Here is a 116,040-nt window from a genome sequence, read left to right on the forward strand (position 1 = left end):
TCTGTTCTACTGTAATCTCCCAAGCCCAATGTTCTGCACACAGTAAGCACTCAGTGAATACTATTGATTGTGGATGACAGCGAATGAACAAGAATGAACAAGAATAATAAGGTAGAGTGGTTCCCTGGGCCCAGGATTTCTTAATATCTTTTTCTTTTCTTTTATGTGAGAAAGATAGGCTATCTCCGATAGCGTTCAGATCTACAGTTCCCTTGGACCTGGTATTTTATATGTTTGGGTCACTTCTGACAATTTGGCGGAGGATCTTTTAAGCAGCTATGATCTGCTGACACCTAGTGCTGGTATTCTGGTTTAGCACCGATCGTAGTTTGGGATTAAATTTTGGCTACATCAACCAAAGGCCTAGTATACAGCCAACCTTGAATTCAACTGCTTATTTCTCTTTCTTGTGATCTACCCAAATGCTTAGTTCCTATTCCTGAGTTATGCCCAAATGATAGATCCCTTCCATAATACTCTCAGACTCATATGTACGAGCTCATGGAAACTAAAAAAAAATTTCAGTAGCTTTTACAATTTCTGTTTTGACTGGTAAATTCACCCAGGAAAGGTAGTTATTACAACATCTTCAGTGCACTGACACAATGGCATTTTCTGCCCTAATGACTGTATCATCATCACTGTTGTTACAATTATCAAGTGTTCACTTTGTGTATTACACTAGGACAAGTGATGGCTAGGTTGCAAGGAAGATTGTCACATTCTCACTGTCAAGGAGCTTACCATCCAGAAAATTTTGCAGAAAAATTCAGATTCACAATTTACTAGTCCTTAGCAATAAAGAACCAAACAAAAAAGAAATTTTAAAATGAGGAACATTGTAGCAAGTCTCATGCTCATGAAAAAATTGAAGTAATGTAGAATGTTGAAACAGGAAGTTACTCTAAAGGCTCATAAAAAAATCTCACTGTGTGCTATTAAAGGGTGAAGTCCCTGGAGAACAAATCTATCAGTGGTATTGATAGAGCACCTACCTGGTTCCGAGCACTGTACTAAGTATTTGCAATCATTTGTGCATAAATAATTGTACAAGTTTCGAAATAGCATTTGATTATAATTCACATTTCTCCCATCCTGTTTTTACCAAATCCATCTCTCCTCCTCAGCAATTTAATCTCGTCAGCTGTGCAAATACTGGCTGTTTGGTAGGGAGTTTCCATGCTTTTATTTGTGTTTATCCTATTTCTATGTACAGATAAACTGTAGGGAGTGAAGAAGTTTCAGTGTGAGGGAAGACAGAAGATTGGTCTGGAAATCTGGAAAGATGAAGGCTGAGAAGGGGCATGACTGAAGTCAGCAGAATCATGAAGGGTGTAAATAGGCAAGAACTAAATCTCACGGTCCCAAAGAGTCCCACCTATTGATGTTGAAGGTGGTAGGTGTGAAACAAACTACAGCATATTGAAGACATTACCACAGGAAGTTGTTCAGTCTGCAAATATCAGTGGGTTCAAGAGAGGTTTGGATACATTCATGAATGAGAGAGTGGTCCATAATGGATAGCTAAAGTGAAGGTTAGGGATGTAGAGAGAAAAGTTAGACTGTCCTTGACTAACTAATAACAACTAAGGTAGGTATCTGTTAAGCCCTTCTTTGTGCCACACACTGTACTAAGCACTAGGGTAGATACACAGTAATAATAATAATTATAATAGTAATAATTATCATTATTATTATGGGACTTGCTAAGAGTTTACTATGGTGCCAAGTACTGGGGTAGACAGTCAGTTTGGACATAGACCCTAACCCACATGGGGCTCAAAGTCTAAGTAGAAAGGAATAGGATTGAATTCCCATTTTACAGATGCAGAGACTGAGGCACAGAGAAGTTAAACGTCCTGCCCAGGGCCACACTGCAGATGTGTGGCAGAGCTGGGATTAGAACCCAGGTCCTCTGACTCCCAAGATGAGGAGGGAAACCAATACACAGTTCCCCCAAAAGTCCCAATGCCCCTGTTGTAGACAGAAGACCAGACTGAATGAGCCAAGGAGTCTGACCTAGTCAAGACATTCCTTACATTCTTAACTAGGATACAACTCCTGACTACTGACTGGAAACTCTGTCAAAGATTATAATGAGTAGCCTTTCTTCCCTTTGATTGAAGCATGATTAATAAGAATAGCTTGGGTCTGATGCATAGATTTATTTTAAGAATTATGTACAAAACTATACATCATATATTATGAATTATTTATTTATATTACTGTTTCCTCCTCTAGGCTGCAAGCTTGATGTGGGCCGGGAACGTATCTACCAACTCTGTTGTACTGTACTCTCCCAAGCACTTAGTACAGTGCTCTGCACACAGTAAGTGCTCAATTAATACCATTTTTAAAATTTTATGGTATTTGTTTTAAGTGCATGGGGTTCACAGTCTAAGTAGGAGGGAGAATAGGAGAACTGAGGTGTAGAGAAGTTAGGCGATTTGCCCAAGGTCACACAGCAAGCTGGGATTAGAACCCAGGTCCTCTGACTTCCAAGCCCATGATGAATTATTAGCATTTGCTTAGTCATATGGAGTTGCCCTTTGGTTTACAGATGCCGCTGCTGACAGTGACACTGTGTCCCTTGGTGTGTGTCACACTGAGAATCTCAAGCACATTTTCTCACTGTGCCTATGAAAATGCAGTTCTTTTATCTGGTCTCTTTCCATTTGAGTGAGAATTGCTAACACCAATAGTTAGGAGGGAAAAGTGCCAGCAGGACATGTTCTTTACTTGTTTTTGCAATAGTGGTGGTGATTTGCACTGAGCCATCCACTTTCTCCATATCCATATTAGAGAAGCAGCGTGGCTTAGTGGAAAGAGCACGGGTTTGGGAGTCAAAGGGTGTGGGTTCTAATCCCGGCTCCACCACTTGTCAGCTGTGTGACTTTGACCAAGTCACTTAACTTTTCTGGGCCTCAGTTACCTCATCTGTAAAATGGGGATTAAGACTGTGAGCCCCACGTGGGACAACCTGATGACAAACTGATGACCTTGTATCTCCCCCACTGCTTAGAATGGTGCTTGGCACATAGTAAGTGCTTAACAAATACCAACATCATTATTATTATTATTATTCTTTTGCCCGGTTCCCCTACCTCCAGCAACACTCACTGTGAAACAGTTAGTAAAGGGAGCGGATGTGGTCGGTAGTTACAAACCTGACTAGAGAAGCAGAGTAGCTCAGTGGAAAGAGCCCGGGCTTGGGAGTCAGAGGTCATGGTTTCTAATCCCAGCTCTGCCACTTGTCAGCTGTATGACTGTGGGCAAGTCACTTCACTTTTCTGTGCCTCAGTGACCCCTTCCGTAAAATGAGGATTAAGACTGTGAGCCTCACGTGGGTCAACCTGATTACCCTTTATCTACCCCAGCTCTTAGAACAGTGCTCTGCACATAGTAAGTGCTTAATGAATACCAACATTATTATTATTATTATTATTATTATCTCAGAGACCTCAACAGCGGCATACCTTCATCCATTTTGCCAGCCATCTTTGAGATGATACTTAGGTTTGGTAAAGGTTGGCACAGTCATTTTATTCTTTATGCAAAGGCAAGAAACAATATATATATATATGTAGTTAATGAATTACATATACAAGCAACAACCTTGACCACATTTAAAATAATTTCTTTTATTGCTGTTGATACAGTACTTAAACTCAACTCAGAGCACTATATCTAGATGCAACCCTTGAACAATAATGTATCTTTCTTATCCAGGCAGGGAATTCACTCAGAGCCAGCAGAACTGCCATCCTAGGGACAGGCTGATAAGGGATCCAAAATGAATTCAGACATTCCCTCCCAAGTAAGCCAACCCCCCGGGGTTTTCAACTCCAGCTGCCTAGCGGGCCCAAAGAAGTCTGATTCTGGGGTGTCAATGAAGGTGATCAGAATGTTCACTGGAACAAGGTGAATCCCCAAAAGGGGTCGCAGATAGGACCAGGTAAGGTGGTCAGCATCCTTCCTCAACTGTTCCTCAGTGTTGGCAGGGAACATAGCTCACCAACTCGGTTATATTGTACTCTCCCAAGTGTCTCCAAGTTCGTCTCTAGACTGTAAGCTCGTTGTAGGCAGGAAATGTGTCCATTTCATTGTACTCTCCCAAGAGCTTAGTTCAGTGCTTTGCACACAGTCAGCACTCAGTAAATACGACTGAACGAATGAAGCGCAATACACACAATAAGCACGCAATAAATACAATTGATTAATTGATTTTGAACAAATTGTGCTTGGGGGAGGGGAGGAGTGGAGGAGGGAAGGGAGAAAGTAGGCACTTGGTTGAATATCGCCATGGATATGAAGGTGCCTAGTTCTCTCTCTGCTCTTGTCGGTAGTATAGATCTGGATTTCATAAAAAAATGTGACCTAGGGTCTGATCATCATCTCTAAGAGTGGAGACCCAGAACTGCAGCTCTGCTAGCCTTCACTTGCAGCATGGCTTTAGACAAAGTTAATCAACTTCTTAGGTTCTGCAGCTGGAAAATATATAACATTACTGCAGGTGTCATCTGTCACAACCACCTGGAATGAATTTCCTAATGTCATTTTCAAATAAATACTAAAAATCCAGGATTGTTACGATAATGTTGAAGAACGATATCGACAAAAGACAAGAAGTGCAGGGCCGTTTTAGGGATCAGAGCTCAGCGTAAGTAGGGTAGCGTGGCTCAGTGGAAAGAGCCCGGGCTTGGGAGTCAGAGGTTATGGGTTCGAACTCGGATCCGCTACTTGTCAGCTGGGTGACTGTGGGCAAGTCACTTAACTTCTCTGTGCCTCAGTTACCTCATCTGTAAAATGGGGATTAAGACTATGAGCCTCACGTGGGACAACCTGATTACCCTGTATCTCCCCCAGCGCTTAGAACACTGCTCTGCACATAGTAGGCGCTTAATAAATACCAACATTATTATTAATCTCTCTGTTTTCGTGACTGCCCCTTTGTGAAAGAGATAACTTACATTAAGAGAGGACATAGAATGGGGGAAAGAGATCAATTTCAGTGGGCAAGAAATGACAGCCAACAGATGCTTCTGCTACGAATCCATTATTTTCTCTTTCGGCCGAACCACGGCCCACCCTTGTAACTGAGCCGACACGGAGTTTCGTGGAGAGGAGCCTTTTCGCTGTCCTACATACTGCTCAGATCACAAGCCACATGTGACTTCCACCACAGCCTCTAATAGGTCCGACAGTTTCTTTGGCAGCTTGGGGAAACTCACATGACACCCCCTAGCCCGGGGCTTGATGTTGACATTCTGGGCCAAATCATGGAAACACGTTGGAGGAGTTCTCTGAGGCCGCAGAAGGCGGCCAGAACATTCCCCAAAATAATCAGATTTAGAAGCCAAAAAAGGCGAGAGGGGGTTGGAGAGACACACCACATGCCCGACAGATATGTCTGGTCACTAATGACTCTGCTATCAACAGAGAAACTGATAGCAGAGAAGCAGCGTGGAGAAGCAGCGTGGCTCAATGGAAAGAGCACGGGCTTGGGAGTCGGAGGTTATGGGTTCAAATCCCTTCTCTGTCACTTCTCAGCTGTGTGACTTTGGGCAAGTCACTTCACTTCTCTGTGCCTCAGTTACCTCATCTGTAAAATGGGAATGAAGACTGTGAACCCTATGTGGGACAACCTGATGATTCTGTATCTCCCCCAGCGCTTAGAACAGTGCTCTGCACCTAGTAAGCGCTTAAGTACCTATCTGTTGCCGAATTGTACATTCCAAGCGCTTAGTACAGTGCTCTGCATATAGTAAGCGCTCAATAAATACTAATGAATGAACAAATACCAACATTATTATTATTATTATCAGGCTGAAGGTGTTGGGGAGGGAAGTGAAAGGTCCCAGCAGTGTATTTGAGTTAATTAGCACAGGTCCTTGGAATTAGGGAGATGACCCTCGACCCTTCCTCTAAAAGACAGACCCAGCGACACCCCCAAGCGTGTTTGTGTCCCTGACACGGACTGTAGGGAGAAGTGGCGTGGCTCAGTGGAAAGAGCCCGGGCCGGGGAGTCAGAGGTCATGGGTTCTAATCCGCCACTTGTCAGCTGTGTGACTTCGAGCCCGTCACCTCACTTCTCCGCGCCTCGGTTCCCTCATGTGGAAAATGGGGATGAAGACTGTGAGCCCCTCGAGGGATAACCTGATCACCTTGTATACCCCCCAGCGCGTAGAACAGTGCTTTGCACAAAGTAAGCGCTTAGCAAATACCAACATTATTATTATGGGGATGAAGACTGTGAGCCCCACAGGGGACAACCTGATCCCCCCAGCGCTTAGAACGGTGCTTTGCACATAGTAAGCGCTTAGCAAATTCCATGATGATGATTATTATTATGGGGATGAAGACTGTGAGGCCCCACAGGGGACAACCTGACCCGCCAGCGCTTAGAATGGTGCTTTGCACATAGTAAGCCGTTAGAAAATTCCATCATGATTATTATTATTGTGGGGATGAAGACTGTGAGTCCCACAGGGGACAACCTGATCCCCCCAGCGCTTAGAACGGTGCTTTGCACATAGTAAGCGCTTAGCAAATTCCATGATGATGATTATTATTATGGGGATGAAGACTGTGAGGCCCCACAGGGGACAACCTGATCCCCCCCAGCGTTTAGAATGGTGCTTTGCACATAGTAAGCGCTTAGCAAATTCCATCATGATTATTATTATTAGGGAGGAGGCGGGGAAAGACACTTGACCCACGTCCTCCAGAATTTCCCACCGCCTGGCCCTTTAAATGGGCCTTCCCTTTTTTTTTCTCCCTGCCTGTCCCCTCCCCGGCCCTTCCCCGCCGCGATGCATTCTAGGAAATGCTGCCTCGGACTCCTTGGAGCCCGTGAGAGAGTAGGAGGCGGGGGACTACAACTCCCGGCAGCCACCGCGGCGGCGCCGCGCTCCCTCACGGTACTTGTAGTCCCGCCGCCCCCGCCCCCCGGCTAAACCGCCGCCTTGTCCGACTCTCATTCCCAGGGGGCATAGCGGCCCCCCCCGCGCTTGCGCGGTCTCCCCGAGAGAGGGTGTGTGTGTGTGAGTGTGTGTGTGTGTGTGTGTGTCGGTGTGTGGCCGGGTCTATGTTTGGGGCGGGGTGGGGGCCGTTAGGTTCGGGGGCAACGGCCGCGGCCGGGCCGAAGGCGGCGGAGAGGCGGCCTCGGGAGCTTCCGCCTTCCCGTCCGGTCGGATGCGAGGCGGGGAGAGGAAGAGGACGGGGCCGTAGGCCGAGCCGGGGCCTTGGGTGGGGGCTATGAGCCCGTGAGGACTGTCCGAGGAGAGCGCAGAGCGGGGAGCTATGTCCCAGCCGCCTCCACCTCCACCTCCTCCTCCTCCTCCTCCTCCTCCTCCTCCTCCTCCTCCTCCGTCGTCCTCGTCGGGGGCATCGCAGAGGCCGCCGCCCGCCGCGGCCTCGCCTCCGCCCGCCGGGGCCCCCGCGAAGCGGCGGGACCGGCGCATCCTGTCCGGGACCTGCCCGGACCCCCAGTGCCAGGCGCGCCTGTTCTTCCCGGCGTCGGGCTCGGCCAGCATCGAGTGCACCGAGTGCGGCCAGCGGCACGAGCAGCGGCAGCTGATGGGGGTGGAGGAGGTGACCGACCCGGACGTGGTCCTCCACAACCTGCTGCGGAACGCGCTGCTCGGCGTGACGGGCGCCCCCAAGAAGAGCACGGAGCTGGTGAAGGTGCTGGGCCTGTCCAACTACCACTGCAAGCTGCTGTCGCCCATCCTGGCCCGCTACGGCATGGACAAGGCCACGGGCCGGGCCAAGCTGCTCCGGGACATGAACCAGGGCGAGCTGTTCGACTGCTCGCTGCTGGGCGACCGGGCCTTCCTCATCGAGCCCGAGCACGTCGACACGGTGGGCTACGGCAAGGACCGCTCCGGCAGCCTCCTCTACCTCCACGACACGCTGGAGGACATCAAGCGGGCCAACCGGAGCCAGGAGTGCCTCATCCCCGTGCACGTGGACGGAGACGGCCACTGCCTGGTGCACGCCGTGTCCCGGGCCCTGGTGGGCCGGGAGCTCTTCTGGCACGCCCTGCGGGAGAACCTCAAGCGCCACTTCCAGCAGCACCTGGCCCGCTACCAGGCCCTCTTCCACGACTTCATCGACGCCGCCGAGTGGGAGGACATCATCAACGAGTGCGACCCCCTCTTCGTGCCCCCCGAGGGCGTGCCGCTGGGCCTGAGGAACATCCACATCTTCGGCCTGGCCAACGTCCTCCACCGCCCCATCATCTTGCTGGACTCCCTCAGCGGCATGAGGAGCTCCGGCGACTACTCGGCCACCTTCCTGCCGGGCCTCGTCCCCGCCGAGAAGTGCACCGGCCGAGACGGCCACCTGAACAAGCCCATCTGCATCGCCTGGAGCAGCTCCGGCCGCAACCACTACATTCCCCTGGTGGGCATCAGGGGGGCCGCCCTGCCCAAGCTGCCCTTGAAGCTGCTGCCCAAGGCGTGGGGGGTGCCCCAGGACCTCATCAGAAAGTACATCAAGCTGGAGGAGGACGGCGGCTGCGTGATCGGAGGCGACCGGAGCCTGCAGGACAAGTACCTGCTGAGGCTCGTGGCCGCGATGGAGGAAGTCTTCATGGACAAGCACGGCATCCACCCCAGCCTGGTGGCCGACGTCCACCAGTATTTCTACCGGCGGACGGGGGTGATCGGGATCCAACCGGAAGAAGTCACCGCCGCTGCCAAGAAGGCCGTGATGGAGAACCGCCTCCACAAGTGCTTGATCTGCGGGGCCCTCTCGGAGCTGCACGTGCCCCCCGAGTGGTTGATCCCGGGGGGGAAGTTGTACAACCTGGCAAAGGGCACCCACGGCCAGCTGAGGCCTGACAAGAACTACAGCTTCCCCTTGAACAGTCTGGTGTGCTCCTACGACCCCGGGAAGGACGCCCTGGTGCCGGACTACGGCCTCAGCAACCTCACGGCCTGTAACTGGTGCCACGGCACGTCCGTGCGCAGGGTCAGGGGCGACGGCTCCGTGGTCTACCTGGACGGGGACCGGACCAACAGCAGGTCCACCGGTGGCAAATGTGGTTGTGGCTTCAAACACTACTGGGAAGGGAAAGAGTACGACAACCTGCCGGAAGCCTTTCCCATCACCCTGGAGTGGAACGGGAGAGTGGTGAGAGAAACCGTGTACTGGTTCCAGTACGAAAGCGAGGCATCCCTGAACAGCAACGTTTACGACGTGGCCATGAGGCTGGTGACCAAGCATTTCCCCGGCGAATTCGGGAGCGAGATCCTCGTCCAGAAAGTCGTACATACGATACTGCACCAGACCGCCAAAAAGAATCCCGACGACTACACGCCCGTAAACATCGACGGCGCTCACGCCCACAGAGCCGACGATGTCCCCGGGCAAGACCCGGAGTCGCAGCTGCCCACCAAGATCATTCTCACCGGCCAGAAGACAAAGACGCTGCACAAGGAGGAGTTGAACATGAGCAGAACCGAAAGAATCATTCAGCAGAACATTACAGAACAGGCTTCTCTGGTGCAGAAGCGCAAGACGGAGAAGGTGAGACAAGAGCAGAGAGGGCAGGCCGGGACCGTTTCCCCCAGCATCCTTCGTGAAGGGCCGTCTTCCGCCCCCGCCACGCCCACAAAGGCCCCGTATTCGCCGACTTCCGTTAAGGAGAAGAAGATCCGGATAACGACGGACGACGGGCGGCAGTCGATGCTCACCCTCAAGTCTTCGACCACCTACTTTGAACTTCAGGAAAGTATAGCCAGGGAATTTAATATTCCTCCCTATTTGCAATGCATCCGCCATGGCTTTCCTCCGAAAGAACTAATGCCCCCCAAAGGAGGAATGGAGAACGAACCTGTGCCCTTGCAGCACGGTGACAAAATAACCATCGAGATCCTCAAAGGTAAAGAAGAAGGGAGTCAGCCGGCCACGGCGCACTCGGCCCACGCGGGGAAACATGAAGATGTGGCTGTAACCAGTAAAATCTCTTCCAAGGAACTCCAAGAACAAACTGACAAAGAAATGTACTCTCTGTGTCTTCTAGCAACATTAATGGGTAAGGCCGCTTTAACTCACGAGTCATTTAGACCCCCTTTTTTTCGGTGGCGGGGTGAATTGCCAGGCGTTTGAAACGATCGCCAAAATATCAGGAGAAAATGGTTCCTTCCGTTTTCAGACACCTCGTGGAAATATGCTAATCTGCATCCACTGTATATTAAAGGTTATAAATAGATGTGGCCCGGTGACGCAAACTAGGGGAATGTAAAAAAAGGAGCGACTAGACAGTCATCAGATCCTTTTTGATATTTATAACGATATACAGCGTGTAATGTATTTCTGTAATGCCATTCTCCTTTAGTTCCTCATGTGGTCTCCAGTTACTTAAATCCCTTGTGCTTTCTATCTCCACTTAGTCAGCACCCCTGGCAGTTGAGTAGAAGGTATACCCGCTTCCCCTCGTTTCCCAGTATTTGTTTACATTTTGCTTTTCTTGCCTCCTGTCAGGTGACTCAGGGTTTCCTGTCTGTGTTTTCTCCCACCTTCTGCTTTCCTTCATTAGCATGTCAGCGAAAGTGAGTCGAGGTAACTGTATTGGATTGATGGGACACTGTTAGTGAAGCACCCCAGAAACTGGTTAGGTGAGGAGAAGTTAGATATGCTTGTGTGCCCGGAGGAGGATTTGAAGTATTTTCCTCCCAAGACTATGACTTGAAACCATTGTTCCTCAATGAAAAAAAAAGCTGCCACTCGAAAACTTGTAGTGATCACTTTGAATTTTAGACAATCTAAGTGTTACATAGGCTTGTTCTTTTAGATCATTTCGTACCCTCCAGGGTTTGACCTGTATTAAGTGCCTTAACCAATAAAGCAGTGTGAGGTCATGAAGAAGATTGAAGCAGAAGTAATATTGGTAGTTCTGGTCCTTTAAGAAATCTGAAATTTCAGTAAAAGAAAAATACTTAGGGAAGTTGTTTGATTTTTCTTTGTCTTAGTGACAGAAACTGTAGGTGAAGCAGCTCTTTACCTCCTGAAATCCAGATTGTGATCTTTTTGGTAGACAAATTTTGGGCCCCAGTCGTTTGTATATTGAGGGGTGGGGGAAGGAGGGACCTATTCAAATTCAGGCCTTTGGTCTGTTTTATTCTTTTACTTTCACAATGGGGCCGTTTCCTAAAGAGCTTTAAGAAAGTAAATCTTGGGGGGATTCGTAGGCCACTTTCAGTATCGCTCCAGAAATAAAGTAATGATTTTTTTTTTTAAATGGGCCTGATATTTCCTAACTTGAGTGAGCAAAACTTAGCACCCTGTATGATATAATTATCATCAACAACTACCTATTAAACATCTAACATTTGCAGAACACTTTTATGGGGCGGCAGTGGGAAATCACAGTGAAAATTAGAGACACGGTTCCCGTCTCCCAGGAGATCACAGTCCTAAAGAAAGAAGAGGAAGATGGAAGAAATCTGTTTCTCCCTGCCACCCTGATTAGAGAAAAAGACAGCAGTTAACCGTATAACCCACCACTGGTCAAAGATTCAAGAGGCCCTTTCAGCCTGGACTGGAGCTCACAGTTTAAAACCCTTGGGCCTAAACAGGCTTTTGTTTTTATTTAGTGTAATGTGTATCTGCTCTTGCATCTTATGCTGTTTAATTGTTTCATTGCTCCCATAGATGTCTGTCTCCAGGCTTCTCCCCCACTTATGTGGTTAAGATTGTAAGACCCTTGAGTGACAGGGTCTGTGTGTAGTTCCCACCTGAACACTCTTCCCCAGTTTTTAGTGCGGTGCTCTGCACACAGTACTAATACTACTATAGTATTCTAAGCAGGCAGAACTGAGGGGATAAATCCAAAACGGACCTGCATTGGTTGGCAGATGAAGAAAGGGAGGCCTTGGCTGGCCATCGGGGCTCCCTGGGCCCTAGAAGTTCTGCTGTTGGAAGGGTAAGAGATGGCGGTTCAAAATGTAGGCCTACCCTCTCCCCTTCACACTTGTAGGCCTACCCTCTCCCCTTCACACCACTACCCCCCCCCCCCCCCAAAATTCAGACTTGATTTAAAAGAAAGAGTTGCTTCACCTGTTACTCATGACACTCGGTCCTGGGGGAGGAGTCTCAGGATTTCTAGGAGCTTAGGGCGTCAGAGAGTTTCAGGTTTTCTGCACCATGTTGCAGGAGTGGGACTTTAGCTCCCACGGTCAAGGGCAAGAACGGTGTCTCATACTCTTCTGAGCATCCAGTATGGGGATCTGCCTGTGATAGATGCTCAGTAAATACCTTTCACTGAAAGATGGGAAGCCCAGTGGCAAGTCCTTTGTAAGGAACTCGGGTGAAGGGTGGGCAAGGGGGGCTCCTTGAGCTTATGGCTCTGGTTCTACCCATACTGCAGTTGGCAAAGCTTAGGCTTCTGCTGAGCTGGGCAGGAGGAGAGGCTTGGCAGTCAGGCCTTCGGAGGCTTCCAGACCTCCTGCTGGGGCAGAGTTCAGCAGGCTACATTTCTGTTAATCTGTAATGCCTAGTGGTGGAGCATGTTTTTCTCCTCTTGTTCGTCCAGTGATTCCAGATTATTCCTTGTTGTTTTAGCTTCTCATTTGCCCAGAGGTTTGAGGCTGTGTCTCTAATATTTATGTACATTCCTTGCATAGAGATGTACCTTCTGTCGTGAATATTATCTCGTTTGGCAAGTGCCGTCTCTAGTATTCTGCCCTGCCCTGGGCAGCCGAGTGACCTGTGCCCATCGCCGTAAGGTCATTACCAGTTTCTAAAATTATTTTCCGGGACCTCAGATTGGCTCTTAAGCTTAGGATTTTATGTGCGGGGACACTACCTATTGGTTCGATTTATACAGGGTCTCGTAATAAAGATTTTTAGTAGCTAGTCCAACTGCAACCAAACTCAAGCGAACTTCATATAAACAACTCTGCTAAAATAAAGTACCTAATTAGATCATTTTCCTTGGGTAGGAGAGCTAAAAGTATCAAATTGTCACCCTCATAATGAATTTGAGTACATTTATTTATCTGGCCAATGAACACTTTTTCCTTTAAAGTTAATTTTCCATGCAGTATCACAATCAGCACTCACAGAATTGTAGTGCTGCTTTCTAGTTTATGGTAAAAATGCTGTGCTGTGTTCTTGACAACCCCTTCACTTGCTACTAGGAATAATGGAAGACTGCATAGGAGAGAACAGGCTCCACGGGAGATTTAATTTATCCTGTCCTGCCTGGATTACTGCATCAGCCTCTCTGCTGACCTCCCTTCCTGCTATCTCTCCCTACTCCAGTCCATATTTCACCCTGCTGCCTGGGTCATTTTTTCTGCAAAACCATTCAGTCCAGGTTATCCCCACTCCTCAAGAAAACCTCCAGTCGTTGCCTATCCATCTCCACATCAAACAGAAACTCCTTACTTTAGGCTTTGAAGTACTCAATCACCTTGCCCCTCACTAACCCAGCCTTGCACATATTGTTCCTCTAATGTCCACACACTCACTTTACCTTGATCTCACCCCTGGCCTGCCCCTGGCCTGGAACTCTCTTCCTCTTCATATCCAATGGACATTCACTCTTCCCCACCCGCCCACCTTCAAAGCCTAGACTCTAAGCTTGTTGTGGGCAGGGAATGTGTCTACCAACTCTTATTATAGTGTACTCTCCCAAGTGCTTAGTATAGTGCTCTGCACAAGTAAGCGCTCAGTAAATACAATCGATTCAAAGCACATCTTTTCCAAGAGGCCTTTCCCGGCTAAATCCTCATCTCTTCTTCCACTCCCTTCTGCGTTGCCCTTGCATCAGGATTTGCACCCATTATTCACCCCTCCCTCAGCCCGCATAGCACGTGTACACATTCGTAATTTAATTTATGGATATTATTGCCTGTCTCCCCTTCTAGACTCTGTTTGTTGCGGCCAGGGAATGTTTCTGCTATCTCTGTTATAATTTGCTCTTTCCAAGTGCTTAGTACAGGGGTCTGCATGCAGTAAGCACTCAATAAATTCATTAATTCATATTTATTGAGCGTTTACTGTGTGCAGAGCACTGTACTGAGCACTTGGGAGAGCACAATACAACAATAAATAGACCCATTCCATGCCCACAACTAGCTTACAGTCTAGAGGCAGGGAGACATTAATATAACTAAATGATAGGTATGTACATAAGTGCTGTGGGGTTAGGAGGGGGAAAGAACAAAGGGAGCATGTCAGGGTGATGCAGAAGGGAGTGGGGGAAGAGGAAAGGAGGGGAGGCTCAGTCAGGGAAGGCCTCTTGGAGAAGATATGCCTTCAATAAGGCTTTGAAGAAGGAGAGGGTAATTTTCTGTTGGATTTGAGGAGGTTGGGTGTTCCAGGATTGATTGATTGATTGATTGAACTCTGACTTTTCAAAAGCCCTCAGGGGTTAAGAAGCTGGAGCTGCTATTTTCTCCTCAAACTTTTAACCCAGCTCTTCTCACATAAACTCCCCTCTGGGAGAGCCCAGCATCTGCAGTCATTATGGCTTCCATGAGTTATCTGCTCCTTCCCTCCACCCCCCTTCCCTCCCTTTCCTTCCACTTCCAGCCTTGGGCATCCTGTGCTACTTTGAATTCAACAGGAGGTCAAAGGCACAAACTGGCAGCTGAAGTTAGGAAGGAATAGCATTTGAAGAGTAGTTTAAGTCCATTCACTTAGACCTGTTACCTCTTTCTCCAGTGTCTGCTAAGGAGAACACAGATTGTGAGGGTCCAAAGCTAAATTGCAGTGCAGGCAGCCCTTTGGGCTTTTGACCCAATTGGTTCCTGCAGTCAGTTTGATTCAGTTGAACTGCATTAATTTGAAACTTAAGTTGGAACCCACTTCCTCCCAGGAACAATGTTTTAACTGGGCAAGGGGATCCTGGGCTAAGGTTAGAGATTGTATTTGTACCCGGGTTGACCCAGAACGGTATACTCAAAGTCACTGTAGATGAATAATGTAGCTTCATTCATATAGTAATGTAGCTATATTAATGTACTTATATTGTCAGGTTCCACCCAGAGCTAGCCAGTGTTTACCGAAGAAAAATGGATGTGGCAAACAGGATGGCCTAGTGGATAGAGGATGGGCCTGGGAGGCATAAGGGCCTGAGTTCTAATCCTGGCTCTGCCACCTGTCTGCCGTGTGACTTTGAGCAAGTCACCGTGTCTCAGTTACCTCATCTGTAAAATGGGGATTAAGACAGCTCCATATGGGGACAGGGACTACGTCCAACCTGATTAGCTTGTATCTGCCCCAGCTCTTAGAACAGTGCTTGACACATAGTAAGCACTTAACAAATACTATTATTGTGATTATTATTATCATCAATAATAATAGTAACCCTCCCTAGTAATGTTGCCAGGCGATAAGGTAACCCCTGGGTGCCCTCCCTGGTAATGTTGCCAGGCGATAAGGTAACCCCTGGGTGCCCTGGGCCTTTTACTCTATTCTCCTGCTGTCCTCTTTAAACTTTCTCCCCCTTCCCTGCTCCTACCCCCCCGCAACATGGCTTTGTAAATTACCTTATTTCCCAGAACCTCTTGGGCAAACCCAGAGCTAAAAGCATCTAACGTAGTAAAGTCAGAAGAGATATGTGGCAAACTTGAAATAGGATATAAATATAGAAATTTATATCAGTAAGCTCTCAATAAATACGATTGAATGAAATGTAATAATCAGTGGTATTTGAGTGCCAGCTTTGTGCAGAACACTGCATTAAGCATCTGGGAGACAGTTCAGTAGATTAAGAAATTTCTTAATTAAGAACCTAAGGATGACTGCTTTAGGTCTGGAAATGGATGTGTTTGGCTAGTACCAAGGGTTTAATGGATATGCTGATTCCTCTTGTATGATGCCCACTTGTGATCTTTCCAACCTTTTAATCATCAGGTTCCTATTATAACTCTTATCCATTTATATATTCAAAAATAGCACTAAAGTGCTTTCTAAGTGAAACAAGTACCACTTCATACCTGCAGCAGTCTTCCTTACTTTTAACTTATAAATTGCTACTAAGAATAATAACAGTATTAAGCACTTGCTAGATTACAGGCCCTGGAGTAGAAACAAGGTAATCAGATTGGATATAAATAACACTATTTCTGAACTTAAAATGAATTGCTGAATGTATAGTCTGATAATAGTTAAAGTTACTGAATTTTGGTGTAAAGTGTAAATGTTTTGAATATGAAGTAAGTTTAGACATACTGGATCTTCAGGGTGTGAAAAAAATGAAGATGACAGTTGGGCCTAGGAAATAGTAGGTGTGGAAAATCCCCTTTCCTTATTGTTTGCTTGTTTGAGTTGGATGATAAGCACTTATCTCTGTGCCTAAGTAATGCTAATTCATGATCCAAACCAGGGCAGATGCCTTCTAAGCAGATGAAATGAAAAGGACACTAGAAGATCCTGTGATGGAGGGTCTTTTTTTTTTCTTTTTGATGTGAGGTATCCCAGTTTTGAATGGCTGATGGTGAGGGTTAAAATACTGGCTCCTGATGAAAATTACAGATTGGTTGTCATTGCCCTTCGAAAACTTGGATTTCAATGAGGCAAGATTTCATGTGAAAGACTATTTGTGAAGAGATGTCCTTGTCTCTAACTCTTCATGGCTGCAAACCCTCTAAGATTTACAGTGACCTAAAAGTGACTCCTCTTCTGTAAGTTGAATGGGTTTAAAACTATTCTTTTGGTAAACTTTTCCTAGCCTTTGTCTCTCTACCCTTTCCTGTAGCCCTCATCTCCCTCATCCATGCAGATCCTTCTTGAGTTTCCTTTTGGGTTTTTTAGTACATTGTTAGTATTGCATTCAGAATACCATAGGAAATATCGCTGGACCGGTGTGCTCCCTGCTTTGCATGGTGCCACAGTGTCTAGCATAATGTTCTGTGTTAAACAGAGGGGCTCAGTGATCCCTTTGGATGATGGTGCTTTTGCTTATGATATTTCATGACTTACTCTGTAATGCTCTTTAGAACTTAATCCTTAAACAATGAAAAGCTCTTCTAAAACCGTTCTTTTGATTCTGTATTTAATCATTTGCAAACATGACTTCCAGATGGTAGTGGTATATTTTATTGGTTTCTAATATCTACTTTGTTTTTGTCTTACAGGAGAAGATGTGTGGTCTTATGCAAAGGGACTTCCTCACTTGTTCCAACAGGGTGGGGTGTTCTACAATATAATGAAGAAAACCATGGGTACAGTTTGTTTCTAACTTTATTCTTGGATAATATCTTCTCAATCATTATAAGATTAAGGAAGTTGGCATTTGGTTTTATGCACCCTCAAAAATGCCAAATTCTGGACTTTAGGTATGTTCAGTACCTTAAACTTTTGCTATTATAGCGAGTTTTTTCACTTAATGTATCTGGTGACCAAATATTTTTCTTAGCTGCCTCTTCACAAAATCCTTTTTGTTGTTTTTGTTCTTCCCAGCTCCTCTTAGAATTTTTAAGATGGTATTTATTAAGCTCTTATGGCGTACTAGACATTGTACTTAGCACTGGGGTAGATCAAATCAATCAATCATATTTATTAAGCACTTAATGTGAACAGAGCATTGCAGTAAGCACTTAGGAGAGTTCAGTCTAACAGAGTTGATAGACACATTCCTTGCCCACAGGATAACCAGGATGGACACAGTCCCTGTCCCACACGAGGCTCACAGTCTAAGTAGGAGGGAAAAGAAGTGAGGAAACTGAGGCACAGAGAAGCTAAGTCACTTGCCCAAGGTCACACAGCAGATAAGTACTGGGAGTAGAACCCAGTTCCTCTGATTCCTAGGCCCAAGCTCTTTTTCCACAAGATCATGTTGCTTCTAACTTTATTGTTTCAGAAAGAGTCCAATTCAAACCTAATTGATTGTGTACACTGAAGTTAGTCTTTCAGTGGCAAGGCCTCAGTAAATCTGAAATCTTGGTTGCTCAGCGAGTTTGGAAAGCTTCAAAATTATAAAGCTAAAATGTCCTCAGAGATAGCCAAAGCCTGAAAGTATGAGACTTGTTTGTTGCTTTAAAATAATAAGCTAGATCATCATTTCTCAAATGTTTTTTGTTATACCTCCCTGAGCATCTTGACTTAATAAGCTTTTCTTCGCCTCAAACCTTAGAGCCTGGGTCTCTTGAACCTCACAGTGACCTCAGGCCACTGCTTTGTTCCTGCCTTCTCGCCTCAAAATTTAAACAACTCCCATAACCTGTCTTCCACTCAGTCTTAGATTGTGTAGCCCATCTCTCTTTTCTACTGACAAAATTGTCACCTGAGCTAAAGCAAACTCTAGGTTTCTGTGGGCTTCATATAGTGGAAATGCTCATATAACTGTAGACTTGAGTTGGAGCTTTCGTGACAGATTGCTACAGTTCATGAGAATTCTAGAAATGTGAATTATGGGAATCATGAGAAGTCAGCACTCATGGTGGACTAGACAGAAGGAGAAGTTAAGGTGGGTGCTCTGCCACCTGTACAAATCCTGGAAAGCCAAGGTTCCCACCCTAACTTCTGTTACCGCTAACATATATGACTTAATGGTGCCAGTTTCCCGGTGCCAGTTTGTCACTGGGGCAAATTATGGATTCAGAGAGCTTAATTGGTTATTTTGAAGGAGGCGGAGGAATAGCTTCTAGTGAGTAACTTTTTATAGAGAAAGGAGACAAAGGAATTATTCAAATTCATGCATTCAGTGTGATTACCTTTCAGTGAGTACTCACACTTTAAAAAATTTTACAAAATCATGATATACACCTAAATAATACTAATAGTAATTGTGATGTTTAAATGCTTACTCTGTGCCGAGCACTGTACTAAGCGCTGGGTAGATTCAACAGAATCAGGTCCATTGCAGTCTCATGTTCCACAGGGGACTGACAGTCTAAGCGGGGACTTACATCCCTTATAATGCAACGGCTACATTGCTTCATTGCTCATGTAAAGGAGAATTTACAGTGTAGCACTTGCCTGTTCAGATGTTCCATGAGGAAGCATGAGTGGTTTCTTCCAAAAACACAGTATGCTGAGCCCAAGTAGCTTTGTGAAGCTGGAAGAATGTTTTCTATTTACCAAACAGCGTACTAGCCCTAATGCTTAGTGAAAACATGCCTTAAACTAGGACTGGGTGAATCTAACATGGTCTAGTGGAAAGAGTACAGTGTTGGGAGTCAGGAGACCTGGGTTCTAAGCTTGGATTTGTTCCTGCCCTGTTTTGTATCTTTGGGCAAGTCACTTAGCCTTTCTGTGCTTCCTCATCTATAAATTGGGGATAATAATACCTTCCTCTCCCTCCTTCACAGGCATATTGAGAAGATAAAATGAGATGTGTTGTGAAAGCACTTTGGAAAAAGTAAAAGCTCTGTACAAAAAACACCGTGGTATTATCTAGGTTTCATATGTTAGATCCTTTGCATGATTTGACTTCTTGTAGCACTAGGGGTGTCTTATTTTGTACTGAGTTTTGGAAAAAGTATCAGAAGTCTACGAGCTGTGTCAGGTGGTGGTGGTGGTTGGTAGCAAAGCTTCAAAATTATAAAGCTAAAATGTCCCCAGAGATAGCCAAAGCCTGAAAGTGAATGCCCAGTGGGAGAGGAGACTGAGAGACCCGATCAAAGACCAGCCAAGACAAGCAGCTGGCCCCATTGAGCCTCTCCCTGGCCAGATTCCTCCCTGAGGTTTTCCTGGGTCTGCTCTTTCTTGAGCCCTTTTGCTGCTCCTTGGGGTGGGAATAGCAAAACTGATGGTGACCAGTCAGAAGCTTCTGATGTTTGCACAGGAGTTTCTGATAAAAACAACCATGCTCTTGCTAGGTAGATTAATTGAGGATTATATACCTCTGTTCTCCCATATCTGGGCATATTTCATCGTTAACAACTGGCATGTTGTGAATGGTTGAAGGCACTCTGATATGCTAAGTGGTTAACCTAATTTGCAAAGTCTTACCCAGATCTGAAAGTTACCTAGAATAATCCACATATTCAGTTTGAGAAGGGAAAAGTCATATAATAACAAAACTGCTTTTGGGGAAAAAATACTGCAAAATTCAGGTTCTGAAATAATTCATACTGGTCTTCCCCTTATCTTTTTAGTTCAAATATATGAGAGGTTTTTCAGTGAGTGGAACTGTGAATTCTTCTAGGAACAGTTTTTGTTGGAATCCAAAGAAATGATTGTATTAGACTGGTACCTCTTCTGACTAACCTTATTTCTCCAGTCGTTCAATCAGTGGAATTAATTGAGCGCTTGCTCTATGCAAAGCACTGTACTGAGCATTTTGAAAAGTACAGTACAACAGAGTTGGTAGACATGTTCCCTGCCCACAAGAAGCTTACAGTCTAAAGGGGGAGAGAGACATTAAATTAAAGATACGTACATAAATGCTGTGGGGCTCCACTTTGATACTTATCCCACCTGCAGCCCCATAGAACATACATTACAGGTCCTTATTCTCTGCTGCTTCTCCTTCTGTAATTTGTCTCCACCCCTCCCTGCCACTAGGTTGAAAGCTCCTTGAAGGCAGGGATCATTTCTACTGACTCTATTGTACTGTACTTTCTCAAGCACTTAGTACATTGGGAGAGAAAGCATTCAGTCAATACCATTGATTGAGAGTTAAAGATATTCAACATCGGTACTCTTAGAAAAGCTGTTGGCCTTCTCTAGTATATGCGTCTGAGGGCCTGACTCAAGTTTCCGTTCCAGTTCTGATCGCTTAGTTGTGTTGACGAGTTGATCTGATTACTGGTTACCTATTAGTTGACGTGAATAGTTCAGCTTAAAAAGGAAATCATTTGCGTAGGAACAGTCAATTTCTCTATAACTCATGCTTTTATTACATGTTTTGGATAGAACACCACTGGGAATGTTCTTTCCATAGCGCATATCTGTCTGAATACAATGCAGTGGGGTGTTGGAAGAAACTGTTCTCTGCATGTGCATAACATCCATCATGGCGTGAGTATTATAGCGTAAGCTGTCTGAAACATGAGGTTCTTCACGAACACAAACCCCTGCATTATAAGAGAACTGACTGTACCACAGTATCGTGGAATTGAAAAACGAGGCCATTTTGGACAAATTCCATCACCTTATTGTAAAACTGTTATGAGAATGTAACTTGGGCATAGAAGCACTCATTCTCTTAATATTTAATGACCAAGTTCATTGATCTTGGCTGTGCAAGACAAGCTAAGCTGATTGGAGGTGGGAAAGATGACAGGTTTACTGAAGTGCTGGCGATTAGATTTCTTTACTAGGTACATCTTCTCCAGACCCTGCATTTGAGTTAAAAAGGTAATCGAGTTGCAAGGTCCCAAATGTGCTAGCTGATGGGGAAACCAAAAGCTGAGTGGAGATCGGGGTAGGGGGAGAGGGAAAAAGGGAGTTCCCAGATATTGGAAGGGCATCAAACCAGATTCCTCAAATTGAGACTCCAACCAGTTCTGAGTGCTCTGAAAGGAGCACCTGGTAGCACCCAAAATACAAGTATTCCTAAAGAATCTCTTGGAGATTGTTTTCTCATGGTGCCTTTAAAAGTGCCAAGCCTTGGATTAAATATGGCATAGCTTTGATGCTTAAAAAATGGCCCCTTTTAAAATTTGCCTTTCTAAAGATACAAATGACCCGACAGGTTTTAAACTCTTCCTGTTAGCAGAGTTGTTGGTTTCCTCTTGAGACCCGTTTATCCCCAACTGCCACTGGTATCTAAGTCAGCTGGGTCATCCTTCCAATCTCGAGTTCACCACCCTGCATAGCAAAATAATTATAACAGTTTGTCTGTGAAGTACTTGGAGAAAAGGTGACTATAAAATTTTCAAAAGAAACCATCACCCCTTCTCCCTTGGTGTGGCTCTTTAGAATTTTCCGAAGGGGATGAGAAGGGGTGCTTCTGAGCCCCCAAAATATAACCCAGTGAATAGTCGCAGAACACATTCTCACACCTCCTGATTTGGGCTTGGAGTATGTGCTCTCATGTGCTTTCCTGGCTGTCATCCACTGGCTAGGCCATTTCTTCAAAACCCATGACCTTTGGGCTAAATTCTGCAGCCAGATGTGCGCAACTGAAATGAACTTCTACGAACAAGTGCCCCCTTATAAAAGAGATTATCAATGTAATTAAGATATGCTGCTTCAGAAATAATTGAATTTTTTGTAAATGTTTTACAAAGTTTGAAAGGACTTTCAAACGTGTGGGTTTTTGTTTTTTCTCCTTTCTTTCCCTTCCTAGGTATGACTGATGGCAAGCATTGTACTTTTCCACATCTGCCGGGTAAAACCTTTGTCTACAATGCCACAGAAGACAGACTGGAATTGTGTGTGGATACCGCAGGGCACTTCCCCATCGGTCCTGATGTTGAAGATTTAGTTAAAGAGGCCTTAAGTCAGGTTCGAGCAGAGGCTACTTCAAGAAGTAGGGAAGCAAGTCCTTCACATGGTCTCTTGAAATTAGGTAGTGGTGGAGTAGTAAAAAAGAAATCTGAACAATTGCATAACATAACTGCATTTCAAGGGAAAGGGCATTCTCTAGGAACTGCATCTAGTAGCCCCCATCTTGATCAGAGAGTAAGAGAAACTCCAGTTGCAAGAAAACATAGCACAGGGACAGACTTTGGTACAAGTTCCATAAAAACCGAGCCTTCTGTATTCACGGATGCTCCTGGTAACAGTGAGCTTATCCGAATAGCTCCTGGAGTAGTAACGATGAGAGACAGCAGGCAGCTTGACCCTAACTTGATAGAGGCTCAGAGAAAAAAATTGCAGGAAATGGTTTCTTCTATTCAGGCTTCAATGGATAGGCACTTGCGGGATCAGAACACAGAGCAGCCGGCATTAACTGACTTTTCTCAAAGGAAGGTTGAAGTGAGTTCTTCTGCAAAACCTGGGAGCCTTCTGTCCGGCTTGACCGAATCCTTTTCCGTAACCGACGGCACTGAACATCCGAATCCTGAAGCGACTGGTGGTAATGTGGCAGGTGTGATGGGAACAGCATTTCCCATTCGGCCTAAATCACAAAGGGAAAATTCTGTGGAGGAGCCTGAAGAGATGGATAGTCAAGATGCTGAGATGACTACTACAACTGAGCCAATGGATCACTCTTGATTTGGTTGAAAATCATTAAGAGCAGAAAAACTTAATTGTGAATATGTAACGTTTGTTGGCTGGGCCACCTACACGATTAGTCACTTAAGAGCATCTTGTACGTAATGTTTCAAAGATTTATCTTATTCAGTGCATGATAGCAAGTGTGTGATTGGCAATAGCTTTTATTATACTGCTGCCCAGGCTGGCTCTGAATTACATGGAAATTAGTTGTTAGGTGCACTGAGAAATGAACATCTGCTGTAGATATGGATGACTGAAGGTTTTTTGGGTTTTTGTTTTTGTAATTTTCATTCCATGAAAGTCTTAATGCTTCAAAGACATGCTTAAGATTACTGAAAAGGCTAAACTGGGCAAAAATCTACATTTAACAAAGTTAACATGGCCTCAGACATAAGCTTTGTTCACACAAATTTCATATAGTGTACAAAAATCTTTACAATGAGAACAAATGAGGACCGAGGGTGCTAAAATTCATACTACAGTATAGTCAACACTTTCTACAGTGTTGACATTCCCTTAGAATTGAATACATTCAAAGAGCTACATTTGCTTCATGGAGAAAATGGAAAGAGGGAGTAGATATAGCAACCTCTTCTATTTTGTCAGTTTGTGCAAGGTTAGAGAAAAGACTACTTTGGAACGATAAAATGGGTGGGATGCAGTTGTATTGCTGTCTAAGCCAAAACATCCATTTATGTACTACATTCATGTTAGCATGTTACTACTGTCTCCTGAATCTCGAGCTGGTCAGGTGCCATATTTTTTTTTTAATCTCACAGAAAGCCTGGTGAATGTCATGATAGAAGTACAAGGGATAATGGTAGCTAAAGTTATGTGAGGTCCAGTTTTTAGAAATGTTGACTCTGAGGACCTGAGAGAATTTATCTTTACAAATTAGTTGCATTGTTCAAAAAATCTTCATCGGTGATATTTCAGCTTGTATAGTATAAGTGTCTTTGAGACCCCTTTGGAAACTCCAAGTGGTTCCTAACTTTTATTGCCCAGAGGATTGTTATATGTTGACTTTACTTGAATTTGTGATGCAAATTTGACTGCATCATTCCCTGTCTTGGCATTCACTTAGTGTACTCATTAGCTATTTAAGTACCAGCTTCCCTGAGAAACAGCTGTCATGCTTATTCCACAAAGAATGTTATCTTGATGTTTGTATTGCACTACTTTCCCTCTCACTTTGCAGCTTGTACATCACAAGGTGCATTTTAGTCTACTTTTTTCCTCTGCTCATTGAAGTAAAGCTGAATTGGAATGTATTTTAATAGTCTTGAATTTAGAGCACTTAGAGCTTGGCTGAGTTCTGTGTTCCCATAGCAAAAGTCCACAACATTTTCATTCTGAAACATGTACATTTGGAAAATATCAAACATTCAAAAATCTCTATCTGCTATGTCACAATAATTTTGGATACTACTTTGAACCTGATTTCCCAATGAGGGAGGTTTTCTTTATGTGGAAATAAATTCAACTGAAGCCACTTAGCTGCTGCTGCATTTTGGTTGAGAAGACTAAGGAATCTAGACATTTTCAAAACTAAAATTGGGTAAGATTTTGTTGGATTAATTTTATGACTTGAAAAACTTGACTGTGTCACTTACTTTTGACTTCTACGTTTTACTTTTTTTTTTCTCTAGGTCAAAGTTCTTTTGGGAAGTTTATTTACTTGAATGTGTCAGTTTTACATTAGGAGAGGGAAATAAATACAAGTAACATTTTGTATTTAGTTAATAAGTTACAGGTGGTGTGGTGGTAAATACAACTTAAAACCTAGTAAAGTATCTGAACTCCAGGAAATTGTTTAATAAGCTAGTGCACTGATTTCAGGTAAATCATAGAATCACCTTTAACATGTAAAAATTCTCTAATTTGTCTTATGATCGATAGATGACTTGCGAGTCTTATTTGGTTTAAAGAAAACAGGGCAGAGACAAAACCAATCTTATTTTATTAACTATATCTAATCTTTTAGCATGCAACAGGATGCACATTTAGTCTGCAGTAATTTTCAGAAACACATTTCCAATCCTTTTTGCTACAGAATTGCTACTCAGAAGCCAGATTCGAAAGTCAAGTGGAAATATGAGTTCTCTTATTTGAAAGAAAATACGTATGCTTAGAGAAGACTTGATTTAGAAAAGTGACCGACCACATTGCTAGAGATTATTTTAAATGGGGTCAAGAATGTGGAGGGGAGAGGCAGATTTGGTGAGGGATGAACCCTATCACGTATTTTCAAGAAAGCTCAGAGCAGTTTCTGTAGACTTTATTTATCTTACAGTTTTGATGAATGACTGTCCTTCCTCTTCTAAATGTACCAGGCTGCTGTAGAGTTGAATGTCGTTTAAGGCCAGCCATTAGTCATACTGTGGGAATCACTGTAAATCTTCCCTCACTGGACATTTTGCTAGTTACCTAGGGGAAAAAACAAAGGAAACAATATTTGAATTTAAACTCTCTAAGTTCAGAATTATAATTTCACTTTTCAATTAAGCTCTATTAGCAGTCCCCAGTCGCATTAAAAATTTGAAGGAAACCCCAGAATTCTTTTTCAGTAATCTTCCTTGTGGATAAACTCATCGTGTGTTAAGTTAGATCCAGATCAAGGTATTTTGTGAGGCTATATGTAACTAGATGGAGTCTCTTGTCAGCAACGACAGGCAGGCTTCAGACCTGAGACTTCAACAGTAGAATAACAAACAGTATCGCAATACTAGCTACAATTAAACACACGCAAACAATGCAGAGTAGTATGGTCATATTTCATTTGAACCATGATGGGAAGTAGCATAATCAAAAATAAACTTGGCTGGGTTTTTTTTGACATTCCTTGGGAAAGTGCTACAGATACAGTGGAAACAATTTTACCAACTGCTCTTCTTAGGCATGAAAATAACTTGCTTTATGTTTTTTTAAAATAATTTTCTTTGACTATGTCAACTGTTTGCTGTTGAGTTGTGAATCTGAAATGTGGCTAGGGTTCCCAGCTTTTCTGGGCAACTGTACGGTCTTATCTGAAGATCTCTGTAGTACCAGCCAGTGCTACCTGGGAGTTAGTAGGAGCTGAGCTCAATTTATAATTTTAAAATATCCTCAACTGTACATTGGCAGTAGTTCTGTACTGTGACCTAGAGCTCAGGGAATTCCTTAATTCAAGTCTCATGTGCCAGTATTGATATATTTTCCACAACTTAAAAATCACTGACACCATACTTTGCAAACTACTCAATTCAAGGTTTTTAACAGTATTATTTTACATGGTTTGCTTCTAGTACCAGCTGCTAATTTCAGTTGATTTGGAAATAACTCCACACCTATAACCTGAATTCTGAAATTGAGAAAAACTGAACTTGTATAAGACAACCTCTCTGAAAAAAGCAAGTTTTACACTTGAATTTGACAGTGAGGTGACGGAAATGATTTTTTAAGCAATCACAAGATGTGTGCTAAAATACTCAGTTTTCTTTTCAAAGTCACTTAAGAATATGAAATGTGACTCCCCCTCCCCCCATTCGATACCATTGAACAGAACTATAACCGATTTTGAACATTTCAGGAGTAATGTTTACTTGAGTTCACTTTTCATTGAACACTTTTACCATGGGTTAATTTCTATCCCTCAAACACATGGATTTTAAATGGGCTTGTCTGTTCATAATAGATACATTAAGAATGAAACAAGGTTGATAGATATACCTGGCTTGAAGGGGATGATTATATCAGTTTTGCAAAATTATACCACTCTAAAGCCGGTCACTTCCAATACCATTCAGAAGTTATTTTGAGGACCAAAGCTGAGTGTAATTTGAAAACAAATCACATTATTCAAATGTATGCTTAGCAAAGAAATAAGAGTAGCTACGTCAGCCATGTAAAATTTGCAGGGTATCCAGTCAGTTCTGTTATTCTTGACAATACTCTGACATGCTAAGTGTTTCATATTTTAAGATATTCGAATCGTGGGAATTTAAGCTTTGTTCTACAACAGCAGGAATTGTACAAAATGTGAATGACTGACTAAAAAATGCCATTATTTGTATAGTTGACATTATACTTTTTAAAAATTATGGACTCCACATGATTTTGTAAAATAATATACCATGATGATTTGCCTCCTGTAAAAGAAACAGAAAACTGAGTTGTTTTTGCTTGTGAATATCAATTACTTAGGTTTTTAAATTTTAAGATATTGCCTACAATCTTTAGAATGCAGAATTCCCTCTCTGAGCCTTTATGCCTGAGGTAGAGCAATAAAAGATTTAAAAAGTTATTAGTACTTCAGATTTATTTGACTTTCTAATGAGGATTATTGCCAAGAATTGAAGAGTGCACTTTTTGGAGGGAAATGCTATTTAAAATGTGTATAAATAAGCAGTACTAGTGTATATATTTAGAAAGCAAAACTTTTTAAACAGCAAGTGCTTTAAATGTTAGGTAAAAATCAATTAGCATAGAAGTTATACCATCGCTACAGGACTGGTTGTTATCCAGAACATTTTGATTTGTTTTATTTGTGATTGCTGTATTAATTACATTTGGGTTTTTTTAATCTGTAATGTAACAATAGTGTATTATAAACAGTATATAGTGTACTATATTACACTTCAATGTACAGTATTTGAAGTTTTTTGATTGCTCTATTAAAATTATAAGTTAAATATGCTTCTTTGTTTCCTAGCTTCCGCCAATTATTTTACATCCCACAGATTTTATTACTCAACCTTCATGTCTTAGGTTCCTTAGAAAACTATATTTATGCACTAGCCTTTGAATGATGTGAAATCTCAGAGTTTGTTTTAAATCTTAGTGGGCTAATAATATGAGACACTTCCCAGCAGTGCATATTTTGCTATTGGTTGGACAAATTTGAGAAACAAGGGAAAAAATATTTGATAACCTGACCCATGGCGCATTTAGTATTTATTGGTCTCCAAATACCATTCTCAGTGGATACTTTGTTAAAACGAGTGAGTATATTCTCCAATGAGAAGCCTGGTTTTTGCCTTACTTTGTAAAATATGGATGAAAAGGGAGAAGGGAAAGAAAGGAGACCACAGAAGGAAAATGTTTATGCTGTATAAAGGTAAACTTTGAGTTTTTCTAGCTAAATCAGTTGATTGGGTAAGATATTTTGACTTTTTAAATTTATAAAATATAAATTCAGTGAAATATAATTTGGGCAAGTGGAGACTTCAGAAATCTTGTAGATCTGTTTGCATTCTGAGAAGCAGTGTGGTCTAATGGAAAAAGCACAGGCCTGGGAGTCAGAGGATCTGGGGTCTAATCACAGGTCTGCCCCTTGCCTGCTCTGTGACCTTGGCTAAGTCAACTTAACTTTGCCTCAGTTTCCTCATCTGTAAAATGGGGATTCAATGCCTGTCTTCCCTTCTGGTTGGTAGACTCTGAGCCCCAAGTGTCCGACTTAACTTATATCTACTCCAGCACTTAGAACAGTGCTTGACATATAATAAGCACTTAAATACCATAATAATAATGATGATAGAGTAGTAATCATTTTAATGTAACAGGAAACTAGATATGAAACTGATTTTTAATAAGTTTAAAGTCATTTGTGGAATATATTTTGGAGTAAAGCTGATCTTTTACTTAATAACTGTTACACAATAATCTTACAACAGGAATTCTGACCCACTGACTAGGCCTATTAAACCGTAATTGGGTGCACACTATTGATTTTGAGAACTAGTACAGCTCAGAAGTTAATGATTGCTTCCAGTTCAATGACAGTAGAAAGAATAAAATTATAAGGGTCCAATTAAGTTACTTGCAGAACTAGAATACTGAGGGGATATAATTCTAATGGGATGCATAAAGTCAAGGATTGGGTATATTTTCTGAGATTAAAGTGTGTGTGTGTGTATTTTAAAGCTTTGAAGGATACTAAAAACTAATCTGTGGGCATCTCCTAACCTACATTCATGAGACTCTAAATTTGTGGGGATAAAATACAATTTGAATATCTAAATATACTGGGGGGGGGAAGGGGGGGTTAAACTCACTTAAATTGACTAGCCTCTATTTGAGAATTCGGGGATGCTACAAGGTAACATTTTTCTCTCTTTCAGTAACCATAATTATGAAAGAACTCTTGGAAAGTTTGTTTCCTTATTTTATTAGCTCTTAGGTGTACCACAACTTCGCAGTAAAAAAACTGCAATTTGAGGTTCATAGTAAATTATATGGTGTTTCCCACTGAGGTATACTTTTCATGCAATTCCAAGTTTATTCCTGTATAACCTGATTGATTTAATCAGAATATGTTAAAATATAAACTGCTCCACATTGAAAAGGTCTTTACTGAGCTCTGTTAGGCTTCCATTAGGTTCAAATGAGTAAGTATTGTTGGCATAATTACTATGGGTGAAATATCATTAAGCTGAAATAAGAGTATCTGTGATAATGCAAAGGCAAAAATTCTGAAAAAAAACTGTCAAAAACTCATCCATCCTTACGTTGATAAATGACCAAAAAGGCATATGATCAAATTTTTTTTAGTTGATTAAATTTACATTAAATGCAGACAGCTTTCCAGTGGAAATACAATACAAACTGTTTTTCTTAACTGTTTGAGAGAAAATGAATTTTTTTTTTAAAGATGAGAATAGATCTCGCACAGGGGGTAGGGATTTTATTTTTCCAAGGCTTTAATGTCATTTTTCACATTCTGTCCTCACAACATCCCCGTGAGGGAGAGGCAAGTATGATTATCCCTATTCTGGAGATGAGGAAAATGCAGTATTCCACCCACAGATGCTGTAGGGTATGCAGCTGAAAAACTTCAGAGCTGAATTGCTAGAACTTCCCTGTCTTAACAAGTGGGTCCGGACTGCCCTCCCATCAGATATGACCTGCCATTCCTCCTCCTCTTCCTCCTCCTCAACCCCTCACCCAAAATCCAGATTCTCAGTAGGTCCGATTCTCCGATTTCTTTCCTAGCGAAAGCAGTTGCTCCCCGAGGCTCATCATCATCCATGGTATTTACTGAGCACTTACTAAATGCAGAACACTGTACTTGAGAAGAGTACAATACAACAGCTGCCCTGTTCCCTGCCCACTGTGAGCTTACCGTCTAGTGGTGGGGTGCGGGGTGTCTGTGGTCTTTAGAGAAGCTTCATCTAAAGAAGAGTTCCTCATGGGGATATTGTGTTTGTTTATTGCTTTTGCTGAACTCTTCCAGGTACTTAGCGTGTGGGGCACTCAGTAAATACCAAAATTACTACTTTCATTCAAGCCCTAAGGAATTGACTAGCCCAAGCCCTCTGACTAGCTCTCACTGGCCACGCTGCTCCTAAAAGGAGGAGGGATGGGGGGGGAGATCAAGAGAGATCGAGGGAGATCAAGGGAGATCAAGAAGCAGCGTGGCTCAGGGGAAAGAGCACGGGCTTGGGAGTCAGAGTTCATGGGTTCGACTCCCGGCTCTGCCACTTGTCATCTGTGTGACTCTGGGCAAGTCACTTAACTTCTCTATGCCTCAGTTCCCTCATCTGTCAAATGGGGATTAAGACTGTGAGCCTCACGTGGGACAACCTGATTACCCTGTGTCTATCCCAGCGCTTAGAACAGTGCTCTGCACATAGTAAGCGCTTAATACCAACATTATTATTATTATTATTATTAAGACAACTCACCCAATACAGGACCATTGGGCAGGGGAAAAGGATGTGGTTTGAAGAGCAGAATTTATTTTGCTTATACGGACATTACGGTTCCCCTCCCACCTAATCTTCTCCATCCCAGTACCCTGGAGCTTCTAGTTCCCAACCCTTTCCCCCTACCCGTCATCGCCCTATTCACAGCAACTGTCCAGAGTCCTGTTTGCAAGAAGGGGCTGGGCCCAGGACCTCGACTAGCTCTAGCCTAGAAATGGCTCTGCTGCCCAGCATGGAGAAATTGGCCCACCACCTATGAGGCCCAAGAATGTGTACCTATAATACTAATAATTTTATCTTTTGAATTTGGAGCTGTGCAAATGATAATTATTTTTTATGATGGTTTATCATCACTTCTATCATGAGTAGAATGGAAGATGCAGCTCTCGTGCAGTATGAGGTGTTGCAAAGGTCATTGAAATTGACTGATACTACTTGCCAAATGTACCTTTAAAAGGTTATTAATGCACAGGTCGTATTTTCTCATAAATGAAGGTGAAATAAAAAAAGCCTGTGTTCTCAAGATGTCTTAATAAAGAAAACTGTCATTTTGGGTGACTTAGCTGGAATCGGATGCAAGTCCCTCCTGATTTTCACTGCATCTGTGGTCTGATTTGCAAAGATGGCATGCAAATTTTGTGGGGAAAAAAAAAGTCTCTAAGGCAAAAATTCAGTTTGACATTGGGTTAGACCCTGAAATAGTATTTAATTCTTATTCGTGGTCCAATGCTTTATCCAATAGAGCATACTGCCTTGAAAATTAAAGGTGCCATTCTTTATTTTTTTGACATTTTTTAAAACTATATTTCCCCCTTTATACTCCCCTCACTCATACTGTTCCTCAGTTTGAAACTTCCAACTCCAGCTCCTTCCAAATTCTCCAGACCACAGCCCTCTCCAATGTCACAGTCCTCCTAAAACTTAACTTCTAACAGGGCTTTCCTGATTAATTCCCAACACCTCGACTTTTATAAGCTCTAGCACTTACGTATTTATGCCCACACTCCCTCTCCCTTCGGTATCACTCCTGCACTTGGATTTCACCTCAGCCCCACAGCCCTTAGTGTACCGATCTGTAACTGAATGTCTGTCTCCCCCTTTAGAATGTAAGCTCCTTATGGGCAGAGATAACCTGCTTAATTAACCTCATGGTTAAGCGATCAGAACGGTATTTTTTGGAGTGCCGGCTGTGCGCTTGGCACTTGGCAGGGCACAATTTAGTTAGTAGACATGCCACCTGCTCATACAGTGCTTCCACAACTTTTCCAAGCTCCTGTTACAATGCATTGCCCTCAGTGGACACTCATATATTGTTACTATTCCTAGTGGATGTCTCACTGGCACCTCAAATTCAACCTGTCTAAAATCGGATTTTTCCTCTTCCTAAACACACACCTCCTAATTTTCCCATCCTTGTTAACAACAACTAATCCTCCCTGTTCGAGAAGGCTGTAACCTAGGGTGTCAAGTGTGATTCCTCAGCGCCTTTCAGCTTTCACAAAGTACTGCTAAATCCTGCTGATTCTTCAAAATCTTTTCTGGAGATCTGTCCCTTCCTCCTGACTCAAACAGGTACCGCGCTGATTCAAGCTTGTTTTCTTTTCCCCCTGCTTTTAGGTTGTCTCTATGTGGCTTCACTAGCTTCAACACTCTCCGTCAGCTATCACCATTTTATACATCAATGCTTTATTTGCTTCTGGGCAGTTCACTGTCTTCCCTCCGCCCAGACTCTTGTAATTACCGTGCTCTAAATTCTTGCTTCTGACCTCTCTTTTCATACTTTTTCCCCTGCCCAGAACTCACTCCCGCTTTCAAATGTATCTGGCCACAGTTCTTACCATCTTCTCCAAGTCTTCTCTGGATTCATTATCATCACTACAAATCGTGGCAATCCAACAGTTCTCCTTGGTAATAATCCTTAGTGCTTAAATATTATACCTAACCTCAGCTCTTAAGTTTATCTGTGTGTACTTCCACTCCATTATCCTGCTCTAGTTGTGTTACTCTCTGCTCTATCTTTGAGCTTCTGGTTCCCCTTATTTGTAGATCTGCCAGACTCTATACTGCTTCTCTCCCAAGCACCTTGTTCGGTCAGTGATATTTATTGAGGGCTTAGTGTGTATACTGTATTAAGTGTTTGGGTGGGATCTAATCCCGTCTCTGCTTCTTGTCTGCTGTGTGGCCTTGGGGAAGCCACTTCGCTTCTCTGTGCCTCAGTGACCTCATCTGTAAAATGGGGATTACGACTGTGAGCCCCATGTGGGACAACCTGATCACCTTGTATCTACCCCAGTGCTTGGCACATAGTAAGTGCTTAACAAATACCATCATTATTATTCTCTGTACCTCCATTACCTCATCTGTCAAATGGGGATGAAGACTGTGCGTCCCACGTAGGAGAGGGCCTATATCCAACCCGATTTGCTTGTGTCTACCCCAGGGCTCGGTACAGTACCTGGTGCATAGTAAGCGTTAAACAAATACCATGATTATTCTTATTCTCTGTGCCTCAGTTGCCTCATCTGAAAATGGGGGATGAAGACTGAGCACAGTGTGCTCAGGAACTGTGTCCAACCCGATTTGCCTGTGTCCACCCCAGCGCTTAGTTCAGTGCCTGGCACATAGTTACCTCATCAGTAAAAGGGGGATGAAGACCGAGCACAGTCTGCTCAGGAACTGTGTCCACCCGATTTGCTTGTATTCATTCATTCATAAAATAGTATTTATTGGGCGCTTACTATTGCAGAGCAGTGTACTAAGCACTTGGAGTGTACAATTCGGCAACAGATAGAGACAATCCCTGCCTAATAACGGGCTCACAGTTGTATCTACCCCAGTGCTGAGTACAGTGCCTTTACTATTAACAAGTACCTTTATTATTATTATTATACAATAGAATTGGTAGCCCCGATCCCTGCCCACAAGGATCTTAGGGACAGTACCTTGCCCTCCGCGGTTGCTAATAATATTAGGCAGGATGCTGAGGTGCAAGCGACTAACAGAGGAATCGATTCAGCTCTTTGGGTTCTTGGTCCCAAAAGGTGGCGACCGACTGCCTGCCCTCGGCGGGACCCACTGCCTGCCAGCCCGGCTCCATCGCCATCAGCCAGCCTGCCCTCCGGACCTGGCATCCTGGCAGGATTGATTAGCTAACTCCCTCCCCACCTACAGTCTTAATCAGTCTTAATCCCCATTTTACAGATGAGGCCACTGAGGCACAGAGAAGTGAAGCAGAGATAAGAGAAGCAGCGTGGCTTAGTAGAAGGAGCACGGGCTCGGGAGCCAGAGGACGTGGGTTTAAATCCCAACTCCGCCACTTGACTGCTGGGTGCCCTTGGGCATGTCACTTAACATCTCTGTGCCTCGGCTACCTCATCTGGAAAAACTCATTCAATTGTATTTATTGAGCGTTTACTGTGTGCAGAACACTGTACTAAGCGCTTAGAATGTACAATTCGGCAACAGATATTGACAATCCCTGCCCCAAAACCGGCTCACAATCTAAAAGGGGGAGACAGACAACAAAACCAGACAAGTAGGCATTATAAAATGTAAGCCCCAGGTGGGCCAATCCGATTACCCTGCATCTATCCCAGCGCTTAGAACAGTCTTCGACACATAGTAAGTGCTTAACAAATGCCATAATTATTATGTGGCTTCCCCAAGCCACACAGCAGACTAGTGGCGGAGCTGGGATGAGAACCCTCCCAAGCACTTAATACACGCACTAAGCACTCAATAAATAGCACTAGCTGAAGAAGGTGCTTGGGAGAGCAGTATAGAGTCTGAGAGCTCACCTCCTCCAGGAGGCCTTCCCAGACTGAGCTCCCCTTTCCCTCTGCTCCCCTTCCCCCCTTCTCAGTACTGTGCTCATTTGTATATATTAATTATAATAATAATAATAATAATGTATTGTTAAGCACTTACTATGTGCAAAGCACTGTTCTAAGAGCTGGGGGGGGGGTACAAGGTGATTAGGTCGTCCCACGTGGGGCTCACAGTCTTCACCCCCATTTTCCAGATGAGTTAACTGAGGCCCAGTGAAGTGACTTGCCCCAAGTCACACAGCTGACGAGTGGCGGGGCTGGGATTCAAACCCATGACCTCTGACTCCTCAGCCCGGGCTTTTTCCACTGAGCCACACCGCTACCGTTTTTATTTTGTTAATGGGGTGTACATCCCCTTGATTCTAGCAGCGTGGCTCGGTGGAAAAAGTCCGGGCTTGGGAGTCAAAGAGCATGGGTTCGAATTCTGCCTCTGCCCCTTATCAGCTGTGTGACTGTGGGCAAGTCACTTCACTTCTCTGGGCCTCGGTGACCTTATCTGTAAAATGGGGATGAAGACTGTGAGCCCCAAGTGGGACAATCTGGTGACCCTCTATTTCCCCCAGTGCTTAGAACAGTGCTCTGCACATAGTAAGCGCTTAACAAATACCAACATTATTATTATTATTTATCTTGATGATGTTCGTCTTGTTCTGTTTTGCTCTGCCGTCTGCCTCCCCCGTTTGGACCGTGAGCCCGTCACTGGGCAGGGATGGTCTCAAAAAAAAAAAAGTTGGTATTTAAGCGCTTATTATATGCAAAGCACTGTTCTAAGCGCTGGGGGAGATACAGGGTAACCAGGTTGTCCCACGTGAGGCTCCCAGTTAATCCCCATTTTCCAGATGAGGGAACTGAGGCACAGAGAAGTGAAGTGACTTGCTCACAGTCACACAGCTGACAAGGGGCAGAGCCGGGATAATAATAATAATAATAATGTCGGTATTTGTTAAGAGCTTACTATGTGCAGAGCACTGTGCTAAGCGCTGGGGGAGATACAGGGTCATCAGGTTGTCCCACGTGAGGCTCCCAGTTAATCCCCATTTTCCAGATGAGGTCACTGAGGCCCAGAGAAGTGAAGTGACTGGCCCACAGTCACCCAGCAGACAAAGGGCAGAGCCGGGATAATAATAACAATAATGTTGGTATTTGTTAAGCACTTACTATGTGCGGAGCACTGTTCTAAGCGCTGGAGTAGATAGAGGGCCATCAGGTTGTCCACGTGAGGCTCCCAGTGAATCCCCATTTTCCAGATGGGGTCACTGAGGCCCAGAGAAGAGAAGTGACTGGCCCACAGCCACCCAGCTGACCAGGGGCCGATCCGGGATTCGAACCCACGACCGCTGACTCCCCAGCCCGGGCTCTTCCCAGGCTGCTTCTCTCACTGTGGCCGAATGCCAAGCGCTTAGTCCAGGGCTCTGCACAGAGCGGGCGCGATGGGATGAAAACGAATGAATCTCCGGGGTGTGTGGGGCGGGGGGGGGGAGGCCTTTTCCTCCCAAACTCACCGTCAGCGGGGAAGCCGGGTGGGGGGGGGGAAGGCCGGGGCCCCGTCCCCCTCCCCTTCGGGCCGCCTGAGGAGATGAAGGGGGCGCGGCCCGGGCGGGGCAATGGCGGCGGCGACGGCGGCGGGAAGCCGCCTCGCGCCCCCTCCCTGCCCGCGCGCCCCCCGTCGCCTCGCGCGCCCCTCCCTGCCCGCGCGCCCCCCTCCGGCGCGCGCCCCGCCCCCCCCGGGCCTCGCGCCCCGCCCCCCTCGGCGGCGCGCTCCTCCTCCTCCCCCCCCCCCCGCCCCTCGCGGGCGGCCCGGCAGCCAATGCGATCGGGCCGCGTGCGCAGATTCAAACGGCGGCTGGGGCCGGAGGCTGGGGCGCGAGATTCGGCCGGGCCGATCCTACCCGCCCCGGCTTCCCCCCCCCCCCCCCCCCAGGACCTGCCGTCCGCCCGTCCGTCCGCGGGACATGGTCCTGCCCCCCTCGCCGGCCGCCGCCGGGGGCTAGCTGAGGAAACCGGGGCCGGACCCCTGACACTCCGTCCACTCCCTCCCGGGGACCTGCCGCGGCAAAGCCCCGGAAGCGTCGCAGAGCGCAGGGCGGGGGGCGCCGGGCGGGAAGGAGGGCTGCTTTGCGGGCCGCCCCCTCCCCGCCCCGCCCCGTCCCGCGCCTATGCGGTGGCTGAAGGATGGCGAAGAGGTCGCGCAGGTGGGTGACAGCCCTCCCGCCCCGCTCGGGATCCCCTCCTCCCCGTCCCGGTCCCGCTTTCGTCCCTTTCCCCCGGGCCGGGCCGGGCCGGGCCGGGCACGGCTGTCCCTGGGGAGCGCACCGCGGGGGGGAGGGGGGGGAGGGGGCGCGTGGATCCCCCTCCTGCCGCGGGGAGTTGGACTTTCCAAACCGTCCGGACCGGACCCCTCCCTCCCCTCCCTGTCCTCTCCTCCCTCCGCCGTCCGCGCTCGCGGAGGGTCAAGTCTCAGCCCTGCTGCTGCTGTCAGGGAGAGAGAGGAAATCCCCCCCCCTTCTCCTCCCCAGCCTCCCCCCAGGTCATCCCCCCCAGAGAGGGGACCCCCATCCTTCCCCCCCCCAGGTCACCCCCAGAGAGGTGACCCCCTTCCCCCCGTCCTCACCCCAGGTCAACCCCTAGAAAGGTGACCCCCTTCCCCCCATCCCCTCCCAGGTCACCCCCCAGAGGGGACCCCTTCCTTCTCCCCAGGTCACCCCAGAGAGGGACCCCTTGTCCCCCAGCCTCCCCCCCAGATCAGTCCCCCAGAGAGGGGGTCAGTCCCCCAGAGAACCCCTTCCTCCCCCCAGGTCACTCCCCAGAGAGGGGACCCCCTTCCTCCCCATCCTCCCCCAGATCACCCCCCAGAGAGGGGACTCCCTTCCGCTCCCCAGGTCACTCCCCAGAGAGAGGACCCCTTCTCCCCCATCCTCCCCTCCCCAGGTCACCCCAGAAAGGAGGCCTCCCTTCTCCCCTATTTCCCCCCCCAGGTCACTCCCCCAGAGAGAGGACCCCCTTCCCCCCCATCCTCACCCCAGATCACCCCCCCAGAAAGAGGACCCCCCCATCCTCACCCCCAGGTCACCCACCAGAGAGGACCCGCTAGGGGAACCCCTTCCCCGATCCTCCCCTCCAGGTCACCCCCCAGAGACGGGATCACCCCCCCCCCCCCCCCGGCCCCGGCCGGGAAACAGGGGAGGACAAGGAGAAGCAATGGGGGAGAGAGGGGTCTGGGGTCCCCACGTCCTTCCCCGAGGCGGTGGGCTCTCTGGGTCACGCCGGGCCGGCCGCACTCTCACTGTGGCCCTACGGAGCTGCCACATCAGCACCTGTTGGACTGTTTCTTTGCTCAAGGAGAAAATACTCAGCCCATCGACCCCCCCCCCAGGAACCCCCCCACATCCCATTTTTCCAGCAAACGTAGGAGGGGGGGACCCCTTTTTAGGGACGCGCCCGCCTTTCGGGAAGCCCGGCAAACCCTCAGGGCTGTCACTCATTCATTCAGTCGTATTTACTGAGTGCTTACTGTGTGCAGAGCGCTGGACTAAGCGCTTGGGAAGTACAGCTCGGCGACAGATAGAGACCATCCCTACCCAACGACGGGCTGTCAGTCTAGAAGGGGGGGAAACAGACAACAAGACAAGACAGATAGGTAGGTATCAATAGCATCAAAATAGATCAATAGAACCATAGATAAATGGACATCATTAATAAAATAGAGCGATAAATACGTACAGATATATGTACACGTGCTGTGGGGGTAGGGAGGGGGGTAGAGCAGAGGGAGGGAGTCGGGGTGATGGGGAGGGAGAGCAGAAGAAAAATGGGGGCTCAGTCTGGGAAGGCCGCTCGGGGGTCGCCCAATTGGTGGGAGAAAGATGGAAGGCGATTTCTGAAAGCGGTCCAACATCTTTCTTGTTTTTGCACGTTAAGAACTCGGTGACCTCGTCACTTGGTGAAGCCAGAGTTTTGGTAGCTGCAACTCAAAGTATAAAATTGCAATGGGTGACCTGGCAAACCCTCAGGATCTTCAGGGGGAGAAAGACTAAGTCTTGAGAAAGACAATTTCTCAAAGCGGTCGAACGTTTTTTTCTTTTTTTGCCTATTAATAACTCGGGGACATCGTTTCATGGTGAAACGAGAGTTTTGGTAGCTCCAGTTCTAAGTATAAAATTGCAATGGCTAGTAAAGTTAGCATTTGGCTGTCTAGACGTGTTTGACATTTGCACAGAGAAGACAGAGTGCCAAGCGAAGAGGCGACATTGTTTTTCCCTTCCACGAGGCTATTGGCGTTGATGCATCCGAGGACGAGGGATTATTAGCCGTGAGTTGTCTGAAGACAAAAATGTATTGCTCCCCACAGTATTTTCAGTGCCAGCTGCCTCTCCAAACTGACTTATTGGAAGACTGACCGAAAAAAAAGTCAAGGGGTCTTTCACTTTTACTCTTGCTACTTAGCTGCACACGAGTTAAAGAACACCAGACAAGTGGGCAAACATTTTAGAATGAACCCTTCGTTACTTAGATACTTCAAGTACGCATAAGTAAACCTTTGAGATGTAAGTACAGTACTATGCATTTGTAATAGTTCGATAAAGCAGTACTTTTAAGTTGATTATGATCAAATACATGGACGGTCACACGATTTGCTTTTAAAAGGTTGAAAGGAAGCAGGAAATAATTTCTTGAGTAGCTTAATGTCTGCATTTTGTTCTTCAGAGACGATCCCACAGCTTCACACTTGTCTAGGAAGGCTCTTCCATTAGGCATGCTTAGTGGTGAAAATGAAACTGATCGGCAGTTTCCACCTTTCAAGCCTATTTGTGTCCACAAAACTGTAAAGTGAAGGGTTTTGGTTTTTTTGCCTTGAAGCTTTGTTTGGACCTCCAGTTACAAGTTACAGTGTTACTCAATAGCATTTACAATATACCTCTTTAATGTGGGTTACCAATGCTCAACTTTAGGCCTTACCCTTTAGTACATACATAGATAGAATGCGAAAGTGTGATCTAAGTTATTTGAGCTTATGAGTCTTATCCCAATACTTTAAATTCATTACTTTAGTCCCAGTTCCTAGGCTTTTGCTAATGACAAGTTTTGGTGTTTTTTGTTTTTTTTTTTACTATCAGTAGCTCTTCTGACTCCTGTCTTTGACCATGATGGTAAACTATGATTTAAATGTTTTGCAGATATCAGAAAATTAACCAAAATCACCAGTCTTAAGTTCTCATTTATAATCAAAAATGAGTTCACCTATATTCTACAGTTGCAGATATGAAAAGGAAAGAGAAGAAGATAGGGTAATCAAGCCTGTGGATTTATCTTATTTTTCTACTTGGTTCTCATGCAGATTGCAGTGTTAGCTCTGGAATCTATTATACACCGGTTTCACGGTAGATTTGAACTTTTTGTCACGAAAGATATTCACATAGGGATTTTTGATTAAGGCTATTAAGATCAAAATATAAGCACAAAATAAGTGGGACAAGAGGCCGTAAAGCTTGGATAAATACAATTAATTAGGAGATACAATTTCTCACAGTCTACAACTATGAGAATATTGTTGGAGAAGGTGGTATATAATACTGCCCTCTAGGATACTCCTAGGGTGTTCTCTGTCCTTATAGCCTCTGTTCTGAGGCTACGCATGTCAGTTTTCTACCATAAATGCTTTTACTGTGATCTTAAACTTTACATGCATACGAGGCTGTAAAGGCGCTATTCTAGTGTGAAGCACTTTAAAGGGGAAGTGTATATAGTTTGTATAGGAAATGTTAGGTTGTTACTAATAAGTTTCATTGTGTTGACTTGTATGTCATTCAAATTGTTTAACTATTTTCTCTCCATTTCTCCAGCTATAACATGGAATAGTTTTCTTAGCCATTATATGTGTGAATAGTTTTATGTATATGCTAGCAAAACTATTTTATATAAACATATATATACACAAACATGTAGTGGGTTTCGGAGATCTAGAAGTGCTACTTATGCTGTCTATCTCTCTCTATATATACATATCTTAGAGTAAAAATATATTTACTGTCTGGCAAGTTTGCATTTTACTGATTAGCAATTTTGCATAGAACCATAAGCATGAATCCTGTAAAAACAAGTAGTTCTAGGTGACTTAATCCAGACAAATTAAGTAAAGACTCGCTGCTATACCAAGCGTGGGTGCTCACACCATGGGGGCAATGGGCCTTGCAGCTTTGTAAGTTGGACTCCCAGCCTGGCTCATCTCAAGTCTCTGACAAGACCTGGGAGTTTTCAGTCAAGCAGAAAACCCCCAAATAGCAGCTTTCTGGTCTCTGAGCTCTTTGAAACCTCTCCCCTCCCAGTCCACATCCTACTTAAAAACTGAAAGGGTTTGTTATATTATTTTGGGTTTGCAGCTAGGTAACAAGCAGTGCGGGGAATGTTAGAGTGCACTCTTCCAAGTGCTTAGTACGGCGCTCTGCACGCAATAAGCCCTCAAATATGATTGAGTGAATGAACTTTTAATAGAGTAACTTAAGCTCCCATCAAGTTCCCTTAGGTATGTTCCCAAGTGATATCCACACTCCCCTTCTTTCTCTAAAGAAAGCAGAACTCCTCTGCGTTGGAAGGAGTTGATTGAATGACATTAGCTTTTGAAGAAAACACCTTTAGGATGGGGCTTTTTTTGTGATTTCAAAGATCATTAGAGTCGTCTTTCCCCGACAAGAGGTTTTAAAATTGAGAAAGATCCTCACACCGGTAAGGGCTCATTTAGAGATGGTTCGCTGGAGCTTCAGTCAGGAGCATCAGTTATCTAAACTATTTAAAACTGCTCTGGAACTCGTGTAGGCAAATCTCTTACCTTCTTTAGTGATGCTGCACTATCTTGCTCCGGGAATAATTCTTCATGCCTGCAGTGCTCATCAATGACCACTGGATGGCCTGTTTTCTCTTTGTCGGGTGAACTCGGTCACCTTTCCCTCCTCAAAGCCAAGCCTGAAATTACAAAATTGTGGCAATTTTTTTTTAAAAAAAGTTATGTTTTAACCTCGAGACACACTGTGCCAGGTACACAGCTTCAAAAATCCTTGGGCAACGAGTGCCCTAATTTATCTTTTACTCCAAAGGAAAATGAGCCTCCGAAGAGTCACTGGAACTCTACAGCTCCTTATCTGAGAGCACCGTTTTGAAAGGGGATTGGTAACTAGTTGAAGATCATATCTAAACTCCTCTTTGGCACTCAAAATATCACTGATAAGAATGCAAACAGGGCACCCAATACTTGGCCTGCAGAGACTTGAGTCTTAAGGACTTGCAACCTAGGCGTATATCCAAAGTTTAAAAAAAAATGTAGACGAATAATCATATCAACTATTTTACCAGGCATTTTGCTTGCTCTCACAATAATCCAACCATTTTCATCTTCTCATCTAAGGGATATGTGTGTGCGTATATGTGGCTCACAGAAGGTATGTCAATTCATCCATTATCCTCTTTTATTTTGACACAAATTTTTGCAGCTAATTCCCCAGACTGTTTTCCCTAAGTACCACAAACCCTAATTCTAGTTCTTCTACATGCTCTGTCACTGGAAAAGTGATATCAACTTTCTGGGCTTTTTTTTTCCCCTTCCCTTTTGTTTCTTTTCAGATATCTGCTTGTTCAGGACCAGTTACAATTTATTGCATGGACAGGACATTCACTTTCTTTGTTTTGCTCCTATCACTGCTTGAAAGAAGTTAAGTGGTAGAAGTCTATATACCATGTTTGTAAATCACTGAGGAGGGACAGGAAAAGAGACCATTAGGGTTACAAATCCCTGACAGTTGACCTTAAATACTTTCTGTTAATGGTGCCTAATGGAAAGAACACAGGGCTGATCATTACAGGGTGGATTCTAGTCCTGGCCTCCCCACTTGCCTGCTGGGTGATCTTGGGCCGGTCACTTAATGTCTCTGTGCCTCAGTTTCCATATCTTTAAAATGGGGATATGATACTTGATCTTCCTCCCTCTTACACTAGGAGTCCCATGTGGGGCAGGGACCGGGTCTGATGTGACTATCCTGGACCTACCCCAGTGCTTGATCAGTGGTAAGTGCTTAGAAAGTGGCATCATAATTAAGTGGATCTTATTGACTACTTGAGTTCACCTGTTCTTACTCCTTTAAGGGAAGGTAGACATTCTCCCCACTGTCCAAAATTGTGTGGACCGTTCCCCGCTGCCCCAGATCATGGAATGAGTCAGTTTAAGCCCTGACTTTTAGATCAGGGAGTCTTCCTCATATGAGCAGACGGCAGATGGTGGACTCTTTTGGGTACTTTCTTCTTCCCTTCTCTTAAAATATCGAACCGAAGGCACTTTAATAATGGTAGTATTTGTTAAGTGCTTACTGTGTGCAAAACACTGTTCTAAGCGCTGGGGGCGATACAAGGCGACCAGGTTGTCCCACGTGGGGCTCACAGTTTTTAATCCCCATTTTACAGATGAGGTAACTGAGGCACAGAGAAGTGAAGTGACTTATCCAAAGTCACACAGCTGGCAAGTGGCGGAGCCGGGATTCAAACCCATGACCTCTGACTCCCAAGCCCGGGCTCTTTCCACTGAGCCACGCTGCTTGTTTAGACAGCTTTTTTAAACAAATGGCTAAAGATGACCACTCATGTACATCATAGACTTTATTTTTTTTTGCTTTGTCTTTTGTAGAATAAGACCCAGGAAAATATGCTTGTAGGAGGGGGTTACTTTTGTAGCTGGACTTTCCTAGTTCCAAAAACTTCAAGGGGGACTTTAATGTTGAGCAAATGGACCAGTCAAAAGTTATAAATCAAGCAAGAAAATTTAAATTAAACTGCTCTCCCTATCTTCAAGGCCTTCTAAAACCGCATCTCTTCCAGGAGCCCTTCCTTGATTAATCTGTCATCTTCCCAACCTGTTTCCCTCCCTACTGCTATTTCAACACTGCCATATGCAGCATGCACTGAAACATTTGGGTGTTTACCCTCCATATCAACCCCCAGGGCAGTGCTTATGTACATCTCTTTTTATTCTGTTGCTTAATTGTGAGCTCTTTGAGGGGAGGGCTCATCTTTACTAACTTTCTTGTATCCCTCCGAAGCACTTTGTACAATGACCTCCGCAGAATAAGCACTCAGTAACCGCTGTTGATTGATTGGTTGATCTGCCTCTTGGAGCTGGAAAGGGACACAGAGGTGGGGCTGAGATGTTGATGCCGCCTATGGCTGGCAGAAAGAGGATAGTTGTGCCATCATCATTTGTCTCATCCTTGCAGGGATGAGGTTTCTCTGTCTCACAGCCCTGTTGGGGCACGTTGCCAAACCCTCCTTGTCCCCAGAGGCTCGGGCACCCTGTGAGGTTCTCTGGACTAAGGTAGGGTTGGAGCTGGGTGTCAATCTGAAGGTTCTGGGTGTGCAGTGCCAATCAGCTTCTCAGTTGGCACCTGCACCTGCGGAAGCAACAGCAGTGCAGGAACCGCTGCTGCTCTCCCAAGCGCTTAGTTCAGTGTTCTGCACTCAGTAAATGCTCAATAAATACCATTTTTCAATTGATTGCTTGATGGGAGGGAGCAGTAAGGGTCAAGCTGTGAAGCTGGTTGGAATTGAAGCCCCTCAGGCCAGGGCTGGAGCTCTGGGGCTCCAACCCTGGCCTTGTTCTTGGGGTGGGGGGGGTGTTTCCCAACCTCAGCTGTCTGGGCGGGCAGGGCAGATGGTTGGCCTGTCCTCACAGGGGCTGCGGGATGAGCAGATGGATGACTCACTAAACCAGAGCCTGATGGGAGACCAGAATGTAATTCCTCTCCCCTCTGCCCCTCCTAACACTCTCCTTTTCTTCCCTTCTCACCCCAACCTCCAGCAAGCTCCCCTCTCTTTCACCCCACCCCTCTATGTTCTACTCCATGTTCATTCCTCTCCTCCATGAAAAACATTGTCACTTTTTTAAACATTGATTTAAGTATACTGCATTTTTACACATAGGTTTGGGTTGTAGACTCATTTTGAAAACGTGTCATATTTCAGAATATAAACCATGCAGGGGCTGTGGAAATGACCATGCTTGGATAAGGCTATTTATGTGCACATGGGGCTTTAGATAATTTCCTAGATTAGAGATTAATGTTCTTATTTGGGGTTGCTTATATTGAATTCTAAATTTCCTACTTAGAACTTGGGGAAGATTGCTTCCAGAGATCTAGTCTAAAAATATTTCCTTCCCAAGTTTTGTTTAAACGCTATCATCCTTTGTTTTTTCACTCAATAGTGAGGATGAAGATGACGACCTTCAGTATGCTGATCATGATTACGAAGTACCACAGCAAAAAGGATTGAAGAAGCTCTGGAACAGAGTGAAGTGGACAAGAGATGAGGTAATATTTGCTTCGAATGATAATAATGTTGCTATTTGTTAAGCGCTTACTATGTGCCGAGCACTGTTCTAAGCACTGGGGGAGATACAGGGTAATCAGGTTGTCCCACGTGAGGCTCACAGTTAATCCCCATTTTACAGATGAGGGAACTGAGGCACAGAGAAGTGAAGTGACTTGCCCACAGTCACACAGCTGACAAGTGGCAGAGCTGGGAGTCGAACTCATGAGCTCTGATTCTGAAGCCCAGGCTCTTTTCCACTAAGCCACACTGCTTCCCCAATGATGAACATCCACAGTGCAGAAAAGCTGAACATCACATTTGTATGGCTTACTGAAAAGCCTTGATATGATATAGCTACCTAGAACCACTGGTTGGTGGTTTTATACGTTCTGCCTCCACCAGAGGGGGTATCAATCAATCAATTGTATTTTTTATATGGTATTTAAGTGACTGCCACTTAAATACTCTCGTATTTAAGTGCTTACTAGAGTCAAACACTATTCTAAGCCCTGGGGTAGACATAAGTTTTTAAGGTTGGGCACAGTCCCTGTCCCACAGAGAGCTCAGTCTTAACCCCCATTTTACAGATGAGGTAACTGAGGCACAGAGAAGTTAAGTGTCTTGCCCAAGGTCACACAGCAGACAAGTGGTGGAGCCAGAACTAGAACCTAGGTCCTCTTGACTCGCAGGCCTGAGTTCTTTCCATTAGTTCACGCTGCTTCTCGTCCTTGCAAGGATGACGTCCCTCTGCCTCATAGTCCTAAGGGGCCAGTTTGCCAATATTTAAGTATTGAGTGTTTAATGTGTACAGGGAGCTTGGGAAAGTACAAGACAAAAGAGTTGGTAGACACATTCTCCGCCCACAAGGAGCTTCAGTTTAGGGAGGCACTAAGAGCATTTGACCAAAAGTGGAATAGGGTCATGTTGCTTTGCGGGGAACCTAGGCTTTCTAAAAATGGGTCCCTCATTTGGGTGTGGTTGAAGTGGAGAAGGGTTAACGCTGTGACCTGGATACTTTCCAATTCACCACGCTTTCTTTCCAGGATGACAAGTTAAAAAAACTGGTGGAGCAACATGGGACGGATGATTGGACGCTAATTGCTAGTCACCTTCAAGTAAGTGAAGCAATCTACAATGAATATACTTTTACATATGGAAAGTTAGACATCCTTGTTCAGACAGTACAGTTCTAGATTCAGGCTAATTTGGACCAAGTGTTTGGGAAGAGGATAAGGAAGTAAGAAATAATTAATGGGGAGTGTTCATTGACTGAGGTAAAGAGGAGTAGGAGAAAGAAATGAAAATGGACAGTCGGATATTTGCAATCTTTTGTCTCCTGGATACGTTTTAAGTAGTGCATGGCTGAGCCAAGGTTTCACCGTTTCAGTAGCCACGGAGTGGCCACACTCTATTAGCAACAGGTCTTAGAACAATTGCCGTTTACCCTCAAAGATGTTAGAACCCCAAAACCCCAGTTGTCTCTCATTGAATTTGCATTGACTGGTACTAAAATCATCAGCAGTGTCATCTTTGAGTAGTTTTATAAAGTTAGTTTGGGGGAGAGTAGACTTTGGTCTTAAGGGACTTAAACAAAAAGGTCAGTAAACTGGCTTCTCAGTATAGAGGTTTCTGGCCTGGGGCCACACACCCTGTGGCTACCCAAAACATACTAAGGTCAAAAAAGATAAATGAGTCATAGTGAGGTTTAGGAAACTACAGTGTATAAGCCATATTAGTATTTAGTATTTGTAATCATGAGGGCCTAATCCCGATAAGCATTTTTTTAATTAAACTATAAAAAAAAAGCAGTGTTCTCATAATAGGTTGTTAAATAGGAACTATCCTAGGCTGGACCTGCTGAACTCCCACTGGCCTATGGCACTACTCAATTTTGCAAGGCCTCCATGTGGTACATGTTGTCATCAAGTCAAGTCAGTTTACAGAGTCATTAGATAGCTGCAGAGGAGGGGGAGAGAGAGATGGAGAGAAAGATTGAGAGAGAGATTGAGGGAGAGAGAGAGAGATTCCCCAGAATCTCCAGCGTCTCCACACCTCCCTTAAACATTACACCATGACCCAGGTTGGGGGTGAGGAGGCTATTCTGAGCCTTGTGGACATCCAGGCTTCCTTAGCAGCAGGGTTCACCCTACAATAGCATTCTCCTCTGCCTCCAGGCAGGCCGAGAGTGTGGCTGACCATGAAGTTCTGAGTAGGGCATACAGTGTCGCATTAGCTACGGAGTTGAAGGACAGGGCAGCCACCCACCCACTTGCTGGTCCTACAGGTGGAGGTAGAGAAATGGCAAACCAGGTATAGGCCCCTTTTAGGACCAGTTATTGAGCTGGGGGGATCTTCCCAGGGAATGGTTCTAAAATTCAAACTTGGGGAGATGGGGGCAAAGGGTTATTGGTTTTCTTCCTTATCTCACTTTTGCTTGCTTTGGTTCCTTTGAGATCAGAGAATTTGGAGATGCGCCATGGGAAACCTGCAGCTTTGGAGGAATTACCATGGGGCCCCAAAGTGGCACCTGCTGTGTGCCCCCATCCTGGGGTTGGGAAGGGAACTTCCTCAGAGATGCCTCCCTCTTGTCTTTCCACTGCCCTAAAGTGTCAGCTTCCCCTGTGCCTTACCTTCTCTTCACCCTGCCCCCTTCCTCTGCCCCCCATTCTCTCAACCAAGTGAGGGCCACTTGTCTGCCAGTCACATACTGGGACTGTCCCTGGCAAAAGACCAGAGCTGCAGGAAAGGGAAGAGTTTCGAAAAAGGACGGGGGGTGATTTGCAGAAGGGAAAGAAAGCCTATTCATAAACCCGCGCATGAGGGCAGCTTTTGGCATTTGTGTGTGGGGAGGGCGTGGGTTGTTGGGACGATGGCAGCAGTTTGTGTAGCTGGGGGGCTACGCTGGGGGTGTTTGGACCTTTTGTTATCCTGGGCCTGTGAGCTTCAGCCCTGTTAGTTCCTGGGTTAATATAGCCTTGGGCCAGAGGTGGGGGTTTTTGCAATTCCAGACTTTGTGGGAGTTGAAGGTGTCAAGGAGGTTATATAACTTTGAGTGTGATAAGGTATCATTTAAATCCTAATAAACTCAAGCTGGCACGTGAATGTTTTAATTGCCTCTTCCCATGGGAGTGATGAAGTGAGCAATTTGGTTCTGGCCTGGCTTCAGATCAGATACTTGAAATGGATCAAAACTAGCTACTAAGTCGTTCTAAAGGAATTTATCATTTGATAGGCCTTTTAGGATTTACGGGATATTTTTTAAAGGGCTTTTTGGTTTTCAAAAATGTCTGTGAAATGAGACCAAGGTAATGATCGGGGAAGTTTGTCAACTCATGCTTTGTTTCTTTTTTACCACAATTGCAGAGCAGAAAGTTTTGGGGTGTAAAAATATCATTGCGGAGGTGCTTCAAACCAAAAATCGGCCCCACTATCATGGTATCAGTAGTGGGAAGAGAAATTTGTGTCCAAACCGCTGAATCGTATTTTAAACTTTTCAGAACCGCTCTGATTTTCAGTGTCAGCATCGATGGCAAAAAGTCTTAAAACCCAGAATTAATAAAAGGTCCCTGGACTAAAGAGGAAGACCAGAAGGGTAATTGATTATGTTCCTTGCTTTTATTGTGTTGAACAAAAATATGCTGTAGCTCCCAGATTTCCTACCATTTCCAGTCTTGCAATGTACAATGTAAATTTAAAATAACATGGCATTAGATTTTGCTCTAGGGACAAGGTATAAAGATTAGCTAGTGAAGCAACCATATTTCATCCTCTAACCAAACAAAATGTAAGACCACTTCGAAGTGGAAATCTGAGTTGAATGGAATTATCAAACTCAATATAGCTTACTAAAACAGACTACATAGCTACAGCCTTTTATGTCTTAGGGAAGGAAGATAGTCCCGTAACTAAAACAACCATGAGTCCTACATGTGGTTTCACTAATAGGAAGCTCAATTCCAGTAAATAAATTCCAGTAGTTCAAATACATACATTTTTTGATAACTTACTGAAATGGATGGTCTTGAACTTAGCCAGGAAGGCAGACAGGTAATTCTTAAGAAAATAATCTTAAGTTGTCACCTGCCTTGGGAATAACGTGTTCTGCCTTGGGGATCACAATCTATTCCTCTTCCGGACCTAATTCAGTTCAGTCCTGAGTCAACCTTAGGAGTGTCCCTTCGGCTGATGATTGATTTGGTAATTTAAACAGTTTTTCAAGTGATTTTCCTAGGCAGAAGCTCTGAAAATTTCTTTTAATAAAATAATCATTAATAATAAGTATGGTACTTGTTAAAGGCTTATTATGTGCCATCCACTGTACTGGAGGACTGGGGTAGGTACAAGGTTTCAGGTTTGACATAGTTCCTGTCCCACACAGGGCTCACAGCCTTAGTAGGAGGAAATGGGATTTAATCCCCATTTTATAGATGAGGAAATCGAGGCACTGAGAAGTGAAGTGACTTGCCCAAGATCACATAGCAGACAAGTGGCAGAGCCGAGATCGGAACCCATGTCCTTCTGACTCCCAGGCTCGGTGCTTATTCACTAGACCACACTGCTCATGTTCTTTTTCTCTCTCAAAAATGTTGAAGACTTATTTTTCAATCGATCAGGTTATCGAATTAGTTCAGAAATATGGCCCAAACGCTGGTCTTAATTGCAAAACATTTAAAAGGAAGAATCGGCAAGCAGTGCAGAGAAAGATGGCATAATCACCTGAATCCTGAGGTAAAGAAGTCTTCATGGACAGAAGAGGAGGACAGGATAATATATGAAGCTCATAAACGGCTGGGAAATCGTTGGGCCGAAATTGCCAAACTACTTCCTGGAAGGTGCTTAAAAATGAATTAACTTCTAAGTACAGCTAAAATGTGATCTTCATTTGAGCAATACTTGTACTGCAGTCTTTACACTGTAAACAGATACATGGAAAGCTGAGAAAAATAAAATTGTCAATCTCTTCAAAATCAGCTCAAAGATTGTATTTGATCTCTAATGGGAAAATTAACTCTGAAAACTAGGAACTCTTATGCTGCAAATTACCATAAATTCTAAACCAAGATTTATCATCATCAGCTTGAGTGAATAATTCTACGATGACTTCAGTAACCACTATGCTGATGAAGATACTTGCTTCTAACTCACAAAACTCTCCATGCTCCTTTTTCTGAGCCAACTGGCAGTAGATCAGTCTTGATCAGGTAGATGTCATTTGAGTGGTGCATGGCCGAAATCGTCTGTTAATGTTAGAAAGGAAAAAGATAAACTTTCAGGATTTCCTGATCTAAAATTCTAAAAGTTGTAGATTTTAAAAAAGGTTCAGTTGTCTGGGGTGTTGATTTTTAGTCCCTTTTTTGATGGCTGCTCTCCTTTATAGGAGGATTATTTCACCTTGCACCAGCTCAGACTTTCCAGGTTGTATCAATGCTAACCATAGGCAAATGGAATTGAAGGCATTGTAACTAACCATGATTGGCTGAAGGGATATTTCATTTTGAACTTCTATTTTCATCTACTAGTATTTTGAATTTATTGGACTTTGAGCCAACTGTTATATATTTTTGTTTCCACTTTGGAATTAAATTTTTTGTTTGGAAAAAATAGGCTGATTTAAATTTGGAGGACAATTCGTATCACTTATGCTATTAAATGATTTTGAAGTTTTTCAAAACTGTTTCCTTTTTCCTAACATGCACTGTGACTTCTTAGGACCGACAATTCCATCAAAAATCATTGGAATTCCACTATGCGAAGAAAAGTGGAACAGGAGGGCTATTTACAAGATGGAATCAAAACAGAGCGAACGTCTTCCAAGCTTCAAAACAAACCTTGTGCGACACTGGACCATTTGCAAACCCAGAATCAGTTTTACATACCTGTTCAGGCACATATTTTTTAATATCCTTTAAAAAATGCTTTTATTGCTGTGTGGGGAAAGATTTGGTTTCTTAACATTAGCGGCACAACATTAAAAAAGATTTTAAAAATCTGTTTTTATTTTAACTAAAATTTTATAATTTGGTCATCACTCTCAAGTAGATACTTGACATACAGTACTGTATTTTTTACAGACAATTATATTTAAAATTGAATACATTAAATTGTGCCCTCTTTATATTCTATTTTGAAGATAATCTTAAGAAACTAAATGTGGGCAGTGAAGGAATGTAAAGGTGTTTAATTTGGGGTTGTAAAGGGTCTCATTATTTTATCCTTGTGTCATTACTGTGTTTGCCATTCACTTCTATAGTATCTTAAAGGAATTCTTTGCCAGGCTGAACATCCTACCCATAGCGTAAATAGAGTATTGGAGGTGGGAGAAAGTTTTCCAGGGCCTCAGCTGCAACCTTACTAAGTGGTTTCATTTTGTACTTCTGTAGGAAAGAATCTTAGAATTTTTAATATTTCCAATCACCCGTCACTCTCCTGCCCACTCCTTTTTTTTGCACATTAGGCCTTAGCTGATCCTGGGTAGTTGCTGGATTATACAGGGGAAAAAACCTCCATTTATTCCTTTTCACCTACAGGTAATATTTTATAGAAGTGGAATTCAGAAAAGTCTGGGGCAGAAATGCTGTCTAATGAAAACACAAGATAATCATCCCAAAATCTGTTAAAAGTATATATGATAGGGAAATCCAATAGCAGAAATCCAATATTGTGTAGAAAAGTTTGGGCTGATTGCTTATGTACTTTGAAATTTGAAATAAGCACTTTCCCTCGGCTTTAATGTTCATTCTGGAGAGAGTATATTCATAACGTGTTGAGAGGATTTACTGTGATTGCTTTCAGATCCCAGGCTATCAGTATGTGTCACCAGAAGTCAACTGTGTAGAACATGTTCAGGCTTCTGCTTTTATTCAGGTAATTTTTCATTAAGAACCTGATTGGGTTCTAGTATTCTTAACTATTGCATATCCCCTCTAGTCTGTAAGCTCAGTGTGGACAGGAAATGTGTGTGTGTTGATGTGTTGTACTCTCCCAAATGCTTTGTACAGTGCTCTTCACACAATATAAGCACTCAATAAATATGATCGATTTTTGATCGGTAAATCACGATTTTTGCAACTGTGCATCTGTTGTTTGTCACTTACTGATTTTGAGTTCTCAAACAGCAATACCTTTTACCAAAAGATTTTACCTTGCGTAAACTCTGTGCGGATGTCGAAAATTGAACACGGCACTCAAAGTATATAAAAAATAGGTGAAATTCATGATTTAGCAAGCTTGCTATACTCTTTTCCAATTCATTTATCTATGTACACATCCTTGTACTTTGTTGCTTCCCCAGCTCTAATTTTTATTTTAATGACTGTCAAAGCTCTTTGTGGGCTGAGATCGTGCCTACCTTCCATAGTGTACGCTTCCAAGTGCTGAGTACTATGCTCTGCCCATATCAAGTACTCAGTAAATACCATTGACTGATGGATATAATATATCTTTCTGATGATCGATCTGAAAGATTTTAGTTTTAACTTATTGATAAGCAGCATGGGCTAATGGATAGAGCCCAGGCCTAGGAGTCAAAAGGACTTGGGTTTTAATCCTAGCTCTGCCACTTATCTGCTGTGTGACCCTGGGCAAGTCACTTAACTTATCTGGGCCTCAGTTACCTCATCTGGAAAATGGGGATTAAGACTGTGAACCCCAAGTAGGACATGGACTGTATCCAACCTGATTAGCTTGTATCTATCCCAGCACTTAGGACACTGCTTGGCATGTAGTAAGTGCTTAACACATACCATAAAAAAATTAAGTCCTGAATATTTTGGATCTGTTAGGACTATGCTTCAGAGTCGTATTAGGCTTTATGCTGTCCCGGTGCAAGCTTGCAACAATTGTAACTACTTGCGATGTCTTTTTATTTTGTTCATTTTCTGCTTTCCTTGTCTTTTAAAATATATATATTTCAGCAGCCAATTGTTGATGATGATCCTGATAAAGAAAAGAAAATAAAGGAACTTGAGTTGCTTCTTATGTCAGCTGAGAATGAAGTCAGAAGAAAGCGAATTTCCTCAGTAAGGAACAACTTTGGATTTTCTGGGTGCTATTTCAATCCCTTAGCTGTTTTTTAAGTTTCTACTTAAAAAATGTATTGTTCAGGAATAAAGGAAGCCTCCAAGGAATGTTCGTTGGATATATCTGTGGGAAGGATTATCTGATGGGGAAACAAATTGACATATTTACTTCATGATTTTATGTCACCTTGAAATAAGTAAATCCTAAGCATTAAAGGAAAGTATCAAACTACCATTTAAAAAAAAAAAACTATTAAGAAAATAAGGTAGTTTTAGTTTACCATGTGTAAAAAAAATAGTGTTTTCAAATGTTGTTTATACTGTAATGGGATTCAAAGTGTGTTTTGTCCTGGCTAGATGTCCTTCTTGAAGGCCATGTGGGTTGAATTTATCTAAATCAGAAATTTTACGTAATATTCATATTTCTTTTGTATCTCTAGCAGACCGGGAATTTATCTAGTTGGTCTGGCAGTTTTCTTATGGATGAAAGCATGTCTAATACTCTAAACAGCCTTGAAGAGCAAACGAGCGAGTTTTACGGTATAGAGGAGAACCAGAATGTGTCTGCTCAGCAAAATTCACCCACTAAGTACCTGGCTGTGGAAGCAAATGCAGTGCTATCATCTCTACAGACCATTCCAGAATTTGCAGAGACTCTAGAGCTCATTGAATCTGTAAGTTGGAAAATACATGACTGAGGTGGCTTTGGATAGTTTCTCTTTGTGCATGCAATCTGTGAGTTCCTCTATTTCTGGGTTGTAAGAACATATAATTCTGGATTAGCCTTGAATCCCTGATAGTCATGAAGGAACAATATACCATTAGGCATTTAGTCATTTCACTTCCATATCTTCTATCTATTTGTTCTCCTAATATGATAATATATAGCTTGTTGTACAAACGCTTAAAAATGTATTCCATTAATTGTCACCCGGTTGAGTATCCACTGGGTAGAGCATTATCCTGGAGTGCAAGGCTTGGTCAGAGACCTCAAGAAGCTTACATTATAAATGCACAAATCTGTAAGGCATAAAGCACAAGTGTGGCTGGAACACAAAAGATCCATAAGAGTGTAAACAAATACTGGATTTAGTGAGACATGGAGGACAGTTACTTGAAATTTTATGCATTTCAAGGGGAAAAAAAATAGAACATGTTTCTCTGGAATGTAAATGTTGTTTGAAGTCTTAAAACAATATGTAATGTAATAGTATATATGTGATATTCTCTTCCTTTTCTCTGTAATTAATTTTATCTGACTCCCCACAAGATTGTAAACTCTCTGCAGGCAGGGATCATATCCAAGTCAGTTGTACTTTCCCAAGTATTTGGTACAGTAGGTTAATCATGCTAGATTAATGTAAGTAAAGGATATTGATGATGATAATACTAATAATAATAATGGCATTTGGCACACTTAGTGTGTGCCAGGCAGTATTCTAAGTGCTGGGATGGATACAAGCAAATCAGGTTGCAAGTCCCTGTCCTACATGGGGCTCACGTTCTTAATCTCCATTTTATAGATGAGATAACTGAGGCACAGAGAAGAGAGTGACTTGCCCAAGGTCACACGGCAGACAAGTGACAGAGCCAGGGTTAGAACATGTGTCCTGACTCCCAGGCCCATGCTCTATCCACTATGCCATGCTGCTTGAAAATGCAATAATCAGTGAGACTTAAGTCACTGACTAGCCAGTGGAGCAAGATCTCTACTCTGATGATTTTCCTTTAAGATAAGATTGAATGCAAACTACTCTGTCTTTTCTAGGACCCTGTAGCATGGAGTGATGTTGCCAGTTTTGACCTATCTGATGCTGCTGCTGCTTCCCCTGCCAAGCCAACCCCAGTTAAACTAATGCGAATTCAGCACAGTGAAGGGTCCATGGAATGTCAGTTTAATGTCAGTCTTGTGCTGGAGGGGAAGAAATCCAGTTGTAACAGTGAGAGTGAAGAGATTCCTTCAACATCACCAAATGAGGTCAAATTTAGCACTCCACCTACCATCCTAAGAAAGAAGAGAAGAATTCGAGTTGGTCATTCGCCAGTCAGTGATCACAATGACGGTTCCCTGAATGATGCTATCGGTATCACATTAAAACATACACCAGTGAAAACACTACCTTTTTCTCCTTCACAGGTAATAACTGTGTTTTACATTTATTTTTCCAGAAGAATTAAGTTGCATTGGGTATAAAAATCTCTATAGCAACAGTGAGTCCCTTTAACTTAGAATATGTGATCCAAGAAAACAAATAAAAGATGTTATAGCAAAAATGAGATTCATCAATGATAATAGTGATAATGATTCTATTAAGTGCTTACTATATGCCACGTACTGTGCTGACATTGAGATAGAAGTTAATCAGGTTAGGCACAGACCCTGTCTCACGTGGGGCTCACACTCTTAATCCCCATTTTACAGATGAGGTAACTGAGGCCCAGAGAAGTGAAGTGACTTGTCCAGGGTCACACAGTGGACATTTGGTAGACCTGGGATTAGAACCCATGTCCTTCTTACTCCCAGGCCTGGGCTCTGAGTTTCTCTTTCTTTTCCTTAGTGGCCTACCTTCTTGTTAATGGTCGTTGGAAAGACCAAAATAGATGCAGCAGATGGAAGAAAGGAAATTTCAGGACCTGGATAATTTGTAATCTAAACATTAAAAAAAAAGTTGGGTTGTTTTTTTAAGGGAAAATTTTGGTATACCAAGCATGTACATTGAAAGTTATTACTATTCTCATAGAGCTAAATCAGGTTAAATGACACACTTTCAAAAGGTGATCAGTATCAAGATTGCCAAATGATATTTCTCTGATTCTACTATTTTAAGTAAACAGGAAGAGTTTCTCTATTCAACAGCAGCATGACTTAGTGGCTTAAGAGCACGAGCCGGGAAGTCAGAGCGCCCTGGGTTCTAATATTGACTCTGCTACTTGTCTGCTGTGTGATCTTGGGCAAGTCACTTCACTTCTCCGTTCCTCAGTTACCTCATCTGCAAAATGGGGATTAAAACTGTCAGTCCCACGGGAACATGGACTGTGTCCAATCTGATTAGCTTGTATCTACTAAATACAGTTGAATGAATACTCCAGTGCTTAGTACAGTGCCTGGTTACATGGTAAGCACTTAACAAATATTTTTTAAAAAAGCATATTTTTTTTCCAGAAGCTTTCATTAGCAAGTGTATGATAATTCTATAGCAAAAAAAAAGAAGGAAATCATCAATGGAAACTTTTATGTAGTGAACATTACATAAATTATCCAGTGTGTGAGGTTTTCTTGTTTTGTTTTTTTTAAATGTGTTTAGTTTTTCAATACATGCTCTGGAAATGAACAACTTAATCTTGATAATCCTGCATTTACATCAACTCCAATTTGTGGCCAGAAAGTCCTTATTACAACTCCTCTTCACAAGGAAGCCACCCCCAAAGATCAGAAGGAGAATGCAGGGTAAGAAAATTTGAGCTTATACCCATTTGCATTTAGGAGTGTCCAATAAATAAATCAGTTCAGTATGCATATAAGCCATTTGCCTTAAACTCCAGGTTTCCTCTAATACAATCGGTTCTGCCATAACCTATGTTTTCTCTATGTGTTTTGGATGTGTTTCTCTGTTAAGACATTAGGGAACATTCTTCTAATAACACATATTTATTGAGATAGAATGCAAGCTGGCTTTAGAAGAAACAGTTGTGTCCCTGCACCTGTACTACATTATCATTTCTTAACATGAAGTTCAAGAATGCATCTCCTTCATTCTAAATAGATGACTGCTTTTTTAAACTGCAATTTAAATAGTGTGTTCAGACAAAGATCTTTGTCTTTCAGTGCTTTATATATAAAGATATTGGAGTTTAATTAAAACTTTGTAGATTACTAGTGTTCTTTAAACAAGGTTTGTTTGGGCTAAGGTGGATTTTAGATATAAACCCAAGAAATACCCACAGAAGAACTAAATATAAAATGTGGATGTGGGCCTAACAGTTTCAACTGAGCTATTTAACATTTTTGGGGATCCTATTTATGAAGCAAAATATTGATTACTGTACCAATACCTCTCTGGTCAGTTTTAGAACACCTACTATAAGGAGATCTATCCTCGGAACTACACCAAGAACTCCAACTCCTTTTAAGAATGCTCTCGCTGCTCAGGAGAAAAAATATGGGCCTCTTAAAATTGTGGTTTGTATACATTTTGCCTGTTTTCCCCATTTACCATCATCCTCATCACCCAGTGGGTCCTGAGTACATCATCAGTGGTATTTATTGAGAATTTACTTTGTGCAGAGGAATGTACTAAATACTTAGGAGAATACAATACCGTTGGTAGACACTATCCCTATTCTCAAGGAGCTTAAAGTCTAGCAGAGAGGACAGGCATTAACATAAATTACAGATAAGGGAAGCAACAAAGTAAAAAGATATATACTTCAGTGTATCTTCTAGACTGTAAGCTCATTGTGGGCAGGGAATGTATCTACCAACTCTGTTGCATTGTACTCTCCCAAGCACTTAGTACAAATACCATGATGATGATGCTGATGTAGGTTAGGGGTGGCTTGAGGATCAAGATGCTTAAAGGAAACGGACCCAAGTACATAGGCGACACAGCGGGAGGGAGAATATAGTAAATGGATGAGGGCTTAGTAAGGGGAGGCTTCCTGGAAGAGACAGGATTTTAGCAGGGCTTTAAAGGTGGGGAGAGTGGTGGTCCGTTGGATATGTAGGGGGAAGTGAGTTCGAGGCAGGAGGGAGGATGTGAGCAAGGGGCCAACGGCAGTTGAAATGAGAGTGAGCAACAGTCAGTAGGTTGGTATTAGACAACTGAAATGTGTGGGCTGCATTGTAGTGGGAGAGGAGTGAGGATTTGTTGAGCAGTTATTGAAGCCTGTCGGGCAGAGAACGTTTGACTAGTTTGCTTAATGGCAGAAAAGTCTCACTTTTACTTCTGTATTTCACCCAGAAGTTAATGGTGAAGACTAAACATGGACAACATCTTTGTGAAATTAGAAGTGTAGCTTTGAATTTTGTAGGGCTGCTACTGCCCCAAATTTTGGGCCAAAGGCAGGGTATAAACCCTTTTTCACTCTTGGAGAAAGGTGAGCACGTGTGTCTTTGCAGATTTTCTACTACAATAAACTCCAGTTACAGCCTACATAATTAAAACGTAATTTTGGTTATAGTGTGGGACTATCATGTCCCATGGAAAGGAATGAAGGTTTTCCATTTTTTATCCCTGTTTTAAATCAGTCAACTGATTTTAACCAAATTTTGGCTGATTGGTATTTTAATCAAAATTTACTCTATTTCATTTATCTGCCCATAGGTCTCGCTCTCTTGGTCTGGCTAGTAGGAGCAGTATTCATTGAGTCCCCATTTAATGCAGTTTATTAATAATAATAATAAGGTTGGTATTTGTTAAGCGCTTTCTATGAGCAGAGCACTGTTCTAAGCGCTGGGGTAGATACAGGCTAATCAGATTGTCCCTCGTGAGACTCACAGTCTTAATCCCCATTTTACAGATGAGGTAACTGAGGCACAGAGAAGTTAAGTGACTTACCCACAGTCACACAGCTGACAAGTGACAGAACAGGGATTCGAACCCATGACCTCTGACTCCCAAGCCTGTGCTCTTTCCACCGAGCCACACTGCTTCTCTACTGTATGAGTGCTTGAGAAATATAGAATAAACAAGGGACATGTTCCATTTAGGAACATATAATGTGAATGGGTATAACTAACACTCAGCCTCAGCTGGACTTGCAAGGATCTTCTCTTGTTTGAAAGAATAATATGTTAAAAGTCAACTATCCAAAGTACTTGGGTCTGTGGCTGTTGTACATAATCCGGTTTGGATAACTGATGGAGATCTATCTGCATTACAAATATAGTGTCCTCCTGGATAATGGAAACTCCTTGTGGGTAGGGCTTGTGCCTACCAACTCTAGTGTATTGTACTCTCTCAGCTCTTAGTATTGTGTGGTAGGTACACAGTAATCGCTTAATAAATACCACTGATTGGTTGATTTTTTTTTCCCACCTTCTAAATGCAGTGTCCAATTGTATTTGCTTTTTCTAAATTACATCCACACACAAACACACACACACCCCACACACACCACACACACACACACACGCATATATCCAGGCTACCTCTGCTCATTTAAAAAAGACTATTACCTTAATGAATTTTTAAAAAGCTAGAAAAAAATAAAATTGGACATATATGTATGTAAAAGAGAGAGAGAGCATAAATGCTTCTATCCAAAACATTCAGAACCCTACTTCAGACCATTGCATAATTTAGATTACTGACAGGGCAGGGGATGCTTGGGTCCCATTTCCAACCCTCTGGATTCAGTCGCCACTAGAGTGTAAGCTCCTTTAAAACAGAGATGGTGTTGTCAGCTGCTATCATACTCTCATGGATTAATATAGTGTTCTGCACACAGTAGATGTTCAATAAATCCTATTGACTGGAAACCGAGCAATGTTTCCCCTTGCTCCCCAGCACCACCAGACTATAACCCACCCCTCGTTCCAGGTTGCAGGGGGTTAATAATAATAATAATAATAATAATAATGATGGTATTTGTTGAGTGCTTACTATGTGTCGAGCCTGTTCTAAGCACTGGGGTAGGTAAAATGGGGATTAAAACTCTGAGCCCCCTGATTAAAACCTGATTACCTTGTATCTAATATGATGAGGTAACTGAGGCACAGAGAAGTTAAGCGGCTTGCCCAAGGTCACACAGTAGACAAGTGGCAGAGCTGGGATTAGAACCCATGTCTTCTGACTCCCAAGCCCATGCTCTATTGATATTTTAAAATGAGACTTCTTTGGAGCGGGGGAGGGAAGGGGGCACTCTGCCTTTTGCATCTGGATTTGACTCAGTTAATGATTTTTGTTCCAACTTGTGTTTGAAAAAAATCTAAGCAGCCAAACCCACTGGTGTCTACCTTCTCTGGAGTGTATGATTCTACAAAGGGATAAATGTAGCTTCCTATCTGAAGAAAAGTAAGAGCTGAAAATAATTCATAACTTTAAAAATCTATTTTAAAATTAATAGTCCCAACCACTTGCATTCTTGGAAGAAGACATCAGAGAAGTTTTGAAAGAAGAAACTGGAAGAGACATATTCTTCAAAACGGAAGATGAACCTGTCTATAAAAGCTGCAAACAGGAGGTAACTTTCCCAATTATTCTTTTGGCGTAATAATGGGAAAACAATGGCCAGACTTGTTATTTATTTTATGATATTTGTCAAACACTTACTATGCGCCAGGCACTGTACTCACTACTGGGGTAGATATAAGATAGGTGGGACAAAGTCCATGTCCCACATGGGGCTCACAGTCTTAATCCCCATTTTATTGATGAGGTAACTGAGGCACAGAGAAGTTAAGTCATTTGCCCAAGGTTACACAGTAGACAAGCAGTAAAGACAGGATTAGAACCCAAGTCTTCTGACTCCCAGATCCATGCTGTTTCCACTAGGCTATGCTGCTTCCCTATCTCTAAAATGCCTTTTATGTTGAATTGTTTTTATCACAGCAGGTTTCTTCCGGGAAGAAAGTGAGAAAGTCATTGGTTTTAGACCCCTGGGAAAAAGAAGAACAGCGAACTCCACTTTTAACTGAAGATATTTCAGACTTGCAGGTTTGTGCAGCAGGCTTTTCCTCAAAATTATTGAAGCCAGCAAGGGTTCTGGCATGGTGTATTATTGATGACTTGTTCTGTCATATGAACTTTTCAGAATAGTAGGTTCTGGTTTCTCGATCCTTTGGTGTCCAAAATTAAAAGTTCATTATTGGCCATATAAAGAATAAGTTGCCTTTTAGTAATCAAGCATATTTATTGAGTGCTTACTCTGTGCAGAGCACTATACTAAGTGTTTGGGAGAGTACAATATAATAATAACAATATAACAGAGTTGGTAGAGCTGTTCCCTGCCCATAACAAGCTTACAATCTGGAGGAGGACGATGAATCTCAATTGGACTAAAACGAAGTTAGAAAATCTTCTCTGTGCTTTTCTCTTATAAATAGAATGCTATCTGGACATGAAGTCTTGGTCAGTGTATTATTTGGTACAAGTAAATAACTGTATTATATTATTTGGTATGAGTATATAATTTTATTTTATAGTAATTGTAGCTTATATTACAAATATATTTTCATGATAGGTCCTAGAGGGCTTAAATGGGCAGAATAGCCTACTAAAGGGTTCTTTTTTTGTACAGCTTATTTTGTTTTCTCAGAAACCTCTATAATGTTACTTTTTTTTTTCCTTATGCATCAGTAATAACAGTAAAAGCAAAGTTTTCTTGAAAATAAAGTCCTTAGAGGGGGTAATTTCTCATAAAAGTTTGGTTTTGTTTTGAATCACCTTTAGGCACTTCATTTTCTTGTCTTTCTTTTTTTCCCTTTCAGTCAGAAAATATCTTTACTACATCTTTATTAATGATACCCTTATTGGAGATACATGACAACAGGTGCAATGTCACACCAGAAAAACAAGATACAAATTTAACCAACAAAACCTACACATTTGCTAAAAAGAAGCCAAATCCTAGCACTTCAAAAGGTTTCAAATTGGAAAAGTCTATTCAGGTATGAATTTCTAAAATTATTTTGGGATCATTCTTATTTTGTTATCTAGCGATTCATATCCAGTAAAACTTGCCTTATGGTCTTCAATTGATTATAATTTTACTTAAAAATACTGGTGAAGAGTTTGACTTTCAAGTTAGCTCTAACTCTCCATTTCTAAGGTATAATTTGACATTCAGGAAGTTATCTATTATTTGGAGCAGCTAAAAGAAATTTATTGATTTAACTTTTCTTGGAATGTGCAAATGCCTAATTTGAAATAATACATTTGGTTCACGTCATTGAAACTTGACAGTAGCTTCCATTCCAAAAAAAAGCCGGCAGTTACTGTCATTTGAAAAGCCAGTCACAAAGTACAACCAAGTTGACTTTTTGCAGTGTTGTGGGAAAGAGATTTTGTACCACTGATCTCTTCAGTCATACCCACCATTAACTTTGACATGAGAAATGGCTGTTTTTGTGTATATTTATATCTTTATGAATTAAGTTCATTATCAAGCAATAGCATTAATTGAACACCTACTGAGAGAAGAGCACATACTCAACACTTGGGAGAATAAGATAAAGTTAGTGGACATGATTTTTGCCTTCTAAAGGAGCAGGGAAGGCAGACGATCATTTATGGATAGAAGGAAGTGCCTAGTTAGCATAATACATACATCAATATTTACAAAAGTGCAGTGGAGAGTTGTGAGTACAGGAGTGCTGAGGCGATGCAGAAATGCCGAGATGAGGGGTGAGGGAAAAAAAATGGTCGAGCGCTTCCTAGACGGGATTAGATTTCAGAAAGGCTTTGAGGATGGGGATTGCTATGGTATGGCCAATGAGAAAGGGATTGCAGTGCCAAGGCGGGAGAATGGGTATGAACCAGGATTTAGAGGTGGGAGAGTCAAGAGTGAAGCACAGTGAGAAAATGAGTCTGGGAGGAACCATGTTTCTCCAGATGTTCCATTAAAGGACAAAGATTTTTTTAATGCACTTTAGCCAACCCATCTTTTATATCACGTGAATTGATAAACTGTAGTTAAGAATGAAGTACACGATCACTTCAATTGTAAATTGGACCCATACATAAAAAACAAAGAAACTTAGCGTGCACTTCACAGTTACTGCAGCCTTGCCATCCTGCTGACATGATGCACTCTATACACTAGTGGGAACACAACTGGCAGGCAAGAAAGTGTGTCACTGAATCTGTCCCAAACCCCTACACTATAATCAATTCCTATGTGTAGATTCTCAGTCCCGAGACTTCAGGACCAAAGCTAGTCTATCATTTATAATGGGAGACAGTCTCTATCATCACCATCTTCACAGATATCATAGTAAATATATAGGGTTATGAGAACTGGGGGAGCTCTTGGGGACTTCATGAAAATTGATCTGGGGAGAAGTTTGGAATCTCAGGATGTAATCTAGATTTAATATACATAGCACTATATCTTCGAGTACCATGATAAAAGGTAGTATTGTAAAGATTTGGCTGACTTTTAAAGAGTTTCTTTTTATAACCAAAGGAATAATATAGCTTTTGGGTAGGCATGAATATTTTAATAGCCAACTTTTCTTATTATTCTAATATATATAGATGTGTGTGTGAATGTGTGAGAGACCGACCTTAAATCTACCTTGAAATATGTTTACTTTGTAGTCAAATTGTGAGTGGGAAGCAGTAGTTTACGGGAAGACGGAAGATCAGCGAATCATGACCGAACAAGCAAGAAGATATCTAAGCACATATACACCCACCAACAGCACTTCAAGAGCTCTCATCTTGTAACGATCATTACAGAGGATGAAACAAACTCATTCCCTCACTCTGTATTCAAATTTAGTGAAATCTGTCTATTGTTTTTTTAAACTTTTTAGACCAACTTAAGAAGCATTTTTAAGTCTTTTTAATTAACTATAGGCAGGCAAGAGGTTAGGCCATTTTAGTAAGGGATAGCATGAAGGTTCTTGCCGGGCGATTTTTAGAGATGTGTTTTTTAAAAGGTAGTTTTTAAAGAATAAGGTGGGGGAAAAGAATGCATGTGTGAATATTAACAGCCAATTTTTAACACACATTTATACATAAAATAGTTGGCTACTCTGCAATTTTATTTGTACAGATCACAAGTACTTAATTGTTTCTGAAAACATAGTCTATGTATGAAGTGCATACATAGTTTTAATGAAATTTGCTTTTACCTAAGTGCTTATCTGCTTATGTAGCAATTTCTTCTACCACATACCCGGAAACACAGTTGAAAGGCGCTTAAAGGATAGAACATTGCACTACTAGTTTTTGATATGCTTCTAAAAACATTAAAATTAGCTACAGTGTTAAATATATTTATTTGTGAATGGTACTAGACATCAGAAGGTAGTCAGGGTTGAATAAAGGATGGTGTTTTTTTTCATTTTTAGTGAAGAGTCAGTATTTTCTTCATAAATCTCAGTGTGAAGCTGAGAGCTCTGTTGAATGTATTGTACAGTATGTAGGAACAGGGAAACTGTAAATTGGAAAGGAGCCTGTTTTTGTAATTTATTTTCAAGCTTAAATGTAGATATTTATATGTATACAGGGTGTCTAGAAGCCAATGTTGTTTCCTGTTATGACAGCTAAGGACAGTTTTTACTTTAAAGTATGGAACGGCCATAAGTTCTATGGGCTGCAAAAAATAAAAATCTATACCGTATGTCACATCTACCTAAATATTGCACTATACCCTTTAAATCATGTTGGTTATAAAGTAGTTTTTAATCCTTTTCTAAATTATATTCTTTTTCCTTTTAGATTATATTTGGGAGTCATGTAAATTAACTTGATAATTTGTATATGTGCTTTAAATTTTGACGGTTTATTTTTATGTTTAACATGGCACCTTGGTCTCTAAAACAGTCTTAACTGCACTTGGAAGTTCTATTATTTACTTAATATTTCAAAAGTAGAGAAAACATTCTCTTATTTATGAAAACTTTAGTCCTTTTCTAAACTTTTTGTGTTTCTCTACAGGTTACAACAGTTGCTTCAGTTACCTATTTTAGGTATTTGCACTTATTTCTTTTTGAAGGAATGTCTTGGTTTGCTTTTGTTGTAGAGATTTCATGTAGTCCATTTCTTGCATAATATGTTGTGCTGTCAACTTAAAACACTGACAGGTAAATAGAATTGTACACTGTAATTCTAGATATTTATAATTCCGACACTCTCTCCCTCTCCACTCCCGAAGTATGCTGCTACAAAAGAATAGCAGAATCGGCTTGCTGCTAAGAGAGAAGGAAGGAGTCACCATATGCACTGTGTGTTCAGATACAAATCAAATGATGGCAGTTTCTCAAGTTAACTTAATGGGATCAACTATTACCTGGCAAATTCTTGCTAAACATACCAGGAATACAAGAGTTTGTTTCCAAACCAAAGTGATTTTTAAATACTGAAATATGAAAAATATGAAATCATTTTTTTAGAGCTCAAGGTTGTCCCATCTATTTTTAGATTAAGTCGAATTTTAAATATTGAATGTTGGAATATTTTGCTACTGGACAGAAGAGCAGAATGACTTAACTGCTTAAATCTGAATTCTATTTTGATATTTTGCCTATGGAAAAAAGTGCAAAAATGATCTAGTTCCAAGATCAGTGCCTCATTGATATCAAAAGGGGCAATTAGTTTTAGCTTCCTTAGCAAAGTTTCTCGTGTCTTTTTAATTGTTACCTAATTGACTTCTCCAAAGCATTTCAACTTAGGGGAAAAATGCATTTAGAAAGTCAATAAAGTATCATTTCACATAAATTGAACAAATAGATGGCAGGGTTTTTTAATAAAATCTGGAGCTAGCTAGCACATAGTCTGAAATCATCAAGGTCTAATTATCTGTGATCTATTTAAAAATGTAAATTTTTTTTTTCCTTGAGCATTAAGTTTCCAATACTGGCTAATTTGTTCCAAATGTATCAGCTTTAAAGACTACTAAATATGGCAAATATTTGGTTGGTATTGGTTCAGCCCTTCAGTTAACTGCTTTGTTGCTTTTGCAATAAAGTTTTAATCTTTAACATGTCAGACATCTTAAATCACCTTTTTAGTGTCCTAAATATGTGTGCATTTGAATTTCTTTCAGGATGTTTTTAGACTAGACATACATGTAGCAGCCAAACTTGCATGGAAACTGACTTACCATGTAAAATACTCCATTTTGAGATTTTGACATTATTGTACAACAAATTACTTTGACTAAGGTTTTGTTGTACTGGGAAAACTTGTCCATTGTAAGAGAATCTTGCATACAAAGATATTGACATCCAAAATAAAGCATCTGTGTACAAGCTAATGTGAAATCCTTTTTATTTTGTATGAGAAACAAGTGGTTTGTGTCTTAAGGAATTGGTCAGATCAAAAGACATTAAAAAACAACATTCCCCAGAGCTCAAGTACAGGTGGAACATTGCTAAGAAGGCTAAGGGAGGTTTAGGAGTTTTTGTCACTACTTATTTCTTTTAAAAGATCTTCAATCATTTGGATTGGATGATTTAGCCAATCATCTGCCAAAAGGCTCGGAGTTGAATTGAATGACCTCTTGGGGTCCCTTCTGACTCGAGTGTCTTTGGTGTTTGTTCTATGCGACTTTTGTCTTACAACCTAGGAATCTGTCAGTTTGTTTGGACCTTTAGTGCAGTCAACAATAGAGGACTAGTATTTTTTTGGTTGTGAGAGCTCCCATGCACTAAAACATCCTCACTTACAGGTTGGCTCATGGACCAGTGTTGATCAAATGAATGTGACTTCATTCAGTCGTATTTATTGAACACTTAGTGTGTGCAAAGCACTCAACTAAGTACTTCTTTGGACTACTGTGAGTTCATATTGGGTTGATGTCTACAGCTGGTCTCTCCACAGTTTTCATTTTGTCAAGGGAACAAGACATAAGCCTTTCAATAGTTTTGTCAAGTCTTGTGCGATAATATGTAAGAGGAGAGCCACAGAAATATTCCCTCCTCTTCCTTGTTCTCCTTTCGTCCCATCTTTGTGTTTTAAGGCGACTACAGATGGGATCCAAGAGATCCAGCTACAGTACATATAGGCAGGGATGGGACATTTTAGGAAGAGACCCTTCTAAAAATCCCAATTATCATAGAATTTTAGCACTGCTGAAACTCCCATGTATCCATCCAGTCACATCATGAGAAAAGACTGGGTAGCTGAGGATTACTCTAGATGAAAAATAGGCTCATTTAGCTTTCACCATCCAGTTCACTTGTTGAACTCAGAGCAGAACTATATGCGTAATGATTTGGGTCATGCTCTCCTGTAACACATAATTGGTTTCCCTACATTAAACAGGCCAACTTTAGCAAACACAGGAACAATCTATCCTGAAGCAGGCTTCCTCTCAAAGCTACTTCCCTGGGTAAAACAACGTAACCGCTTGTGAGTCACAGTTGAAGTTTGCCCTGAATTAACTTTCATTTGGGTAGTGAGTTAACTGCAAACAACTTTCCTTTTAACAAATTTTAGAGGCTTCTTTTAGTCATCAACAAGGAAGTTTAATTTTTGGCACAATGAACTATATTCCTGAATTTTATAAAACTGAACTATTACTGCATCCTCTTTATTAAATAGAACTTACTTTGCGTTAGTGTTCTCATAAACTTGCTAAACTGCAAGCGAGAGTCAAAATTTTACTATGGCCATGATTCAGAACAGGTAGCCTTTGATTAAAGCTGTCCTTTAAATATATGTTTCCCTTTAAAAATAACAAGTGTTGATAAAATGGGATATTGTCTTACTATCACACTGCTAAGTGGACAGTTTCCCTTATTTACAAGGGAGAAGTAATTCAACCAGAAGCAGTAATGATGGATTAACATCACAAATTTAGACCAATTAGACTGTAAGCCCATCAATGGGCAGGGACTGTATCTGTTGCCGATTTGTACATTCCAAGTGCTTAGTACAGTGATCTGTACATAGTAAGTGCTCAATAAATACTATTGAATGAATGAAATTTGGTACTGAAAGTAGTTGAGGATAATATCACTCAGACATTGACTCCAAAAAAAGTTCATTCATGAGAAGAGGCAAAAGATGATATTGCTGTGGTATTTATACTGGAATTTTATTCTTCAATTTGAAAGGGCTATTTACTTTTCAGTTAAAAAAATACAGAATAGAATAATTTTCCCTAAATTATTCAGAGAGAAAACTTTTTTGCACTAAAGCAAACACATTTGTATAGGTGTTTTTATCAAATATCAAATACCAAACTTTAGTTTACAGTCTGACCAACAGGAAAGAAAAAAAAAGTTGGGGAAAGGAGTTCATGTGAAAACCAGTATACAAGAGTGAGTGAACCTGAGTGGGAAAAATTAGAGAAAGATGTGGAAAGAATACAGGTGGCTGCCCACAGGGACAAGATTCAAGAATGTGCGGGACCTGTGGAGGAAGACAAATGACTCTACAAATTACCAGTAATAGGGAAGTCAAATAACAGAATCCCATCCTATAAATCCCTGTCCAGGCTTAAGGAGCAGGGCAGAACAAATACTTTCTTAACTTTTTTTATAGTATTTGTTAAATGCTTACTAAGTGCCAGGCACTGTACTAAGCACCGGGATAGACAAGCTAATTAGGTTGGTCACAGTCCATGTCCCATTTCCAGCTCACAGTATTAATCTCCATCGAAACTGCTACCACATTAATCCAGGAATTTATAATAATAATAATTGCGATATTTGTCAAGCGCTTACTATGGGTTGGACAAAGTCCCTGTCCCACATGAGGCTTATAGTCTCAATCTCCATTTTATAGATGAGGTAACTGAGGCACAGAGAAGTAAAGTCACTTGCCCAAAGTCACACACAGATGTCAAGTCATGGAACTGGGATTAGAATCCATGACCTCCTGACTCCCAGGTCCGTACTCTATCCACTATACTAGGCTGCTTTTATCCTATCCCGCATTGATTATTGCATCAGTCTCCTTGGTTACTTCCCTGCCTCCTGTCTCTTCCCCATTCCAGTCCATACTTCATTCTGCTGCCCAGATCATTTTTCTATAAAAACATTCAGTCCACATTTCCTCCCTCCTCAAGAACCTCCAGTGGTTACTCATCCATCTCCGCATAAAATGGAAACTCTTTACCAAAGGCTTTAAAGCAGTCAATCACCATGCCCCTTTCTACCTTACCTCCCTGATTTCCTACTATAACCCAGTCCACACACTTCACTCTTTAATGCTGACCTCTTGCCCACATCTTGCCTCTGGTCTGGACTCCCTTCCTCTTCATATCTAACCAGATGATCATTCTCTCCTCTTTCAAAGTCTTCTTAAAAGCGCATCTCCTCCAAGAGGCCTTCCCTGACTAAGCCTTCATCTCCTCTTCTCCCACTTCCTTCTGCATTGGCCTTGCACATGGATTTGCATCCTTTATTCATCCCTCCCTCGGCCCCACAGCACTTATGTACATCTCTGTAATTATTTATATTAATGTCTGTATCCCCCTTCAGGCTTTCAGCTTGTTGGGGGGTGGGGGGGAATGTGTCTACCAAATGTTATGTTGTACTCTCCCAAACAGTTCAGTGCTGTGCACAAAGTGACCAGTAAAAATGATTAATCCCCATTTTACAGATGTGATAACAGATGCACAGAAAAATTAAGTGACTTGCCAAAGGTCACATAGCAGACAAACTGCAGTCAGAATTAGAACCCAGGTCCCTAACAGGCCCATGCTCTATCGCCTCAGTCATGTTGCTTCTCTATTCTTTGAAGCCATTTGTTCTGGAGATTTACTCTTTCCCTTAAAATGAAATAGGTTGGTTGTCTCCACGAAGAACACAATTTAATTTCATAATACAAAAAAGGGAGGAATCCTATTAAGGACCTCATTGCAATCCTCACTAAATTACTACAGGATATGTGATGGGTGAAATATTAGCCAACCACCTCTACAACCAGCCAATCAACTGTATTTACTGAGTGCTTACTGTGTGCAGAGCACCATACTAAGCACTTGGGAGAGTACAATATATGAGAATTGGTAGACATATTCCCTGCCCACAAGGAGTAATTAAAAGTAGGGTTCTACTTGGGTTCTAATTCTGATTTTCTTATTTTTATAACCTATTTTCTCTTCAAACTAACAAATTTACCCTCTTTTCTGACTCCCAAACTCTTACCCAAATATAGATAGGCTCAGACACAATATGTGAGAACACAGGACCAAAGAGCACCTGGTGCCAATTTGGGCAGTCCTTTTCCTTCCTCTGCTGCATAATAATAATAATAATAATGGTATTTGTTAAGCACTTACTTTGTGCCACACACTGTACTAAGTGCTGTGCTGGATACAAGCAAATCGGGTTGGTCACAGTCCATGTCCCATGTGGGACTCACAATCTTAATCCCCATTTTACAGATGAGTTAATCGAGGCCCAGAGAAGTGAAGTGACTTGCCTAAGGTCACAGAGCAGAGAAGAGGTGGAGCTGGAATTAGAACCCATGATCTTCACACTCCCAGAACTGTGCTCTATCCACTACACCATGTTGCATCCCCTCATTTACTCCCCAGAGCTAAATCAAGTCATGGTTCAGGTTTAACACATTTACTGAGAAGCTGATGAGTTCCATGTCATTCCAACTTGGCTGACTGACTGACTGACTGGAAAAAAAAAACAAAAACCTAGTACAATATGTTTTTGGCTTCTATTTTCACAATTTACTCTTTGGCAGCCATCATTTTTATATACTATCTAAAACTCTGCTATGATGTGGTAATGTGCCAGTCGACAGCTTCCTGAAACTAACCCAGAGCTGATGCATTTCAGTAGTGGACAGAGCAGCTCTTGGAAGTTGTTTGTAGACAAAACTTCAGCATGAAAGGCAACTCTAGAACCCCAAGATGCTATGACAGACTCATGGTGGCTTTTTAATAGCATGGGGAAAATACTTTCTACGTGGCACTAAACCGAGTTTCCCTATTGTTCCTTATCAAAAAACAGTCCTGTGGGGTGGGTGAATCTTCCTAATGAATAATAACCACATGGAAGGTCAGACTTATGCACTGTGCTCATTCACTGGAGCATGAAACGAACACATTTACGGGCTTTTGTTCAATGGGGTTGCTAGTTTGGGGGCAGATCCATTGAGCCTGCTCTACCAGGAACAGCAAAATTAACAGCCCTTCTGCTCACAGGCCACAGACCGTTTAAACTCCATCCTCTAGTAGTATAATTCCTGATGAACCAAGTACTGAGGTTTTTCCATTTGCTTCCTCCAGAGTCCAAACAGTCAAAGAGGAAGGGTTTTTTAAGAATTCTCGTTTTCAGGGAATATTTACAAAGCAATCCCCAACTGCTCTATTTTTAGGGCCTAAATAAAAGTATAAAGGATGCTGACAAATGCTATACTAATAAAAAACAAAGACTGGAGACTGAAGTATGAAGCCACTGTTGGTTAGATTTAAAAGAAGGTCTTTGGAAGAACCTGTACTTGACCAGGGTCATGACAGCTGGGGTTGCTGAGTCAAATTTTTTTTTTTTAGTTGTTGTTGTTGGTATTTGTGAAGCACTTATTATGTGCCAGGCACTAAACTAAGCACTGGGGTAGTTACAGGCTAATCAGGTGGGACATAGTTCATGGCCCACATGGGATTTACAGTAATAATCTCCATTGAAACTGCTACCATGTTAATTCAAGAATTTATAATAATAATAATTGTGGTATTTGTCAAGTGCTTACTATGTGCCAAGCACTGTACTAAGTGCTGGGGTAGATACAAGCAAATCGGGTTGGACAAGTCCATGTCCCACATGAGGCTTACAATCTCAACCTCCATTTTACAGATGAGGTAACTGAGGCACAGATAAGTTAAATGACTTGCCCAGGGACACATATCAGACAAGTCCTTCTGACTCCCAGACCCATGCTCTATCTACTAGGCCATGCTGCTTCATGTTGCATAAGGAATTTGACTTTTTGAACATTTATTATGTGATCCTGCAACAAATCTGTAGTGGGACTCTACTGACCGCAATGTCATCATTTTATAGTGGGATTGTCTCAAGTAAGTTTTTAAACTCTTCTTCTGCACCAGAGACAAGAATGCCTGAAGTCTCTGAACCGTGTTCCTAGAATGCTTTAGAGATACTTTTAAGAACTTATTTTTCCAATTTATTCGTTATATATGCGATTCCTAGAGTGGTAGAACAAAAAATACCTCATGACTTCCTGAATGCTTTAGCTCCCAATCCATCCGACAATCAGTAGAATTTATTGAGCACCTGCTGTGTGCACAGCACTGTTGTAAGTGCTTGGAATCAATCAATCAGTGGTATTTACTGAGCACTTACTGTGTGCAGAGCACTGTACCAACTCCTTGGGACAGAGATGGTAGACACATTTGCTGTCCACAAGGAGTTTACAGTCTAGAGGAAAGATTGGAAGAATCCAATAGCACACAGTAAGCACTCAATAAACATGATTAATAATAATTACTAATGCTAGTGCTATTAGATATAATTCTGACCTTAGAGAGTTCACCATCTACTGGGGGAGACAGCTCCCCAAATCACTTTTGCATGGGAAGCAATGGGTCCCCTGATAAATAGCGACTTGGTTGAAAATTCAGGAGAACAAAGTCAATTTCTCCAACTGCCACTGACTTGAAAAAAGCTCCTTCGTGTATAAATTCTGTACCTAACAGGCTGGATGGAATAGCTAGAATTAGAATACAAGATTCCCCAATTCCTGTGCTTTTTAGTCCACTGGAGTACGTGACCACTTGTCCATTGAATAGTTTTTACTGACAGAATTGATCGAATTTTATGAATTCTGATGTTCTAACTGGCCTTGCTTTAATCCAATAATTTCAGTTTGTGACAGGAGGCTGGAGGAGGAACTGAAAATATGTGCCCTTCTGATTCCATTGTCCAAGTTGTAGGATAATTTGATTTTCCAGATGCTCTAATTTATGGAAAGTGGACTCATTGCATTAGGGCCAGTGGATTGCCTGAAAGAATACAGTCACCAAACCAGATTTTTCAGAGATGATGTAATTCCCATGGCAGCGTGGTCTGGTTAGATGATGGCAAGGGTTTCAGAAGGGCCTGGAAGTTAGAGGGCCTGGTCTAATCCAGACTCTGCCACTTGTCTGCTGTGTGATGTTGGGCAAGTTAACTGCTCTATACCTCAAGTTTCATGATCTGGGAAATGGGAATTAAATCCTACTCTCTCCAATGTAGACTATGAGCACCATATGGGACAGGGACTGTATCTGGCCTGATTATCTTGCATCTACACCAGCACTTAGTATTGGGCTTGGCAAATAGTAAGCACTTAAATACCATAATTATTTCCATAATTATTAATAGGAATGCTACACTTATTGGTCCTTTTACTATCCTCCTTTTGAAGCAACAAAATGATGTTGGTATTAAAAATGGAGCCATGGGGGCCAACGTTTCATTTTGAGCGTAGGGGTTGAATGGGGGTAGAGCTTCTTTGGAGTGAGACTCAAGGAAGGAAGCAGGACAGACAGTCTTGGAAGAGGTAAAAGCCCTCTCTGTTTACTCACCACCCTATAAGATGCAATTTTGCCTTTACTTTTATGTAACATGCATTAATATCTTCTGAATTTTCATTGCTAAAGTTGTTGAGAAGCCCTTTAATGATCTGCCTGGGTTATGTGCAAATAATTTATATTAATGTCTGTCTCCGCCTCTAGACTGCAAGCTCATTGTGGGCAGGGAATGTGTCTGTTTATTGTGATAGGGTACTCTTCCAAGTACACAATAAGTGCTCAATAAATGCAATTAAATGAATGCATTACACTCCTAGAGGGACAGGGACCATTCTTGCTTAACTAGCTTTGATGGGTGCCCAACTCACTACCACACACTGACTGGCTTAGGGCAGTGAGGATGCCCTCTTGCCAGAGAACTTGTTGCCTATCCGTTTGCACACTCTTTAGAGAAGAAGCCAGGGTAGAGGAAACATTTGTGGGGAGGATGTGATGCCAGATAAACCCAATGCTGTGAAGACATGTTTGGCACATATTACAGCCCAGGTGGAGGGTGGAAATTCAAGTTAAAGGATTAAAAGGATAAGAATGTGACAGCTTTCAGCTAAATTAAGTTGGGGGCCTTGCTGGGCTGATGATGTCTCCATAGGCTCCGTGGCCAAAAAAGAAATTGATCAGCAATTTTTAATCCAGATTTTTAGCCGGCATGGTGAGACCTAACTATGGCTTGGGATAAGGGAAAGTAATTGGCCAAACAAAGACCATAGGCATTTCCAACAGCTGCCTGTTTGAACTATAATCCAGAGGCAATAGTTGTAAATGACAAGTCATAATGAACCCTGAAAAATAAAAACCATGGAGTAGGAGCCTCTCATCGGTGGCATTCAGAAGCAGGAAGACAGTGGCGATGAACTAGCTTTCTGTATTTCACTCAAAGGCTAAACAGCAGGTATCACTTTATACTTCAGTAGAGGTGGAGCTCAGGGGTGATTTTATTTTTCTGATGGTGTGATTTGCTCTGATTGGAGAGAACCCTTGAGCAGGTTAAAGGTTTGCTCTCAGCCTATGCGAGGTTGTAAAGTTGGCCCTGTCTGGGGACGGGCACTGGCCACCCTGCTGATTCAGGATCTCTCCAGCCCCTTCCTAGCGCCACCTTGCTCAAGTGCCTGAAGTCAGCCACAAGGGGCCAAGCCCACCTGGATGTAGACTAGTGCGCCCTGGCCCCACAATCTTTGTTCTTCCAATTTCTCAAATCGGAGCTGGTCCAAGATATGGGTGAACTGGATGACAGTCTGGGGTTCCACTGCCATAAGAGCACTTGGCTTACAGAGTTCAAATGAATATAAAATCACATGCGTTCATGTTTCTATTGAAATTAGTTGAGAATGTTGCATCAGACAGGATATGTGTTATAAATCTGCAAATTGGCACATGCAGTAAATAAATGGTTATTACCTATGTATGATATACTTGCATATGTTGACTAGTTGGGCTATTTTAAACAATCTGCTTGGGGTGCCAAAATACCTCGGGCCAGCTCTAGAAGAAATAGCCCTCTGCGGAGCCATCCATAGGGAGGGAGGGTGGGCAGGATGCTTTGCCAGCAGCAAGCCAGGCTGTATGTGTGTCCTCCTGCTCAGAGATTCAGTCAGGCTTTGTGTATGCCAGACACCAGATGGGAAGCAATTATGGATGTGACAACGAGGTCAATTGGCAGACACTCTCAGACCTGCTGCTGCGTAATTTTTGGCGGGAAGAAGTCTTAAAAATTATTTTAAAAAAGGAGAGAAATTAACTCTTTCTCTGTGACAGGGTCTTTAGAGAAACGTCCCTTTGATATTGTGGGTGCACCGGTTGAGGGGCTGTTCTGGCATACTCATTCTTCCTCTTCTGAAAACCCTTTTATTCTCAGTCACTGACTGAGCCATGCCAGCGACTAAGGGGGAGTTTCCATATGGCCCTGGGACAGAAAAGGCTCGATAAATGTTTGCACGCCTTTGAGTTCCAACTGGTCTGGGGCAGAGCTATTATTATTGTTTTAACCCTGAGTGCTCTGTGCATCAGGATGAACCTAGCTCGACACAGTCTCTGCCCTTAAAGGAACTTACAAGCTACATTAGGCACAGACACATATACACACTCTCTCAGAAAAGGGAAGTGTGGGTGGGGCGAGGTGTCAGGAGAGAGAGGAAGCGGAAAACATCAGTGTCGAAGCAGAGAAAAGGGGAATTTTTTGATCCAGCTTCTGGGCTGCCTCATTTGGGCTCCTGGAGAACGGTCCTGGATGGACACAGTCGGGGAGAAGTGCTTAGGGGGAAAGGGACTTGTGGGGTGCTTTTTGCAGTGAAATAGTTTTTATATCGCCCTGATGGCTGTTGCTTTGAAGTTGTGGGGAAATCTTGGTCCTGGGCTGTGGGGCACCCTCCCCACGTGACCACCCAGAGACAGGAAGCCTGTCCAGAGAGATCTCACCTAACCTCAGAGCTGGAAGCTCTGACAAAATCTGGGGAGACCTTCCCACTGCCTACCAAGGGATGGGAAGACTAGGTCCTTTTCTTAAAAAGGAAAAAAACCCTTAAGAAAACAAAAAACAAAACAAAATCCCCCAAAATTTGAGTTGTGTGGGGTATTTTGCCGTTTCTGTGCACTGCTGCCAAACAGACGGTGGAAACCCAGCGAACCACAGAGGATAGGTGCTGCATCTCTCCAGACAGCGGGGTGGTTTCACTCCAGCTCAGCGGGTGGTGATGCTGCGGCAGAAGCTCTGAGAAAAATGGGTAACTCTGAGCCCTTACCATACCCCAAATTACTTTTATTGGCTGCCCCTTTGCCCTCAGAATGGGGATGCTTGGACTGTCATTTTGACTCACATTAAGGTCCTGAATTACTCTTTCTTCAAGACCTCAAGCCACTTCTAGCAGAAGGGCAATGGGGAAAGTCTCACCTTCTGCCCAAGGCCCATCTTCCTGGCCCCAGTTGGAAGTGCTGAACTCATGATTATATCCTCCTTTTGCTGCTCCTCTGTTTCTCAGTAGACCCTGGCGGGCAGGGGGCGGGGGGCTCTCCTCATCATCATCATCATCCAAGGTGTTTATGAATACCCATGAGTAAAGAGCACTGTAATAAGTCCTTGGGAGAGTATACCAAATGCAAAACGCAACCCCCTTGCCTTGTTGGCTTCTGGGGCCTTGCTCTTGCTTTTACCCTATCATGGCACTCCCTCTCCTCCCAAATCCAGCAGTTCTCAGCCCTCCCTCATGGGCCTTCTAAAACCCCACTTCCAAAAAGCCTTGCCCATTTAATTTCTAACATCCTGGGTCATATCACGAGAAGCAGCGTGGCTCGGTGGAAAGAGCACGGGCTGTGGAGTCAGGGCTCATGAGTTCGAATCCCAGCTCTGCCACTTGTTGGCTGTGTGACTGTGGGCAAGTCACTTAACTTCTCTGTGCCTCAGTTCCCTCATCTGTAAAATGGGGATTAAGACTGTGAGCCCCATGTGGGACAACCTGATTCCCCTATGTCTACCCCAGCGCTTAGAACAGTGCTCGGCACATAGTAAGCGCTTAATAAATACCAACATTATTATTATTATTATTATATCACAACCATCTCTACTATTCATGTGTCCATACCATTCTTCATATACCCAACTGTTCAATCATTTATCAATAAATTGATCAGTGGTATTCAGTGGAGAGCACAGTACTAAGCACTTGGGAGAATACAATACAACACACCTGGTATATATATTCCCTGTCCACAGAGGACTTACAGTCTAGAGGGAGAATTCAGATTTCTCTATTTGTAAAGATTTTTATGACTGTTTCCTCTATTAAAGAGTAAACTCCTTGTGGTCAGGGAATGTGATTTCTGTTGCAGGTGCTCAATACACTGTTTTGCATTCTATGAGTGCTCATTCATTCATTCAATCATATTTATTGAGCACTTACTGTATGCAGAGCACTGTACTAAGCGCTTGGGAGGAGAAGCAGCAAGGTGAAGTGGATAGAGCACAGGCCTGGGAGTCTGAAGATCATGGGTTCTAATCCTAACTCTGCCACTTGTCTGCTGTGTGACCTTGGGCAAGTCACTTCTCTGTGCCTCAGTTAGATGGAAAATGTAAGGTGGGGATTGAGACAGTGAGCTCCACTTGGGACAGGGACTGTGTATCCAAACTGATTTCCTTGTATTCATCATAGGGCTTAGTATGGTGCCTGACATAGTAAGTGCTTAACAAATACTATTATTATTATTATTATTATTATTAATTCATTTATTCACTGGTATTTATGGAGCACCTTCTATGTGCAAAATAGTAAACTTAGGTGCAGGGAAAGAAAACAAAAAAAAAATAAATAAACCTCAGCCCCTGGCCCTCGGGGAACTCACAATCTAAAGGGGGCGGGTGGAAAAGATAGGCATATTTATTTAAAAATCATCCCTATCTCCTACTGGCTGCTGTCACACAGATTGTGTGGGTTTGCTTATAATCAGAGTTGGAAGGACAGTAGAGCTGGAAAGATTTTTCAAAGACGAGTCAATGCTGATGAGATCAGTGGTACTGGCCTCCTTGGGTGTGGAGGACATGTGTATTTGTGTGTGTGTGAGAGAGAGAGAGGGTGAGAGAGAAAGAATGAGAGAATCTCACAAGCCAGCCAAATCTTTTTCTTAATGAACTGTTTCCCCGTAAGTATGGTTTGGAAATGGGGATGTATCTGCCAGGCCACCAGAAGTAATTTCCCAGCTGCCAGAACAGGGTCTGTTTCCAAAAGGGACCAGTCACATCTGAAAGGCCTCACTGCCAACTTCCAGCCTTGGCCAAAGGACAGGTCCTAAGGGCCGGAGGGCAGTTGGGATCAAACAGCTGCCAAGCAAACAGTCAATATTTACCGTCTCCAAGAGCCTGCAAGGAGGTGGCAACTGGGAAAGCACATTCTTCTGTCTGGTTCCAGCTGGATTCAGGGCCCCAGAGCTGTGGCAGGGAGGTTCTGGGAGTGGCGTCTCTCAGTGGAGATTCCAAGCCAAGATCTCAAGAAGCTGAATGAATATGAAATCCCTCTGTGAAGGCAGCATGGTCTAGTGGAAAGAGCATCAAGCAGTCAAAAAATGGTATTCAGCGAGTGCTTACTATATGCAGAGCATTGGACAAAGCATTTGGCATGGGACTAGGAGTCAGGAAATCTGGGTTCTGGTCCCAGTATTGCCACTGGGTTCAAAGTCTAAGGGGGAGGGAGAACAGATTATTTTACGCCCAATTTTACAGATCAATCAGTTGCATTTATTGAGTGTTTACTGTGTGCAGTGCACTGTTCTAAGCACTTGGGAGAGTACATTTTAACAAAGTTGATGATAATAATAATAATTATGGTATTTGTTAAGTGTTTACTATGTGCCAAGCACTGTTCTAAGCACTGGGGTAGGTACAAGGTAATCAGGTTGTCCTACGTGGGGCTCACAGTCTTAATCCACATTTTACAGATGAGGCTACTGAGGCACAGAGAAGTTAAGTGGCTTCGTCAAGGTCACACAGCAGACAAGTGGTGAGGCCGGGATTAGAACCCAAGGCCTCAGACCCCCAAGCCCGTGCTCTTTCCATTAAACCACGGTAGACACGTTCTCTGCTCACAGCAAGCTTACAGTCTACAGGAGAAAACTGAGGCTCAGAGGAGTTAAATGATTGCCCAAGGTCACACAGCAGAAAGTGGTAAGGCCAGCATTAGAATCCAAGTCTTCTGACTCCCAGACTCATTCTCTTTCCACTAGGCTGGAAACATTCCACTAGAATGTTAGAATGTTGAGAAGCAGCATGGTATAGTAGATGAAGCACGGACCTGGGAGTCCAAAGGTCATGAGATCTAATCCCAACTCTGCCACTTGTTGCTGTGTGACCGTGGGCAAGTCACTATACTTCTCTGTGCCTCAGTTACCTGTAAAAAGGAGATTGAGACTGTAAGTGCCACATGGGATAGGGAGTGTGTCCAACCCGAGTTGCTTGAATTCATCCCAGCGCTTAGTACAGTGTCTGGCACATAGTAAGCACTTAACAAACACCATAATTATTATTATTAACAAAGTTGATGGGTCCAGAACAGGTGCCTTGACCTATGGCAATATAGATGCTATTGTTCGGTTCCTTAGGCTATATGCTCCTTGTAAGCAGGGAAAATATCTACCAACTCTGTTATAGCATACTCTCTCAAGTGCTTAGTACAGTGGTCTGCACACAGTAAATGCACAATAAGTATGATTGATTGATTGAATTAGTTGCGGCCTTTACTTTTCACTGGGTCAATGAACCCCACCACTCTTTGTTATTTATTAGGCAGCGTCTAACTGGCTTATAATTCTTTCTTTGGAAAGGGACAACAGGATGCCTGGAAGAACTGTGTATCAGTTACTTCCTAGATATCCAACCTCTTGGATAGGAATGCACTTTCTCACATCTCCCCTAATAGTATTTATTGAGTGCCCACTGTGTGCAGACCATTGTAATCACTGCTTGGGAGAATACAGTTGAAACAGGAGATGTGATCATCCCAGTCCTTAAGGGTCTTACAATCTAACAGGAATTTTCTAATTTCTCCTCCAATTAATCAATTGAAGGCTTCCTGTCCAGGAGTCTAGCTAAACTCCCCTCAAGTCTTCTAATAGTTCTAATTTCCCCTTTTGTCACTGATTCTGGACTTCTTGGAATTTATTCACATCTGTCTTGAACCTACTGATATTTTCACCAGCCAATGTCTTCACAAATTTCATATGTTATTTCCTGTTGGGTGAAATTTTTTTTTCCTTCTGTTTGTTTTAAATTTACCACCTTCAAGTTTCAGTGGTGGCCCTTTAGTCTTGGTATTGTGGGATTTGGCAAACATCCAAGAGGTGAGTTTGCTATACACCTTCACGATTTTGGAAATTTCAATCTTGTTCCCAACTCGGATTTTAGCCTTTCCAGTCAGAAGATCAGATAATTATCAATGAAAGAATAACCTTGTAGAAACCCACCTCCTTGAGATACTCAGAAAGAAGATGTTCCACACATTCGGCCTTGTAAAATAGAAACATTTACTAACCCAAACAATGGCACTGCTGCCTGTGGGGGAGACAACTGCCCGTGGCCAGTGAGGGGACACCCGATCAGAACTGTTGGGGCTTGGGCAGGCTCAGGGGCCACCTTAATCATACCAAAAGTGCCCTGGACAGGAGGAAGGGATAAATGGCAGTAAAACTCTGAAACCTCATTTCTGGAATTAATGACTCAGATGTTGCCCTGTTGAGGATCCAGGTCCTCCACACCTCCCCTTTATGTTTTTGCTGTTCTACTTGGGGCTATGCTCAAAGCCCTTGCTCTGCCACCTTCTTTCTCCATCCAAACTGCTACCACATTAATCCAAGCATTTATCCTATCCCAGGCATACTTGATGACTGTAGCAGCCTCCTGTCTCTCCCCATTCCAGTCCATACTTCCCTGTGCTCCCTAGGTCATTTTTTTCTACAAAAACGTTCAGTCCATGTTTCCCCATTCCTCAGGAACCTCTGGTGGTTTCTCATCCACTTTCACAACAAACAGAAATGCCTTACCATCGGCTTTAAAGCACTCAATCACCTTGCCCCCTCCTACCTCACCTAGCTGCTCTCCTACCACAAATCCAGTCCGCACAATTTGCTCCCCTAATGTCAACCTACTCACTCTACCTCAATCTCATCTATCTTGCTACTGACTGCTCACCCACATCGTGACTCAGGCCTGGAACGCCCCTCCTCTTCCTATCCGACAATTACTCTCCCCACCTTCAAAGACTTCTTGAAGGCACATCTACTCCAAAAGCCTTCCCTAAGCCTTCGTTTCCTCTTCTGCCACTCCGTTCTGTGTCTCCCTGACTTGCTCTCTTTGCTCCCTTTATTCACTACCCCCACACAGCCCCACAGAACTTATGTAACTACCCTTAATTTATTTATTTATATTTATGTCTGTCTCCCTCTCTAGACTGTAAGCTCACTGTGGGCAGAGATCATGCCTACCAACTCCGTTATATTGTTACATTGTACTCTCCCAAGCTCTTAGTACACTGCTCTGCACACAGTAAGTGCTAAATAAATATGACTGATTGATTCTACATGATCCAGGGGATATGGGGAAGGAAAGTGGGAGTGCCAGAATTACAAAGAGAATCTAAAACTTTTATTTTAGCCAAAAGCCCAGTGCCTACCCTCCTAGACTGTGAGCCCCACAAGGGCCAGGGACTGGGTCATATTTGCTTTTTATTGTACAATGCTCTTCCCCAGTGCTCAGAACAGTATTTTCCATAAATGCAATTATTCAATACAATTATAGCAATAAATACATAAATACAATGATAGCAAACAAACAATAACCAACCACTGTTGCCTGCTGTGTGACCTTGGACAAATCACTTAACTTCTCTATGCCTCAGTTTCTTTATCTGTAAACTGGGGATTCGGTGCTTATTTTCCCTCCTTACTTAGACTTGAGCCCCATGTGGGACAGGGCCTGTGTCCAACCTGATTAACTTGTATCTACCTCAATCGTAGGACAGAGCTTGACACATAGTAAGTGCTTAACAAATATAATAATAGAGAAGCAATGTGATCTAGTGTATTCAGCATGGGTCTGGGAGTCTGAAGGACCTGGCTTCTAATCCCCACTCCCTCACATTTCTGCTGTGTGACCTTGGACAAGTCACTTTTCTGTGCCTCAGTTTCAGTAATTACTGTGCTTTGATAATTTATTCATTTATTTATTCATATTAATTTCTACCTCCCCCCTCAGAACTGTAAACTCACTGTGAGCAGGGAATGTGTCTGTTTATTGTTATACTATATTCTCCAAAGTGTTTAGTACAGTGCTTTGTACATAGTAAGCGCTTAATAAAAATGATTGAATGAATGGAGTCACTCAACTTCTCGGTGCCTCAGTTACCTCATCTGAAAAATGGGGATGAAGAACTGTGAGCCCTATGTGGGACACTGACTGTGCCCAACATACTTTATTTGTGTCTACTCCAATGCTTAGTACAATGCCTGGCACATAGTAAGCATGTAACAAATACCATTAAAAATAATGATATTCACCCTTTTCCTTTAGAGACAATCATTTTCTGAAACAAACAGTGTGGCCTTGTGGAAAGAGCACGAATCTGGGAGCCAGGAGGGCTAGGTTCTAGTCCCAGCTCTCCCAGGCCTGCCATGGGACCTTGGGCAAATCACTGAACTGCTCTGTGCCTCAACCAGAAAACTAGGGGTAAGAAAACTGCTCTCCCTTATTCTTCGATTGTGAATCATGTGTGGGACAGGAATTGTGCCTACAGAAATACCTAATATGTGCCACTATCGTTACTCGTATTCTTCCATGATTCCAAATAAGAAACACCTCAGGGTGCCCCATCAGTTTCCCATTCACATAATTTTTTGCAACATTTTAAAAGACTCCTTCCTTTGAATATAGAGTTAAAGGGGCGGATAGGACACCCTTCTAAGTGGGTCAGCTACCACCGAGGGATGTTTTTCACCTTCTCTCCAGACCTCATCTGAGCCCAGATGTGTCGTGTCGGTACGGGATGCGTAATGCCATACCTGCATTTTGGTTCTGGCATCACCGCAGCCCCCACAGATGGGCAAATTCCATATAAATGTAGATGTAGATGTACTGTGCCTTCTTTAGTGGGCGATCAACCAGGCAATCAGCACTGAACAGATTGTGGGTGAGTAAAGTAACTGGTCTGATCCGATGACTCTTCAGCCCATGAGCAACCAGTATCTGTTTCCCTCAAATGCTGCTTTGGTTTCCACCTACACCATTGTTTGAGTGAGGGGGTTGCAGGTGTATATGTGTGACGGGAAGCCGGACTGCGGCTGGGGGAGGAGCAGGGAAGGAGATGAAGCTTCTTCGGGAGGCAACCTCTGCCAGCAAAGCACTAGAATTTGCTGCTGAAGAAAAACCTTTTCCTTTGAGGTTGCCCACACTCTCCTCTCAATTTCATTGACCTCGCAGCTGCCAGACTTTGCTCTTGTCTTAACAGTCACGGGATACTTTAAACTTACTGCTGGTGGGGTGGTGAATTATATTACAATTCCTAGCAACTAATGTTGCTCTGACAGTCTTCCTGCTTCATGAAGCTGTGAAAAGGTAAGCAAAATGTGCTCTTAGGTAGCAGAAGGGCTGCTAGCTGCAATAGAGAGGGAAGAGCCTGGCTGGACTCAGCAGGGGGAAGCAATGCCACAGCCTGTTTTATTTTTACCCTGGTTTGATCTAGGTTGTGGTGGCAGTGACAAATTAGAAGTGGCTAGAAATTAGCGGCCTGGGCTTTCAGATCAAAGTGCTATAATAATAGTGATAGTGTTTAAAGCGTGTACTGTATATGAATCACTGTATTAAGTGCTGAGGTAGACACAAGTTAATTACCTTGGACACCGTGCCCGTCCCACATGGGGCTCAAGCCAATCAATCTATGGTATTTATTGAGCATTAACAGTGGGCAGAGCACTGTACTAAGTGCTGGGAGTCTGAGGAGGGAGAGCAGGTGTTGAACCCCCATTTTACAGATGGAGAAACAGAAGCATAGAGAAGCTAAGTGACTTACCCAAGGTCACACAGCAAGTAAGTGGCAGAGATGGGATCAGAATCCAGGCCTTTTGACTTCCAGGTTTGTGGCCTTTCCACTATGCCATACTGCTCAAGGGAAGGGAAGGGAGTGGGGGAAGGGGGAGACAGGAGGAGGGAAGTGAGTTTCTTGTCCTTTGATGTCCCAGGGGAAGCAGCATGGCCTAGTGGCAAGACCATGGGTTTGGGAGTCAGAAGTCGTGGGTTCTAATCCCGGCTCTGCCACTTGTCTGCTGGCTGGGTAACCTTGGGTAAGTCACTTCACTGAGTCCCAGTTCCTTCATCTGTAAAATAGGGATTAAAAGGGTGAGCCCCATGTGGGACAGGGACTGTGTCCAACCTGATTACCTTGTACCTACCTCAGCGCTCAGAACAGTACTTGGCACATAGTAAGTGCTTAACAAATACCGTAATTATTCTTACGTTCTCCACCTAAAATAGGGAGCTGGGGAGCCATCTGAATTCATCTCAAGCCTAGCCCTAGTCAAGTTTGGTTCTCTCCACCTCATTCTACTAAGCAGAAGGAGGAGCAGGATATATATCTATATTCTATTTATCTTGTGATATTGATGCCAGACATTTTGTTTTGTTGTCTGTCTCCCCCGTTTAGACTGTGAGCCCATTGTTGGGCAGGGATTGTCTCTATCTGTTGCCGAACTGTACATTCCAAGAGTTTAGTACAATGCTCTGCACATAGTACCTGCTCAATAAATATGACTGAATGAATGAATGAGGAGGGAGTGTTGGTGGATCCTGTATTTTAACAAGCAGCCTCTTCTGTGCCCCCACCTGTAAACCCCTTAGGGTAACTCTCTTGAACTCTGGTTATTAATAGCTGGGGCAGGTGGGGGCTCTTTCCACCGGGAAAAGAGTCCTTTTGACTGAATCTTGCTGCCAAGCGGGGAGGGCTCCCACAGGCCTTCAGTTTGCTGGAGAGAGAGAGGAGCGAGAAGGCCTGTTTCGATGTAGAGCTGCCCCAGCCCTGAGACCCCACCCCATCTCAGTTTCCCCAGTGAAATAATAATAATTACGGTATTTCATTCATTCAATTGTATTTATTGAGTGCTTACTGTGTGCAGGGCACTGTACTAAGCGCTTGGAATGTACAATTTGACAACAGATAGAGACAATCCCTGACCAACAATGGGTTCACAGTATTTGTTAAGCATTTAACTATGTGCCAAGCACTGTAAATACACACAGATTAGGTTGGACACAGTACCTGTCCCACGTGGGGCTCACTGTCTCAATCCCCATTTTGCAGCGTGGCTTCGTGGAAAGAGCATGGGTTTGGGAGTCAGAGATCATGGGTTCTAATCCTGGCTCTGCCACTTCTCTGCTGTGTAACCTTGGGTAAGTCACTTAACTTCTTGGGCTCAGTTACCTCATCGGTAAAAGGGAATTCATTCATTCATTCATTAGTATTTATTGAATGTTTACTATGTGCAGACACTGTATAAGCGCTTGGAGTGCACAATTTGACAACAGATAGTAACCATCCCTGCCATCCCTGCCCACAATGGGCTCATGGTCTAAAGGGGGAGATAGCAAAGCAAAACAGAATGAAACAAAACAAGCAGTCTAGCGCAGACATTATCAAGACAAATAGAATTCATTCAATAGTATTTATTGAGTGCTTACTGTGTGCAGGGCGCTGGACTAAGCGCTTGGGAGGTACATTTCGGGAACAGAGACAATCCCTGCCTAATAAAGGGCCCACAGTCTAAATGGGGGAGACAGCAAAACAAAACAAGTAGTCGGGCATAAATATTATCAAGATAAATAGAATCATAGATATATTCATTCAGTCATTCACTAGTATTTATTGAGCGCTTACTATGTGCAGGGCACTGTACTAAGCGCTTAGGATGTACAATTTGGCAACAGATAGAGACAATCCCTGCCCAATAATGGGCTCACAATCTAAACGGGGGAGACAGACAGCAAAACAAAACAGAACAAAACTAGTAGTCTGGAGTCAGTATCATCAAGATGAATAGAATCATAGATATATTCATTCATTCAATAGTATTTATTGAGTGCTTACTAGGTGCAAACTCGTCTAAGTGCTGGAGTAGATATAAGCTAATCAGCTTGGAAACAGTCCGTGCCCCATGTGGGGCTCACATTCTTAATCCCCATTTACAGATGAGGAAATGAGGTACAGAGAAGTGAAGTGACTTGCTCAAGGTCACACAGCAGACAAGTGGTGGAGCTGGATTTAAATCCCAGGTCCCCCTGCTTCCCAGGCCTGTACTCTCTCCACTATGCCATGCTGCTTCTCTAATTTATTAAGCAGTTGCTATGTGCTGAGGGTTGGGTGGACATTGCCCCTATCTGACATGTTTCCCACATAAAGCAGAAGGGACAGCAGTTATCTTAAACTCATTTTACAAATGAAGAAACAGACACAGAGAGGTTAGGTGGTTTGCCTAAGTTACTAATGATAATCCTATTTGTTCACCCCTCCTAAGTGCGGAACGCAGGGGTAGACAACAAGATAATCAAGTTGGATACTGTCCCTACCTTACATGGTGCTCATAGTCTAAAGAAGGGTATTTTATCCCCATTTTGCAGATGGAGAAACTGAGGTACAGAGAAATTAAGTGATTTGCCCAAGGTCTCACAACAAGCGAGTAGTAGGGTTGGGTCTAGAACCCAGATCATCCAATTCCCAGTACTCCTTCCACTAGAACAAATTTTCCAAGTTCACACACCAGGCCAATTAGAGCTGGGACTAGGACTCCTGACTCCTCAGGCCCTTTCTCTTTCCACTACATCTTACTGCCTTCAAATAAATACTTTTCCAAGAGGTTTAAGCATAATAGTAACTGTGGTATCTCTTAAGCGCTTATTTGTGGTGAACAATGTGCTAAGTGCTAGGGTGGATATGGTACCATCAGGAGAAGACTGCAATGAACAAGAGCTATGGTGCTCTCCTCCCGGCCCTCTCTCCCAAGTCTTTCCCTCCACCCCCTTACCCCTTCATTCTAATTTCTCTTTATTTTATTGTCCTGAAAGAGGAAAAAAAAGCAGATGGGTTATTGAAAGGGCCCAGTTGAAACAATCAGCTCCCGGCTTCCAGCTGCAGCCGGGGGACCAGGCTCTTGGGAAGAGGCCAGAAAGTGCCTTGCAAGTTGTGATGACTAAACAGCCTTTGTTTGGTTTGAGTTTTGGCCTTTCTGTTTGTGTTATAGCTCGTGGGTCAAAACCCTTGGGGCCAGGAAATCTCTTCTGCAGACAGGGGAAAAGGCAACAAATGTCCTTTAACCTGTAAATTCACAAACAGTAGGAATGAAGATCCTGACAGGAATATTTGGAAATAGGTCTCACTCCCACTAGGTTTGGGGGATGAAATTGGTACCCTTTGTTGTTTCCAGTGGGGTGGGTGAGTGTGTGTATGTGTTACTAGGACAACTGCTTTCAGGATGAGGTCAGTGTTCCCTGAGTTACCACCTTGCTTTTTTTGGCCCGTGGGAGACTCAGGAATGTCTTGGAGGAGTGTTTGTTTGTGAAATGTCAGATCTCCACTTAGTTACACCCCAAACAGCAAGCTTACTCCAGGCTGGGCTCATTCACAAGGGTCCTGACTATGAGGGGAGATTTGGGTGCCAACGGAGCTGTCTCTCTCTCTCTGTTACGTACTGGACATGTATGTAAGCAGAAGGAGAGGAGTGGGGAGAGAGGTCTCCAGGGGGTGCTGCTGATGGAGAATGGGGATGGGTGGAGCTGGGGTGGGGGAAGTGGGGAGAATGTCTGGGAAAGTGCTGGCAGGAGGAAGCCGAGGCAGAGCACCAAGCCGGAGGCAGTGTAGGGCAGTGCAAGCTCGTATGCCAAGTTATGTGAGTCTTTATCTGACAGCTAATTCTGCTAGCAGGGAGCTATGGCAGTAGGCCAAACCCCGGTGACTGGATGACTGAGAGGGAAGGAGCATCATTTGAATTCACCACTGAAACCAGATGAGTGGTCAGCTTCCGCCCTCTCTGGCCCCTGGAGTTAGGAGATGAGATATACCCAGTCCAGGGAAAAGGAGGTGGGGGTGAGTGGGAGAAAGAGAAATCCAGGGGCATGCCATCCTGTGGTCTGCAGCCAATAAAATCTGGAACTTTTTTTGGGCTGTTGTGGCTATTTAATTCACAGCCCCAAAAGGTCGAGGGAACCAAAATCAGTTGCAATTTGATCCCAGACTCCAGCTCCTGAATTCTGGCAACTTGACCTGGATTAATTTTCCCTCTTCAACTTCCTGCTTGCTGTGGTCCCTCTCTGTCCACTTCCCTTTGGCTAAACAGGCCAGTGAGGCAGAAGTGGTGGAAACTCTCCCTGTCCTCAAAGCACTCTTGGATTTCCAGTTGCACCATCAATCCGGCCTCTTCACTGTTGTCAGGAATCAAGGCTTGAGTGAAGTGGACACCTACAGCCACCCATTGGTCACCTTTTTGCCAGTGAAGGTGGGAATAGGGCAGTTTTTACTTTAAAACAGACATCTCTTTGACCAGAGCTGGGGAAGCCTAGGTAGAATAGACTCTGTTTCTCTGAAGCATTAAAGTAGTTTTAAGTCTTAAAACAAAATGTAATGGTAATATTGCATATGTAATAGTCTTCTTCCTCCTGTAATTTATTTTATCTACTTCCTTTCTAGATTGTAAGTCTCTTGAGGGGAGGGATCACGACTACTAAGTATTATACTGATTTTACCCCCCAAGCAGGCTTCATCTGTGACCAAAGAGTAAATCCGAGCTTTTTTTTGTTGCCAGTCACTTTATTTTCATGTATTAACAGGCAGCAGTCTCCTTACAAGTGATAATAGATTGGCTGATTTTGTTCCAGGTCAAAAAATGAGGTGCCAAAAAAATAAAGAGATTTCTAGGAGCAGTGGTCAGTCCTTACAATGAATTCTCCCTCAGTTTATTTTTTAAACAATTATGGATTCAGTGCAGAGTCCCCAGACAGGCTTGTAAGAAAGAAGCCCAGTCTAGTAGATAGAGCATGGGTTTGGGAGTCAGAAGGACCTGAGTTCTAATCCTGCTTCAGCCACTTGTCTGCTGTGTGACCTTGGGCAAGTCACTTAACTTTTCTGTGCCTCAGTTATCTCCTCTGTTAAATGTGGATTGAGACTGTGAGCCATATGTGGGACATGAATGGGGTCCATCCCGATTAGCTTTTATCCACCTCAGTGTCTAGTACAGTGCTTGATGTAAAGTAAGTGCTTAACAAATACCATAAAAAAAGGAAGAAAAAACAATTTTGGTCATCACTTAAGCAAGAATAGCCTAAATCCTTCCTAAATGTTTTTCTTTCCTAGTCCTTTTCCAGGCTGTAACCCATTTGTCAGGCTGCATCTCCTGCCCACTGTACTTTCATAGACTGGGCAGGGGAGGGAGGTTGGCTGCTCAGAGTTTGCTTTGCAAAAGGAGGTATTTGACGGCGCGGTCCTAGCAAAGGCCATTTTATTACCCTCAACATCCTGGAAATTCTGAAGCCTCCAGTATGAGTGAATCATGGGGAGAAAGTGCCAGTTTTGGTCATTCTGAATAGAGTCACTGCCCCGAGGACCTGGCTTTACTCTGGGTGAGGGGCTCATGAGAAGTAGTTTCAAACTGGGCTGAGGGTTGGGGTGGGGAGAGAGTGGAGGAGGGAGAGATTGGGTTCTGAAACCTCAGTCTGGATAGACAGTCAAACAGGCCAATAGCCAGCCTGCCCTGCCCCTACACTTCCCTTAGAGTCTGAGAGTGTTTAGTTGTACAACTCACTGGGGAGAGAACTGGCTATGGGATTTGAGCCTTAGGAAAAAGAGATTCTTGTGTTTCAAACTGGGCACAGCTCTTGATATCTAAACCAATTTCTTCCTTCAGATGGAAAGAACATTTTGGGCTCCCTTATTCCCATTCTAATTTGGGCTTTGCGCAGTGCCAATCCAAAGGCACACACACACTCCCAACTGAGACCTGTTGCTTTTATTTAGGTCCTGCACTCTACATAGTTGTTTCATTCATATTGGTGAAACGGGGACTTGCTGAATGAGCTCACTCCAGAACCAACATTGAAATAAAAATGAAAGACATGTCACTTGGGGGCACATTTCCAGGCTCTGTTCATCCATGCTAGAAGCTAAATACATTAAAGGACAAATACATACTCACTTGATGCCACGCTGATTGTTAGTTAAGTACACTTTGAACCACACTTCCTCCCCTCTAATCCCATGTTGCTTAAAGCTATTGTTTATCCCTTCCCACTCCTGAAAAATAGGTCTTTGGGCATAAACAATACCTGGAGGCTAGGCCTCAGGATTATGTTGCAGCAGCTGCAGGGATCATGTCATACAGGACTTAAACTCATGGATAAGAACAGAAGTCAGCAAGGTACAAGGCCCAGAGGGCCAATTCCTTTTACCATTTTTGGTCTGGGGTACCCCAAGCAGGTACCATCAGTCCAGTAGGAAATTGCAGGGGCAAGAGAGCAAGTGTGGGGAGTGAGCAGCCTTGTTCCAGTAGCAGGGCAGGATAAGGATTGTCTCGGGGTCGGTGATGTGGCCCCGATCCTCCCTGCTGCCAGTGGGGTCCAAGGACTGAATCTATGAACAATCTGATGCTGTTCACTGGGCTGGTAGAAACCTCCAGGCCAGAATTCTTCAAAGGCAAGGACCAGGTCTGCCTTTAGTTCCTAGCCGTGCCCTCACACCAAGGAAACACTCAGGAAATCCACTGTTTTTGATAATGAGATTCCCACAGCTCAGAATGGAAGTGCCAAACATAAAATACTGCATCAGTACCAGGATAGGGGACAGACCATCTGAAAACCTGACCATCTAGTATGAAACTGGACAAATGACCATCTCACAAGACCTGTTTCTGACTAGGATCACAGGTTCATTTGAAAAATCTGAGATTTAAAAAAAAAATAATCAAAAAAAGAGCCTTCTATCTGCAGAAAACTAAAGGGCTAAATTTCATAGCGGTTCCCCAGTTCTGCTCTCAGACTTGTAAAATGGTTGGGGGCAGGAGGGGTCAAAAACTTGTCAGGACATTATGATGCCTGGAAATAATACAATTGAATGAATGAATGAATGAATGAACTTCAGGTCACAGGGAGGGGGAAAGGGAGAGACAAGTCAAACAGCGGCAGTCTCTTGCCAGGACCACAAAGCCTGAGAAAGTGGTTGTATGTAGATAAACCCAAATGGACCAAGCTCAACAATGAGCATCTGTTAATTGTCTCCATTTTGGGGTACCCTCTGGCAATTTTAGCATATTTTTGCCAAGATTTGGCATCAGTGTCTCCTCCAGAGACTGTTGAAAATTTAATTGTTTTGCGGATGATTGGGGTTCCCTTTATGGGCCTCAGGAATGATTTTCATTCTCCCTCTTAATCTGCCTGTGCCTGGTGCTGGAATTTGTGGTTCCTAATCTTGTTTGGATCGACAAAGGTGTAGTGAAGATGTTGATCTTTAACCTTGTTAGCTCAGCATTTTTCAAGGGCTTGGAGTCCATACCACCACCAGTGGGCAGAAAACAGAGCAAGTCTCTACCTGCCCATCTGTCCTTTGGAACAAAATCTGGGTAAATCCTTCTTCAAGTTTCTTCAAGTTTTCTTTCATTCAAATCTGGAGCACTGAAGGAAATTTCTGGAATTCATATAGTCATCTGGAGACCTGGGGTTGTTCCACCTTATTTATCCTCCCAGCATCCCTGGGAGGAAGAGAGCTAGTGTTGTAAGGTGGGGAAATGGAAGCTGAGATGATGTGGCCAAAATCCCCTTGCAAGTGTGGTGGGCCTATCTCCTAATACCTTCCTCAATTAAATGGTAATAATGATAATAATAATTATGGTATTTGTTAAGTGTTTTAAGCACTGGGGTAGATACAAGATAATCGGGCTGGACACAGTTCCTGTCATAATCCCCATTTTACAGATGAGGGAACTGAGGCACAGAGAAGTTAAATGACTTGCCCAGGGTCACACAGCAGACAAGTGGTGGATCTGTGATTAGAACTCATGACCTACTGACTCCCAGGCCTGTGCTGTATCTGCTGTATCCACTAGACCATGCTATTTCTCATGAAGTATTTATTGAATGTGTAATGTCGGCAGAACACTGTACAAAGTCTTTGGGAGAGTACCATGGAGTCAATAGACATGGTTCCTGTCCTCAAAGAGCCTACATTCTAGCAGACCTCCCCTAGGGTTCCTTTCTCCAAATCATGCTGGTCCTGAATTAATGGTCAATACTGAATTCCAAAAGATTTTGGCACCAGAGAACACCCCTGAAAACATTTGAGGATTTGACGTAGTCCTTCGGGCTCAGTGAATGAGAATAACAGAGCTTTTTTAGCCACCCCAGCTGACAGATTAAGGATTGAGGGGCTATCTTTTCAGATCTTTTCTTATTACATATTCTGAATTTATTCGGAGAAATGAATTCAATGGTGAATATGGTGACCCATTGAGAGACCATGATGAGCCGCCTAGGCTTTCTATTCCCAAACCTTTATGCAAACAGTGGAACCAGGAATGTTGAAACTGGGTCCCCTGGTTGGTTTAGGTTTAGCCTGGTTTGGAGACAGGGAGAGGATATCATGAATGTTTTCCCGAGGGCCCTTTTAGTCTTGTGAAGTTCAGGTTAACCTTGCCTTCTGGAGGGTTAATTTCTTGTTTCTCCAGTGGAGGCAGATGTTCTGTTCAAGAGGGATAGTATTCAGTCCTGGAATCACCACTGGGTGGGTCTCAAGGCAAATCCTAAAGCAACTACCATTGCCCAAAGTCCCTGGGTCACAACAGGGTCACTGTCAGTCTGCCTCAAATGCATTGTTTGTGGCCCCCAGGTACTCTGACTTCTTCTTGTGCTTCATCCACATTTTTCGCAGAAGGCCGGGAGTGCCACAGGAGGTGCTGCCCGTCAGGGGTAAGGAGGCCTCTGCTCCTGGGAGAAGAGTTGAGTCATCTTCAGGAACCTTCTGGGAAGCCCTTCTAGGTCTAAAGGGGAAAAAAAGAGGAAGCTGTAGTCTCTACATGGTGTCTTAAATTATTAATGGCAAAGTTAAAAAAAATTATTGTGAGCACCAGGCGGGATAAAGACTTTGTCTGACCTGATTCTCTTGTATCTTCCCTAGTGCTAAGTGCAGTGTTCAGCACACACTAGATCTCAACAAATACTACTGATTGATTGACATAGGTTCTGATAGGCTACTTGAAAAATGCCCCATACAATATCCTTGCTTTACAGTGAGTGCCCAGACGGTGAACCCATTGTTGGGCAGGGATTGCCTCTATCCATTGCCCAATTGTACATTTCAAGCGCTTAGTACAGTGCTCTGCACACAGTAAGCACTCAATAAATACGATTGAATGGTTGAATGAATACATGCAAGTCACTGGCTGCTCTAGGGAAAATGTAGTGAAAGCCAGGTAATCTCTCAAGCAACTGACCACAATAGTAAAGTTTCCCATCTCAAAGGCCACTGCCCAATTCATATTATAATCTAATACCAGGAAGAGACTCCCATCCATTTTTCCAGAACCTGCCTCAAGTAACTAGGAGCCAGGGTGAAGGGCTGGATTGGTGGGAGTAGAGAAGAATAAAGAGGAGATTAAATATGGGCTTGCTCCTGGCCACTGTGGGCCAGGGGGTTACATAAACCAGAGGAGGATGAAGAAACAACTTCCCAAAATTTCCAAAATGGATATTCCTTTTTTTCCACTGGCAGGACCTTTGGCCTAATTCAAAAATAGATTTGTCTGACATTAGTGTTCTCCTGAGGAGCTGAAAATGGACTCCCAGTTGTTTCTAGTGCACCCAAGAGAAACTCAATAACCTTAGGTCCCACCAAAGGGAGCCCAAAGCTGTAACAAATCTAGGATAATTGGGTGCCAAGCCCTAGGAGGCTGGCCCAAGGGAATTAAAGGTGGCTAGAGACAGCTGAAGTGGGTTTCCCCCCACTGAGAGGTCCTTTGCAGTTAGCATGGTTTTCAGGGACTCGGTGACCTCAGCTAAAGACACTTTCAATTATCCCTTCCGGGCCCACTTCCAGCCTGGATCTGGCCAAGGAGCTGCCCCATGATGGTGTAGGTAGAAGGAAAAGAACTTACTCTGTTGCTGATGCTGGGGTGGCCGGGTGGTTTAAGATTATCCGAGTGCCAGAAGGAGGTGCCTGGGAGACCTGGATCCATAGCAAGGAAGGGAGGAGAGCGTTAGAAAATCCCTAGACATTTCCCCCCATCAAGTGGCTTCCTTCATAAGAACGCTGGAATAAATGTCTTAACCAACAGAGAACAATAGAAAAGAGGAACCAACCCCATAAATGTTATCTCTTCCAGGGTCAAAGCAACCTTTGGAGTGATGGTCTGGACAGCGGTGACTTGGATGCTCACTCAGCACCAACTACCAGCCTGAAAATCTCCCTGAGCCCAACTCACCTTCCGGAGTCTGGTTAAAGATTCATCCAATGGCAGGATTCATCTTATGCCAGAGTTGTGAGTTGAAGTTTCAGTTTTTATTAAATTCTTTGATGCCCTTGGCCCGATTTAATTTAGATGCTGCGTGGCTGGGTCCGGGATCATTCATGTGGCTATTTATGGATTGCATTGTTTTCTGAGAGGATGTTTTCCTAGGAGAAGTCCTAGGACTCTTAAAAGACCTTGGGAGCTTCCCTTTGACCTACAGTCTTCACTTCCACAGTTGGGGAAGGGGACTGAGGGAGGGGCAATTTCTGCATTCAAGTTGGGGAGGAAGGAGAGGAAATACTGGGATGCCAAAGGGGTCACTGTTAGAAAGCAGAGAAGAAAACCCTGTCCTAATATGAATATATGCTCAGTCCTCCACCCTCATAGAGAGTTTGCAAACCTTAATACATTCTCTCCCCACCCTGTTTCACCTAATTCCTTTTAACACGGCTGGAAAATAAGCAGGGGTCAAACACTTGGCAGGATGACCTGCTAACTTAGCTTTCTCCGTCCCTGCAGGCCTCATTTTAGAGAGACAGGATGTGGCCTCTGGTCTCTGGCTTCCCGCGTGTGACTCTACAACTAGGCCATGTCTCATTCTGTTCGGTCTCTGTTCTTCAGAACTGGGCTCCTGGTTCACTTTGCTCATTTCTTGCCAGTAAGAATGTACAGTAAGGCAAAAACCTCACTGTTCAAAAAGCAAGGAGATTATCAGAAATGGAAATTGTGACTTTGTTTAGTTCCCCCAGTAGTTAAGGCTGCTGGGATAATTGCCCAGGGACCCTGGCCTTGTCTGTACCCACAAAAAGAGGTGAGGAATTGAAACAATTATCTGCACATTTACCTGCAACAGCCTCGTTGAAGTTCACTGAGCTGGGTGATTTGTTAGATTAGGTCTGTTCTAACAAAAGATCTGGGAGGGGGAGCCAAGCCTTGGCCCCACCTCAGCCACTGATTCAGCCGTCACAGCATGCACGTTGAAGTCCAGCCGACCAGGCAGCTAATGAAGCGTATTTCACTTACCAAAAACTTTGCTCGCACCTGATTCCCACAGAGAGTTGAGGATTTTGATTCAGAAATTCCCACTGCGGAATGGAACAGAGAAGACATTCAGTATTGCTACAGTTCTGCCTCCCTCTAGTCAATTGTGTCAGCCATTTCTCCCCTAAATGGCTGTTTGCCAGTGTGCAGCAATTAGTGAGCTGGGAGTGGGTATTAGCAGGGGTTCTCCTAGACCCTTTTCCAGATGGTCTCTTCTGGAGATGGGGCCAGAGGAAGTCTGGTAGCAGGCGCTGGCAGGGATTGTCACACAGGGCTCGTGTCTATCGGATCAAAGGGTCATGGGAAACTGGGACCATCTGCTGTTCCAAATGAGATGTATCTATGGAAGGTAATCTAGTAAACACCCAGATACCGTCTTCTCAGGGTGAAACTAACCAATCAAAGGTTTCCTATATGCACATCAGGAGACAGTTCTCATATCTTGGGATCCCCTGATAAAAGAGCCTGGGCATGAAAAAATATTGCAGGAATCCCAATTGGCTAAAGGGCTATGGACAAAAATTTCTAGTCTTGAGGACGAAGATGATGATCATCATCCCGTCAGTGGGAATAGCACAGTTCTTGGACCTCAAAGGGCTCTGCACATTTGATCTCACTATATCAGGTGAATAGTACTGCAGTAGGGGTGGGCTATGACTTCCTGAATGACTCTCCAGGAAAAGGCTTAACCCTAAGGACACAGGCCCCTTCAGAAACAAGTCAGGAAGAATCTTGGAAAAGGGATGTTTGGGTATCCTCTGGGGAATCGGAAGGGGAAACCAACCCTAAAACAGCTCCATCCTGGGAGATAGATTAAAATGGATGTGTATGGACCTTTGCTCACCAAGGAATTCCCACCATTTGGGGGCCCCTGGAGGGTGGGAGGGTTATTGCCTTGGCTTGCCTCCAGAAGTTGGGAAGCCAGGGACATACCATGCCTGGAAGGACATTTGGCAGAGAGGAAGCCTTGAGACCCATTCTGCAGGCGACCAAACCGCCGTCCATCCTCGTCTCTCCTCAAGGCATGGACATGATCGTCAGGGTAGGGCAGCAGCTCCATGGTCCCAGGGCCGTGATAATCAGGCATGGCCACTACCTGTGGAAAAGAAACAGAACTATCTCATTCTAGGTGTGCACTCATCGATTGTTTGGGCTTGGACATTGATCAGATCTTGGCCTTTTATTGATGGTAAGAAGGCCTGAGGTCTTCCCCAATTCTGAAGACTAGTCAGGGAGTCAATCATAATTATTGAGCACTTACTGAGTGCAAAGCACTGTACTGAGTGCTTGGGAGAGTACAATATAACAATATAACAGACACATTCCCTACCCACAATGGATTTACTTACTAAAGGGACTGAATTGACTACTGAGGGGTTAGGAAATGACTAGGGGATTAATCATAATTCATAGTAATTATGGCATTTATTAAACACTTACTGGGTGTTAAGTGCTGGGGTAAATACTAGAAGATTAGATCTGAGTCCCCATCTGTAAAATGGGGATAAACTACCTGCTTCCTCTAGCTGTTTTATCCCCATTTTGCAGATGAGGGAGCTGAAGCACAGAGAGGTTAGGTAATCGCTGGAAGTCACACAGCAGGCAGTGCCAGACCTGTGTACTGTCCACTAGGAACACTGCTTCAGCAGAAATATAGAAAATAAAGTAATAAAAAAAACCAGTATCAGGCCCCTTCAGTGGTGACCACAGGCAGTTTCTCAGGCCCTTCTCACCAGTCCTAAGGCCTCATGTCCAAGACCTTGGTAATCTCTGTCCAGATGTAAACCCTAAAATGACTAAGGGCTTTGCATATTTGATCTCACAATACCCCATCAGGTGAATAATATTGCAGTGGGGGTGGGCTATGATTTACTGACTGACTCTCCAGGAAAAGCCTTACCCTTAAGGACACATGCTCATCTGAAAACAAGTCAGAAAGAGTTGAAGTTTGTCTTGCTGTGCTTTGATCTTCCAGGGTAGAACCACCAAAGCTCTGGCTTGGAATGTGTTAATGTGGATTCATTCTGATTCCCCAGAGGCCATTCCGCGAACCAACCGAAACCCTTGGGGTTCTATGTACAATCTACCTCATTCCGGTTGGTTTTCATGCATGATGTCCATGGCGATGAGGATGATGATTAATAGGGAATATGTCAGGCTTCAGGGCCCTAGTTGCTTACTTTGATCCTGATGTGGTTTGACCACAACTGAAATCTTCAAAATGGAGGGGAAAGAAGTACAGACTCACCCGGGGTCCTAATGCTTGTTTTAATGACAATGTCCCTGCTACGTCTGGGGGCTCGATGGTGATAAACGATCATTACCTCAAAGTCCTCATAGGTAAGACCGTCACTGCTTCTATATACACCTTTCCCATAAATATGGGCTCAATGAAATAACTTCTCCTCAAACTGTAAAATACATGGAAGAAATGCAAACTTGGGACCCAAATTTTGGAATCTCCTTCTTCTTTGGCTTCTGTGAGGTTTCACTCAGTGATCTATCAATCCAAGGTATTTATGGAGCACTTACTGTGTCTAGAGTACTCTACTAAGCGCTTGGGAGAATACAGTACAACAAAATTGGGAGACACGTTTCCTACTGCCCACAAGGAAGCTTACGTCTAGAGGGAGGAGCTACAGTTTAGACTTGGGAGAGTTCAATACAACCGAGTTGAGAGACACATTCCGTACTGCCCACAAGGAGCTTATACTGTAGAGGGAGTATCTACAGTCTAGAGGGAGGAGTTTACAATCTAGAGTGATCTCTATAGTGTATATATTCCTTGTGGTAGGAAAGAACAACAGAGAAACCAAGACTGTAGCCATCGGCTTTGAATCCCTCCCCCCCCCCCCCCCCGAGAGTAATTAACTAGAGTTTTCAGATGTTACACTGGAACTTCATTGATGCTTACATTTGACAGGTCCCTCAGTTTTGGTCAACAATGATTGTTCCGTCCTGCAGTGAATTAAAGGGAGAGTTGTTGGGAGCTTTGGCAGTGAAGGAGCAAGGATAGGGTCTCTCCTGAGACCCCAGCTAAATTAGGGGCCTTTTGGAAGACTGGTAGTAGTATATATTGAACACTCACTGGTGCACTCTACTTTAGTAGGCTCTTAGGAGTATAGAATAAGGAAGTGACATATTCACTCCTCGAAGGAGCTTACAGTCCAACAGGATAGACAAAGCATAAAAATCTTTACAACTTGAGTAGTCAAAATAAGTGATTGAATACATGTATGTACATGAGTGCTGAGGAGGGCATAAATAAGTTTGAAAGGTGCTAGAATTGGCTAACGGGATGATATGGCTAATTTTCTACTACCCTGAATAATGATAATAGTAAGAACTGTGGTTTTTGTTACTATTATGTGCCAAGCACTGTTGTAAGCACTGGGGTACATACAAGATGATCAAGTCTAAGTAGAAGGGAGAACAGGTTTTGAATCCCCATTTTGAAGATGAGGGAATTAAGGCACAGAGAAGTTCAGTAACTTGCCTAAAGTCACACAGCAGGTAAGCGGCTGAACCAGGATTAGAATCCAGGTGCTGTGACTCCCAGACCTGTGCTCTTTCCATTAGTCCATGAACGTAATCAGGGAAGGCTTGTTGGAGGAGATGTAATGGGGGAAGAACTTTGGTCTGTCTGATATGGGGAGGGAGTTCTTCACCAGAGGAGCAGAGTGAGGGAGGGGATGGAAACAGGAGAGTCAGGGGTGAAGTACGGCTAGAAGGATGACTTGGAAGGAATAAGTGTGGCACAGTTTGTCCCACTGAGACATGGTCCACAGAGAAAGTGTTTGCCCTGTCCTGAGCATGCCCAGTCCTGTTTTTCTCTGGGAGTCTCCAGTACCAGGTAAGCCTAATCTTCTGCCTGGATTATTATGGATTGGCATCATCACAACAGTACTTCATGCATCCTTGCCCATGCCACACCCCACGTCCGTGACCATAGCATCTGATACCCGCTCAGGCCTTTTTGAAGGCCAGATTTTTGTCTTTCCCATGGAGTTGGAGAGCAGAATGTGACCCTGCCTCATTATTTCATTCGCTTGATTTCACCATAAATGTGTCACTGCTCAATGAATCAATATAACAAGTCTTGACTAATGTAGGTCAGGTCTGCATGGCCCAGATTTTACACGTACTAACTCAAGGCTCTGAGGGTGACACCCAACTAAGATCTGCCAGTGGGATTAATGCAAAGTTGCTTTTTGAGATGGAACAGAGAGTAAGCCAGGGAAAGCCACTGAAAGCCAGAGGACATCAAAACTGAAGAGGGACCAAGAGACGAGATCTAAGGTGATTCATGTCCAAGAGGTTTTACTCAGTAGTATGCTCAAAAGCCTTCTGTAACAGATAGGGAAACTGAGACCCAGAGCCTTGTGGCTTACCCAGGGTCCTATGTTGAAACTCAGGCTTTCTCCATCCCAACTCCTTGAACTCTCCACTAGATGATTTGCCACTTCCCTCTGCGCTCCCCCTCTCTGTCTCCCAGAGGTTAGAGAAAAACTTGGCCACTATCACATAAATATGAGCTATTCAGCTCTTCCGTGACATGTCTGTGGTCTCAGTAGTTGTGGGGATGGCTGGCTGCTCTCCATGTTGTCTGTTGCTGACACCCCTACACACCTCAGTTTCTGTTCAGATCACCCCAGCTGGCCACCTGGGAGATTCTAGCAGTAGTCGATGGAATTAAGGAAAGAAACCTTCCTTCTTGTGTTGGAAAAAAAATTAAAAAACAAGAAAAGGCAAATAGCCCCTTCACCTGGTTTCTCAAACCCACACAATATGCTATGGCCATTACATGGTGCCCACAAGGAGTACGTTAAACCCACACCAGGAAATGGGCAGCTGAAAGAGCTGATTGTGTGGCGAATTGCTCCTGAAAGAGAGGTTTATTCTCTATCTCGCCGGGCACAGCCTGTTCCTGCTGCGGCCCCTCAGGCTCTAAATTTGAGAGTTGAGCAACCACCCTGAGCTGAGGGGACCCTCAGTGGAAAGATAATGTTGCATGGCCAGGGGTGGAGAGGGGGTAGGAAGCAAAAAAGAATGGAAGAAGGATAGAGGGAAGGAGAGGGAGGTGGTCAAATACTAAATGTTCCTCAGCATCAAACTGGGCTTTGTCAGCAGCGACTGTGCTGGGAGGGTTGTAAAGCCTGGACCAGGGAAGAAACACATACACCCACAAGTTTAATCCTCTCAGCTTCCATAGGTCATGGGCAGGGAGAAGTAACAGGCAGACTGGGCAGCAAAGGGTGCATCTGGGCCTGGAAGGGGAACCACGGGAGAAGAGGCTTTCTATCTAGACTGTAAGCTCCTTGTGGGTGGTAAGTGTGTCTGTTTACTGTATTGAATTGTACTCTCCAAAGCGCTTAGTACAGTGCTCCCCACAAAGTAAGCACTCAATAAATGATTGAATGAAGCAGAGCCTGGACACTCTGAGAGAGGCTAGCCTGGGAGATTATGGACAGAGAGGCACTGTAGACCTGGAGTGAGAGTTCTAGGCAGGGGGAGAGTTTATTGGGCTCAGAAGGCATGAAGAGACCTGTAGGATACATAGGGAATAGGACAGTCTGACAGGGGAGAAGAATGGACCAACTCTAACAGACCAAAAAATTGGAAGAGCAGTTTCTGTCTTTTCTCTGCTAGGAGAGAAGAAGAAATGAATTTAAACTGCAGGATGAGGGATTTAGGTGAGTCTAAAGAAAACATTTCCGGCCATTGTGAATATCAGAAGTCTCTATAAACATGCATATTCCACATTATCTTCATTAAATTTTCTTTTGAAAGGCTTGAGTCCTCAATACTTACAAACCTGTCTGTACTGGTTTAGGAGTGGCCCTGCCTAATCAGCCCCACACAGAAAACTCTGTCAATCAGAAGGGACCTAAAGATTTTTTATTCCTAATTACTTTTTCCAAAGCTGGAAATGACATTCAATTAGACATTTTACATTTTTGAACAGAAATATTTTAAGAGGGGAAACTGTTTGAAAAGGTAGTCATAGTGAAGGCTTGGGTTGAGTAAATACTTAACACCTTCTTCTGCAGTTCCCTAGAGAGTTGATTTGAAGGTTCCTAACTGTTTGCCCTTATCTTACTACCCTCCCCACCTCAGGCCAACAGGTAGGTATCACTTAATAGGGTCTGATGTTTTAGGGTGTTGCCTTGTTTAATCTGATTTCTATCCGTTTCCTCCATCTCTCATCCTCCAATTCAGATTTTAAAAATCAAGATCAAACCCTAAAATATCATTTTAAAAAATGTCTTGAGCATGTACTAACAGTGAAAATGTAAAGAAAACTTAAATTTTACAAATTTAACCAAATTCTTGCAGATTTAGTATTTTTTTGGTGGAAGAGAGGTATGAATGGTCAGCTTCATTATCACCAGAAAATCGATATGTACTTTAGAAGGTGATATCAGGAAGGTTAGGTCACTTTAAAACACACCAACTATTTCTGATGGGGATTTTCCTTCTTCGTGTTTCTAAGGACCTGGTGTTTCCTTGGGTGACTAGTGTCAGAAGCCATCTTGTACTGATGACTTGTGTGAGTGTCAGTCATTCTTCTCATTCTAATATGGAGCGCTAACCTCAAGCCAAATCTTGGATGTAGTTAGAGTTTGGCTAGACATTGGGTCTGATATCCCGGCTGAAGCAAGGATTGCTTTAACCTGGCAGTGTTTGCCAATGGGTGGCTGTGATGGCAAGTGTCCTCTTGCCATTTGCTTCATTCGCCAATGCTGGAAAGATAAAATATGCCCCTAATTTTAGAAATTTTAACCCAGATTTTTAAAAATCCTATAATTACTCCCCAAATCCATTCCCTGTTGAATAGATGACTCACGTGGGGTGGGATTTAGTTGCCTGCTCAGGACAACACAGAAAGGCAGGAAAATAGCTGGGGTTCAAACTTAGAAATTTTTGATTCCCGTGTTTCCTTTCTGCACCACAAAACATCAGAGGCTAATTTAGGTGCTTCTTAGAGTTCTCAAACCCAGCATCCCCTTGCTTTGAAATGCCCTAGAATGGCTCATTGCATCATATTCAACCTCTTTTCTCTCTTTATTCAGACGTTATGCCTCACACCACTCCCCAGAAACAAGAAACTTTATTTGTCTAGATTTGGTCTCCTAGTGCCCTGAAAGAATTTGATCTCTACCCCAACAATAAAGAATTGTTCAGAATATAAAAATCCTTCCCTTCCCCAGAACCCAGGATTCTTGAATAAGGTAGTACAAGTAGAATAAACGCACAACTTTTCTTACGCTTTTGGTCAAGATGTGTTGTGAACTTTTAACTTTTCTTCTGGATGGACTGGAAACTGCAAAGTGAGTCAAAGAAAACACATTAGAGGAATACAGGCAAAAGGCAGACAACAACTCACATCCTCAACAACAGCCCTGATTGACCAACTCTTGTGAGCAGAGCACTATGCTAGGCATTTGGCCTTAATTTAGGAGGCAAAAGAACAAAAATTTGGTGGGAGTTAGGCCATAACTGAGCATACGACCAGCCTGATAAAGAGGCGAAAGAGCATCAGTCGATTAGACTGTAAGCCCGTCAAAGGGCAGCGAGTGTCTCTATCTGTTGCCGACTTGTACATTTCAAGCGCTTAATACAGTGCTCTGCACATAGTAAGCGCTCAATAAATACTATTGAATGAATGAATGAATCAGTCTCTGAGGCAAGTCTGGAGGGAAGGAAACAATGGCTCAAGCCCCAGAGTTAGAGCTGGTCCCAGCAGAGCAATGCCAGGTGTGAGGGCCCTGGGCTAGAAAAATCCATGGGTCTGGCAACCTTGAACTTCCTTGGGCTTTTCCTGGGCCAATAGAACATGTGCAACTGCTCAGCCCTCTCTAGGTATGTGTTATGGAGTTACAGCTCCTCCATTGATCCGTCTTATCAGCCTGTGGTTACTGCTACCCACTGTTTACTGATCTTGGTGTCTAGGCCTGAGCTCAGTAAAGTTGTTGGCAAGGAAACCTGTCCCCATTCAGGTGCTTGGAGGAAAGAATCACTCAGTCTAAGAGAGAGCAGAGATCACAGGTATTGTACTCTCCAAAGCACTTAGTACAGTGCTCTGCACACAGTGCGCGCTCAATAAATACCAATGGTTTACTGAGAGCCAGAGGGACCTGGGACCTGCCGATTTCTCTAAGCGGGAGCCGGCCAACTTGCTGAAGCTGGAGATGGCGTCTCTTGTCCCCTTTCTCTTTCAGCCAGAGGAGCTGGGCCTTGTACATGTGATGGTGGCTGACAGAGCCCTGGCTTATTTTTGCAGGGCCGCTGAGATTTCAGGCTCCAGCCCGGGAGTCCTCCTCTCCCCTTGCTCTAGCTCCCAGTTTTCATTTTAACATGGCCTTTTCCTCTCCCAAGGGAGTCACTTTAAATAGCGGCATTTGATCTGCACGGGGTTAACCCAACCTTACCCTCCCCCCTCAGGAAGTAAGAGTCATGGGTGAGATTTCTTGGTAAAACCACGGCTTTCCTCTTGATCTTTGCAGTAAAATTCAGAGTGGAAACTCTTCAGGGTCACCCTAATGGTATCCCCAAACTAGGACCTTCCTTCTGCAAGCACCAAGTGGATTTACGAACACTGCCATGTTTTCTATTGTCCAGGGTAGGTTGATTTTGTTTTTGGAGACAAACCGAGATGAGATTTGGCCATGATCATTCAAATGAAGAGTAGGGCATTGGATGCAGTGCCAGGTCTGCCCTCCAGATCACGATGCCACCACTAAAGAAGCAGAACCCTGGAGTCCTACAGCTGAGAGAGACCTTGAGTCCATCTCCTAACTGTCCCGAGTTTCAGAGAATGGCCCTGATTCCAGGAAGGCAAATCAGTACCCTTTTCCTGTAAGCATGCTTCATTGCCCCTGTGAATGGTAGAATGTTGGGGGCCTGATCCCAATAGCGTTGTTTATAGTCTTCTGTTCTCATCCTTGGTCCAAGGAGCCATTCCCAATTTTAGGGGGACCTGCTGTCCACCCCTGAGAAGGAAGAGCAAGGCAGAGCCCCTCCTTGTAGACATCCCCTAGAACCATGCAGGTATTTGGAATTTTGGGAACGATATGAGCCACAAGAGCCGGTGCAACTGCTCAGCCTTTTTTGGGCACATGCCTAGGTGTTTAACTCTGTCATCCAACGGACTTATCAACGTTGGGGAATGGAGGGAGTCCTAGCCCACTTCCCTACTGCTGACCAACTCACTTGCCCACTCCACTCTAGGATGATCTAAAAATCTGTATGGAAACTTGTGTGCATATTGTAAAGGCTGACCACAATGATTAGTTTATATCAAACACACATGGAGTTAGTTCAGTCCATAGTTTCCGAGTGATTACTGTGTGCGGAGCATTGTACTAAGCATTTGGGAGAGTACAATAAAACAGAATGGGTTGTTACATTACCTACCCACAAGGAGCTTACAGTCTAGTTTGAGCTATTGAAATGCAAGTTTGCACATTTTGGTAGTCAATATGGAAATCACAACATCCTTGGGTTAAGTGGGGGGAAAAAATCCCATCTCTCCTCAAAGCGGCACGCTGACTCCTGTTATATTTTGGAGCAGCAGAAGGTCAACTTGTGGGTCGCTGCTGACTCTAGCTAACTTACATTGGTTGGGCCTACTTGATACAGTTGGGAGTATTGAACACAGTGCACAACTCATGATAAAAGGCAGTTCATACTTCTGTTAGGAACAGGTTGACGTAGAGTCAGGTACACAGTCATAATTACTATGCAAGCACAATGTAACCTGTCTCCGAGGCCACCTGTATGGCCTGACGAAGAGACTGCTGTTCTCTGTCAGTCAATCTTATTTACTGAACATTTACTGGGTGCAAAGCACTGTACTGAGCACTTGGGAGAGTACAGTACAACAATAAATGGATACATACCCTGCCCACAATGAGCTTAAAGTCCAGAGGGGAACCACACTGGATCTTCTGAAACATATCTCAATGTCATAACTAATACAGCTGGCCTCTGCAGTGATTTTGCTCTGCACTGCTCTATTGGTCACAGGCCACGGGTGTATCAGTTTTGTTGTGGAAGCTACCCTGCCCTTAGTGCTGCTTCTTCTGGCTCCCCGTTCCAAGTCACCTGTGCTGCCTTGGCCCCCTGGGCTGGTGTGACCAGGGAAGATGAGAGGGTTACCTGGAGTGGAGGTGCAGGACCAAAGAGGAGGGTAAAGTCACTGAATGCTGTAGCAGCGGGGCATCAGCACCCACGTTCCAGCCAGGATGGAGTGCCAGATTATATGGCCGCGTGTGCCGCTGGGTGGCCTAGCACCTGGCATGCCGATGCTTCTGGTGTGGAGTACTTCCCAAATATCTGCTGCCAGTAGCTCAAATTAGCACAGGAGACTATAAGCCAAATGGGGACAGGAACTGTGATCTAACAATTCTACTGCATTTTACCAGGTGCTTAGTACAGGGCTCTGTACACCTGAAGTGCTCAATAAGTACCACTGATTGGAAAAGAAAATAGAGGAGAGACTCTGAGCATTGTAGTCTGTGTGTGATTAATCTAGACCCCTGTCAAATTCGAATCTGACAAAATGCACAGAAAACATCCTTACCCTGCAGGGATAAACCCAAGAATACCTGCAAACATTTGGTTCTGTGCAGAATGCTAGGTTTACCCTCCCCAAAATAGATCAAGAATGATCTTTAGCCCCCCACTGTTTTATTTTATTTTATTTTTATGTTTGACCACATAATATGTGGTCAAACATATTCACCCCCTCCAAAGAGGTATTATCAGATACCTCTAGAAAAGACCAAATTTCCTCGAGGAGACATTCTCCCGCCTCATGCTGCAAGCTTGCAGAAGAAGCATTTTAATAAGGTGGGAGCGGTCAACCAGCTCTGAGACATTGCCCACATTCACCATCGACTATCTCGCTGTTTAGCAAGTGCAACTGTCTGGTTTGGAGGGACTGGCTCGGCGCCCACATGCTACCCTTCCCTCTTCCTGCCTACTCTCCCCTGGTGGCTAGGATATTGCCCAGGTTCCTACCCTATGTGGGGGCCCGCCACTCGACTCACTTGGCAATGAGAAAGGAATTGCAGGTTTGGGAAATCCCAACACCAGCAAATGCCCAGCTCCTTTCATTCAAGCCACAATGTCATTGAAATAACAATGAAATCCACAGCCACTTGCCGGGAAATACAAGGACCGCAGCAGAGGAGGCATGGAAAAAGAAAATGGACTATTCCTTTGGGAGCTGGGGCATTGTCCAGACAAGAGATTTTTTTTTTTTTCCAAAGTCCCATTCTGCAATCTGCAAGGAGAAAATGAATCAGCTGACACCCTCCACCCAGCAAAAATAAAAAAGACTCTCCTGCTCATTCAGGAGCTAGTTAGTGAGCTATTGGTAGCGACCTATCTGGATGCTCCTGTCTTCCCTGATTCTATTGGGGATGGCCTCTCTGAAGCTTGGGGACCACCCCAAAATTAACATTGACTTCCCCCCCCAACACAAGTTTTATCCTTTTTCTCACCACATTAATAATTTCTGCCTACTCTGCCAGGAGATTTGTTTCCAAAGAGACGCTTTGAGCCAACCTCGTCTCCTCTCACAACTTCACTAACTCAAGGGAGCAAATGAAAGATTAAATCTCTCTCTCTGGAGATGTTCATTTTAATTTCTATTTCCTAAATTCATTATTTGCTGACTCTCTTAATGACCATCTTTGGCTAGTTAGATGAAGGAGTAACAGAGAATAAGGAGCATCTAACCTTCCTCTGATTTTTTTTTCTTTCCCCAATGAAATGTTTGCAGAGATACAGAGCATCTGACCCCTTCCTCTCTGGCAGCAACGAAAGATCAGTGAGTTGCAAGGAAATCCCAGTCAAACCAGAGGAGAATCTTCCCGACATCATGCTGGGGGGAAGACCCTGTTTCCGCCCTGGGCAGGAGCCCTCGGTAGGATTCGATCGGCACAAACAGATTCCACTCACCTTTGGATGAAATCACGGTGGTGAAGACTTCTAAATTCTCATCACCGCAGCTGTATATCTGATGCATTTTTCAGCCGTCTCTCACCGAAGCGTGCCGAGAGGGGCACTGCTCTGAACTCCTGGGAAAGACGTTTCACTAATCCAATCTGCCTCCACGATCACTGTCCAAGTCCACAAAGGACGAGCTGATGCTGTGATCTCATCTCATTCCGGATTCTTCCCTGCAACATTTCCTACTCCCCATCTGTCTTTCTATGAATTCTATTATTGCAAAAATTCCATTTGGCAGGTCTTGGAACCTGCTGCTGACTATGGCTTTACACATTATTTTGAAGGTCTGTAGGCAGGAATTTGCAAGCTTTTATGAATAATGTGACCCAGAAGTGAAATAATTTGGCCTGCTAGAAGCATTGGCTGAAGAATTTCTAAATGCTCTTACTGGCAGTTTTCTTTTTTTTTTCCTTTAGCTGAAGTTTTCAAAAGGTTTCATTGCTGGTTTTAGGGTTCTTTTTAGATCAATTAGCAAGCTGGGACCATTTTGAATGCCTGGCATTAAAGTTCAGATTTAACATAGGACTTGGTATTAGCAAACTTGTTTCCCCTCTTCTCTCCCTTTCTATACTCCCCTTCCCCCCACTGGCTTATATGTTGCCGGGGGGGTTTTTTCCTAGTAAATTACTTGTTTGGCACCTACATGACTCTGCCACAAGCACCCATAGGGACTGAGGCAGGGCAGCTGTGGCCGCAGACCCTGAAAGGAAGTTGTGGTGTGGCTAGGGGTGAATGTATTTGAGTCAGCAGGGCCTGAATTTATGCATCTTAGGAAACGTGTGGGTAGGGATGGTGACTCCTATATTTATTGTACTCTTCCAAGTGCTTAGTACAGTGCTCTATACACAGTAAGTGCTCAATAAATACTCTCGGTTCCTAGAATTGGCAGATGTTCCTGAAGGGCCGAGAAACCCCTGATCATTGGAAGGTTGCAAACACTGCTTATCTTTAAAGTGTGGAAATAGGCAACCCCTAGTAATTTCCGACCTACCAGCTTACCACCGTTGGCTGGGAAGATGCCAGTACATAAGATCAGACAACTGATTTACAACCATCTCAAAAGGAAGCAAGAAACAAGGAAGCAAGAAGCATGGTTTTATGAAGAGAAAGAGTTCACCCAAATGCCTTCACTTTCTCTCTATAGACTCCCTTCTTGGCCCACTATAATCAAACTTTTGCCAGCGTCATGTCACGGAAACTGCATTCTTCAAGGTCGTCAATGATCACCAGATAGCCAAGTCCAAAAGCCTGCACTCTGTTCTAATCCTCCTCGACCTCTTGGTCACCTTTGACACTGTTGACCACTCCTCCTTGAAATGCTACCTGACCTTGATTTTGCTAATATAGTGCTCACTTGTTTCTCTTCTTGCCTGTGTTAAATTCACTGGATCCTCTCCCTCCCTCTCATCCAATAACTGTGTGTTTCCTGCAGGGCTCTGTCCTGGTTGCCCTATAATAATGTTGGTATTTGTTAAGCGCTTACTATGTGCCGAGCACTGTTCTAAGCGCTGGGGTAGACAAAGGGGAATCAGGTTGTCCCACGTGGGGCTCACAGTCTTAATCTCCATTTTACAGATGAGGGAACTGAGGCACAGAGAAGTTAAGTGACTTGCCCACAGTCACACAGCCGACAAGTGGCAGAGCTGGGATTCGAACTCATGAGCCCTGACTCCAAAGCCCATGCTCTTTCCACTGAGCCAAGCTGCCCTACTTTCCACATTCTATACTCACTCACTTAGGGAGGTCATCCACTCACATGGCTTCTGCTCCTAACTTTAATCTCTCAAATCTATCTAGCCTCATCCTTCCTCTGTTATTCGATCTCCCATTTTATTTTGCCTCCAGGACATCGCCCCTTGGGTGTTCTACCACCACTTCAAACTGAACTTCTCGTCTTTCCTCCTAAACCCACCCCCTTCTCCTAACTTTTGTCTCTGTCTTCGTTGATAGCACTACCAACCTTGGTACAAAGTTGGTATTTGTTAAGCGTTTACTATATGCCAAACACTGTTCTAAGCGCTGGGGTAGATACAAGGTAATCAGGTTGTCCCACGTGGGGCTCACAGTCTTCATCCCCATTTTACAGATGAGGGAACTGAGGCACCACAAAGTCAAGTGACTTGTCTAAAGTCACACAGCTAAGTGGCAGAGTCAGGATTAGAACCCATGACCTCGGACTCCCAAGCCCGGACTCTTTCCACTGAGCCATGCTGCTTCTCTACAATTCTTGACTCTTCACTACATTTAGCTCTATAGTAATTCAGTTGTCAAATCCTGCCAGTTCCTCCTCCGCAGAGATTAATTCCCAACGCAACCAATAATCACTCAGCATTTTATGTTTATATGTATATGTACATTCAATTATTCTGACATTTCTTCCTGACGTTTTCACACCTTCGCCAATTTGCCCTTGTCCTTCCTTCTGCTCCCACTCTGTGTAAATTATCTTTGTCTGTCTCTCCCATTAGATTGTAAGATCATTGAGGACAGAGACTGTGTGTTTTGGTATTTAGTTTTAGTATTTAGTGCAGTGTACTGCACTCTGTAGACACTCAGTAAATACCAGCGATTGAAATTATATCAAGCAGATTTCATCTCTTCTTATGGCAGTGACAGCCCACCTACATCACACCTAACTAGACTTGAGTGAAGCTTTTCATTCTATTGTGAATAACAACGTCATTGAAGGGAAATTATCAGTGGGGAACTGTCAACCTGGTGCATTTATTAAGTGGCATCCCACAAAGTGCAGACCTGGAATCCCGTCTATTCAATCTCTTCAGGGATGATCTGAATGAATGCTTAACACATTTGGAGAGGGACCCCTTAGAGTCCAGAAATCAAATTTAATGTGATTTAAGCAAACTGGAAAAATGCTCCTTCAGAATGAAATGGAGACGGGACTTGATCGAGGTCAGGAGGGAGCTTAGAGAGATGAAAAACAATCTCAGATACCATCATCAATGTTATTTATTGAGTGCTTACCGTATGTGGAGCATGGTATTAAGTGCTTAAGAGAGTATAATGCAACAGAGTTGGGAGTTCCCTGTCCACAACCAGCTAGTAGTCTAGATGGGGAGGCAGACATAGATAAATAGATAATTTATTGACTAGGAAGTGAATGGCAAGGTCTAAGGCCCAGGAGACCAACAGCTGAATATAAAGACAAATGTAGTGCTGTTACTTTAAAAACTGAACATGGTGCTGGGTTGGGTGGATCATCAACAGGCACATGATATGGAAGAGTTGGCAGATGATTCTTCCACTGTACTTTGCACTGGTCAGAAAGACCCACATTAGAACAGCGAGTCTAAAAGCTGACACTTAACAAGTACGTGGAGGCAATAGAGGATCCAGAGAAGAACAACAAAAGATGCTCTAAGGCAGGTAGATAAAGGAATTGGGGACACTTAGCCCGAAGAAGAGAATACTAAGGTGAGGCCTAATAACTGACTTCAAGTCTCAGAAGGGGTTTTAGGGAGAATACTGACCAGTTTGCTCTCCATGACCTCTGATGACCAACTAATCAAGAGGAAATAGGCATAACTGAAAGCAGGAGAGATTTTATCGGGATAAAAGACCCTCTTCTTGTCCAACAGGAGGATAACCAATCAATGATATTTTTGAGTGCTGTTTATAGTACACTGTACTAACTGCTTAGGAGAGCCCAATATGACAAAGTTACAGTTTTGGTAGACACATTCCCTTCCCACAATGGAAGAAAACATGGAATGAGTTTCAAAGGGAAGTTTAATGGAGCCCCTTTTCCTAGAGTCAATTAAGGAGAGATGTCTGGAATGGTTGGGGCACTAGGAGGGCCAGGTGTTCAGTTTTATACCAATCAGCTGGGCTGTCTTCCGGAAGTTCAGATATGGTACCAAACACTTTTATTTCCAGTATTTTTATTTTCAGTGACCAGCCTCCCTCTGCCTTGGGCCCTGCAGCTCCGAGGTGGCACCCATGTTCACAGAGACCATGGAGGAGAATGCAAAGGCTCTGGGGTCAGTGAAGAGGGAGAATCAGGGCCATTTGGAGAAGAACTCCAAGTTCGGGTGAGCTGCCGCAAAACCTTCCATAATAATAATAATAATAATAATTGTGTTTGTTAAGTGCGTACTATGTGCCAAGCACTGTTCTAAATGCTGGGGTAGATACAGCGTAATCAGGTTGTCCCTCATGAGACTCAAAGACTTAATCCCCATTTTACAGATGAGGTAACTGAGGCACAGAGAAGTAAAGTGACTTGCCCAAACTCACACAGCTGACAAGTGACAGAGCCGGGATTAGAACACATGGCTTCTGACTCCCAAGCCCGTGCTCTTTCCACTAAGCCACACTGCTTCTCTATGTGACATCATTTTGTCACCATAAGTGCCCAAAGTTGTGCCCATGATGACAGAAGTGCTGCGTGTCTGATATACACAAATGCTGTCACTGGCCACCTTATTTGGCACTTACCTTCTTGGAGGCAGGGAGATGGACCAGATGATCTTTTGAGATTCCTCCCAGGAGTACAGTTCAAGAAGAATCTGTTGCTCTGATTTTGCATTAAGATAATTTTAAAGGTCACAGATAAATTATAACCGTAGCCAAGACACTTTAGGTAAAAATCATTTTCCTTTTCTCCAAAAGTCAGAATTGGATGAATAATTGAAAGCTTTGACCTCTGGGTTCTCTTTGAGGGAGTTTTACTTGCTTGGAACAAGGCAAGGGAAAACGACAAGGCAGTTTCTGGTTGGCCCGTTGCTGCGCTCTGGTGTGGAAACTCATTGTTATGGAAAACTCCAGAGTGTTTACAATGACCAGGGTGACAGCAATGTAATCAGCCAAACGTTCCATTGTTTTTGATTTATTGGGCCACATGTTCAACTTGTATGACTGATGTCATTAACATCAGGCCTGGCAGAATCGCCTGCCTCTTCGCGACTCATTGGACATGAGTGCACTCAACAGATGGGGAATTTCATGGCTGCAAATGGAATTGTTTATCCTCTCATTGTCCTCGCGTCAGGCAATCAAACCAAATCCATTACCCACCAATAAAAAGATCAGCGTCCAGTTCATTCAGCCATGAATGGAGGGGTTATGCTGGGGGATTTAAAGCTTTTAAAAGGGATAAAAAAGGGTAATAGGACCTGGTGATGATAGCTCTGCAAGTGGAGTCTCCTGGTTTTGACCAGAGGGTTTGAGATGATTAAAAAAAAATTTAATAATTTTCTCTAGCACAGACTGAGGGGCTCCATTAGTATTGACAGTAAACAGGCTTTGATTATGACCATGACACCTCTGTTTCTCACCAAAAATTCCCAATCTTGTCTCTTAGTTAACCACTTTTTCATTACCTCAGGGACTTTTTCTTCTCTCTTCAAAAACTGACATGCAAGTAGCCTAATAATTGGTGCTAAGGTTTTTTTTTCTTTTTTGAGAGGTAAATAGGTATCTTAAATAGGTATTCATTAGTATCTTTCTGTGAAAACTCTCTCAAGCATAGCCTAGTGGAAAGACCAAAGGTTTGGGAGTCAGGAGTCCCACTAGATTATAAACTCCTCAAGGGCAAGGATCATGTCTATTATCTCTTTTGTAGTCTTCCAAATGTTTAGTACAGTGCTCTGCACAGAGAAAGGGCTCAAATCCTCTTGATTGATTCTAGTCCCTACTTCTGCCACTAACTTTCTATGTGACCTTCATTCACAACCACTCTGAGCTTCAATTCCCTCATCTCTAAAATAGAGATAAGAAACCTACTCCCTCTCTTCCTAAATTGTGAGCCCCGTGACACTGTCTCATCTGATAATCTTGTATCTATGTCAGCAATTAGCACATAGTAAGAGCTTAATAAAACCGTGATAATAATAATAAGGGTGTACAAATGAGACGTTGGTATCCTGGTGTAAAAGGAAGTCGTCAGCTAGGGAAGACTGTGGTACCTGGCTCACCAGCTTCCAGTGAGCTCTGGAGGCTGGAATGTAGAATGAAGGATTCCTGGAGTCTGTTCTGGGTCTTTCCCTGCTTGCAGGATCTGGATGATGTGGAAGGAGGAGGCAGAAGCCCCAACATTCTTAGCCATTACTGAATAAGCTGGGTTGCGGGGGAAGAGAGAGAGAGAGACCCTGACTGACCAATTTCCCACCTCGACCCAGTACTGTGCTGAGTCTGTAGAAGAGTCAGGAACTTGATTTAGATCTCTTGATCCCCATCCCAACATCCTTTTCTGCCTCCTATCTGGCTGGGAAGGTTTCATTATGGGAATTTTGTAAAAGAATCAATCAGCACAGTGATTGAGATTATAGGGTTGTAGGACTAAACTGAAACTACATCGCCCCTAACTCTAGAAAATAAGTGCTGAACATAGTATACGATTCAATGGGTAACTGTAGATATTAGTCTTATTTGCCACAGGTAAGATTTGGGGCAAAATTTTGTTGGTTGAGTCATGGTTCCGGGTAGACTTAGAACAACTTCAGAATCACTGTATAATAATAATAATAATTTTAGTATTTAAGTGCTTAGTATGTGCCAGGCACTGTACTAAGTGCTGGGGTGGATACAAGGAAATCGAGTTGGACACAGACCCTAACCCACAGAGGGTTCAATCTTAATCCCCATTTTACAGTTGAGGTAACTGAGGCACAGAGAAGTCAAGTGACTTGCCCAAGGTCACACAGCAGACAAATGGCAGAGGCAGGAATAAAACTCAGATCCCTTTGACTACCAGACCCTTGCTCTATCTACTAAGCCATGCTGCTTTCCTATATAAACACCACTGTTTCTTATATAAATCAACCTTGCAAGTAAATATACTATTTTACTTACTCATATTTATTTTTCATCCATTTGGTAGTATTTATTGGGTTCTTACTGTTTGCAGAGCACTGTACTAAGTGCTGGAGAAGAGTGCAACATAAGATAAATCAGACATGGTTTCTGATCCACATAGGAGCGCTCAATCTAAGAGTCTTTACTGCCCTTTCTCTTTCCTGCTTTTTCTTCAGAACAATTTTTCTTGTTTACCAGGATTTTTAAAAAATTCATTTGTCAAAAAACACTTATCAACACATCTCTAAGATGTGTTTATTCTTCAAGAACTTCTTAAAAAGACCAGAAAGCAAGAAAAATGGGGGAAAGTCTGAGCTTTTCTCCTTTTGAAAAGGTAGTTAATTAGGCAAGTATATAAAATACTATATGTGGACCCCAATTTTAATAGTGAAATATAGAAAAAAAAGTCAATTTGGGTGATTATTCAAAGTAAAATTCAGTGTTATAGAATGTACCAATAAGGTGGCTTTCTAGCAGTGGTATGCTCTAAGAACTTGTTCAGAAGTGGTGTGCACTAAGAAGTGGTTCAGAACTGAAGTTCATCCTTCACTTAAAGAACAGATTTTGGAATAGTTTCATCATCAAGTGTCACTGGGTCAGCCTTGAGCCTGTCTCTCATTCCATTCAGTGGCCCAGTTAATTCCTTTATAAAGGGCTCTTTTTAAACAGGCCACCGTCTAGGGATCGGAAGCTCTGTATAAATGCAAGTTTGGGCAGATGTCTTAGTTTATTTCATCGGGTCAAATGGCTGAATTATTTAAAAAGGGAACAAAATACACTAGACTGACAGCTTGAGAGGTAGGGGACTTCAGCCCTGAAATGGTCAGTGAACTCACGGCCTCCCTCCTGCATAGCTCAAACCAGTTCTTGGAGGACCATCTTCTCAGGAGAGGGATTCAGCCCGTCTGCCCATTCTAACAGTAGCCCCTCCGTGGGGACGGCCAACCAGAGGGCCGATTGTGATGGTGATTTCTGAGCTGTAGAACTGTCCTCTGGGAGCCGCACCAGAGGCCACCAATTTACTTTACATAGGCAACTGAGCAGACGTCTGAGGGTTATGACGTTTTGGTCATCAGAGACACAGGCAGCATTTGAACTGCTGACCTGGAGGTGAAAAGCTCCTTTTCTCCATGACCAATCCCCAGAGCCCCTGTTAGAGTACGGTTTCTAATCCAAACAATCATTAATCTTCCTCAAGGTGAAAAAGGCCAGGAGAGCAAAATTTGCTCAAGTGTTTTATTTTAGTAGTCGAAGAATCGACCATTCTTCTTTGTTTACAACCCAGGCTTTCCCTAAGAATATTGTTTTAGAGAAGTTACACTTCTATTTGATGATGGCAGACTAGCAGAATGCCACAGAACAATGGCCACGACAACCCCAATAATATACCGAAATGCTACTTTTATCTGCATGGGAGCAATGACATTACATAATGTCAGCCGTTTATTGGGGGAATCTGACCACGCATCTTAAAATGAAAGAGCTTGGCCCTGGGAGTCAGAGGACCTGGGTTCTAGTCCTGACTCAGCCACTCGTCTGCTGTGACCATGGGCAAGTCACTTCACTTTTCTGGGCCTCCTTTAGCTGATATTTTAGGGGAAAATTCAGGCCTAGGTACCATTTTCATACAAGAAATTCTGAACTGGCATGGAGTTTGGGTTACATTCATGGTCCAAAAATTCAAAATAAATTGTGGTATTTGTTAAGAGCTTACTATGTGCAAAGCACTGTTCTAAGCGCTGGAGGATACAAGGTGATCAGTTTGTCCCACGTGGGGCTCACAGTTTTAATCCCCATTTGACAGATGAGGTAACTGAGGCACAGAGAAGTTAAGTGACTTGCCCAAGGTCACACAGCTGACTAGCAGCGGAGCCGAGATTAGAACCCGTGATCTCTGACTCCCAAGCCCGCGCCCTTTCCACTGAGCCAGGCTGCTTCTCGAATGCATACAGTGCAACGGAGGCTTTCTAAGAATTAAATTTCTTCTGATTCGAGCAGAAATCTTCCTGATTACTTTCAGGATCAATGTGGCTAGTAGAACCAATCTTGTGG

General features: G+C 43.4%; 3 protein-coding genes and 1 long non-coding RNA gene across 4 annotated transcripts; 2 read left to right on the top strand and 2 right to left on the bottom strand.

Annotated features, from left to right (window-relative positions):
- Nucleotides 1-7,232: 7,232 nt before the first annotated feature.
- Nucleotides 7,233-27,747, top strand: VCPIP1 (valosin containing protein interacting protein 1). Its single transcript, XM_029068236.1, has 3 exons — nucleotides 7,233-10,042; nucleotides 17,097-17,183; nucleotides 22,199-27,747. The coding sequence occupies exons 1-3, from the start codon at nucleotides 7,303-7,305 to the stop codon at nucleotides 23,068-23,070; spliced, it is 3,699 nt and encodes a 1,232-aa protein (XP_028924069.1). The 5' UTR covers nucleotides 7,233-7,302; the 3' UTR covers nucleotides 23,071-27,747.
- LOC120638504 lies at nucleotides 21,205-25,447 on the bottom strand. The gene is made up of 2 exons (XR_005660204.1): nucleotides 25,365-25,447; nucleotides 21,205-22,972 (listed from the first exon to the last, which is right to left on the bottom strand). It is a non-coding gene; the product is annotated as an uncharacterized LOC120638504 (long non-coding RNA).
- Nucleotides 27,748-36,670: 8,923 nt separating the features above from the next.
- Nucleotides 36,671-65,871, top strand: MYBL1 (MYB proto-oncogene like 1). The gene is given in 18 exon segments (XM_029069317.1): nucleotides 36,671-36,774; nucleotides 44,820-44,925; nucleotides 45,970-46,041; nucleotides 48,424-48,468; nucleotides 48,470-48,515; nucleotides 49,538-49,574; nucleotides 49,576-49,758; nucleotides 50,636-50,810; nucleotides 51,719-51,790; nucleotides 52,840-52,944; nucleotides 53,385-53,618; nucleotides 54,713-55,081; nucleotides 56,250-56,392; nucleotides 57,010-57,124; nucleotides 60,013-60,129; nucleotides 60,498-60,602; nucleotides 61,376-61,555; nucleotides 63,207-65,871. Coding segments are annotated over 18 exon segments (2,253 nt in total). The 5' UTR covers nucleotides 36,671-36,754; the 3' UTR covers nucleotides 63,336-65,871.
- Nucleotides 65,872-92,039: 26,168 nt separating this feature from the next.
- Nucleotides 92,040-108,684, bottom strand: VXN (vexin). Its single transcript, XM_001511759.5, has 6 exons — nucleotides 107,122-108,684; nucleotides 102,420-102,475; nucleotides 96,085-96,247; nucleotides 95,134-95,195; nucleotides 93,757-93,827; nucleotides 92,040-92,643 (listed from the first exon to the last, which is right to left on the bottom strand). The coding sequence occupies exons 1-6, from the start codon at nucleotides 107,186-107,188 to the stop codon at nucleotides 92,457-92,459; spliced, it is 606 nt and encodes a 201-aa protein (XP_001511809.2). The 5' UTR covers nucleotides 107,189-108,684; the 3' UTR covers nucleotides 92,040-92,456.
- Nucleotides 108,685-116,040: the final 7,356 nt, after the last annotated feature.

The sequence above is a fragment of the Ornithorhynchus anatinus genome, chromosome 7 (genome assembly GCF_004115215.2).
Source record: "Ornithorhynchus anatinus isolate Pmale09 chromosome 7, mOrnAna1.pri.v4, whole genome shotgun sequence".
Classification (NCBI taxonomy): Eukaryota; Metazoa; Chordata; class Mammalia; order Monotremata; family Ornithorhynchidae; genus Ornithorhynchus; species Ornithorhynchus anatinus.

Excerpts from the sequence above, each read along its gene's own strand:
- VCPIP1 (XM_029068236.1), top strand. The coding sequence starts at position 7,303 with ATGTCCCAGCCGCCTCCACCTCCACCTCCTCCTCCTCCTCCTCCTCCT. Across the intron at positions 10,043-17,096 it reads TCTTCTAGCAACATTAATGG|GAGAAGATGTGTGGTCTTAT; the intron begins GTAAGGCCGCTT and ends TTTGTCTTACAG. Across the intron at positions 17,184-22,198 it reads TATAATGAAGAAAACCATGG|GTATGACTGATGGCAAGCAT; the intron begins GTACAGTTTGTT and ends TTCCCTTCCTAG.
- VXN (XM_001511759.5), bottom strand. The coding sequence starts at position 107,188 with ATGCATCAGATATACAGCTGCGGTGATGAGAATTTAGAAGTCTTCACC. Across the intron at positions 96,248-102,419 it reads AACACATCTTGACCAAAAGC|GTAGTGGCCATGCCTGATTA; the intron begins GTAAGAAAAGTT and ends TCTTTTCCACAG. Across the intron at positions 93,828-95,133 it reads AGGTGCGAGCAAAGTTTTTG|GTCTCCCAGGCACCTCCTTC; the intron begins GTAAGTGAAATA and ends CTATGGATCCAG.